Source organism: Podarcis liolepis (assembly GCF_965112155.1).
Source record: "Podarcis liolepis genome assembly, chromosome: 5".
Classification (NCBI taxonomy): domain Eukaryota; kingdom Metazoa; phylum Chordata; class Lepidosauria; order Squamata; family Lacertidae; genus Podarcis; species Podarcis liolepis.
This window is the reverse complement of record NC_139556.1, coordinates 93668267-93812445: the sequence shown is the minus strand read 5'-3', so window position 1 is coordinate 93812445 and position 144179 is coordinate 93668267. Positions and strand designations below refer to the sequence as shown.

Below are 144179 nucleotides of genomic sequence, written 5' to 3'. Positions count from 1 at the left end.
GCGTCATAGTGATGTGGCTTTGAATGCAAGATTGCCTTTCTGACTGGATTAAAGGTTGATTTAGCTCAGCAAAGCCACTTCCGTCCTTCGAAGGAGGTGGAGTTGCGGGCTTCACGGCCCCACCCCACACGATTGGGGGATCCCTGGCCGTGTCATCCCCTGGCTAGCCAATTGGCTGGCTCTGGGGGCGTGGCCTACCCTACTTAAGGCAGGACGCGGCCGGGGATTTCCCTCTTTCCCCAACTGCTGGCTGTTCCTGCTTTTCCCACCCTCCCGCCCTACAAGGTTTTTGTTCCTTGACCTTGCTATGGACCTTGGTTGGTCACTGTTGAGGGGCCTGGTAGGAATTTTTCCACTTGGCAAATTGGCACCAGCCACTTGGTTTTCGCCTACCTCGTAGCAAATCGTTACAACTTTCCGGGTATTGGCGGTTAGGCATTGGTATTGTTCTGTAGATGGAAGAGGGGAGGAAGCGCCATCACCTGCCCCGCATATTGAAGGGTAGTCCGATAAAGGATTCCGGGGGGCGTGGCCCTGTCCGAAACCTATGGAGGTGAGGGCCTAAGGCACGCCCCTGAGCAGTGACCCCGGAGGAGTTCCTAGTTGATGTGCATCAGCAGGACTCCCCCTACTGATGGTTAACCCTTCCTGGACTTCAAGCGGACGGGCTGAAGCCGGATATAGTCGGTTAGGACCAATGCCTAAGCCAATACTGCTCATCACCTGTAACCAATAAAGTTGTGGCCTTATTTAGCCCATTAACCTTAATATTTGTGTCATGTGTCTTTATTTCCACTGGGGGGTGGGCAGGAACTCGCCACGCAACAGGTTGATTTTGTGTCAGCATGGGTCATCCTCACCTAGCACCGCTGTACTGATAGGCCTCTGGGAGCTGCCATTTAATTTTCCCACAATGCCTCTGATATAGTGTGCCATTTTGGGGGGTGGGATTGCAGTGCAAAATTCCATGAGGTCATGGCACCCCTAATTGTCACGGGGCCCTCACGAGAAAAAAGAACACAAGGAAAAAGCTCCTCTCACAAAAATACATCAAATGTTTGTGCAAATTTCTCCGACCATACACATTTCCCTATCCAGTTGTGAATCATTTACATTTTTCCCTTTTCTTTAATCTACATTATCATTGTTGATTTTATTCTTATTTATCCGCACATTTTAATACACTTTCTCTTAATGTACGCATTTTAATGCACTTTCTGTTAATGTATGCAATTTTTAAACACAATTGGGGAGTCAGAGCATTGCATTTTAATGCACACTTTCCCTTGACATACACATTTTTCTACACACAAATGCACATCTTTTTTTGTTGGCGTACTGCATTGCTGAGAAGTTTCAAAGGGCAGCTGTGCTTTGGTTCAGGAAGTGTGAATTAGGCAGATTTGCATTTAAAAGTGAACTGCATTTCTCCCCAGCCCCTCCTTGCAAGCAGTGCAAAACTGGATTTCACAGTTGCTGCAAAACTAGAGCTCTTTTATCCTCGCCAGGTGTTCCATTACCCTTTGCTACCCCCTTAGTCAGGACACCTTGTCTCGCCCAGAGACTAGGATTATTATTTTACACAAAATAAGAGATTAAAGAGTTCATTGAAAACACCGAGATAGCAGCGCCAAATTATAGCAGGTTAAGAGCAGCATATTAGATATTACACACAGATTCCTGCAAATTTCCCCTTTCTTTCACAGAAAAGCGAGGATGGCTGAAGGAGGAAGCAGAAGAGCACTGGGTCTGTGGGGTTCGTGTGTGCAGTGCTCATTTTCGGATGGTGATTCTCAGGGCTGGGGAGAAGTGTTGGTTAAAACCAGGTCCCCTCCCCCTTTCTTGCTTGTGTCTTAACATGGGAGCAAACAGCTTTTCGGTTTCATTTGGCTTCTACAGCCAAGAGAAGGTTATGTGCATTTATGTGCAATATCTAGTCTGGCCCTGAGCTGAAATACAGTGGTACCTCAGGTTAAGTACTTAATTCGTTCTGAAGGTCCGTACTTAACCTAAAACTGTTCTTAACCTGAAGCACCACTTTAGCTAATGGGGCCTCCTGCTGCCATCGCGCTGCCGGAGCACGATTTCTGTTCTCATCCTGAAGCAAAGTTCTTAACCTGAAACACTATTTCTGGGTTAGCAGAGTCCTTAACCTGAAGCGTATGTAACCTGAGGTACAACAACAACAACAACAACAACAACAACAACAACAACAATAATAATATAATTATTATTTGTACCCGACCCACCAGGCTGGGTTTCCTCAGCCACTCTGGGCAGCTTCCAACAAAATATTAAAATACAATAGTCTATTAAACATTAAAAGCTTCCCAAAACAGGGCTGCCTTCAGATGTCTTCTAAAAGTCTGGTTGTTGTTTTTCTTTTTGACATCTGGTGGGACGGTGTTCCACAGGGCGGTTGCCACTACCGAGAAGGCCCTCTGCCTGGTTCCCTGTAACTTGGCTTCTCTGAGGGAGGGAACTGCCAGAAGGCCCTCGGAGCTGGACCGCAGTGTCTGGGCAGAATGATGAGGGTTGAGACGCTCCTTCAGGTATACTGGACTGAGGCCGTTTAGGGCTTTAAAGGTCAGCACCAACACTTTGAATTGTGCTCGGAAACCCAGAAATGCATTATTATTTACTTAGCAGTAGGAGCAAGGAGGACTGAGGGAGGGCTTTAACATTTGTAAGGCTAGTGGCAGGCAGTTAGCTTGTTATTTATGACCTGCTTTTCCTTCCGAAAGCTAACAGGATGTCAAGACAGCCTCCTGTACAGACACTGACCAGGCTGAAACCTGTATAATTTTAATCATATGCCTCAGACCAGCCTAGTCTCCAGATGTTTCGGACTACAACTCCCATCAGCACCAGCCATTGTGCTTTAATTCATGCTGGCTGCTCTTTAAACCGCTCTCCCAATTTTATCTTCACAACAACCCTTTGAGGCTGGTCAGGCTGAGAGACAATAATTGACTCTGTGAGACTGATGCCTCCATGGGGATCTGAAACTGGGTCTGCAGCTACGCTCTAATCCCTACACCACATTTGCTTCCAGTATATTTTATGCCAGGGACTTCTCTGAATCAGAACTTGGTTTATTGCAATGCTAGCTGCCAGTCGCTTTGAACATACCTTTAAAAATAACTAAATAAATAACAGACATAGAAGCAAATCCATGTGTCCAGCACATGTTCAGAAGATTTCCCCCGAAAAAGAATGTGGTTTCTGTGTGTGTACTTTCAAAAACCAAAAGCGGTATATGTCAACATTCTGAAATGATAGATGGGGGTCATAAAATTCCCAGATACACAGATGGGTATTTAGCTTTGCTGCTATGGTGGGATTATGCTACACTTTCTGACACACCATTAGACACATACACACACATCTGAATTTTTTGAGTTCATATGGCTCCCATCAGAACTGAATCTGCAACTGGAAAATACTGAAAGCAAAACAAGGAAATAACACCACATCAAAACGCGCACACAGAGTGAAGAAAACAAGATGTCACTATTCATGGATGAGCACATGATGTCCTCTCTCCATAACGCCAGTGAAGTTATTGCTCTCACCCCTCCTCCGAGTGAACAAAGACACCTCTGTCATTTGGGAGCTATGGCAGTGCGTACTTAACCTATGGAACTCACTGCCACAGCTTGGGTGGCTTTAAAAGAAGATTGGACAAATTATTGGAGGATGAGGCTATCAATGGCTACTAGCCATCATAAAAATAAACAAACAAACAAACAAAAAATTATTTATACCCCACCCATCTAGTTTCCTCAGCCACTCTGGACAGCTCCCCACAGTATATTAAAAACACAAACATCAAACATTATAAACTTCCCTAAACTGGGTTGCCTTCATATGTCTTCTAAAAGTCAAAAAAGGAATAAAGAATGTGTAAGCAGAAGTAGTAGCAGGAAGAAGAAGAAGAAGAAGAAGAAGAAGAAGAAGAAGAAGAAGAAGAAGAAGAAGTAGTTTATTTATGTGTCCCCCATCTGACTGGCCAACAATTATAACTTCACAGTAAAACATCAAACATTAAAAACTTCCCTAAACAGGGCTGCCTTCAGGTGTCTTCTAAAAGTTAGATAGTTGTTTATTTCCTTGACATCTGATGGGAAGGCGGGTGCCACTACCAAGAAGGCCCTCTGCCTGGTTCCCTGTAACCTCATTTCTCACAGTGAGGGAATCGCCAGAAGGCCCTCGGAGCTGGACCTCAATGTCCGGGCTGAACGATGGGGGTGGAGATGCTCCTTCAGATATACTGGGCTGAGGCCGTTTAGGGCTTTAAAGGTCAGCACCAACGCTTTGAATTGTGCTCGGAAATGTACTGGGAGCATCAGTGACAGTTATGTTCTGCCTCCATGGTCAGGCAGTAATGCTTCTGAATACCAGTTGCTGGAAACTGCAGGAGAGTAGAGCACTCTCATGTTTGAATCCTGCTTACGGGTTTCCCACAGGCATCCGGTTGGCCATGGTGAGAACAGGATGCCGGACTATATGATCCATTGCCCTCATCCAGCAGGTGCTTCTTCTGAGTTAAGTATAATAGATTCAATTGACACAGAAATGAAAAATGCCTGTATATTAATGAAGGTTTAAAATGGAAAATGGCTAAATGCTTATTACTAATACTGGGCTTATCCACAGTAGTTTTTCCAAGGGGAAACTTACCTCCTAAATGGGTTAATGATTACCTGTTGATTTTTACTCTAAACTGTTGTAACCTTAGATAAGATGACAAAGGTATTGAGTTGCAAATCTGCCATCTTGAAAGGGTGGTTGCTGTTAATTTTTCTCTGAATGCCACAGAAGATGCAAGCTTTCAAGGAAAACAGCTCCAGGGAAACGGATGTTGTTAGAGAGAGAGAGAGAGACCTTTGCTTATAGGTCTGTTTGGATTACAGTGGTACCTCTGGATACGCACACCTCCGGTTGTGTATCCTTCAGGATGCGAACATGGCAAACCCAGAAGTATTTTCCCGGGTTTCGCTGTGCATGCATGTGCAGAAGCGCTCTACAGAGCCGTGCACATGCGCAGAAGCAGTCCCTCTGGTTGCGGAAACCTTGGGATCCGACCAGAGCTCCGGAACGGATCCTGTCCACAACCGGAGGTACCACTGTATTTCCTATTTTCTAAGATGCTGACCCTGTGCTGGACCCCACATGACATTGTATGGCTGTTTTGGACATATCCTTTACTGCATTCTGTTTAGTTTTTGAAGAATTCTGCAAGTAAAAGTTTGAATAGTATTTTAATGGGCAATTCTTTCTTCCAAAAGGAGTCAGTTCTTATGCTTCCAGTCATTTCAAACTGTGTAATATTAATATCTGCAACGTTATGTTCTTCTGTGATGAAGTGGTTAGCATATTGGACTAGGGCTAGGGAGACTGAAGGTCCCTACTTGGGGCCCAGTCCCTACTATTTCTCAACCCATCCTCCCTCAGGGTATTTTGTGAGAATAGTATGACAAGAATACACCATGTGTGCTATCCTGCCTCCCTTGGAGGAAAGGTGAGATATAAATAGAATAAAATCAAGTATTTCCAGAAGCAATGAGAGAATCAGGCGGCAGATTCTGAGAGATCTTTAAAGGCGCACAAGGCTTCCTTGTGGAGATTGAAGATACGGATTTTCTGGGGAACGTTCTCTGAATGAACACCAGAATAAAGGAAGCATAGCGTGTGCAATGTTTTATCCCCTTGTGTGAATTCTTTAACAATGCTATTCTGTACCAGAGGAGGCTGTGCAACCCAACCTAAGCCAGCCCTCGCTTCGCTGCCATCTTATTATGCATCCAGGTGGTAGCATTGCCTGAATCCTGCCCTTGGAGATATAGGTGGATGGGAACGTTAGCTGTCAACTGAATTATCTGAATTTTGTCACACTGTTTCAGTTCAGAAAAATGCACACCAAAATGTGTATTTTGTGGGGGGAAGGGATACCAAATCTGTATTTTAGGGAAAATGCATTAATAAGCATATAATCAAAATGTGTGCCTTAGGGGGGAATTGGAAAAAATAAATATAAAATGCAGACCTTTCCAAGTGTCCCTATTTTCCAGGGACAGTCCTGGATTTACATAAGCCATCCCAGTTTCTGATTTGATCCCGGAATGTCCCGCTTTTCCTTAGGACATCCCTACTTTCATCGGAGAAATGTTGGAGGGTATGGAGTTATGCGACCCCTGAGCTAAGGAGATAAGTAGCTATACAACCTTTAGAAGATATCTGAAGGCAGCCCTGCATAAGGAAGTTTTTTAAAAAACATTTAATGTTTTATTATGTTTTTATATATGTTGGAAACCTCCAGGTTGGTTGGGGCAATGCAGTCAGATGGACGGGGTATAAATTGTAACATTATTACTGTATTATTATTATTATTATTATTATTATTATTATTATTATTATTATTGAATAGAATGTCCCTGTTTTCATCAGAGAAATATTGGAGGGTATGAAAATGTGTATATTTTGTCATGCTTTTAATAAATAAATAAATGTACAAATAATCATTATAACTTGAGTGGAAATCTGCTACGTCTCAACATACGAGGAAAACCTGGCTTGGGTAGTCTGGGATGCCTGTTCCACCTGGTGCCCAGTTGCGAATGGTTGAAGGGTAATTTCAGGGCTCTTCCTGCTCCCTCTCCTTACGGCTCTTCATCTTTAAACTGAACTTAAACCAGACAGCCCTTCAAATAGAAAACTCCTTCAAATGGAGAATTGCTGTCCAAAAGGTGTGACACACAACCCCCTCTCTCTTGACCAAAAACACCGTAAGCTTTCGTGTTTCCTCTTCTGCACTGCCTCTGTGCTTAATTTCTTTTAATTCTCGGGGAAAGTGTTAAGGTGCTTTCTCTAAAATGGCAATTATTATTATTGTATTTTTTTTTAACAAACCTAAAAGATGCCATTTATTTTTACTTCTCTCTGAGTCAAGTTGTAACAGCCTGCAAGGGTTCAATTATCTTGTAAGAAGAAAATCTCTGGGGGGGAAATAACAGATCTCTGCAAATGATTACCTAATCTAATAGAAGGAGACAATTGAAAATTGGGTGGGGGAACAATTAGCCGTCAGTTTTCGAGACTTGAGATGTTCCTGCACTTGCTTCTCTCCCCCCCCCCAATTTCTCAAAGCTAATTTGTACTATACCAAATGAAAACTCTTGTCTTCTCACAAAGTTAAAAAGCATGTGATGAAGCCTAGCCCTAAATGAAATGTAGGTCAATTTTGCTTCTCTCTCCCCTCTCTCCCTCTTTCTTTTTACGCAACAGGTACTGCTTTAAAATGAAATGGACATATATTTTGAATGCAAATAGCCACACAAAGAGACAATTTGCTTCTGATGGGCTTTGAAGTCAGCTAGGTCTGTTAGCTTTCCCTTCCCTTCCATTCCTTAAAAAAAAAAAAAAAGTTCAACCATGGAAATAATAGAACACCCTAAAACTAACAAGTGCAACAGAACGGAAATGGGAATATAAATGAGTTGGGGAAATTCAGGAGGTCAGGGAAACCAGGGCAGGCCAGGAGAGGAAGGAGGCGGGAGGGAGTGGGGAAGAAACCCACAACCCCACAGATGTAAAGCTGACAAAGCGGAATCAAAAAGAATTTTTCTTTTTACAGCTAAGTATTCTAATAAAGGGAACTGAAGCTTCTGTTTGTGTCCAGGGATCCCCTGAGCCTTTTCTTGCTTGGTAACAAAAAGTTAAAAAAGGAGCTGCAGTTAACAAACCACTTTGGATGTGGTCCTTCATTTAGCATTTTGCCCAGCTGTGTGAAACACTGGGGTGGGATATGCTGATAAAATCCCTTCCTGGAGGCAAAGAACATGGGGTGGCAGAGAGATCCCCCACCAGCTACTACCTCCCGATGTTAGAATTCCTGCTCCATGATTGCAGTCATGGGATTGTTGTCTATCACATGACACTGTATGTTTTGACTCCACAGAGTGGGAAGTGATAGAGACAAGATGTTTGTGTTACTGTGTTCTGTGAAGTGGGACTATTGTCCTTTGTTCTTTCTCTCTTTGCTATCAGATGCTAGAGAAAGAGGGAGCCATGTTGCTCTGTGTGTGTTTATATGTAAATAAAGTAGATTAGCCAAAATGCTGAGTTGTTGAGGTCTGTTACGCAAGCTGCAAAGACTCTGCGGATCCCTAAGTGTGCTGATGTCTGTTGGCATCGGTCGCTGTGATGTTCGGGCTGAAGAAAGCTTATGCGGTGTAGTGGTTAAGAGCGGTAGACTCGTAATCTGGTGAACCAGATTCGCGTCTCTGCTCCTCCACATGCAGCTGCTGGGTGACCTTGGGCTAGTCACACTTCTTTGAAGTCTCTCAGCCCCACTCACCTCACAGAGTGTTTGTTGTGGGGGAGGAAGGGAAAGAAGAGTGTTAGCCGCTTTGAGACTCCTTTGGGTAGTGATAAAGCGGGATATCAAATCCAAACTCTTCTTATAAAGCTCCCAAATGATCGACCAGGAGGGAGAAAACATGCCAGTTGGGCATGTGTCTCTGCCAGGGTCCTACTTGAGTGTAAGATGAGCTCCTGACACCCACAGGATCTAGCAGGCTTACATTTTGCAGGCCCACCTTAACTGAGAGACAAATGATGGCAGTCACCTCGTCTCTTGACGTGTGGTTGGGCTTCAATCACACAGGCCCTGTGAGTCAGGGCTCTCCTGCCTGCCAAGCATCTCCTCAAAACCTTCTGAATGAGCGTTGATTTTGCTCCTCAAATCAATGGCTTTTCACCACAATAGCCATCTTCTACCTCCACTGTTGGAGACAGTATGCCTCCGATTACCAGTTGCTGGGAATTACAAATGGGGAGAGCACAGTTCTGCTCAGGTCCTTCTTCCCACAGACATCTGGTTGGCCACTGGAAGAACAGATTGTTGATCTAGACAGGCCTTTAGCCTGACTCAGCAGGCTCTTCCTATGTCATTGAAGGCCCTTTTTCCAGGTGCTTTCCTGCCAGGTGGGTCTACATGTGGTATCAGAAGCTGCCTGAGGTTAAAGTGATGTGAAGGGATGGACTGTGGGGAAGGAAGATGCAGGCGGGGGAACGATTCAGTACCTATCACCCATGTACTCCTTTTGCACTTGGGATCAGGCCCCACTCCTTGCTTTAGAAATAGTTGGGGGCAAACCCAAATGTCAAGGAATGAGTTGCTCACCCCCATGACCAGTCAAAAAGCCCTAAAAGGTTATACTTGTTTCTGCCTTTTTCCGCAGGGCCATTTCAGTCATGACTCAGCAGTATATCCAGATTGGCTCCTGAATTCCCCCATTATGGTATACTCTTGAAGTGTCCCAATTTCCCCAGATCAGCCTGGAATTACAGAAGCCATTCCAGTTTCTGATTTGACCCTGGAATGTCCCATTTGCCCCCTCCAGCGCTGCCACCGCTGTGCTGGGAGAGGAAGATGAGTTGGCACTCATCCTCCTGGCAAGATTGTGGCAAAAGACATATGTCCGGATTTTCATTGGAGGGTATGTGATAGGAAGCTGCAATGGACCTTGACCTTCTGGCTAAAGATTCTGTCTGCTGCCTCTCTCAACCTGTTGTAATTGCCATCTTGTTTTGACGGGACAATGTAATTCTCTTAATCCTTGTGTAAATGTGTTTTATTTTGCAAACAGCTTAGAAGCCCATTTTGCATTAACTCTCCAGCGGCTTGACTTCATCTCCAAAGGCACTGTCCTCCGTTGTCTCCTGAGACAGAGGAAGGTATACAGTCATACCTCGGGTTAAAGACGATTCGGGTTAAATCTTTTCAGGTTGCGTCCCATGGCGACCCGGAAGTACTCGGTTACTTCCGGGTTTCGCCATTTGCGCATGTGCAGATGCCACGTGCATGCGCAGAAGTGGCGAATCGTGACCCACAGGTGTGGGTTGCATTCTGCTCAGGTTGCAAACAGGGCTCCAGAACAGATCATGTTCGCAACCAGCGGTACCACTGTATAAATAAAACCACTTCCACCCCAATGGCCCCACCTACACCCCACTTTAAACAGTCATAGCTTCCCCCAAAGACTTCTGGGAACTGTAATTTGTTAAGGGTGCTGACAGTTGTTAGGAGACCCCTTTCCGCACACAGAGCAACAATTTCCAAGGTTCCCTGGGAAGAAGGACTGACTGTTAAACCACTGAGAATTGCCCAGAACGAACTCCCCAAAATTCAGCTAAACTAGACAAAGGCTGAAAAGAGGAAATCTCCAACCAAACTTCCATTTTTTCCTGGTTTTTTTTGTTACTTGGTCCTAGGTAGGTGATATTGCAGGTACACTTGAAGCTTCAGAACATACTAAAAGTGTTGTTTTTTAATGGAAAAGGGAGTCTAGTATGGGAAAATCCTTTTGTTTACACCCTAAGATTCTATGTTTGTCAGAAAGCAGCCACAGATCCTTTCGAATTGGCCCAGTACAGCCCCTCAAGACCTGAATTAATGCGCCAAGCCTGTTTCAGTGATAAAACACAGAGGAAAGAGTTTGCCGCGAAGAGGCATACCTGTCTGCTCAGGGAAATATTAAATTAGCCAGCTGCTGGTAAGAGCTGCCTTTGAAGGCATGAAATTGAAGGGAGGGGGGAACTCTGTCAGCTACCTGGGAGAGAGATCCTTTGTCAGAGGCAAAAACGGGGCAAAGGGGACGTGTTCCAGGTTGCATAACTGGGTGGGGATCGCTCTGTCCTTAAATACGGCTCAGTCAGAACTCAAACTTGGCAAGAACAGACTTCTCCAAATTAGTGGTCTTCAATTACGGCACTTATCCCTTTAAGCTAGATGCAAGATCTTGAGTGAGAAATTGGAAGCAGGGGCCCCAACCCTGGAACAGGTGTTTAACGGGAAGGTTGAAAGGCAGCAGGTGGCTGCATGTGGAATCTTTCATATATTGCTGTAGGGGGGTTAGGTGGAAAGGAAAAGGAGGCTGCTTTCTCCTTCTGGCAGAAGCGAAAGGCTATCGCATTGAAACAAATGGTGAGAGCAGCATCTGCCGGTGTTAGGTTTGTGAAAATGTGGCCAAGTATAGCTAAAAAGCAAATACATTGAAATACAAGTTCAAAGATTTCTGAGCGACTCGTTGTTTTGCAAGGGGCTCCTCATTCAGTTCAATGGAGGAGCCAGTTCCACGGTGATATCTTCACTGAAGTGAATGGGGAAATCGCTGGTGCAGAGCCCTTGGGGGCTCAGTTTGCATTTAAGAGGAAACCTACCTAATATTCCTGAAACAACGCACAAGCTGAAACACAGCCATCCTTTGACATTCACACTTCTCTGAATTTTGCCAGGGAGTTCTCTTGCCAAGTAACGTGTACAAAATTGCTAGAATATGCTAGAATATTGTGTGCATCGAACGGCATGCATTAGTGAAAATAACATGCAAAAATGTGTCATATTAGGCAAAATTGCATTTTTAAAAATGTGTGCCCATGGGAAAATGTGTATATTAGGAAAATTCACACAAGAACTCTAATGAATTTTCACGAGGACCAGAAAACAACAACAAAACAAACAAATTTGCAAACTAAGGTGGAGAATGGAATTTAAGATTGGAAAAATGAGAAACTGGAACCAAAAGGGACATATCTGCTCATCCCTTCCCTACTCCAAAAGCAAACTGGAGCACCCAGGCACTCCAGATTAGTGGGCAATGCTGAATTCAAAGCACATGTAGGTGATAACTTTAAGTGTCTGCACCTAGTTCTACCTTGTCTTTTACACCAGCCAGCTCTAAGATGCCATGCGTTGTCTCCAAAAGCTGGAGCAGTTTGAGCTCAGGTTTTGAAACTTCTTCATTTTCTCTCCAGCATCAGTTATCTGGCTAGGCAGCTATGAAAGACCCAGTCCCACATAATCATTTCTATATAACCAACCCCACACACCTCACTTCGAGAACTCCAATTTACCTGTGTGCAGATTATCTGCTCTATCCATGTTAAGAAGAGTTTGGATTTGATATCCCGCTTTATCACTACCCTACGGAGTCTCAAAGCGGCTAACATTCTCCTTTCCCTTCCTCCCCCACAACAAACACTCTGTGAGGTGAGTGAAGCTGAGAGACTTCAGAGAAGTGTGACTAGCCCAAGGTCACCCAGCAGCTGCATGTGGAGGAGCGGGGAATCAAACCCGGTTCACCAGATTACGAGTCCACTGCTCTTAACCACTACACCACACTGGCTCTGTTAAACAATTGTCTGGTGTTTATATTGCTCCAGGCTCTGGCTGGCGAAAGGCATGTTTCCATCCTCTCACTTTGCCTGTTTGTTAAACCCACCCAACACCTCTGTGCATTTGGAAAGGCTGAACATTGTAGAAAAGGCTTGACCAAAACACTTTCCCTGACACGCTAGCTTTTCCTGAAGAAAACTGATTTTGATGCATGGGAACATTCAAGCATGCAACTGCTCCCATGCAACCGGGAATCCAAAACTGTACAACGCCAGGATGCATTACTGTATTGTGTGATTTATCACATGTGTGGCTCAGCCCTTAGTTTGTGAAGTGTGCAACACTGGACTTTACCTTGAACTCATATTTTTGGTTCTTATTGTTTCTGCTTTGGGTGTGTGTGTGTGTGTGTGTGTGGATACCTTGAACTTTAGGTTTTCTAATTGTGGTGTAAGATCAAAGAGTGAGTGAATGATGAGGATGATTAATACACTGAAAAGAAATTGTTTGCTCCCAATGCGTATTACTTGGCGTGTGACTATGCGCCTCTTAATCTTCAGGGCCAGACTTAGATGGTTGGGAAGAATGAAAATGTGTCTGGGCTCAACTCCAGGGCTGCACCTGGTGTCAATAAGATCTCAATTGTCTTTTGTGAATTGGCAAGGGTTGCACAAGACGACTTTATTTTCTGCCTTCTGTTCTGTTTCACAAATCTTTATTTTTCATCCGTCCCGTTGAAGAGTTCCCTAATTGTTTTCATTTTAGCCATGTCTCTTTGAAATAGGAATAGATATTCACACTTTGCAAAATGAAGAACCAATCTGTAATCTTTCCCCTTTAAGCTGTGATTCTAAGTAGACATTTGTCAGCTGGGGATGCAACACACGAGGCTTCAGAGCAGGTGCACAATCTCCCAATGCCCAGGATCTACCTGTGATGATGTACTCATAGAGCCAACCTGTAGAGGTTGGTGGGGTGGAGCAGCAGCACTCACCTGGCTTCCCATCAGCTGTCTTGCTGCTGCTTTCTGGGAAGGATAGCGGGACAGGGAAGCTGATGGGGAGGTCAGCGTGGTGCAAATGCCCTGGGCTGACTCCGCTGGTGTGTTTGCACTATACTGACCTTCCTGCTGCCTTCCTTCTCCCAGTAAGCAGCAAAAGCTCAACTGCTACTAGTCTTTAATAGTGTGGTATTTGATACAGATGGCTGACTAATTAGATATCAATCAAATGAAAAACGGCAGTGCCAGTGCGGTGTAATGGTAAGAGTTGGATTCGGAGATGAGAAAAGAAGAGCTCAAATCCCTTCTCAGCAGGTGACCTGGGCCAGTCACTGTCTCTCATCCTAAACTACCTTGAAGGGTTGATGTGAGAATAAAATGTATCAATCAATCAACACTTTATTACAGTCATAGACCAGCATAAGGAGGGAGGGGTACATTTAAAAATCTAAAAAAAACACAACTAAAAGTAGTTAAAACAGAATGTGTGTGTGTGTGTGTGTGTGTGTGTGTGTCCATAAGAATCCAAAAAAGCTAAGAAAGTCTAAAAGAAGGTTAGGAACATCAGACAAGAGTGAAAGAGCGCAAAAGGGTAGTATATATAAGACCACAGCTATCAGTCTACAGAGCACTCTAATATGAGTGCTCATTACCGTATATAGTGGTACCTCGGGTTAAGTATTTAATTCATTCCGTAGGTCCGTTCTTAACCTGAAACTGTTCTTAACCTGAGGTACCACTTTAGCTAATGAGGCCTCCCGCTGCTGCCACTGCGCCGCTGGAGCACGATTTCTGTTCTCATCCTGAAGCAAAGTTCTTAACCTGAGGTACTATTTCTGGGTTAGCGGAGTCTGTAACCTGAAGTGTATGTAACCCGAGGTACCACTGTATCTAGTTTGTGGCACAGGTCATCATCCGTCGAATCTTGAGCGCTGCTGTGCAGAACCTGGCAATTTTGTATGTTGTAGTAGGATTGGTATCTGAGAGCAGCAGGGAGGTATAGAATTGTCCTGTGCGCCCTGGGTACTTATGCAGTGATGGTAAGATGAGGCTAGTACGAATGTCTCTGTAATAAAGACACTGGAGAAGCACATGCTCTGTTGTTTCTGTTTGTCCAGAGTCACGGGGGGCATTGCCTCTCCAGATAAGCAATCTTCCTGTATCGGCCTTCAAGGATAGCTGAGGGAAGGGCATGACATCGAGCCAAGGTAAAGACCCTCCATTGCTTAGGGAGCTAGATCTGACATAGGGCAGGTAGAGTACCTGGAGGGTTCATTGGAAATAAAAGTTGGGGTTCTGGCTAGATCCAATTGATGCTCAGTGTCTGCAGCACGTTGTTTTATGAAAGCTTTGGCCTATTCATATCCCATGCTGAGCAAAAAGCCTGGGTTGAGATTTTAGTTACTACAGCCTGTTTCCATGTGGATTGAAAATCATTGTTCATAGTTAGTGGGGCAAGGCCAAAGGGAGATCAAGACAGTCTGAGCCAGTAGTTGAGTCTGGTCAATAGCCTCCACTTTTATGAAACCTGTCTCTAGTCTCAAGGTGGCATTAGAGACACATTTTGGGACTAAGGATAAAATGAAGAGGGATGGAACTTGAGCACCTTGGAGGAAAAGTGAGATAAAAATGAATAACCAATAAATAATAAACCAACCATCCTAAAACAGGTTGGGATGAGCTGCTGGGAAGATCTATCTCAAATTCTGAAAAAAGTCTATGAAAAGCCTTATCCACTCTGTTTGCATCAATGTGAAAGAAAGTCATTATAAAATACTTTATAATTACTGTTTGACACGGTACCAATTGGACAGATGCTTTAGAATTTAATGAATATATAAATTCAGGAGGTGTCTTCAGACTTCTTGCATCTGTGGTGGACTGGTCTAAAATTAGATACCTATTTGGTTGAGCTATTGACAAAAATTAAGCAGATGGCAACATATAATTTACCTTGGGATCCAACAATACTATGTTTAGGTTTATTAGAAGGAACTGTTAAAACTGAAATGTTATTTATGATGTAATGAAGTAATACCAAGATATCTAATGATTTTTTGGCTGCCATCCATCTGTCTCAAGATACAATGGAGTGTGCCTTCAAGTATGAAGTCAGACCACTGCATAAGTGTGACCTCCACAGAGCAGAAGCCTGGGCAGCATGTCTGGAGGTCCTGGGCTGCCCAGACGACAAGACCCCCTTCTTGGTCTCACTGATGGAGTCCAAAGGAAAGAAGAGCAATGTGCTTGGCACCAGCTTGGCTGCAGGAGTTGCCAGAAGGGGGCGTACAAGGCGCCATCCAACCATCTTAGGGACTCCGCTCTGGATCTGTGTAGGGTTTACTCCCAAGTCTTTTCTTATCCCACAGATGTCCTGCAAGGCAGCAGAGGTCAGAATTTTTCTTCTGCTAGATGGGCTATCTTCCTTCCAAGAAAAATACAGTGGTACCTCAGGTTAAGTACTTAATTCGTTCCGGAGGTCTGTACTTAACCTGAAACTGTTCTTAACCTGAAGCACCACTTTAGCTAATGGGGCCTCCTGCTGCCGCCGCGCCACCGGAGCCCGATTTCTGTTCTTATCCTGAAGCAAAGTTCTTAACCTGAAGCACTATTCCCGGGTTAGCGGAGTCTGTAACCTGAAGCACATGTAACCTGAGGTACCACTGTAGTGCAAAGGTATGTAACAATTATATCTATAAAATAAATAATTCCAGCTGCAAACCTAACCCATCTTACATGGGAGTAAGCCCTGAATAATCTACGGGGGAGGGACATGGAACAATGGTGGAGAACCTGTTTGGCGTGCAAAAGGTTCAATCCCTGGTATCTTCAGATAAATACGGCCTAGGACCCTCGTACCTACGGGACCGCCTCTCCTGGTATGCCCCACAGAGAAACTTACGGTCTTCAAATAAAAACATCTTGAAGGTCCCAGGCCACAGAGAAGTTAGGCTGGCCTCAACTAGAGCCAGGGCTTTTTCGGCTGTGGCTCCGATCTGGTGGAACACTCTGTCACAAGAGACCAGGGCCCTGCGGGACTTGACATCTTTCCGCAGGGCCTGCAAGACAGAGCTGTTCCACCAGGCCTTTGGCCAGGGCACAGCCTGACTCCCTCCCTCGGCAATCTTCGCGGAGCTCTGGCCCAATGGTTGCCAGTGGCCTGAATTAATTAATTTTACAATGAATGATTTTAGAGTGTTGTTTATGTTATACTTTTATACTGTTTTATTGTTGTTAGCCGCCCTGAGCCCGGCTTCGGCTGGGGAGGGCGGGATATAAATAAAATTTATTATTATTATTATATTATACCGAAAACCTGGAGAGCCACTGCCAGTTAGTGTAGACAATATTGAGCTGGCTGGACCAGTGGTCTGAATCAGTATAAGGAGCTTCCTATGTGCAGACATGGTTAGGGCTGCAGTTTTTGCAGCTAGGAAGCGGGGAGGAATCAGTACAGCTCCCTAAGGAGAAAGCAAGCACATGTGAGATGTGAAAACAAGAGACCAGGACAATGCAATTTGCCAGAGAAGGTAATGCAGGGAGGGTGGAATTTGCGAAAAGTAGGGGGAGCCACACAGATCTGAAAAAAGGAAGTAGGAAGAGGGACATAAACAGGGGACCTTGTTTTTAAGGTCAATTTGTTTGCGAAAACACCACCAGTGGGAATGGATTGTGGCAGTGCTTTGACCTCTGCGAACTTCAAGAGCAGTAATGCACTTTTCAAGTACCTTTGGCCCTTTCTTTCCAATTTCGCCTAATCTCATGTCTCCCCTCCCATTTGGGGCTATTTGCAGCCACGGCTCACAATCGCCAAGCAATAGTACCATTATAAGCTTCTTTAACAAAAGGCTTCCATGATCATTTTCTAGCAAACTGAAGACTGACAAGATCTCCTCCTGTTACCAAGACGCATTTTCTCTCTCCTTCCTGGTGATTTCTTTTCTTGTTTCCCGAGAAGGAAAGTGCTTCACGGAGGGCGACCTCTCCCGCTGTTGAGCGAGACCTTGTAGAAGGGGGCGAAAGGAATAAGAAAGCCAACAAACATCACATGTATATAAAAAAAACTCCTTTTCCTGCAGAGCATTAGGAGCGACTGGAGCACCAGCGAGTTCCTCTTTGACTCACCAGAAAACCTGTGACAAGGCTTCTGGGGAAATCAGTTCAATTAGAAAGACATGTTGCGATTTGCTTTCAATCATTTCTATGACGGAAAACACAGGCCCAAATGTGAACATTATATCAGCCGAAAAGCTTTGACTTCTCCAGATTTTATTTTATTTTTTTAAGGCAGAAATGATCACCAGAATTTGCTGTATAACTGGCAAGGTGATTAAATACAGGATGCGGGAGAAAGCTCCTTCCTGAACATCTATGAACATTTGTGGGCTTAGGGTGTATTCATGTTGCTAATGGGGCAGGTTGGGTGATGACCCACCCAGGTTAGTATGGGAGTTGTGCGCAATTATATTCCTTGGGATGACTTAGCAGGGCTGTGTCCATGTCTCAAGGGACATTCAGTAAAGCGCCCTTTTGCAGGACCCCTGCTGGGCCTTCGGTATTAGGCAGAGGAGGATGCTGGGAGCTGCCATTTTAATTTCCCACAATTCACTGGAGGATCACAATGTCAGGGCCATTGTGAGCATTAAGATAGCAGAATGCTTTCAGTGCCAGAATAAAGGGGCAGGGAGGGAGAAAGCAGGCAGATTTCTGTGTGGTTCTCCATCCATCAGGGTGGCAGGGCTTAGGTAGCTACCACACACTTAGGGTCAATTATTTATTGAATTGCATTTCTAAACTGTGTAGTGTTTTAAAAATCTGTAAGGAGGGGTACACTGTGTACATTGTCTAAACCATATCCATTAAAACGAAAGTACAACCTAGAACCAATAAAACAATATCAAAGTGAGCAAAACAGATTCAGGGGATTCACAGTCATGGAATCATAGAATTGTAGAATTGGAAGGGACTAAAAGGGTCATCTGGAAGGACAGATCCACTCACTGGAAGGACAGATTATGAAGCTGAGGCTCCCGTACTTTGGCCACCTCATGAGAAGAGAAGACTCCCTGGAAAAGACCCTGGTGTTGGGAAAGATGGAGGGCACAAGGAGAAGGGGACGACAGAGGACGAGATGGTTGGACAGTGTTCTTGAAGCTACCAACATGAGTCTGACCAAACTGCGGGAGGCAGCGGAAGACAGGAGTGCCTGGCGTGCTCTGGTCCATGGGGTCACAAAGAGTCGGACACGACTAAACGACGAAACAACAACAATGACAATAAAAGGGTCATCTAGTTGAACTCCCTGCAATGCAAGAATATTTCACCCAACATGGGGCTTGAACCCACAACCCTGAGATTGAATCTCATGCTCTACCAACTGAGATATCAGGCTCCAATCTTATAGGTCAGGGAAAGCCTGGGCAAGAAAGATAGGTCTTTACAAGACGTCTCAAGCAATGGGTTGTTGATGCTTCAGGTTTGACAGAGGGAAGGGCATTGCACAGTACAGGGGAAGAAAGTTCTGTTGAAGTACAAGGTGGTTTTCTGTATTTTGCTGATGAAGGAGGAATATGTTTTCAAGAGATTTATATGCAGAATTTGGCAGGTCTGATCTGAGTGAGCTTTTCCTTTATCAAACCATTGAGTATCTGCTTAAGTCCAAACCACTTGAGCATTGCCTTTTTAAAAACCCCTAATTATATGCAAATTAATACACCTTCATGTATCATACATTACACACATAATGTGCATAAAAAGATTGAGCACCCATATGGTATGACATTTCTGCAGCATAATTCTATCAGTATTAATATGTACACAAATATTTTTATACAGTTACATGTGTGTCTTTCTATGTGTTGTTACTTTAGGAAACATGGAGTGTCTATATGTACAATATGCATATACTATTACTGTGTAATAATGAATATAATATACAGAGAATTGTTTGTATTTTTAGTGGAACTGGTTGAAGCATTCCTTGCTTCCTGCTGAGATCAAGGACTTGAGGCTGGAGTTAGGAAAAATAAATTTGCACTGATAAACTTGAAATCGAGATTTTCAGAATAATTCGTCCCTTCTATGGCCAAGGTGTTTGGTGTTTGTTTTAAATCACACAACACACAAACACACATCTTCCGCATGAATTATAGGTGCATCCGTGAGCTGTGATAAGGGGCTGAGAGCAGGGGGCTCGTTTTTCACTTCTAGAAAACTATGGAGGCCCCAGATAGCCTGAGGGGTGCTTCTTGGTTAAGTGCTTTCCATGATGAATAATCCAGACCTTTTCCAGAGATACATAAAAGAATCCCATCACCATAACATATTGTATGCCTTCCAACTTTTTTCCGCCAAGTGAAAAGGAGTAAAAAGTTAAAAGTAAAGGACCCCTGGACGGTTAAGTCCAGTCAAAGGCGACTCTGGGGTTGCGGCGCTCATCTCGCATTTAGGCCGAGGGAGCCGATGTTTGTCCACAGACAGCTTTTCCAGGTCATATGGCCAGCATGACCAAACCACTTCTGGCAAAACGGAACACCGTGGCAGAAACCAGAGTGCACGGAAATGCCGTTTACCTTCCTGCCAATGTGGTCCCTATTTATCTACTTGCACTGGTGTGCTTTCAAACTGCTAGGTTGGAAGGAGCTGGGACAGAGCAATGGGAGCTCACTCTGTCATGGGGATTCGAACTGCTAACCTTTCAATTGGCAAACCCATGAGGCTCAGTGGTTTAGACCGAAGAAGAAGAAGAAGAGGAGGAGGAGGAGGAGGAGGAGGAGGAGGAGGAGGAGGAGGAGTTTGGATTTGATATCCCGCTTTATCACTACCCTAAGGAGTCTCAAAGCGGCTAACATTCTCCTTTCCCTTCCTCCCCCACAACAAACACTCTGTGAGGTGAGTGGGGCTGAGAGACTTCAGAGAAGTGTGGCTGGCCCAAGGTCACCAGCAGCTGCATGTGGAGGAGCGGAGACGCGAACCCAGTTCACCAGATTACGAGACAACCGTTCTTAACCACTACACCACACTGGCTCTCTACACCACACTGGCTCCCCTACTAACACTTGGGTTAACATTGCAGTTCAATTTGGAAAAGCCAAATTGATTGAAGCTACCCTGATTCAAACCGTGCCTTCAGTCTCATGCAAGAGGTACTGCACACTCCTAGTCTTTGCGTAACACCCATATTCCAACCACTAGTCATCACTGCCTTGCCTGACACTATTACATTCTCCTGAATTATGATTCTGCACTTGGTCTGTGCTGTAAACCAGAGGTCATCAAACGTTGGCAGATGACGGTGATTAAATATTAATATTAATATTTTATTTGTACCCCCATCTGACTGGGTTGTCCAACAATACAGTGGTGCCTCGCAAGACGAAATTAATTCGTTCCACGAGTTTTTTCGTCTAGCGAATTTTCGTCTTGCGAAACACAAAATCCCATAGGAATGCATTGAAATTCAATTAATGCGTTCCTATGGTCAAAAAAAGTCCAAACAAAGCCAAATTTGGTACAACAAGAGTTTATTAAGTGCTCTTTAAAGTCACACATACTGTAAAGAGCATTTCAAAAATTGAAGGAACAATAAATTAAGTTTCTAAACATGACAGAAAAACATTTAAAAATCAACAAAGTGTACAGTACATTTTCTAAGACTCTGGGGGACAACTCGAAGAAGGTTCCTCTTCCACTCTTTGCTTCTTGCTGAAGAACCCCCTCCTCAACTGTTCCCCCAGCCACCCACCACACAGAAATTCAAATCCAGATTTTTTAAAAAAAAAAACAGCAGAGTGGCCCAATGGTCACAGAAAATCATAAAAATGCAGGAAAAAAACCACACAAGCTTCCAGATTCTTGCAAACCCCTCCCCAACACCAAGTCCTTGAATTCCAAACACCCTAACCCAAAATCCAACCCCCTCCAAAAAAAAAGTTTTAAAAGTTTAACTTACCAAATGGCTGCAAAAGAAGTTTTGGAAAAGCTTTGAAAATCACCAAAGTCTTCAAAAACCTCAAAAAAGGCTACCACACCGCGTTCTATGAGTTGCTCCTCGAAGTCAAGTTGCAACTGTATTAACGGTGTTAAGAAAAAGGAAACAAACTTGCAAGACGTTTTCGTTTTTCGTCTTGCGAAGCAAGCCCATAGGGAAATTCGTCTTGCAAAGCAGCTCAAAAAACGCAAAACCCTTTCGTCTAGCGAGTTTTTTGTCTTGCGAGGCATTCATCTTGCAGGGCACCACTGTATAAAACCACAATAAAACATCAAACATCAAAAACTTCCTTATACAGGGCTGTAAGTACATTTTAAGAAAGTGTTGTGGATGCCAGTCACAACACAGCTGCCATGGGTGTGTGGCATAACACAAAATGGCTTCTATATGATAATGACGATGAAGACGAAGACGATTATGATGGCTGGGCCTCCCCAGCCATTCTGGGCAGCTCCCAACAGAATATTAAAACCACGCTAAAGCATTAAAAAGGGATGCGGGTGGCGCTGAGGGTTAAACCACAGAGCCTAGGACTTGCCAATCAGAAGGTCGGTGGTTTGAATCCCTGTGACGGAGTGAGCTCCCGTTGCTCGGTCCCTGCTCCTGCCAACCTAGCAGTTTGAAAGCACGTCAAAGTGCAAGTAGATAAATAGGTACTGCTCCGGCGGGAAGGTAAACGGCATTTCCGTGCCCTGCTCTGGTTCGCCAGAAGCGGCTTAGTTATGCTGGCCACGTGACCCGGAAACTGTATGCCGGCTCCCTCGGCCAATAAAGCGAGATGAGTGCCACAACCCCAGAGTCGTCCGCAACTGGACCTAATGGTCCGGGGTCCCTTTACCTTTAAAGCATTAAAAACTTCCCTAAACAGGAAAGAGCAGAAAAGGAGACAGATCACAAAATGGTGTGGGAATGCCCAGGCTATTAGCTGCCCTGTCAGTGGTGAGGAAATCACTTGACATCAGCCACTGCTCCACCTGCTCACAGAGAAATTTCTTTGCACCTCTCTTCTGTTCGTAACAGAAAGGAGGCTAGTGTCCAATAATGGCGCCCGGTGAAATGTGGGCAGGTGCCAACCTACTTTTTCATGCCCCAAGCAGGGCACACATCTTCTGAGGGGCTCATCTCTCAGGAGACAAGGACCTTCAGTTTTCAAAGCACACAACACTGGCATCGCCTGTGGGGATTTTTATTTTTTTTTAAGGAGCAGCAATAAAACCAAATGTGGCTCAAATTATCCATGGAGGCTTTCAGAAACAAAACAAAAAAAAAAGGTGTTGGAGTTGCTGGGGGTTCTCCTTTATTCAGAAAATGTGTAATGCTGCCATGTCCACTTAGGACTTCAAACGTGTTTACTTTAAAACTGGCATTCGACGACTTCATAACAAAACACCGTCTCTGCTCTCCCACCTCTCACATCTGGAGAGACGATGGCTTTACGTCGGATCTTTAAACCGGCTCGGTGTGGCTGGCCCTGGTGAGCTCTGCGCTTTGTAAAAGCTGTTGTGGGCTTTAAAAAGAAAAGAACAGGAATATATTAGCGCAGCAACAACAACCATATAGACCACCTGGTGGAAACATTAAACATTAAAATTGACAGTTGAAGAAACACATGTCCCCCCACGCTAAATCCCTCTCCATCAGGCACACCCCTGGCAAATTCTTTGGAGGGTGCCGTTCTTGAAAGGCTAGGAGCTCCTGTTGACTGATGGGAGACTCTGTGAGCCGTTCAGGGAGGGCTGAGAGGACATTATCCTCAGGAGAACCTGTATTTCTGTCTTAATTTGCTGTAATTTCACAACAGGGATGTGAAGCTGATGTGATCTGGGTGATACATCTTCACTGTGAGAGGGCTCCGAATTGGACTGGAGCTGCCAGCAGTTGTGGGGAGAGAGGGTCCTTTCACCGCAGGCTAGACTTCCTTCTTTCCTTCCTTCCTTCCTTCCTTCCTTCCTTCCTTCCTTCCTTCCTTCCTTCCTTCCCTCCCTCCCTCCCTCCCTCTCTCTCTCTCCTTCCTTCCTATCTTCCTTCCTTCCTATCTTCCTTCCTTCCTTCCTTCCTTCCTTCCTTCCTTCCTTCCTTCCTTCTCTTTCTTTCTTTCTTTCTTTCTTTCTTTCTTTCTTTCTTTCTTTCTTTCTGAAATTGCTTTCCCAATGATGCTTGCCCACCCACAGGGGGTAAAAGATCCAGGGTACAAATACCATTTCCCCAACTGGGAGAAAAATGGCTGGAAAGACATGTCACCCACATTGCACCAACGTCGCAAGTCCTTCCTTGCCTGCCCACCGCTCCCTACCCTTGTCTCCTCCCACTGTCCTCTGCTGCCTTGGGAGATGCCTTGCGGCCTGCCACAGCCTGACTGGAGGTTGCTCCAGGCCGCACAGCGTAGAGAAACACCGCACAGAAACATGGGAGGTCTGCGACAGTCGCACAATGTCACGACGCCTCTGGTCAGGAATAAACCTGGGATTTCATGCATGTAAACATGTCCTTTGCGCCTGCCCCCCCCCCCAAAGACTGGACCTGCCCTGCTTCCAAACACCAGTGTTACGTTTTGCAGTGTTTAGACTGTCGGGGAAACAGAATAGAATGATAAACCCCACATTTTTGTATCGGCTTCTGCTTGCGTCGAGGGAAATGGACCCATTCTCTCTGGATCAGGGCTATTGGCGCATTGCAGCCAGCTCATTAAAGTACCTATCGCCTGCTCATTAACGTACATATCGCCAGGGTGATTTCAACAATAGCGTGGATGTTGGCAGCACTGGAATTTGGCCTAGTGTACCTTGATGCAGGACCCAACATGGAAGATATTCAGGCAAAGCCCCCGTAGAAACTCCACAGGGATCTTTTGCCTCAGTAAGAGCTTGAGGATGAAAGGCACTCTCTGGAGGAGAAAGGGATGTTCACCCCTAATTAGCGCACTGAAGCAAGGCTTCGACGAGTGGTAGGTTAGGTCATCTCAGATGAGCGGAAATAAATCTCAGGCAGGCATGGTTTTTTTAATGAACGTCTCACAATTGGCTCTCCAACCTGCTTGGGTAATAATAATTGATACAGAGTCCTTGTAAAGCCAGACAGAGAGAAATGAAACCTTCGTACTCAACAGGCTTGCCTATTCTCAAGGGTAAGTTGCAAGTGGGAACAAGTCCGGTGCCAATCAAGGCAGGGGAACCAAGACCGGGGAGATATGTGCGCAATAATGCGCATGCGCCATAACTAGCCTGTCTTCAAGATCCTCTCTGCGGCCACGAGGGACGTGGAGATTGTTCTCAGCGGTCGTTCACCCTCTAAGGATCGGGTCAGGCACCAATCCGGAGCCAAACTCTGAATTCCAAGGCTGTTGGCGGCCATCCATCTTTGCAAGACTGCAGTGGCTTTGCAGCATTCTCTGGGGTAGCACGGACTCTGCTGCATTATATTTCCTTTGGTGGCTGCCAATGCCTTTCGTAGCTCAGCAAGGCCTCCCACATTTATAATCTACTGCGAGCAAATTATTGCCGACATTCTGCTTCTTTTGTTTGTGCTTATTCTGCAGCTGTGGGGGCCATTCCTTGCCAGACCAGAATACGCAACGCCCAATCTTCCTATTTTTTTTTAATAGCAGGGATCAGTCTTGGATCAAGTGGGCAGGCATATGGATCATATGGTGGTTGGTTTTTTTAAATTATTATTTCATAAACTTTATACACCCCTTGATTGTAAAATGTCAAAGAACTTTACAGAAGGTAAAATGGTATAATAATAATACAGTGGTACCTCGGGTTAAGTACTTAATTCGTTCCAGAGGTCTGTTCTTAACCTGAAACTGTTCTTAACCTGAAGCACCACTTTAGCTAATGGGGCCTCCTGCTGCTGGAGCCCGATTTCTGTTCTTATCCTGAAGCAAAGTTCTTAACCTGAAGCACTATTTCTGTCTTAGCGGAGTGTGTAACCTGAAGCGTATGTAACCTGAAGCATATGTAACCCGAGGTACCACTGTAGTAGTAGTAGTAGTAATAATAATAATAATAATAATAATAATAATAATAATAATAATAGCAACCTGACTTTAAAACTTACAAAAGTTAAAATACGAAAACAGATTAAAATGGCACCAACTTTCTAAGCATCTGGGCAGGCTTATCTAAACAGAAATGTTTTTAACAGGTGCTGAAAACAGTACAGTTGACCTCAATAGGCAGGGACTTCCCACTGGATTTGTCAGGACTGATTATTGCATTAGGGTAGTGGTGGCTCATCTGTGACCTCACCCCTTCTTCAACGTTGTTGGGCTACAGTGTGCAGCAGGGTTTGCTCCCTATAGTTATGGTTAGAAACGGCGTTAGAGAACATTTCCTTGACCACCCGCTCCACTTCAAAAGGGCAGGAGTACAAAGTCAATTGTCATGTGAAACCTTTGTCCGGTGTCCCTGCATCACGGCAGTGTTTCTCAATCTTAGACCACAACGCTCATCATCCCTGACCACTGGTCCTGCTAGCTAGGGATGATGGGAGTTGTGGTCCAGCAACAGCTGGGGACCCAAGTTTGAGAAACAGAGGCCCAAGGGAAGCCCAGAAGCAGGACCTGAGCTCCACCGCAATAATAGGAACCTAGGGTTGTACCCAACAAAGTCGTCCCTGTTAGCACAAGGATTTCCACCTGTGCGATGGAACTTCCTCTCCTGTTTGTCTCTTGTGCTTCCCCAAATCTGTTCTGTGGGTTCCCCCACTCCTCCAGAGTGGATTGTGGTTGGGGTTGTGGGTGGAGGTGCTGGGATGGGAGATGGAGAGGAAGCCCTGAAGAGGACAGCTTCCATGTGGATCAGCATTGTCCATCTTAGCTAGCAGTGGTACTCCAGGGCTTCAGGCAACCGTCTTTATCTCCCAGCCCTACCTGGGATTGAACTTGTAACCTTCTGCAAATGCTCTACCACAGAGCTGTGGGCTTATACCTGGTCAGACTCTTTGTCTATCTAGCCTTGTATGTGTTGTCATTCAGCCTTGTCCACATCTCAAACCCCAGGTCTCCACTGATGAGGAACAAAGGGAGCAAGACCTTCCAGCAGGTCTCCACGCTGCCGATAACCCTGAGATGCTGAACCAGGAAGGAGCAGAGCAGCTGCCAAAGTTCCTGGCTAACTACATGTAAGGCTACTCAGGAAGAGTAGCACATGGCTATTTGGCTCTTTTGTGTGCTTATTTGGTGGTTTTAATGTAAATTGTATTTGTTTTAATTGTCACTTTTTGGTAACTGGTTCTGGGGCTGTTTGCTCCAGCATGGGCTATAAGTACAAGCAAATTAAATTAATAAAGAGGGGATTTTACATCTCTCTCTCTCTCTCTCTCTCTCTCTCTCTGTGTGTGTGTGTGTGTGTGTGTTTATTTATAGACTATTTTTAATAAAATCCTTTTTTCAGATTGGACGAAATATAAATAAAACGAGCAAAGAAAGAGTGAAAGCGTTGGGATTGTGATTTAATGACCGAAGCGCTAAAAATGGCAAGGGTTATATTTTTAAACATCCCCATTCATTGGTGCCTTCAGTCTGCAACAGTGTGTGTACACACACACAATTTTTGGCAGATTTTTTTTCCCAGATGAGCGCAGTGTGAAGAATCAAGCTGAAGATTTGAGAGCCAAATACCAAGAACGCAACAGAGAGAGTAGGATTTGTTTTATTTTTTAAAAGGAAATATATGAAAAGAGAGACCAAAAAGAGGAGTAAGGGGAGCTGAAAAAAGAGCAGGTAGGTATCTGCAGGAAGCAGGCATTCTTATACGAGATGTGAATGACCCATTCTAGGGTAGGCTGTCATATCTATGTGATCTGCCAAATTTCTTCTCTTATCTGTGGCAAGTGCAGAAGAGTGAATTACCAGCCATAAGGGAGGAAATCAATAAGGGAGGGGAAGGGGGGGGAATATGGCAGGAAGCGGGCCTTTCAATAGCTGTAGGAGGGTGCCTGAGATACCTGGAGACAAACGGATCTATCTGAGCTCTTAGTAAAGGGGAGGGGTGAAGTAACCCTCCCCAAATCAAAGCACAACACAAAGAGGTTCCTCCTCAGTGGAAATTTGTCGATGGGCCATCCATGAAAAGTCACAGAGCCCTTTCCCAAAATGTAGCATGGAGTCTCTCTCACTTTTCGGAGCCACAGAGCCACTGCAGCCCAGTAGGCAGGGGGTGGGAAATGGAGAAGGTTTGGAAGGGATCCCAAGGGTCATCTAATCCAACCCCCACCCCCGCAATACGGGAATTGCAGCTAAAGACTCTCTGACGGATGGTGACCCAACCTCTGTTTGAGAACCTCCAATGTAGACTCTGTCTCCTTCTGATGGCAGCAGCAATGATGGGCCAGTTTCCTTGAAAAGTGATGAGACTTTCACTGTCATCACTGTCCCCCTGTAAACCTATTCACAGGCAGTTCTGCTCCCTCTGTGTGTGTGTTCTTCGTAATGGAGAAGTACATAGAAGAACGGGCACCGCCTTGCTGAAGCTAAGCAGATCCGGGTCTGGTCGGCGCCTGGATGGGAGTCCACCTGGGAGCCACACATGTTTGCCACCTTGAGTTCCCTAATAGGGTGGAGACACACAAAGGAATGTGGTTATGGTAGGGAAGGGGGGGCAAAGCCTGCCACCCCACATTCCTGGGCAATCTGGAATGTGCTGGAAGAAGAAGAAGAAGGAGAAGGAGGAGGAGGAGGAGGTTTCCTGGACTTAAGGCTATGGGTACCCTGTGTGTGAGTTAAAATGTGGATTCCCTGTGGAACATCCTCCCTTCAGATGTCAAGGAGATAAAGAATCGCACAACTTTTAGAAGACATCTGAAGGCAGCCCTGTATCAGGAAGTTTTTAATGTTTGATGCTTTTATTATGTTTTTAGATATGATGTGAGCCACCCTGTAAAATAGGTGGGGTAATAATAATAATAATAATAATAATAATAATAATAATAATAATAGGTTTTTGCAGGACTATTAGGCAGCATGATGTGGCCACCCCAGAGAGCATATTTCAGGTGTAATTTAGGGCAGCAAATAATATTTAAGGAGCTATTGCTGCATTTCTGCTCCTACGGAGTAAGACGTGCCAGAACGATGTGACAAAAATAACATGACAAGTCTCAGGTATGAATGATGCACGTTGGCTTGGGGTGGGGGTGGGGTGTTAACTTGCTGCTCCACCAAAATCTCTTGGTCCAGCCCTGGGTCTTTGAATCTGGGCCAGAGGGGGGTGGAGAGGAAGCTCTGGACTTTCACAAGCATGCCTCCCCCCCCCATCCCATTTCCCACAAGGAAAGAGCATTTTGCTTTTAAAATGACGGTAACCGACCAGCCTTCAGAATGAATGAGGACTGCATTCTTGAGTGGGACCTGTCCAAAAGTGGTGCGTAGATATGGTACATCTGCTGCACCCCAGGCCTGAAGTAACCAAACAAACCCTCAAAGGAGATACCGATATAGGTATAAATATAGATATCTTTTGATGGCAGTTCAACAATAACTCAGAGTGTAGCAGGTACCCCCTACTTGCCTGCAGCAGCTATTTGCCTTCATCCTTCATCAGAGTTCCTTGCTCCATGTGCAGCCTCCTGGCAAACCTTTGTAGGTTCCTTTGGTTTGGAGCAGATTGAGGCCTGCTGTTTGCACTCTCAGCATCAGCCCCTAACTAGCACACCTGTCTTCTCCATGATGGCTGCTTTTCTTCTTCTTCTTCTTCTTTGTTAACGGCAGCAATTCCGGCTTCCGTAGCTGCACCGCTTTAACCTCTTCCCTACTGATGCCACTTCCAAGACGGAGCTAAACAAATGTAAAAATCCCGACCCTAATCCACAAATAGGACAAGTCACGTTCCCTTGCCGCACTTAGAGGTCCTCATGGTGATTATGCAGAAGCAGTTCTCTCGCTACAGAGGACGATGTCACTTTGTATGTCCATTAAAATCATACAGCGAAGCTTTACGTATTACCTGGGTGGTTCAGGCTGCACTCCAGAATAAAACCACAGATGGGCAAATATGTTGGTTTGGTTTCTCTCAATTTTGCATCCCTCCACCCACCTTAAATCCACATTTCTACATCAATCTGGGACGACAACGATTTTAAAAAGTTCTCCTGATAATCTGACAGCATTTTAGGGCACATTTCGCCCTATACGCACACATTTTTGCATGCATTTTTGCCTAATTTACACACTTTTGTAAAGCATTTTCCCTTAACAGAATGCACTTTCGCCAACGTGTGAATTTTTATATGCATCCGTTACACTGGTATATCCATTTATGTACACATTACTTGGCTGGAGAAGCCCATTGCAAAATTTGAAGAAGTGCAGAGGCCCAAAGGATGGCTGTGTTTTGGAAACACTTTCACATCTTGTTTGGGAAAGTGTGGATTAGGTCAGATTGCCTTTAAATGAGAACTGAACTGGAATTTCATTCCTTGTCCCTTCTCTTTAGCATGCTTGCTTACTTGATGCTAGGAATACTTCTGCAGGTGCCCAGAGCTCCACTCAGCAGAATCAGCAGAAGGGTGCCCCAAATCTACCAAATATGTGTTAAAATAAGTGAGATAATGCGCATGACCATCTAAAGGACCATTAATTTCAGAGCCCAAACTTACCTGACTGTATCACTGGGAACGAACATTCGAACATTTTAACTCTCACACAGGGTACCCGTAGCCTTAAGTCCAGGAAATCTTACATCATCATCATCATCATAATTTCCAGTTGATTATTGGTGCATAAACATAAACAGGACCTAACTCTTTCAGTTACACTTCTGTCCTGAATATTCCAACATTCAGCTTCAGCATTTATTTCACCATTTAATTAATATGCTGGCCAAAATAAACTGACAACAGTAGAGTCATGACCTGATCTCCTGAAGTCTTTTGCTTTGGCTTCAAATGGTCATGTCTGTGGTTGTCTGTGTGTTCTGATCTGGATGTGGGGTCCAGTGCTGGGGCAGCGTTTGTAACCTCCCTCGCCACTGCTGCATCCTTGAGCTAAATCCTACCCCTTACCCCCCACAAGACAGATGCAGAACATGGACACAAAAAGTGAAGACGAAATTGCCCAGAAGTGAGAGGTCTGCCTGAACAGTCACTCTGTGCCTGCAATGATCACGGGGATAAAAAGAGGCCGTGTGAATTCATCCGGAGTCACGGCTCAGTCCTTGTGACTCTCCCTCTGTCTTCCCAGCTCTAAATTGCACCGAGCTTTGAACGCTCCATTAGTGACTGGAAGTGGTCAGGAAAATACCCGAACAGCAGGCTGGTGAGGACACAGTGATGTATTGTGGGTAATTAGAGATTAATTACAATCCCATAGTTTGTATCATGGTTCGGGGTCAGCGCCGGGTCAGCGCACATGGCAAACTTAGAGAGCTGTGACTGGATGGATGACGCCAACTCAGAGTGGCCCAGGAAAGTGAAGCGTGCAAAAATGAGGAGCCAGCAAGGCTGGGGAGTGGACTCACAGCCAGGGTGCTGGCGACAGCAATGACACAGGCTGCTGGGGCCCCGAGGCACAGCAAAAAAACACAACACGTTAACAAGCAGACCAGAGGAAGCAGCTGCCCCACTAAGCATCCCTAGTCTGCAGCCAGGCCTTCTCCAATTAACCTCTTCCGAGTTCTCTGCAATTTGGGAAATCTGGGACACAACTCAGAGAAAGTCAGATGGATTGGTTAGTTGGTAGTTGTTTTTTTTAAAAAAGGAGCAGTGAGAGAATATCTCTTCTTCCCCAAAACAGGGTTTGTCTTCCTTTAGATGCAGATTGCTTGTGGAAGATTTATTTGATGCTTCAGAATGTTTCAGCAAGTGCAAGGCCTTTGCCACCCTCAACCTGCTCAGGTACGGAGGACTAAGCATGATGCACTTTTCTTCTTTGCATTGCTAAGGTTTTTGTAAGCTTTTGACAATAAAGGAGGAGAATGAGAAGAAAGAGCAACCCGTTTCCTTCTGATTATCCTAGGGAGCAATCCTATGCCCAAGGAGGTATTGCAAGCCTGTGGAAGTGAAGCTGGCATAAAGTTGCGCTGGATCCCAACCCTGGCCTGCAGTGAGGCTTCTGCTGCTGCTCTACCTACAGCTGGCAGAGGGAAGCCTTCGAAATGTATTCTGCACTGGGTTGCCAGGTCACTTGGCTGAGCTGAAGGGAACTCTCTGGCCCCACCACAGCATGTTCCTGGAATGCTCCTTTGGGGGGGGGGGATTTACACTGGCCTCTCCTGCCAACCTAGCAGTTAGAAAGCACGTCAAAGTGCAAGTAGATAAATAGGTACCACTCTGGCGGGAAGGTAAGCGGCGTTTCTGTGCGCTGCTCTGGTTCGCCAGAAGCGGCTTAGTCATGCTGGCCACATGACCCGGAAGCTGTACGCCGGGTCCCTTGGCCAATAAAGCGAGATGAGCGCCGCAACCCCAGAGTCGGCCACGACTGGACCTAACGATCAGGGGTCCCTTTACCTTTACACTGGCCTCAGTTCTGCTAGCTTTGACTTAAATGGCTGAGCTCCGGCTGAGTCAAGATGAGCAAGTTATATATATAAAGTAAAATAGAAACATCATCACCCGACCCCACCCCCACGCATCTTCCCCCCACCCCGTCTTTCCCCCTATTCTTCCTAATGTCTCAACAAATGAAACCGATTTGTAAAAAATAAATGTTACATGGGGAAAAAATATAAGAGAGAGACATTGCACATACCTTTGTAAATCAAGAAAATCTTTAATAGAAATACATTTTTTTAAAAAGGTGAGCAAGTTATGCTGGCATATCTTTAGCTGAGCTGGGGTTGGGGACTTAAATGTCACCTGAGCCCAACCGAGTCAGGAATCAGCCAACTGAGCTGGAGATCTGCTACATTCAAAGCAGCTCTTTATGGTGGATCTTGTCAGAGGATTGCCCCTATACTAGTGGCTGTTTTTCCAAATGCTTAAAAATAAATAAATTCTATGCACTTCTAAGTTGGCATTGGGCACAAACAAGTGATCGGTAGTCCTTGTTTGTGCTTTTCTTTTTTCTTTTTTGCAGAATTCACACAACAACATTGGCATCAATATGGCAGTCTGTATTTTCCTCCCATTTATTTCTAGATTTAACTTTTCAGAGAAAAATCCAGTAAGTTAACACTCTGTGGTTGTCAATGTCCTGTTTCTGATATCCGAACAGCTCCATAATCTGGTATCAGTTGCCAGTCAAGTATGATCCAGCTAAACCCTTTTCTTAGTTGAACCTTATAGCCCAGGCAGTCAATCTTGCACTGTTTTGATGTTCTCGTACATGTTGGTTAGGATATTTGCTGTGCCAGGAGGGCAGGATGATAGTCAGAATAGAACTGAAACTGTTTCTGTGAAGGTATTAGTAAAATGCAGTCAAACTTGTGCCAGTGTGAATTCCTGCAGCAATTGGGACATTTTAGGGTGAACAGTGAGCATAAAATTTGCTAGCTCAACTGTAACTGAACCAATGTAAATTTTTGCTAATTTGTTGATTTAAAAATGTAAATCTTAGATACTATCAGCTAAAATGATTGACTTAGAGTGCGTTCAAATGTGGGAAATACTGCATCAGTGGTCCTGATTTTAATACCAATGTTTAACATTCCTTTTACACTGCAGTGCCATGGACTGCAAGAAGATCAAACCTCTCCATTCTTAAGGAAATCAGCCCTGGGTGCTCACTGCAAGGACAGATCCTGAGGCTGAGGCTCCAATACTTTGGCCACCTCATGAGAAGAGAAGACTCCCTGGGAAAGACCCTGATGTTGGGAAAGATGGAGGGCACAAAGAGAAGGGGACGACAGAGGACAAGATGGTTGGACAGTGTTCTCGAAGCTACCAGCATGAGTTTGACCAAACTGCGGGAGGCAGTGGAAGACAGAAGTGCCTGGCGTGCTCTGGTCCATGGGGTCACGAAGAGTCGGACACGACTAAATGACTAAACAACAACAACCTGTTGCATTATGGAACAGTGGCTTTTTGATCCAAATACTGCTGTTTTATGCTTAATTTTAAATGGTGGGAAAGAACTGAATGCTGGAATACTGCATGCTTCGAAGTTTGTCACATGAAATTACAACGCAAAACTCCAGCAATCTTCCAGGTTAATGGGGTTGCAATAGATTTTTAACACAAGTATTAAACTTCTACATTTTCCAGAAGCGGCATTTACATTGTTTGAAACGTCACATAAAATGCAGAAATTAGCAGGTAAGGAGACGTTGGGAAAATGAAATAAAGTGCTGTCTGAATGCAGGCTCAGATGATAACATGGTCATTATCTTTCAGTCTAACCTACGTCACAGGGCTGCTGTAAGGCTAAAAATGGGGAGGCGAAATCATATATACAGTCCTTTTGGGAGGATGGATGAGTGGGATACAAATGTAACAAACAAAAAATAATAATATATTATTTCGCCTAACAGCTGCATAGTAGCCATTGTGTTAATCCAGACTATCAAGGTACAGCTACCCCTTCACACGATTCCCTAGCAAGAGGAAGACATTCATTCCATTTGCATTTTAATGCAAATCTTCCTAATTTCTTCCTCCTGAACCTATAAATGACCAGCTACCATTCAAGATTCACACTTCTCTGAATTTTGTGGTGCAGTTCTCCAGCCAAATCAGTGCACATATTCATGAAAATGACACACCAAACGACATTATATTGGGGAAAATGTCTCGCAACAATGCCCATCTTAGGACAAATGTGCATATATTAGGGGAAATGTGCATGATAAGACATGCTAATTTCCATGTGGACTTCTCAAAGGAAAATTCAGAAATCGATGTGGTAGGTTGAATTTAAGGGTGGAAAAAGGAGGAATTGAGAGAAATTAAAATTGACATATTCGCCCTCGCTTCGTGAAATGCACACTCCCAATTCAGACTATAACTGTCCCCAGTGCTTTTTTTTCTTAAAAAAATTAAAAATGTTTAGGGGTACTCTTATTTTGACTCAAGAACATCACCATTTTATAGTTCAAATCAGGGGAAATAAATACAGTCATACCTCGGGTTACAGACGCTTGGGGTTGTGCTATTTCAGGTTGCGCACTGCACCGAACCCGGAAGTACCGGAATGGATTACTTCCAGGTTTCGGCGCTTGCGCATGTGCAGAAGCGCCGAATCGGGGTTGCGGACACTGCGGATGTGCTCCCCGCACGGATCATGTTTGCAACCCGAGAGTCCACTGTACAGTAAATGGACAAGAGTACAAAGATTCACAAAATGTTTAGGGGTATGCGTACCCCTGCACGCCCCCAGAAAAAAAAGCACTGACTGTCCCATAATCAGAAGGCAGGGGGAAAGTGCACACAAACAGAGCTGGACTCTCTTTCACAAACACAACCCTGACACGCCATCATAGCTCAGTTGGTTAGAGCATGCTGTTGATAATGCCAAGGTTGCAAGTTTGATCCCCGTCTGGGACATCTGCACATTCCTGCACTGCAGGAACTAGATAGTCCACAGGGTCCATTCCAACTCAACAATTCTATGATTCTATGAACACACATTGCAGACTTCAGTCTGTGTCGTCAGGTGGACTATGCCTGCTCATTCCAATCACAGTAACTCAGCCAGTTGGATAGCAGATATGGAAACTGCAGGGAGTTGACTGAGCCCAGCACCTGCACTTCCCAACATAATATCCTTGCTCCTGGAAACAGAGGTTCAAGCACGCTTCCCTGACCTCTGGAGGTGTTCCCAAGCCTTCAAAATAGCTGGAGCCATTTTCGAAGGAGCTGCAGTGAATGCACAAATTATCTGTTGAGGTAAAAAGCCCAGAAATGAGCTGGTGGCAGAGACCAAGTATGGTGTTCTGTGGGCGGTCTTGGGCACCAATGTCAGCAGGCAGGCATTCAGTTGATAATGTCCAGTTGAAGAACTGCTGGGTCCATCATGAGTTGGAAGTTACTGAAATTGAGGAGCTAGGCAAGAGTCAATATCAGTCCCTCCTAGTGTCCCTATTTTTCAGGGACAGTCCCGGATTTACAGAAGCCAACCTGGTTTCTGATTTGATCCTGGAATGTCCTGCTTTTTCTTATGACGTCTCTATGTTCATCTGAGAAATGCTGGAGGGTATGGAGGGAAGATTTTTTTAATGTTTAATGTTTTATTAAGAACTAACTTAGTTGGTCTTTAAGGTGCTACTGGAAGGAATTTTTTATTTTGACTATGGCAGACCAACACGGCTACCTATCTACTAATGTTTTATTATGTTTTTATATGTGCTGAAAGATGCCCAGACTGGCTGGGGCAACCCAGTCAAATGGACAGGGTATTATAATAATATTATTATTAAATAGGGCATCCCTATTTCCTTTTTTAAAATATATTTTTTATTAAATATTTTCTTGGTTCACCAAAAATGTGCATTTTTTTTTCAATTCTCCTGCAAGTCCATAGCATATTACATCATAAATGACATGGTGCAACAGTGCCACACACACACACAGGGTTTTAAAAAAATCAAATTAGACAATCATAGTATTCACTGAAGTGACAATTTTTTAAAATCTCCCCTTCTCACCCAACCCCCACCAGAAATAATTTGCACCTCTTTCAAGATCACAGATTTTAACTGGGATTAGTTACAAGCTAGAAAAAGTGTTGCTTGAAGCCAGAAAGGGATTGTATATGCATGCTGTTAAAATGGTCAGAAAAGGCCTTTGACAATAAAATTGTGCAAATTTTACATGCATCCACTTGTACCATTTGAGATTTGTGTGCCTCAAATAGTGCCATGGTTGATTTAAACATGTGTTTGAAATATTTTCCCAAGTAATTCTATGATAATTATGAAATTTGAGTGCCTTTGTTCCTGCAACAAGTTCTTATGCTACGTATAAGAAGAACTGATAAGTTTCAAATTAGGCATGCTAACCATAACACTTTTCAACTGGAAAAGCTGCAGAGCACATTTCCCTAGAAAAAAATGTTCACTTGCCGTAATACACAAATATGAGCAAACTGCAAGGTCCCTAAAACAGCAGGTGTAAGTTTATGTCCAGAGGGCACCACTATCCTCTTAAATACGCAAAAGAACAAGTTTTTCGGGGTTTATAACATGGAATGGTAGTCACCGCAGCTGCTGCTATAGCTCTCTTCATTATTCGACAACCTTACACCTCTGTTTTGGCTTTCGTTTTCCCCACGGTCCTGGGGACTATGGTTTTCTCAACAAGCTCCTCAAAAGCACACTATACACCATCACACGTTTTTGCACTTGCCTCTGTGAACAACATGGAATGTTTTCGGGCAAGCTTGTGACGCTCATTTCTGTCAACTTCCCTGTTTTCCTTATCAATGTTGTTTTCTACTAACATTTAAACTAAGAGCCAGTGTGGTGTAGTGGTTAAGAGCGGTGGACTCGTAATCTGGTGAACCGGGTTCAATTCCCTCCTCCTCCACATGCAGCTGCTGGGTGACCTTGGGCTAGTCACACATCTCTGAAGTCTCTCAGCCTCACTCACCTCACAGAGTGTTTGTTGAAGGGAAAGGAGATTGTTAGCCGCTTTGAGACTCCTTAGGGTAGTGATAAAGCGGGATATCAAATCCAAACTCTTCTAAGGCCCGAGGGCCAAATCCGGCCCAATCACCTTCTAAATCTGGCCCATGAACGGTCCGGGAATCAGTGTGTTTTTACATGATTAGAATGTGTCCTTTTATTTAAAATGCATTTCTGGGTTATTTCTGGGGCTAAGGAATTCGTTCATTTCCCCCCCTTCAAAATATAGCCCGCCCGCCCCCCCCCCCAGGTCTGAGGGACAGTGGACCGGACCCCTGCAGAAAAGTTTGCTGACTCCTGATTTAAAATATATCATTTCTTGGGCTGTGTGTTTCTAATTCAGTTAGCCAGTTGTCTGGTTTTGCAAAAGCGTCTCTTCTTGTGACATTATAAACTAACAGAACACGTTGCGCTCCTCTGTAATAGCTGGGTGTTAAAGTTCTGAACCGTTCCTGACCGGCAGTGTCCCAGATTGAAGGTTGAACCTTATTTCCATCCACAGATACTGTTTTCACTTGCAAGTCGACACCAAAGCCACTCTCGCCGATGATGAGGATCTTCAGCATGGTCAAAATATCCTCGTCCATCCAGAGCCGTCTTCCCCATTGGGCTTAGTGGTGCGTTGCACCAGGGTGTTTGCCTCTCAGGGGCGACCCAGCGAGTGGGGGAGCTGCGTGGCTTTGCCGGCGGGCTCCCCTTTCCCTGCACACCGCCAGCTGTGCCCTATCAACCATATGGCTGGCGGGCGTGCAGCTTGCCTCCCAAGCCTCTGCGGGAGGAGAGCGATCCCAACAGAGGCTTGGGAAAAGGTTGACAACTCTGGGAAACGGGGGGCGGAGGGATCTTTGCACCATGGCGCCGGTTATGCTTAAGACAGCCCTGCGTCCATCCCAAAAACCAGGGGCTTCGGCCCGACCAATCCATCTTCTCAGGCCCTGCTACACAGACTGCCATGTCTGCCATGTGGGATTTATTTTCATCAGAGAAATGTTGGAGGCTATGCAATTATTATTATTATTATTATTATTATTATTATTAATAATAATAATAATAATACCCCACCCATCTGGCTGGGCTTCCCCAGCCACTCTGGGCGGCTTCCAACAAAATATTAAAATACAGTACTGCATCAAACATTAAAAGCTTCCCTAAACAGGGCTGCCTTCAGATGTCTTCTAAAAGTCTGGTAGTTGCTCTCTTTGGTCCATGGGGTCACGAAGAGTCAGACACGACTAAACGACTAAACAACAACAACAAGTTGCTCTCTTTGACATATGGTGGGAGGGCGTTCCACAGGGCGGGTGCCACTACCGAGAAGGCCCTCTGCCTGGTTCCCTGTAATTTGGTTTCTTGCAGTGAGGGAAGCGTCAGAAGGCCCTTGGCGCTGGACCTCAGTGTCCAGGCAGAACGATGGGGATGGAGACGCTCCTTCAGATAGCTTTATAGCTTTATAGGACCCAGTGGAACCCTATTGGCCTGTTGTGTCACCTGATCCCTGATGAATTGGAGACTGCAGCACCCCCCTTTGGTTATCTGGGTGGCATTGGTGCAAAGTAAGGAGCAGTCAAGCAGCACCTTCTTCTAGCAAGATTGTTTAGAAAGCAAGTTGCCTGGTCCTTGCTGCTGCACTTGCCAATTCAAGACCCCTGCTGCCTTCTGTGAAGACTGTAAGATAAAGGCTGCAGGTTCATAAACTTACTGTCACCTGCCCAAATCTGTTGGGATTTTTGTTCTTCCAAAAGACAAGAATATGCCTGATCAATGTCTTTCTTTATATCAAGGTTGGGGGACCTTGTTGAGCCCAAGGGCCACGTTTCCTCCTGGGCAACCTTCCAGGGGCCAGAGGCCAACGTTGGTGGAGCAATGAATTCAAATGTTTTATTTGGGCAGTTGATTAGTTTTGCACATAGTGGTAAATCCTTCTGCATCCTCCACCCAGGCAAATAAGAGACGTTATCAGAATCAGAGGTGCTATCTTCTGAGGAACATTGAGAGGGCTGACGTGACGTCAAAAATGGGGGAGGTGGCTCCCTCCCCAAAATAAAGTAAAAAATTGAGGCAGCCCACAGAGCTCTGGCCCCTGGAGCCAGAGGGAAGATCATCTGCCAAGGCTGTTTTGTGATGGCTTCATTGCCTTTTAATGCTTATATCCATCAGATTGTTGAGCAACCAAGGCTTCCAAGTTTCTTCATCTGATATTTCAGCCACTTTGCTGCTGCTGTTACAATACACAGACGACATGGCTCAGCTATCCATTATTCCTCAGAAACGACTTAAAGAGCTGCTTATAGAACTTGGAACTCATATCAAAAGAATTCTGAGTTGTAAAGTATGAGAAGACTAAAGTGGTCCTTTTTGGCAAGTATCCTATTAGATGCAAACTGTATTTACATAGCGATGATACTGACCAAGTGCCAAACTCAAAATATTTGGGAACTTGTCATTGTGGGAAAGTCACCATACGACCAGCGGTGATTAGTGTCCAATGGGACTTGTGGGGTGTAAGGCAGGAGGCTGACACTAGGTGGAGTCAGAGGCACTGATAGGCACAGCCAATGAATTCTAGTGCAGGAAGAGGAAGGAGGAGGCTGATAGGCAGTACAACGCCTTGGATTGCTTCTAAGTAACAAACCTAGACAGCATCTTAAAAAGCAGAGACATCACCTTGCCGACAAAGGTCCGTATAGTTAAAGCCATGGTTTTCCCAGTAGTGATGTATGGAAGTGAGAGCTGGACCATAAAGAAGGCTGATCGCCGAAGAATTGATGCTTTTGAATTCTGGTGCTGGAGGAGACTCTTGAGAGTCCCATGGACTGCAAGAAAATCAAACCTATCTATTCTGAAGGAAATCAGCCCTGAGTGCTCACTGGAAGGACAGATCCTGAAGCTGAGGCTCCAAGACTTTGGCTACCTGATGAGAAGAGAAGACTCCCTGGAAAAGACCCTGATGTTGGGAAAGATGGAGGGCACAAGGAGAAGGGGACGACAGAGGACGAGATGGTTGGACAGTGTTCTCGAAGCTACCGGCATGAGTTTGACCAAACTGCGGGAGGCAGTGGAAGACAGGAGTGCCTGGCGTGCTCTGGTCCATGGGGTCACGAAGAGTCGGACACGACTAAACGACTAAACAACAACAACAAAGCAGGCAGATGAGGGACCAGCCTCCCTGCTTATGGCCTTTAGTATTCTGACATCAGGCTCCCAATATTTTCCCCAAAGAAAAGGGTGATTATCTAGTTTATCCTAAGCATTTTAAGTCCTTTGTGGAAGAAGTATTCCACAATTCTATGATTTGAAGTGCTTGCCCACATTTTATGTGGTGCTAAGACAGAGCAGAAGTGAATTCCATGGAAGTTATTCAAAACTGGATCTTGAAAACCCATTAGTTTCTATGTGTTCACATTAGTACCCCTTTCTTGGGGTACCCACCACTCCAATGATTGATGCCAAAGCTAGCCTCCCTTCTCTTAAGGCCAGTAATACAGTGGTACCTCGGGTTAAGTACCTAATTCGTTCCGGAGGTCTGTTCTTAACCTGAAACTGTTCTTTTTTAAAAATAATTTTTATTAACAGGCCAATCACATCACATTATCTATATCACATTGATTCCAAATTATACAGCCAAATTTTAAATTTTGATGGGGGTACCCATACATTAAGCTCAGCTCGAGTCCAAAACAGCATCACTTATCTTACTGCATTAATTAGACAGTTCTGTCCAGTTTGATCCAGATAGTCCTTTATTACTTCCTTTCTCTTCTTGTTGTTATCATAAATTCCTTTCTTTGCGATCTCTGATGATTTTCACAAGCAGGTTAAAAGCTGGCATTCCATGTGGATTTTGTACTCTTCCAAAAATCATATCGATCCGGGACTGCCTCTGTACAACGCTTCCATAAACAAAATTAATCTCCGATCTGTCCTTTATTTTTCTCAGGCTTACCGAATAAATCAAATGAGTCTGGGGGTTCTGTCAGGTCAAACTTACATTCCAGCATTCCTTCTCATTCAAACAATCCTGATTCTCCTCCCCCAGTCCTTCTTCCTCCGGCAAACCTGTCATGGCGAGACGCCATTTTTTTAACTGCGTCATAATTTTTTCTCTCTTTTCTCACCATTCTCCAGTCTTCTTTCCTGTTATACTTCATCCCACATAATTCTTAAAATCCTGCCTGTGATTCATAGAAACGCGACGATCTTGTTTCTATCTGGGGTGAGGGGTTATTAATGTCACATCATGCAGAGAAAAAGAGAGTTTTTTTCCTCCACCCCCCCCCTTCGTTCCAAACATACAGTCTCCTTATGGTAATTCATCAGAAGATTTACTTATCCGTCCATCAGTCCTGGTCGCAGAGATCCATTAATCAGCAGTCTTATCAGTCGAGCTTTACTTGATGTATGTGCTTTCAGCTTCGTTTCCAAACGTATGTTTCTAATTATAATTCCAAGCTGCAGCAACCAGCACGCGCTGATTGGAATCGGCGTCAGGAAGATCTGACTTCACCAAGGGCCTGTGCCAAGTGTTCGGCACCCCCATCACTCGTTTCAGGGGGTGCATTGTGAACACCACCGGCAGGACAGTCTCCCCCCGCATCCAGGGGGGATCAGGAAGGCTGCATACTTCCCATAGCAGCCCCTTAGTACCTCGTATGGGTCAGAGAGATGTTATTGTCGGCCATCTTCCAACGCGCCACCTGGTGGCCCCCCAACCTGAAACTGTTCTTAACCTGAAGCACCACTGGAGCAACTGGAGCACTGGAAGCTGCATTAAACTAAGTCAGACTGTTGGTCCATCAAGGTCAGTACTGTCTGCACTGGCTGGTAGCTGATCTGCAGGGTTTCAGGCAGGAGGTGTCTAGGAGTGGTTGAAGAATCAATCTCTCTTCCCAGGGAATTCTGGGAATTGTCACTCTCTGAGGGGGACAGGGGTATTTCTCTGGGGGAAGCCATGTATATTTGAAGCCGCATCATAGTGCTTTAAACAGAATAGTAGAAGCCTCTTTTGTAGAGGTAGGAAGCTTGGATAAATTGGAGGGCAAGTTTGGGCACAGCCCCTAATGTGGTAAATAATGTTATTTATTATACTGTTCATTTTGCAGCAACCCAAGGACTAAATTTCATTTCAGGAGTTCCTTTTTTGAATTTTTTTTTAAAGATCAGCCCCTCGCAATCATACCATAATCATATATAACCTACAGAATTTCTGTATTTTCTGTTGCGGCTTGCAAATTATGACATAAATTCACCGAGATGTAAAATTGCTCTTGCCTGTGTAGGTGATCATTTGATAAAAACTGTTTTTGTTTCAGGATTCCTGTTAGACAGTTCGTGCTTTTTCCGTTACTTTTTTTTTAATGTCCAAAAGTCTCTGCGTTTCATGTGCATATTTTATTTGCACTAAACTTAAAGTGCTTCAGGGTTTTTTTATATATCAACTTTAATGGGATTGCATATTGTGCTGTCATATGTGCAGCACGCTTGAGTTAACAGATAGTTTATGCAAAAAAAAAGAAAAAAAAACAAAGAAAGAAAAGCAAGAAGTTGTCACTTTTTTTTGAGATTTCTTAAACCACCCTGTTTGTGTGTGTGTGTGTGTGTGTGTGTGTGCATTAACCTGCTTGTGAGATTATGGGCTGAGATCCTAAGCTTCCTCATCACACCTAAGTTACATTGAAATGAATGAGATTTCCTTCCAAGTAATTACGCCCAGGATCAGGGTGTAAGAAAAGCCGACTGCTGGGTTGCCTTCCGAAGAGGAAGACGCTGTAATTTGCTTTGGCTGAGGACAGCTGCTATGTAAGAGACATACCCGTCCTCTTGTGTGCCACCAGCCGAATCTGCAGGTGGCGGCTGCCGCTGTGCTTGGCTGAATGAGGGTCTCTGTGAGTTCCTGAACATATGATCAGCCATTCCTCTTGCACAACAAGGGGGCATTTTCCCCTCTGCCTGGATTCGATATCCGCATGCATCTGTGCACTTCGCTGGTGCCGGGAGGTGCCCGCAGTAATTATTCTTTATCATTTGAGCAGGCAGCCATCACATTTCTATCACTTATAAATAGCGCAGTCAAAATGTCCTCCTACTGCAAGGAGGTTTTGGACGCTTGACATTTCAGAACTTCATAAAGGAGTCGATTATAAATACACATACAGTGGTACCTCGGGTTACATACGCTTCAGGTTACATACGCTTCAGGTTACACACTCCGCTAACCCAGAAATAGTGCTTCAGGTTAAGAACTTTGCTTCAGGATAAGAACAGAAATCGTGCTCCGGCGGAGTGGCAATAGCAGGAGGCCCCATTAGCTAAAGTGGCGCTTCAGGTTAAGAACAGTTTCAGGTTAAGAATAGACCTCCGGAACGAATTAAGTACTTAACCCGAGGTACCACTGTATACACCAACACACCCCTTCTCTCATTATGGCCGGCCACGCTAGGAATGGACAAATCCTGTCCACTTTGGTTAATGTCAATGTCTCACCCCCCCCCTTCACTTCGGTTCTCCCAATTTCTGCAGGAGTTTGTGAATAAGTTTTTAAAACCTGTATGCATTTTCAATTGCATTGCACCTAACATGTATGTTCCTGTATGCAGTTTTGCCTGATGTACACATTTTTGCAAGGGGTTCTTCCAAAGAAGGATGCATTTCAGTACATTATTTCCACCAATATAAACTGACTTTTTTTGTTGTTGCAGACTTTCCCTTTCATAATTGCTTTTTTTTTTTTTTTGTCTGCATTGGGGAATTCCAGAGAACTGCAGTTTTGGAATAAGAGCCGGGGAGCTACAAATTGGAAGTTTTCTTGTTTACCTATGGTTCTCATTTAGTTTTAAATATCGTATTGTTTTGATCGATGTGTTGTTTAGTTGATTGTCACAGAAACCACTTTGTGGCCATTTATGGTAAAAAGCAGTGTATAAAATAAATAAATAACAATCTACAGCTCAGTTTAAACAAGGGGGTGGGTGGGAATACCATTTCGCTTCCTGACCAAGTCTTGCAGCTTCATCCTCTATGAGCTCTCCAGTTTCCAAACTTTTCCTTTCTCTCCAACTGCAAATATTGCTTTAAAAATCCCCTCAAAAGTAGCATCTTTCTCCCAACAGAGCTGCACATTGCTTCCACAGAAAATTTTAGGTAGAATTTCTAGGTTCTCCTAACAGAACTGCAGTTGCTGGATTCCTTGGGAAGATGGAATAATCATCAAATAAACTTTCTGTGAAGTCAGTCACACACACAACCCAAGGAAGGGGACTAGGAGCAAAAACATGATGTGGCGAAGAAGAGGTGAAGTGATGAGCAGTAGAGACCAGTGGGGCAGTGCGGGTGGCGTTGAATTGTTCACCTAAGGAGGAGCATCAAAGCATCAGCTTTGGGTGCAGCATATCAGTTTGGGCAAACTTTGGAATGAATTTCTTGCTGAGCTGTTTCCTCAAGCACCCCTCACTCTGAGGTAGCCCAGGATCACGTGGCAGTGAATGTGGCAATTTCACAATGACACATAGTCAATCAGATGTGCCAAGATGCTTGTATGTCGCTGAAGGCCAAAAAAGTCAGTTAAGAGTAAAGGCAAAGAGCACAATTCAAAGTGTTGGTGTTGACCTTTAAAGCCCTAAACGGCCTCGGCCCAGTATACCTGAAGGAGCGCCTCCACCCCCATCGTTCAGCCCGGACACTGAGGTCCAGCTCCGAGGGCCTTCTGGCGGTTCCCTCACTGCGAGAAGCCAAGTTACAGGGAACCAGGTGGAGGGCCTTCTCGGTAGTGGCGCCTGCCCTGTGGAACGCCCTCCCACCAGATGTCAAAGAGAAAAACAACTACCTGACATTTAGAAGACATCTGAAGGCAGGGAAGTTTTTAATGTGTGACATCTTAATGTTTTTTTAATCTTTGTTGGAAGCCGCCCAGAGTGGCTGGGGAAACCCAGCCAGATGGCCCGGGGAACAAATAATAAATAATAATAATAATAATAATAATAATAATAATAATAATAATAATAATAATTATTATTGTGGTACCTCAGGTTAAGTACTTAATTCGTTCCGGAGGTCCGTACTTAACCTGAAACTGTTCTTAACCTGAAGCACCACTTTAGCTAATGGGGCCTCCTGCTGCCACCACCGCGCTGCCAGAGCACGATTTCTGTTCTCATCCTGCAGCAAAGTTCTTAACCCGAGGTACTATTTCTGGGTTAGCGGAGTGTGTAACCTGAAGCGAATGTAATCTGAAGTGTATGTAACCCGAGGTACCACTGTATTATTAAAGGCAAAGTCACGTTGTGGGTGATCCTAGTTAATCATCATGGGTCATCCAGTGACTGTTCTGATATCACAAGCCTACACAGCCAATCAGTTTTGGCTACATGCTACCATTATTGAAAGCAAACAAAGTCAGTGCAGACTGAGGGACATGATTCCTGAATCGCAGAATCATAGACTTGCAGAGTTGGACGGGACCCTGAGGTTAGGTGAATATTTTCAAAAACAATTACCAATTGTGCATGGGGATGAACACTCCCCAACCCCAACCCCCCCAGCTCTGAAGAACTTGTGATTCACTGAGCCCAGTCCAGCAGCTATCTATTATAGCCTGCCAAGAGCTTGCCCCATTCATCTCCCAACCCCTGTTTTTTTTTGCAATCGCAGCAGACAGCGCAAAACAGGGGGTTCATTCAGCCTCTAACAAGCTGCCATGCATGGCAGATGGGCTCTGTTTGGTTTGGTAGGTCACAAGCTGAGCATGCCAAATCCTTGCTGCTGTGAGTAACCCGGAGTACTGGGTGGCAAGTATTACAAACCTACAACAAAAAACAGTTGGAGGCTGTACAAGCGAAGAGAGACGACAAGGAAAGAAAAAGACTGTTACATTCCTGGAGCAAATTGCAATTAAAGCAAAAAATCCCAGGGTAGGAAATGAAGAGAGAGAGAGAGAGAGAGAGAGAGAATGAGAGGACCAGAAAAATAAATTCCTGCCCCCCCCCTTCAGTTGAAAATTACTGTAGCCATTTCTCTGGCCGCTTCACGCTCATCCACTTGTCTGAAGCAAATAATTCTCCTTATTTCTGTTGACAAATATCTTTTAAATAAAAATAAAAATCTCCTCATCTTTATCATGACGGGTGAGTTGCTTTGCACCTGGGCTGGCAAATTGTCTTGACAGCTCTGTACGGGTGAATGAGTCATTGGGGCCCTGCGGTATTCATGCGTTGCCGCGAAAGCGACGCAGAACCTTAAATGACTGTAGTTAATAAAAGCAAGATCCTGTGACAGAGAGCAAAATACACCAAAGGTGCAATTAAAGCCTGTGTATTTGTTGAGTAATGGGCACGAGGCTAATTAATATCCTGCTGCCTCCCTTGGGGATTAAAAAAAACACACCACACAACTAAATGAAAAGTTGGTACGGAGCTGAGATGAGTCTCTCTCATCAAAAATTCATTCAAATATTGAAGTATATCTTTACATTCTGCACACACACACCCGCCCTGCATGTATACATTGAACATGGTGGAAAATCCTTTAGGGTGAAAGGAGGAGATGGCCCCGCCAATGAGGGGGCTGCAGTTTTGTAAAAATCACCAGCCCTTTCAGAGAGCTTTGAGGAGGAGGGTTGTGATAGGAATCTGAAGATCCTTGACAAAGGTGGTGTTTTGCAGTTTCTGTCAGTGCTGGCATTTGTACAGTGGTTTCAAAGGCTACTTTATGTAGCTGCAGTCCTTAAAACAGCCCCATAAGAAAGCCGGTGTTCTTATCTCCCATTTTTCAGATGGGAAGACTGAAGCTGGGAGAGAGTGTCTTGGCTAAGGTGGCTGGCATCTGTCTGTCTTGAGAGACAATGGAGGAGTGTATCTTTGGGGGGTGAAGTGAAATCGTTGGAAAGTTGCAGCGCCTGCTGTGGCTGTAGAGACCGATATGGGAGAGACATGTTTTGTTGCAGCTGGGGCAGAGGAAGGCACCCAGTTGTGCTGCTGCAGGGGCACCATGGCGTATCTTTGTGCTCTTCCCAACGGTGATTCCTCCTCTGGTCATGGTTATGGATGCACAACCTCTCTTTTACTGCTGTCATCTGCAAGGGATTCCCACACACTGAGGTCAACATTGCCAGCCTTCATGTCACATTTGCAGACATCTTTGTAATGCAGAGTTGGTCTGCCAACGGGCTAAGGTCAGTTAGTAAGTTTATGGCAGAGACAAGATCTGAGCTGGCAACCTACCTTGAGTGCTGTGCAGGACTGGGGATGGGGAAAATATAGGAAGCTGCCTTATACTGACGCAAAGCATAAGTCCATCTAAGTCAGTATTGTCTATAGCAGGGGTCAGCAAACTTTTTCAGCAGGGGGCCGGTCCACTGTCCCTCAGACCTTGTGGGGGGCCGGACTATATTTTGAAAAAACCAACAACGAATTCCTACAGTATGTCCCACAAATAACCCAGAGATGCATTTTAAATAAAAGCACACATTCTACTCATGTAAAAACACACTGATTCCCAGACCGTCCGCAGGCTGGATTTAGAAAGTGATTGGGCCGGATCTGGCCCCTGGGCCTTAGTTTGCCTACCCATGGTCTACACCAGGCATGTCCAACAGATAGGTCGTGATCTACCGGTAGATCACTGGATGTCTGTGGTAGATCACTGGTAGATCACTGGCTCCCCATAAAGAAGCTCAACAGCTTTGGTGCCCCTAAAAAAAGCTAAACAACTTTGACCTGAACCCTAAAAAACCAGCCTTCCTCCTTCCTAGAAAAAAGCTCAGTTTCGACCTGAACCCCCCAAAAGGGCGTAGATCACTGCCAGTTTTTAACTCTGTGGGTAGATCGCAGTCTCTTGGAAGTTGGCCACCCCTGATCTACATTGACTGGCAGTGTTCAGCTTATTTTCTTAGTTGCTTTGTTAATAGTTGTCTATAGAAGGTGGTTGTTTCGCTGATGATTTGTCAGTTATTCTATAATTGCGATGTTCCATTAGCTTACTGTAATTTATTGTTGCTGAGCCGCTTTGTGACTCGCGTGCGTGAAAAGCGGCATGAAATATTAAAAAATGGAATGACATGCCCATCTTCCTGCGTATCATAGTTCTGAGGCGTATCTACCCAGGCCACCTCCCTCTGGCTGCTATTAATAACTGTTGTTAATAAGTATTACCTAATTGAGTTGCTGGTGTTATTGACTGATAGATGAAAACAACAGGTATGTAAATAGAACAGCAATAAATGCATGATATATAAGCACTGAGTTAGTGTTATGTATAGCATGGGCCAAAGAAAGTAATCAGCAGCTGGATACACAAACTTGTGGAAGAGATAGGCATGGAAAGGTGACAGAGAAACTGGCAGGGCAAGAAGCCTCGTATAAAATTTAAGATTTTAACTGATGCTAAAGAAAGAGGTGGATTTGCCCTGCCAGACTTAAAACTTTATTATGAATCAGCCGCTTTTTGCTGGCTGAGAGAATGGATGCTTCTTGAAAACACAGATGTTTTGGATTTGGAAGGTTTCAATAATGTATTTGGTTGGCATGCATATTTGTGGTATGATAAGGTCAAAGCACACAAAGCGTTCAAAAACCATATTGTAAGAAAAGCACTCTTTAATGTCGGGATAAGATATAAGGATTTGTTAGAAAATAAAACCCCAAGATGGCTGTCACCTATGGAGGCAAAGGCCCAGAAAAAACTCAATATGGAGGCCAAATGGCCGAAGTATTGGGAAATTTTGGAACAAGAGGGTGACAGATTAAAATTACAGAGCTTTGAAAAATTAAAAAACAGAGTGCGAGATTGGCTCCATTATTACCAAATAATGGAGACATATAATCAGGATAAAAAACTAGGTTTTCAGGTGGAAAAATCAAAGCTGGAAACATAATTGTTAGATCCTAAAGTTAAGAATTTGTCAAGAATGTATAACTTGCTGTTGAAATGGAATACTCAGGATGAAATGGTGAAATCTGCTATGATTAAATGGGCACAGGATGTTGGACATAATATTATGATGGCTGACTGGGAACAGTTATGGACCACCGGTATGAAATTTACGGCATGCAATGCCTTAAAAGAGAATTTAATGAAAATGATTTACAGGTGGTACATAACACCAGTCAAGCTTGCAAAAATTTATCATTTGATTTGCCCAATAATAAATGTTGGAATAATAAATGTCACCTTTGGTGGACATGCCCAAAGATTAAGGCATTTTGGGAGATGATCTATAATGAAATGAAAAAGGTATTTAAATATACCTTTATAAAGAAACCAGAGGCCTTTCTCCTGGGCATGGTGGGCCAATTGGTGCCAAAGAAGGACAGAGGTTTTTCATGTACGCCACAACAGCAGCAAGAATACTCATCGCTAAGCATTGGAAGACACAAGACCTACCTACCAGGGAAGAATGGCAGATGAAGCTGATGGATTACATGGAATTGGCGGAAATGACTGGCAGAATCCGAGACCAGGGAGAAGAGTCGGTGGAAGAAGATTGGAAAAAAATTAAAGTATATTTACAGAAATATTCTAAAATTAATGAATGTTAGAAGGATGCTGGAAAGAAGCTACACGACTTTAGTAGAAATACTATAAAGAATTAAGTATGAATAGATTGATATTGGGTAAAGGGGTAAATTTAAGCCTAAATTGTGTTAAGATAAATTATGGAACTAAATTTGAGAAAGAGGGAAAGAACCTGCTGGAATAATTAATTGAACTTTTTTGTATTAAAAAAGGAGGTGTGAGGAAGTCGAGGAAATAAGCAAATGAAAGATAAGGATATGAAAATAAGGGGTTTTTTATTTTTGTTTGTTCTTTTTGGGGTTTTTTAAATGTTTTTGTTTTTTCTTTTTTGCCTTTTTTGCATTGTTGATGTTTTGTATTACTGTATTTTTGTTTCTGAGGTTTTGTAATTGTTTATTGCTTGTATTTCTCTTTTGTTTCTCTTTTCTTTTCTTTTTTTTTCTCTGTAATGTTTAAACTTTAATAAATATCTTATTAAAAAAAAAAGGAAAGGTGACAGAGAAACTGAAGGGGAATTCAGGTGCAGATGTCTGTCAGCACCACATTGATGTCTGTGGGATGTGCATTCCTATCCACAGTGAGCTCATGTGGTGAATAAACATGTACCAGCCCAACGCTATAATGTACAGTACGTTAGTTTGTGCAACAACTTTTTTGGGGGAAACAGAAAAATAACAGTCCTTCATGCACATCTGTTGTTGAGAAAAGCAACACTATTTTCCCCCTCCCCCATTTTTAATTTGTACACCGCCTTTCTGTGTACACAAGGCCGTTTACAAGCTTAATAATAATAATAATAATAATAATAATAATAATAATAATAATAATACTTTATTATTTATACCCCGCCCAATCTGGCTGGGTTTCATCAGCCACTCTGGGTGGCTTCCAGCAAAATATTAAAATACAACAATTCATCAAATATTAAAAGCTTCCCTAAACAGGGTTGCCTCTAAAAGTCAGATAGTTGCTTTTTTCTCTGACATCTGAAGAAACAACAAAGATCATACACCTTATAACAATGTGGTTCAATACAAAAAAAGTCATCTTAAAAACACAGCTTTAAAATAAACAACTAATATCAAATAAAGTGATAGTTAATAATCCGTTAACATATAATAGTACCCAATAACATCAGATTTCAGCAGATAATAATTAAACAGATATTCACTCTTAATAATCTTAGTTACTAAACTGTAGTCAATGAAAATAACAGTAGGTCACAATGCATAAAGTACCACAATACATCAGTGGCATAGCGTGGGGGGTGCAAGGGGGGCCGGCCGCACCGGGCGCAACATCGGGGGGGGGGCGCTCGCTGCCTCCGGAGTCGCCGAAGAGCCTTGGGCGCAGGCTGTAGCAGAGCCCCATGTCTCGCGGAACCGACGAGCTGTGCGCGCGTCCGGGCTGAAGGCGTCCGGCAGGTAGCGGCTCTCAGCACTCGCCACGGTCCCCCTGCGTCAGGGCCACGGAGGACGCGCCAGGCAGCCCCTCCTCACAGCCCCTGCTGCTGCAGCTGCTGGGCCATGTTGCATTTTCCTCGCCTCTCTGCCCCCCTCCTCCTCCGGGCAAGTGGCATTGTTTGGGCGGCAGCGCCAGCGGCAACTCGCCTCAGATCGGCAGGTTAGGGGTTAGGGGGGGCGCAAATTACTTGCCTTGCCCCGGGTGCTGACAACTCATGCTACGTCGCTGCAATACATACAGAACCATGCAGAAGGCTCAAACAAAGACGAGCAACTTATAAAATTGTCATTTTTAAAATAAAATGCTTGAACTCCTTTCTTCCCAGCTGCTTCTACTGTTCTTAAATACATATTCTGGGAAAGGTGAAGTCCCAGCCTGGTTGTGGGAGCAACCATCAAAGTCTGGGGATTGGTAGTGGGATGGTGATGAGAGGTCAGCGGAAGAAGAGGGAGCAGAGTGGGAAGAGGAGGTTTTGGAAGCTGAAGAGGCGACTGGGCTTAGTGAGTGGGGGGAGTCTGTGACAGAGAGAAGTCCAGAAGAGGAGGGAGAAAAGTTGGTGAAGAGGCGCAAGTGTCTCCCCCTCCTGCTGTGACAAGCTCCCCTCGCTGCTGGTCTCCTAGGACCAGCAGAGGCATATTTCTCCTTCTTCTATTAAAAACCACCCACTTGTCCATTGAGAAAATAAGCAAAATGATCAGCTGTAGCCAATTGCATAGGCCAACATTCTGGAAGTTGCCTGAACAGAAATCCCAAACTCAGTGTGGAACTTGAGGACGCCTGCTCACTTCCTCAGTGAGCCCAAACCATTAAATAACACATTTACTGGTGTGCTGCTTCCTTGTTTTGTAGGTTGCCCATCTCTGCCAGCCTGCGCTGCACCACACCCACCTTGCCAGGGAAAGCTGATCCCTTGGAAAGGGGTCTGAGAGAGACAGCGCTGGACATGGAGGAGGCGGAAGTGACATGCCTGGCATTGTTTGCCATCAACCACCTAGTAAAATAAAATTAAATTAACATCTCTTTTGTGAGCGAGGACCCCAACACTTGAATTCCTGTTCACCTTGCCAGTCGCCCGTGCCCTGCCAACAACAAAAGGTTTTTAAGCTAGAAATGGGCCTATTTAGCTTCCATTAATCATTCATACTGTTCAAACACATCATCCTGTAACTGAAGAGGGGTTAATGGTGGCTAAGCTTGAGGCTGTTGTCAAAAGTAGGTTTAACTTTCTATGAACTCGCTGGACACAAAGAATGCAACCTGCTTACTATTCCGAATGTCACCAGCTAGCAGCAAACCGATGATTACTAATGGTAATTAAATACCTCTGAAGCCATTTGTACCAATAACAAAGGGTTACTGTCAGAACTTGAATGAGGTCCATCTGCCTATTTGGAAAGGACGTTAACACCATGTAAGTGATAAAACAGATGGCACCCCCCAAAAGAAATGGTTTGTTTGGTTATCAAAGATTTGTTATTTAAGCCTCTGGATTTACTCGAGTCTCCTTCAGAGGCAAATGTTAACAGTTTAGTTGTTGAATGACCACTTAGTCATTTGTTCATCTTCTGCAGAGGGTATCGAAGGAAGATGTCTGCTGAACACACAACGGCATGTCTTGGAACCACTGATTGATTCATTGGGAAAATGGCAATTTGTCCACTTAACTATAAGTTCCTACTGTAGGTTTAGAATCTGGAAGAGAGGCAACTTTCTGATGCAATTATCTATAAGTTATTAAGTATTATTATTGTTTTACATTCACTCATCGCTTTTCACAAGAGGTCTCAAAGGGAAAAGTTAAAGGTAAAGGACCCCTGAAAGTTAAGTCCAGTCGCGAACGACTCTGGGGTTGCGGCGCTCATCTCGCTTTACCTGCCGAGGGAGCCGGCGTTTGTCCGCAGACAGTTATTCTGGGTCATGTGGCCAACATGACTAAGCCACTTCTGGTGAACCAGAGCAGCGCACGGAAACGCTGTTTACCTTCCCGCCGGAGCGGTACCTATTTATCTACTTGCACTTTGATGTGCTTTCTAACTGCTAGGTTGGCAGGAGCTAGGACCGAGCAACGGGACCTCACCCCATCGCGGGGATTTGAACTGCTGACCTTCTGATTGGCAAGTCCTAGGCTCTGTGGTTTAGACCACAGCGCCGCCCACGTCCCCTATACAAATCCATGAAATACAAAAAAAGCCTGACATCATTTTAAAATGAAAGTTCACATGGGGGAAAATCACATTACAGTGGAATAATGCTCTCAAAAGTGCTCTCATCCAACAAGAACAAATTCTACCCTCCCCTAATGAAAGATGGACATCACAAAGCGGGCAAGAAATCATACCATGGTATGATCTAAGTTAATGACCAAAAGCCGAGGTAAACAGGTACATCTTAGCCTCGTGCCTGTATGTATAACTGTTTCTAGATGATTGTAGCCAAGTGGTATACAAGCTGTTTAAATAAATAAATCAAAGCTGGCAATGAAGGTGCCAGGCGAGTCTCCCCGGAGAGAACATTCTAAAAAAAGGAGCCACCACCAAAAAGGCCTGCTCTAGTGTGTCCATGGAGTGGGACACATGAAGAAGGGCTTCCAATCATGATTGCAGAGTCCAAGCCAGTTCATATGCGGGGAGGCGATCTTTGAGGTCCTGAGCCAGAAAGCACTTTTTAGGTCTAAACCAGCACTTTGAATAGGGAACTATTTGTTAGCCAGAGCAGTCAGGCCAGCACTCAGTCCATCTTGCCCTGGTGAGCAACCTGGCTGCTGAGTTCTGCACCAGCTTAAGTTTCTGAACCGTCTTCAGAGGCAGCATTGCAGTAATCTAACCTAGATTTTACAGAAGTTAGGCTACCTCTGTTCTGATAGGGGCGGAGCTGATGGGAGGCACTCCAGGCCACCAAGGCTCTTTGAGCCTCAGGTGACAGCAATGCATCTAGAAGTGCCCCCAAGCTATGTACTCGCTCCTTCAGAGGCAGTCAATCTTGGGCAAAAATATTTGCAAAAAGTGTACATACTGCATACACAAATATGTTTATTAGGCGACATTCACTCTAAAATGCTGGTAATTTTTCACGAGGTTTTTTTTTTTTTAAGTGCAAATGATTGGAAATGTGGAGAAACAAATAAAAGTTTGGGAAAATGAGAAACTGGGGGAGTTGAAATGGAGAGACCATTACATCCCTCGCCGAAGAATTGATGCTTTTGAATTCTGGTGCTGGAGGAGACTCTTGAGAGTCCCATGAACTGCAAGAAGACCAAACCTATGCATTCTGAAGGAAATCAGCCCTGAGTGCTCACTGGAAGGACAGATCCTGAAGCTGAGGCTCCAATACTTTGGCCACCTCATGAGAAGAGAAGACTCCCTGGAAAAGACCCCTGATGTTGGGAAAGATGGAGGGCACAAGGAGAAGGGGACGACAGAGGACGAGATGGTTGGACAGTGTTCTTGAAGCTACCAGCATGAGCTTGACCAAACTGCAGGAGGCAATGGAAGACAGGAGTGCCTGGCGTGCTCTGGTCCATGGGGTCACGAAGAGTCAGACACGACTAAACGACTAAACAACAACAACAAGCAGCATGACTTGCTGGACGTGGCCTCTGCAGGAACTGGTATCCCCAAGAACTTCTTGCAGGTCAGAATTATCCCCATTACCAAGATCAGTTGGGGTATCTATACCTCATTTGGAACAAGGAAAGGTGACCAACAGATGAGATGCTAGACAGATAACTTTAAGACATATTAAATTACCTATATTGTTACACAACAACCTGTGATGGCTGTTTCTCTATATCCTTTATTACTCTCAATGCAACACCTTAGAGGTTCTCTAGATGCTCTAGTTGTAAAAAGGAGGCAGCACCATACGGGATATTTGCAAAATTTGGTTTTTAGAATGATAGTTGCCAGGGACAGGGTGTGGTGTGTGTGTGTGTGTGTGTGTGTGTTTGTGTGTAGGACACACAGGAAAGCACCCCACTCTCCTTCTTTTTTTTTGCATATTTCCCCCTGCATCTTCCCCAAGCCTTTTATGGCTAATAATAATAATAATAATAATAATAATAATAATATTTTTTTTATTTATACGCTGCCCTTCCAGGTTTAAAAACCGGGCCCCGGGGGGGCTAACAGCAAATATACAACATTGATTAAAATGCAACTTAAAAACAGCATAAAATACAACATAAAATACAAGCATCAATATTAATAATATTCAAAAATTCAGGGATCATTTCGGGGAGAAAAACAAACAAACAAACAAAACCCATAGACAGTAAACATCAAATGATCACCAGGGCTAATTGGCCAAGTTGGTCCTACTAGGGCCAGCAAGGAGACCAGGAAAGAATTTAAATGTGGGGTCCCAGAAAGGGCTTCTTCATAGAAGAGGAAAGGAAAAAGGGAATAGAGGATCAGGCTAATTCAAAATGAAGGCCAGGCGGAATAGCTCTGTCTTACTGGACCTGCGGAAGGAGATTAAGTCCTGCAGGGCCCTAGTCTCATGGGACAGAGCATTCTACCAGTTTGGAGCCATCACTGAAAAAGCCCTGGCCCTGGTGGAGGATAGTCTGGCTTCCTTAGGGCCCAGGACATTTAAACTATTATTATTCATGGACCTTAGGGTCCGCTGTGGGACATATATTAAAGATCAGACCTTGAAATGGGCCCAGGAGCTAATTGGCAGCACCTGCAGTTCTCTCAAAATTCGTATTAGGTGAGCCCTGCCAGTTGTAGCTGTAAGCACTCTACAGTAGCGTTCCACCCTCGCTGCAGCTTCCAAACCATCCATATCCACCGAAATTCATTGGCAGCAGTGGGTTTCCAAAACCAGCAGAGGGTTGCCTTCCAAATCACTGATTCTTTATAGGAGGGACAAAATCATGGTTCTCCTGCAAACAGCATGCAACATGAAGGCTGGCAACATTAGCACTGCCATGTGGGAACCCCTTGCAGATGACCGCGGTGCCTGGAGACAGTCAGGTCGTGCATCTCTAGCAGTGACCAGAGGAGGAAGGACCGCTGGGAAGAACACAGAGAAAAGAAACACCACAATGCACCTGCAGCAGCTCAAGCGGACGCCTTTATCTGCCCCAGCTGCAACAAAACATGACTCTCCTGTATCCACAGCAGCCACTGTAGATATTATTTGACCCTCAAAGGTGCACTCTTCCATCATCTCCCAATACAGATAGATGCCAACCAACAGGTTGGGGTTATCAGCTTATTTCCATTCCATGTAAGTTTTGTTTTTGTTTAATTGCATTTATGTCCTGTCTTTCCTACAAAGGGCTCATGCTGGCCTATAAAGTTCTCTCCATATTATCCTCACAACAACCTGGGGGGGGGGTAGGGTAGGGTAGGAGTTGGCCACTGGCTAAGTGTGGATTTAAACCCTGATATCCCAGTTTCTAGTCCGGTTCCCCAAACCTCCATACCAAGCATTCAATAAGGTAAAGGGACCCCTGACTATTAGGTCCAGTCACAGATGACTCTGGGGTTGCAGCGCTCATCTCGCTTTATTGGCCGAGGGAGCCGGCGTACAGCTTCCGGGTCATGTAGCCAGCATGACTAAGCCGTTTCTGGCGAACCAGAGCAGTGCACGGAAACGTTGTTTACCTCCCCACCGGAGCGGTACCTCTTTATCTACTTGCACTTTGACATGCTTTTGAACTGCTAGGTTGGCAGGAGCTGGGACAGAGCAACGGGAGCTCACCCCGTCGCGGGGATTCGAACCGCTGACCTTCTGATCGGCAAGTCATAGGCTCTGTGGTTTAACTCACAGCGCCACCCGCGTCCCCCTATCCCTTTTACTGTGGATTAAAAATAAACACATATATGAAAGACACACATTTAAATTGAGTGCATATTTTTCTATGCACCCTTCCTCAAAAAATATGCACTTTGGTCCCCACTTCCCCCATAAAACGCACTTTACTGTATGCACCACAAAATTTGGACCTGGGTGCAATCCATTTCTCAACTGTGTTCTGACTGCCGATGAATTAAGTTGGTTTGCTTTAGGATGTGAATAAGATTGACCTCCCTCCCTACTTGGGGAAGAGTGTGGGTGGAGGCGTACATTTAGATGCACTCAATCCCTCCCCCCAACAATTAACAAGGATGGGGTTCAAAATCACTGACACGAGTGGCGTGGGTTTTTTTGCAGGGGGCTGAAATGTTCACGAAATGTGCCCCATCCTGTTTCATCTCAGCACTAAATGAAACAGATGTGCATCCCTTTTTCCAATTAAGAAGAAAGAGGAAGAAAGGGAAGCGCTTCTCTTTTTAAAAAAAACAACACCAACCCAACTCTAATGCCTCTCTCTTAAAAATGGGGGGGGGGGGAAAGAAAGAAGAAAGCAAAGAAAATATTTAACTGGCTTTTTCTCCTAAGGGCAAGTAAAGGGAAACTGTTCTGTTGTGAAGTGCATTATACACACACACTAAATGGTGCCTACAGTGTTTTAACTCCTCATTAAATCCTTGGCAGACAACCAGCATGTCATATATTATGTCTTAACTGCAACATCTGCATTTGCATCTGCTTTTTTGCTTTTGAATGCTCCTCGCTGCATGCGCTAGCGAGAGGCAGAAAAAAAGGGAGAGAGAGAGAGAGAGAGAGAGAGAGAGAGAGAGAGAGAGAGAGAGACCCAGATGGCCGGGAAGGTATCTTTCCAATGCAATGGGAACATCTTTCTGTGCCACAGCTTGCCTTCCTCCCTCTTGGTCCAGTTCTGGCTTTTGGTGCGTAAAACATATTTGCCTTCACCTGCTCTACCATGTGACCCTGTGTTCTTTTTGACAGTATCTTCATGCCTTGAGATTATGAGCTGTAGAGCATAGCTATAGAGCCTCGGCCCAGTATACCTGAAGGAGTGTCTACAACCCCATCATTCTGCCCGGACACTGAGGTCCAGCTCCGAGGGCCTTCTGACAGTTCCCTCACTGGGAGAAGTGAGGTTACAGGGAACCAGACAGAGAGCCTTCTTGGTAGTGGTGCCCGCCCTGTGGAACGCCCTCCCATCAGATGTCAACGAAATAAACAACTATCTGACTTTTAGAAGACATCTGAAAGCAGCCCTGTTTAGGGAAGCTTTTAATGTCTGATGTTATATTGTTATTATTGTTGTTGTTATTATCATTAATTCTGTTGGGAGCCACCCAGAGTGGCTGGGGAAACCCAGCCAGATGGGTGGGGTATAAATAATATATTATTATTATTATTATTATTATTATTATTATTATTATTATTAATGTCCTTGGTACATGCAGATCATGTTTCAACGCATGTGCATGCAGCGAATGTCAAGGGACACAAAGCTCACAGCGGCTGCTCCCACCTGAGGGCTGCCATTTTGGTTGCCACAGAATGCCATGGGCACAATGTCGCATCATTATTTAGCCTTATTCCAGGGCATTCTGGGAAATTAAAGAGGCGGTTGCCAACCCAGAAGAGTGGTCGGCGGGGGGGGGGGGCGACTGCTGTGAGTTTTGGCCCACCTGCAGGGCCGATCTTGCGTCAATGGGATCGCTTTAGTTCCTGTTGCCTCTCTTCCCAAAGTTAAGTCCTTTTCGCTTGGGGAAGAGGGCACAGCAACAGAAGAGGCAGGATGTGATCCATAGGTGACATCCACACTGTACATTTAAAGCACATTCAATGCACATTTTTTTACAACTTTTTAAAATGGGTTTTTAAACAAGAACAAGAACCATGACGTAGGTACTGTTCTCTTGACTCAGCAGAAGGCCCGGGATTTTTTCATTTTTCATTTTTGCCAAGCTTGATCAATGCAGAGGCATCGTTCTTCCTACAGTAGGCAACAGGTGTTGCATATACTCTTACTCCTTTCTCTCCCTGAATAGGGTTCTGGGGCTATGGTTGTGCATAACCTGGGAACATAGAAAGTTGTTTTATACCAAGTCAGACCATTGGTCCATCTCCTGTAGCTCAATATTGTTCACACACATTGGCAATGGCTCTGCAAGTTTTTCTTCCCAGGCAAATAACACTAGTCTGCATTGGATTTACCTGGTGCATACCTAGTTGTCCCCCTGTGTTCATTTGTATCCATGGCCTTCATTTCATAATGGATGAAAGTTGAAGTGAGCAGGCCCATTTGCTCAGTCTTTCATTTATTGATAAAATGAATGCACATCTCTGTCTGAGGTCTCTAAACACAGTTACAGATAGGTAGCCGTGTTGGTCTGCCATAGTCAAAATAAAAAAAAATTCCTTCCAGTAGCACCTTAAAGACCAACTAAGTTAGTTCTTGGTATGAGCTTTCGTGTGCATGCACACTTCTTCAGATACCATCTGAAGAAGTGTGCATGCACACGAAAGCTCATACCAAGAACTAATTTAGTTGGTCTTTAAGGTGCTACTGGAAGGAATTTTTTTATTTTGTCTCTAAACGCAGGCAGTCTGGGCCAGTTGTAGTAATTATACTTTACAATGTTGTGTGGAAGTTGCCCTGGGTTGTTTGACCCTTTTGAAAAGTTCTCTCCCCCACCCCCCAGAAAAACCAAGTTTGAAAAATAACATGACTTTTACATTACTTGCTGTGCTTGCTCTTGTCAGATTGAATGTATAAGAGAGGTAAAAAGGTAAAGGGACCCCTGACCGTTAGGTCTAGTCGCAGACGACTCTGGGGTTGTGGTGCTCATCTCGCTTTATTGGCCAAGGAAGCCGGCATACAGCTTCCGGGTCATGTGGCCGGCATGGCTAAGCCGCTTCCGGCGAACCAGAGCAGCGCACAGAAACACCGTTTACCTTCCCATTGGAGTGGTATCTACTTATCTACTTGCACTTTGACATGCTTTCGAACTGCTAGGTTAGCAGGAGCAGGGACCGAGCAACGGGAGCTCACCCCGTCACAGGGATTCGAACTGCCAACCATCTGATCGGCAAGCTCTAGGCCCTAGGTTTAGACCACAGCGCCACCCGCGTCCCATAAGAGAGGTAGGTAATACTTATGTTACTGAAACATATTTATGTGAATTTGTATCTGAGACTAATATTTACAGACTGGTTCTGAGGCAGGTGGCAGCATAACACAACACACTTGCTGCTCTCACAGTTAAAAGTCACACAACAGTCGATAACTGAAAAGAACTGCCTCAGTATATATGTCGTCGGTAGCTCTGTGGTCTAAACCACTGAGCCTCTTGGGCTTGCTGATTAGAAAGTTGGTAGTTCGAATCCACACAACAGGGTGAGCTCCCATTGCTCCATCCCAGTTTTTGCCAACCTAGCAGTTTGAAAGCACACCAGTGCAAGTAGATAAATAGGTACCACTGCAGCAGGAAGGTAAACAGCATTTCCGTGCACTCTGGCACCCATCTTGGTGTCCCATTGCATCAGAAGCGGTTTAGTCATGCTGGCCACGTGATCCAGAAAGCTGTCTGTGGACAAATGCCGGCTCCCTTGGCCTGAAAGTGAGATGAGCACCGCAACCCCATAGTCACCTTTGACTGGACTTAACGGTCCAGGGGTCCCTTACCTTTTCACCTTATATGACATCACAATATTCTATGCTACAGCATTAAACCTTTGCCTAGTATTTTGGGTGCACCATTCCCCCATCAATGCACTAAGTGATGCTCCGTTCCTCAGACACGGTCAGTCCTTGATGGAGTGTTTGGGATGAGTCTGATCCAAACTCTTTTTTGATGCTGAAAGGCCCGAACCAAGCTATGCAATTAAAAAGCAATAGTTCTTGAAATACAAATTTTATCTTTTTAATAATGAATGCTGTTCAGTTTAACTATGGCCGCATTTGCACCGGGATATGCTTCATCGCAGGGCTGTTTTATTGCACACGCTTTGATTTCCGAAGGCAATTGTAGCAAAACAAGACTATCAATGTCCTCCTCCCCACCCTCACTTTGCATGCTGAGAAATTCTAAACCCCGAGTTTCTACACCCTTGAAAACGACTCTTTCACCTAGTGTCCCTTTTCAGGTACACAAATCCCATCTGGAACGAGCAGAACATTTCCCTGGGAGAGTAACATCAAGTTGGAACAAGGCACATGCCTAAAGGTCAGGCAATGGGCCGAAACAAACATGAGAAGCAGAACAAACGAGGAAGAAGAGATGGATGGGGGGGGGGGAGAAACCAAGCAACAAGAGAGAAGCAACAAAGGATTATATAAAGAAAACAAGAGGCAACCCTGCCCTCGCTATTAGCATTTACCTGTGATCCACCTGCCAGTTTTCTGAATGATTCCAAGCCTCAATAGATCACCTCGTTGCAAACTCAATTCAATGGCATAAGTGGAGATTTCGAGGTCAGCTGAAGTTCCTCTAGCATACAACGTATGGGCATTTTCTCGCTGTGGGTGTAAATATTTATAGAAATCTTTGTAGCAGGGGGCACCTGTGGTAAAGAGACAAGATGCCAACAGGGAAAAAAAATCAATTGGTGCATTTACTGGTTGGGTGGGGGGGGGGGGCTTCACTTGGATGAAGGCCAGAGGATAATTGTGGAAGGGTTTGCAAAGTGGTTGCCAGGCAATTCTATGGTAACTCAGATCACACGTTGTATTTGCCCATGTAAACATTGTTTAGTAGTTGAAAGATGGTTGGTTTCAGCAGATTTGGAACAGCTTGCTGAGATGTGGCACGGTCACCCTGGGCTCTGTTGGGAGGAAGGGCAGGATACAAATCAAAATAAAATAAAATAGATAACATATTATCTAATTGAGCATGTGAGCAAGAAGAGCATTGTCTGAATACTTCCTTGATTCCATTCGCTGCAGTTCAGTGTTTAAGCTACCTTCATTATGACACTACTTACAATTTATTGCCACAGTTTCAAACAATGCCCCCCTTTATGGTTAGCCCCCCACCCCCAATTCCATGTGAAAATGGTAGATGATTCAGTTACATTTCCTTTGATTGATGTCACTCACCATTGACTTGACTTACCATTATTTATTCCGTCACATGGCTAGATCGTGTTGGTTGCATGGCATCGTGGTGCCACCTCATTCAGTGCACAATCCCTGATTGGTTGAGCTCACCCATGTGACTAACACAAGAAGGTGGACAGAACAACAGAAGTAGTAGTTGGGGTAGGAAACAATATCACATTACAGGACAGGGGAAACGTCTTTCAGGGAATAGTTCAAACACATTGAGATCAATAAATTCTCATTTGAAAAGTGAAACTGGATGATATTTGGTGTAGTCCAAGTCTGAGGGATTTGTGGGAGGATGTGAAAGTTCAGCCAATCCCCTTTGATCATGCATGGCTGTTTATGAATTTATTGCACAAATTCTCCTCTACTGTTTGTCTCAGCGGATAGGCAGGGATTGGGGACCCATTGTCCTGTGCATGTTGCCAGACTCAGACTCCCATCATCCCCAACCATAGGGTGTGCTGCAAAGGCTGGTGGGAGTTGTGGTCCAATACAACTGGAGGGAGAAGGCGGTACTTAGCCAACCCAGGGTAACTCAGCATCTGATTTATTATTTTCTTAAATGGAAACGTCTTGCCTGTACTTGGAGTTCAGCTGCACCATCTTTGACCAGACCAGGAAAGGAATTTCAGAAATAGACTGGAAAGAGAAGCTGCTGAATTGCAACTCATTACCAAACTTAAAACCATGGAGAGACTTGGTTTGAACAAAGACATTGGATTCTTATCTCATTATACATGACTAAGCCATTTCTCACCTTCTCACCCCTTGCCTTTTCCTGTAAGACCTATTACAGTCATTAAGAGTCGTCAACAGGCTCATCTCAGCTATCTGCCAATCTCCCATTCCCACCACCCTTCTGAACAATACCCCTCCCCACCTTCTCACTATATAGAAGGATCTGGCAACTTCTGTTTCAGTGTATCTGAAGAAGTGTGCATGCACACGAAAGCTCATACCAAGAACTAACTTAGTTGGTCTTTAAGGTGCTACTGGAAGGAATGTTTTTATTTTGACTATGGCAGACCAACACGGCTACCTATCTGCATCTTTCACAGTGGCAGTCTGCAGCTCAGGAAGATGGTGGTTCAGCTGAGACTAGTTGAGTGATGGCTTCTCTTTCTGCCCTCTCTCTTCAGCAGAGTTGTGTATTTAGATACACTCTCTTTTGTGCTAAAAATAACGAAGGGTCATATTGGAAAGAAATCAGTATAGAGGAACTGATCCATTATTGATAGAAATTTCAAGCCAACTTGCCAGTCTGTTTTGTACTGTGGTCGACCCTCAATTTTTAATGAAGGAACTTACGAAAATCGTAGAGGGTGTAAACCGGTGACCTCGGGATGATACCTTGCAGCAAAAGTTCCCGTCGCAGAATAGAGCTGCCTGCCCTTGCATCTTTTCTGAGCTTTACCTCAACCTGACCTTGGCTTTTGAAGGTAACAATACCGTCGGGCACAATACCTTGACTCAGACAGGAAAGGCAGATTTAGGAAGATGCGCAACAGTGAAAGAAGACTAAACAAACCAACCTGCTTGGCTTTTGTGCACTGTTTCCATACATTTACCCTCTGATTAATACTCTTGTCCTGTTTTGCTGTACACACCTCCTGTTTGTTGAGAGAGCCTCTTTAATCAAATAGTTTTTATGAAGATAATTCTGCTGGGAGCCATGTAACAAAAGCACAGGAAGAGGCACAGACTACTGAAGAGGAAGAAAAGAGATGGGGTCAAGGAACTGGAAGATGGGCTGGGCAGGCTCTCATATCAGGCATGCAAGAATGGAAGATCTTGGTGTGGGGTGTGTGCCTCTGAAATGGATCGCACTCTTTGTGTCCACAAGCTACCACATTTGAAATACTGTGAACAGTTCTGCTTCCCTCACCTCAAAAAGGATACTGACGTAGTATTCTTGAGCAGTCTTACGAGGCAAAGGTGGTGTGGTGGTAGTGGTGGGAAGTGAATTTGGACCTCGGAATGTCCAAAGTCTATATCAGATTTGGAATTGAATCACAGAGATGCCCTGCTTGCAAAATGGTGGTGGGGAAACGTAACCTTAAGAGGTGCAAACTGTCAGATTCTCAAGCCGCAGTCAGAGGTAACTGGCCTTTTCTCCAGGCATTCGGCTTGAGATCCTGTTGACCTCCCCATCTGCGTCTCCCGGCAGGATACAGGCAAGGTCTTTCCGGCGATCCCACTCAGCGTGAGAGGGACACACCACCTCCTCCCTCTTCCCTGCTTCCCTCAGGGAGGGGAAAAGAGACAGACAGAAATCTATTTACATTGCTTTATTTCTGTCATTCCAGCAGTACAGAGAAACGTGTCTGCACTCTCCAGACTCCAACAGTAGAGTAAGAAACTCCACCCCTGTACTTCCAGTACAGGTCAGATGACACTCTGAGCTAACATCCGGTGCTCAGTACAGTGAATAGACTGCCCCTTTGTTCCAATAGTACAGTCCCTGACATCAACATCCTGTTTTGCATTCCAGACACCTGCAGCTGGCTTTCGCATTGCTGCTTTTTGCTGGTAGGGCAGTGACACTCAAATGCAGGTGGCATGAATGTCAATCTCCATCGGATTGTGTCCAGTGAACGAAACACACACAGAGAGAGATTCATGCTTTATTGTGATGCTCCTCATGGTATCTGCATGGCAGTAGAAGCCCACATTTTACTGGCAGAGTGTGAAGAGTTAGCACACTTTGCCATGTGCTTAGTCAATGTCAGCTCTCCTGCTACAGCAAAGCTCTTTCCCTGTTCCCCTGAAGAGATAGAATCAAAAGCATTAGGGGAAATGTTTGAACTGATACTCTGGTAAGCCCAAGGTCTCGGTTTCAAATGAAGCTATCAGGATTTATCTGTGCCTAATTATAATGGAGTAATTTGTTCCAAATATTATTTTATTGTTGTACTATTTAGCTTAGCAACTCAGTGGCACAGCGCATGATCTGCACTCAAAGGGCCTCTGGCTCAGTTCCTGGCGTCTCTGAAAAAAGAGGACACAGGTCTGCATACGATTAGCATGTGCCAATGGCTCTGTATCGATGCAAAAATTAGAAATATTTAATTACTATAGTTTAAATGGAGACGCAGTACATAGTACCCTAATGGGGAAGACTGTGACCTGTGGGCCTTCTCAGTCTGCTGTGCATGTGCTGCTAACTGTGGGTGGGCAACTGCAAGGACCACACTTGCTTGTATAGATCTTTAGCATTGAACCAGATTTGGGCAGGACAACCCTTCAGACATAGAACGGGGGGAGCTAAGATGTGGTCACTATGTCCAACAACAACCAGAGGGCCGCAAGCTAGCCACTGCTGAAAGAGAGGACCGTGCTCTGTAAAATAGGACGCACGGCCACTCTAAGTGAAAGTCTCTAATCCTGCTTAGAAAGTCTCAGCAGGAATCACTTCTGACCACATATGATTTGGGTGGGGCTGCAAGGAATACGTTCCAAAAGACTGGGCAAAACTTGTAGTAGTGTATTTCCTGTTTTGGATGGTGGTTGGACTTGAGGAGCTTTCGAGATCCCTATCAGTGCTACGATTCTACATATTTCCAAAAACTCAGTGAAAATGAGGCCAAGCCAAACTGTATTGTGCACTCTGATCCTGGAGTGGAATGTCAATGGAATATTCCTCAAAATAAAGGTTCGAAGGCTGCAGCCTTAACCTACAACCTATGAAATAGTTTTCCTTTTTAACCTTCGGAAAACAAAAAGCTAAATTGCCACCTGGTCTCCCTGGATTATGGTCTATCGAAATGCAAGTGATTTCTAACAAGCACAGAAGTCACCATCATTCTTGAGAGCAGTGGCAGGAAATGTGCTCGTTTCTACTCCTGCAAAAACTGCTCTTCTTTTATAAACAGTAATGGGAGTACATAATGGAATTATGGAACTGACCTGAACATTCTGTTAATTGCAAGGTGGTGGGAGGTTATTTTCACCAGAGGTGCATTCAGCAATTCGATGTTGCAAATTGCTTCACAAGTCATGGAAACTGAACTCATTAATTGAATGATATGATAGGTTAGCAAGCTAGAATCATTAGTGTAAACTATTTAGAGATTCATATAGCAAAATGAAAAAGGAAAAAGAGATGAAGATGTGAAACCAGTAACATGATATTTATTGCATAAAATTTTAATAAAATTCTTCATATTTTCAAGATCAAGTTTCATCCCGGTAACTTGAACAAAATATTTCAGATTTCGATTTGGTGGATTTCGATTTGGTGGACAGAGTGCCTGAAGAACTGTGGATGGAGGCTCGTAACATTATACAGGAGGCAGCAACGAAAACCATCCCAATGAAAAGGAAATGCAAGAAAGCCAAGTGGCTGTCCCACAAGGCCTTACAAAAAGGCAAGCAAAATGTGAGGGAGCTAGTGAAAGATACAGGAAATTGAATGCAGATTTCCTGCACCCCATCCCTTCCCAGCTCATCCAAACCCTCCCTACTTGCCCCAAGCCCACCTCCATTCACAATTTACCCCTTTCCACCCCTTTTTAAAGGAGGGTGGGAGGCCCTTCATAGATTGGTTTGGCAAACCGCTCTCTGAAGCACCTCCCCACTCTGTTAATTGCTATGACAGCGATGTTTATTGGGTGGGGGAGAGGCACTTCAGAGAGTGGTTTGTCGAACCACACTCTGAAGTGGCTCTCACTTTTAAACAGCTGACCTGGCTGGCTGCCACCCATACCGCTTGTGTGCTCACATATGAATCTTTCTTCATGCTGGAGTTTCTGTGGCTACCTGTTGGTTGCCCCAGGAACTACAGCATGACGACGGTCTCTTAATTTTATTATATAGTACAATATCACCAACTGAGACATAAAACATATCCATTGGAATTCATAGGGGGAAAGTCCATTGATTTCCTTGGATTTACTCCATGGCTATCACCAAAACCAGGTGAACGAACTCTACCTTGTAATCCATATTTCAAACTAAGCATTGGACATCTAGGGAAAACTGGGCTGCCCATTCCATTCCTTCACAACAACCAACCATTTATTTCAAGTATGAGCTCATGGTTCTTTGTGCACGAATATTTCCTTCCACATTTGCACTGCATCACAGGCTTCATAATCTTAAGTTTGTACCGTGTAAACAGTTAACAGTCAACATATTGCCAGGGTAAAGACATTGGAGCAATTCTAGATAGGTAGCTGAGGGTTTCATTGGCTTGGCTTTTTTGGCTTCCTGGAGGAGGCTCACAGCATTTGGAACCAATACCCTCTGGGAATGGTATTACATGATGTAGAGCCACTCCTATTGTGCATTCGATTCCAGCCTGAAACACTGTTTTGTGATGTAGCATTCTTCTCAATGAGGCATTATATTCCCACTTAGAAAGCTACCTGCTGCGGGAAGCCAAGACACTGCTGAAGCAATGACGAGCGGTTTCCCCCACCCCTTGCTTCAGAAAAGAATGAAGCCACTCAGCCACCTTGTCTTAAAAGCTCTTGTCCAGAAAGCTCTTAGACTCCTCACCCCAAAGTTCACAGCTGGTGGGTTGAGTTTGGCTTGGTGGTCCAACAGTCAAGAAGGTGGTTTCTGCGTGTGCTGTAGAGGGAAGTGAGGGGCAGGTGGGGCTCATCAACCTGGGAAGGTAGTCCATCTAGGAGAAGGAAAACTCTGATCCTAAAGCTCCGCTGCCTTGCGGGATGTCTTCAGGAGAAGAAAAGGCTAAGGAGTAAATCCTCCACAAATCCAGAGTGGAGTCAGTTGGGTGGTATCTTGTATGCCTCCTTCTGGCAACTCCTGCAGCCCAACTGGTGCCAAACACATTGCTCTGCTTTTATTTGGACCAGTCCGGCAAGGCTGAGAGGGGGGTCTTGTCCTCTGGGCAACCCAGGACGTCCACATACACTGCCTAGGATTGTGCCCTGGAGAGGTCCCTTTGGTGCTGCTAATGAAGCAAAAGCAATGTGGGAGGCAGCCATTATGAGTTACTGGTCTCTGCAGCCACAGCAGGCGCTGTGATTCTCCAGCGTTTGACTTCATCTCTGGAGGAGCACTTCAGTGTCCCTTGAGGGATGCCAACAATTAGAACATATGTTTTTCAAAGGTCTGCCTGTGGAATATCTCCCGCATATACCATTGCTCAGGCAGCTCATTTAGCAATGAGAACAAGAGGCGGAATGCATACTTTGTGCATACTTCATACCAAAGGATACAATTAGACCATTTTGCTAATTGTGTTTAATTTTAGGAATGCATCATTTTAGTGCTAACTATAAAGTGCATTTATTTTTTTCTAAAATGTCATTTTAAATGTTTATTTCTGCCCACCCCCATTTATTTCCCACATTCTGTAAGGGCCCTCAGGACACAGTGTGGCTTTGACATGCTGAGGCTGCATTCACACAGCAATTTATTCAATTGTCATTACTTTTGTTAAGTTCCTCGCTGTATTTGAGCTTTCACATGATGTAAAAACCGCTTCTGGAACTATAGTGGAATAGAGTGCAAGGTTTAAAATGTGTTTGTGGTAGAGGGTGGGAGTGGAGGGTTGTTTTTTTGTTATTTTTTGGGGGGGTGTTGTTTATTTGTCTGTTTGTTCTTGTTTTTATTATGCATTTTGTGTTTTTACCTTGTATTTTTATGCTGTGAACTGTCCTGAGATCTACGGATGAAGGGCGGTATGCAAATTTAAAAATAAAAATAGTGCACATTTTGCTTCCAGAAAAAATCCATTTGCAAGTAAGATGGAAATGAGTCCTAAACATGCACTATAGTTCCACCATTGGTCCAGAAGTGGCTTTTACGTTGTGTGAAAGCTTAAATACAGTGGTACCTTTGGTTGCGGATGGGATCCATTCCGGAGGTCCGGCCAGATCCTGAGATTTTCGCAACTGGAGACACCGCTTCTGCGAAAGCACGTGCTGCAAAAACCCAGAAATATACTTCCGAGTTTGCACCTTACGTATACCGAAGTTTACATAACTGGGGGGATACGTAAGCGGGGGTACGGCTGTATAACATGTAAATAAGCAGTTAGGAAAACACTGTGAAAATGCATTAATCTGCCATGTGAACGCAACCTGAGTTGCCCTTGGAATGAGACCATTCAGCATTTTTAATTTTTAATTAAAATGAGGCAGTTGGAGGCTCACTTAGAATCATAGAATTGCAGATTTGGAAGGGACCACGAGGGTCATCTAGCCCAACCCCCTGCAACGCAGGAATATGCAGTTGTCCCATACGGGGATCAAACCTGTAACCTTGGTGTTATCCCTGTTACGTGGGAAAGCATGTCTGCTTGAGACAGAATACTCAAAGCAACCCGCCAATTTCCACTGATAAAACGGGATTGTTTTATGCAGTCCCGTGATTCTCACAAAGATGTAGCAGGGGAACTTGTGTGTGTGTGTCTTAGTTAAGCATGCCTCTGCCTTGGGCATAATGCCATGTGGTTTGGGAAGGGCTTGCTCAGCATGTTGTGGTGGTTGTGAAATGAACGGCCGGTCTCTGCAAGGCTGGGGCCTGCCTCCTCTCTCCCCCCACCCCCCGCTCTCCCCCTGCCTTCCCCCAACATCCTCATTATTTTCCAAGGGTTAACATTCTCACACGCTAGACCCCTGGGACAATGTAGTGTTTCAGACCCCGAGCCCACCTCACCAGCAGCTTGAAGCAAGGGAGAATTACCGAGATGTCCCTGATAATTTGTGTGTTTCTCATGCAGTTCTGTTTACCTCTGGAGAATAGCTCGGATTCGTGGGGTGGCTCATCTGTTTGTTTCCCAGGAGTGTCCTCCTCCTCAGGTACAAATGCCTTCTTGTTCCCCGGTCCTGTCTGCCTCCTTGGTGACGGATAGATGAGAACCGTTCCCTTTGCTTTGGGAATCTAATGTGATCTGGGTCGCCCTCGGTGGCAGGCAGAACTGAAGGGATTTAAAGAGAAGACAGTTAACACTATGAGAACTTGGAACAGTGGCTGGGGAAGGAGCAGGTAGGCTCCCTATCTCTTCCCCGAGGTGCGGGGTTGTGCAGTTTTAACACACTGTGCCTTCTTGCGCTGCAGAAAAATGCCAGCAATGTGGTCAGATTTGAACAGAGCAAAGAACCATTTCCCCCTCACGCAGGTTAAACTACAAAAGGATGCCTGGGGACTGGCTGGTGTGGATGTGTGCAGAGAGGTGCTTTTCCAAGACTATTTGCTCTTCGTTTATGCAACAAACACTCTTGGAGGGGGACAGAAGAGATTCTGTTCTCCAGAATGCTAGTCTGGAGGTGTGTGCACAAGTGATTTACGGCAGCCACTTGCACCATTCTTAAAAATGAGGGGGAAGGGAAAGGATGAATGAAATGCGCATATGCGAATTAATCTTTATAGATGGAAGTTAGAAATAGTTGCGCAGCTTAAATAGAAATACAGTAGTACCTCGGGTTACATACGCTTCAGGTTACATACGCTTCAGGTTACACACTCCGTTAACCCAGAAATAGTGCTTCAGATTAAGAACTTTGCTTCAGGATAAGAACAGAAATCGGGCTCCTGCGGTGTGGCAGCAGCAGGAGGCCCCATTAGCTAAAGTGGTGCTTCAGGTTAAGAATAGTTTCAGGTTAAGAACGGACCTCTGGAACGAATTAAGTTAACCCGAGGTACCACTGTACATCTCACCATAGGGGGTGAGAGGCGACCTGAGATTCGGTGTCCCATGTGCCAGCACATCCCGCTGTCCGGGTGCAAATGCTTGATGGGCAAATTTAAACCCCCTCTTACTGCTCGCCTTTCTTTGGATTGTTTATCCTCTCTGGCAGCATTTGAGATAGAGGACTGCCTCTGTCAAGTAGGGTACATGGCCACACTGGTGGAATTGCTGTGGTCCGTCAAGGAAACTCACTAGAGGCTAACCAATTCCAGTCCCAAGGCAGTTTTATTGGTGCTGGTGGTCCCAGATTGAATGTGAGAAATATGACAAAAATGACCAAAGATACTGGAAAAGCAAAAATACGGGGAGTTGTTGTTTTTGTGTGTTTTTTTAGAAAAAAGATGACTAAAGGGAGGCATTTTGAAAGTTCATAGAATGATGCATGATAAGGAGAAAATGGAAACAAACCTTTTTCTCTGCCTCTCATAATACTGGTACTGATCCTTTAAAGGAGGATCAGACAGATTTCGTGGAGAAAGAGGTCCACCAATGGTTACTAACCAAGATGGCTGATCTAGGGTCAGGTGGATCTCTGGGTACCTGTTTCTGGGAAGGAATAGACTGCTCCCTTTGTGCCTTGTTCATGGGATTCCCAAGAGGCATTTGGGGAACTGGGCAAGATGTGTGCTTGGTCTGATCCAGACATTGGTCTGACTAAAGATTAGTTTTGAAATGAGGGCCGTTTCATACATGAGTGGTGCCAGGCTCGTTGGACAGAGAGCTGCAGCCAGCAGGGATTCCTTGACAAACGTACCTCTGTTATTCAGGAAAACCCTAAAGCAAGCTCAACTCACATTTTAGAAGGCTGGTGGCCATCACTAATGTACAGGCCATGAGCGATTGACACACATCCCAAAGATGTGTGATTGTGCACACATGCACAGCGCTGAGCCCGGAAATCACCGAAAATGTCACAAAATATGTCACAAAAAGGGTGAAATGGGGGCAGGGGAGGGGTGTGCCAGGGCAGGGCGTCAGACTTGCTATATATCCTCTTTTTCTAGAGCATGTCGTAATTTTCATGGGTAGAGTCATCACAGCAATCCATAGTTAAAAGTAGAAGTCGGCAAATGTGTCCTCTTTTTTTTTACCTCAAAAATATGACAACCCTGTGGTGCACTTTGTTGATGCATGCAGGGGCTGGGAACAAAAAACCCCCGCAAAATGATCATCAACTGTATGTATTTTTAGGCACACTTTACCCTAGCATGTGTGTTTTTGTACTTGGCTGCATGGAAAAAATGGGGGGGGGGGGATTTCCAAGGGTGACTATGTTTTGTTTCAAAACGTGCAGATGAGATAGGTTCGCCTTTAAATGCGAACTGAATCAAATTTGCTGCCCACCCCCACCCCGTCCATCCCTATCCCAGGCCTTAAGCAGATATAATTTCAGATGTCACCTTCCTGGTGCAAATTGGTTGGACACCTGCAGAGTCCTGCAGCTGACTTTCCTAGCTGCTGATAAGGTCAGTTTTGCAACAGATTGCCCATTAAGGCAGATCCCCGGCTCCCCAATCCTACTTTGCGCCCCACAAAACTTTAAGCTTGCCCTGTGTGTGAAAGGGGAGCCACTCGTCTGAATCTATTGTACCTGTTATTAAAGCATTTTTGGTCTTCCTCTTTATTTTTTGGCAAATCCACGGCGTTCCATTTAGGCCTCTGTTGGCAGGCAGGTCTGCGTTTCCCTGCGCTGCCTTCCTGACTGGCTCTGGGGAGGTGGGGTGGAGGGAGAAATCCTGTTGCTTTCGTTCTCTTCTCCCTTTACTCCACCCCGTCCCTCCATTTGAAAATAGAATCTATGATTTCTATCATTTCCACTTAGATAGAAATATGTTGTGAAAGGTAATTTTATTGCAGAGAAATAATCTTCCTAATGTCAGCCATTATTTCACTCTCAGTGTGACAAGCAGGGTAAGTGTTGGAAATCGCTGTATATTTCAGCTAAAGTATCTTGACAACACAAACCAAGAGGAGAGAGGCAGTCTCTTTTGTTAATGAAAACTGCACTGTTATTTCGGCGTATAATGGAGAGCCTCATGTAAATGATTGCCTGTCGTCTGGCTGAAAGAAGAAAGAGGGGAAGGGGGGTGCAGGTAGGGAAGAAATCGCACCGTTCAGGAAGAGCGATTGCTGTCCTTTTTTTTACTGAATATCTTACTCTTGTCATTGTCATCATCATTATTATTATTATTATTATTATTATTATTATTATTATTATTATTATCACCACCTTCTTCTTATTCATTGCATTTTCCCTTTTATTTTGGAATGTGCTGACTCTGACATTTGGCGCATGGGACACCTTCTGGGCTTCCCAAGGGCTGCGTGATTTGCTGGGTCCACAATGTCAGGCGCTCAGCAGTCAAACCACAGCAGTCCCCCAAAACACACATACGCTTGGTTTCCGTTCTGGGAACCTGGATTTTGGAAAACCCAAAGCACCCGGAAGCTTCCCCTTCCCCTCATTTATGGCCAGGTATTTTTAAGGCGTGCAGCATGCTGGGTAAATAGGAGCCACATTCTCCTCAAGAAAGCCAGAGCACAGCTGTGCATTCTGGAACCTGCCGCTTGTTACAAGAGAACAGGACCTCGCGGTGTTTTTAGTTAGGGATAATCCAATGCTAACATTCACTTCCATGTACAGTGGTGCCCTGCAAGACGAATGCCTCGCAAGATGGAAAACCCGCTAGACGAAAGAGTTTTCCGTTTTGGAGGTGCTTCACAAAACGAATCTCCTATGGGCTTGCTTCGCAAGACGACAATGTCTTGCGAGTTCCTGCTGGTTTTCCCCCCCTCCCCCCCTAAAAGCCTCTAAAAGCCGCTAATAGCGCTAATCTGCTAATCCTTCAATGGGCTTGCTTCGCAAGACAAAAAAAACCGCTAGACGAAGAGAATCACAGAACGGATTCTTTTCATCTTGCGAGGCACCACTGTAATGACCTCTGAGCATTCAGTCCAGGGGTGGCCCGAGACATTTGGGTACCTGAGACGAACGAGCAAGTGGCGCTCCCCCCTCCCTACCAGGGAAGAAGGGGTGAGTGAAGATCTTCTTCAGAAACAAGGGCAGACTAGAGATCTACAAGGGGATCTTGCTGCCTAAGGTGGTCACCTCACTTAGCCTCATGGGTCCTGATTTAGTCAGTTGTTTCATGGGCTCTCTTTACTCTGGCTCATCTCCAGGACTATGGAGTCTGCACAATACCTTCAAAGCAGTATCCTACCACTTGAAACTGTCATGGCCTCCCACAAAGAATATTTGTTTGTTTGTTTGATATACTGCCCTATACCCGGGGGTCTCAGGGCGGTTCCCAGAATAAAATCAAGATATAAAACCACAAAATACCGAATAAAAATAACAACAACCCAACAGCCGCCCCCCCAAAAAAACCACATTTTAAAAGGGCATAGTTTGTAAATCGGATCAACCTGGTTAAAAAGGAGCGTTTTTGCCTGGCGCATAAAGGTGTATAATGAAGGCGTCAGGTGAACTTCCCTGGGGAGAGCATTCCACAGTCAGGGAGCCACTGCAGCCCTTTAGTCAATACCGTGGTGCCTCGCAAGACGAAAAGAATCCGTTCTGTGATTCTCTTCGTCTAGCGGTTTTTTCGTCTTGGGAAGCAAGCCCATTGACGGATTAGCGCTATTAGCGCTATTAGCGGCTTTTAGCGGCTTATCTGCTGATCGGATCAGCTGATAAGCGGCTTAGCGGCTTAGAAAAAGGGGGGGAAGGAAAAAAACCCACAGGAACTCGCAAGACATTGTCGTCTTGCAAAGCAAGCCCATAGGAGATTCGTTTTGCGAAGCACCTCCAAAACGGAAAACTCTTTCATCTAGCGAGTTTTCCGTCTTGCGAGGCATTCGTCTTGCGGGGCACCACTGTATTGGGAAGTGTAGTTTGTTATGGGTGATGACAGTTGCCTGGAGAACCTTATCTCCACCACAGAGCTACAGTTATCAGGCTTGGCAGGCAATCTGGAAACGGTAGCTCTGTGAGGGGCATGTGGGTCGACTAACAACTCTCATAACGAACTACAGTTCCCAGAATGCTTTGGGGGGAAGCCGTGACTGTTTCAAGTGGTAAGATACTGCTTTGATGGTATAGTGCAGATGGGGCCTAATTCTAACAGCTTTTCCATTTGCCTCCCTTTATTTTCACTCTCACTTTGCCATGTTCCACCAGTTGCTTATGGGGGTTATGTGAACATGAGGCAGCCAGTTTGAGTCACTGTGAAGAAACGTTGTTTCCCAAACATGGGTCGCCCGCTGGTTTTTTTTGGACTACATTTCCCATAGTCCCTGACCACTGGCCCTGCTAGCTAGGGATGATGGGAGTTGTAGTCCAAAAAGAGTTGCAAACACTGCAATAGACACTGAAGGCCAGCTAATCCCTGGGATGAGCTGAACTACCTAGGTTCAGGTGAGCACAGGGAACCAATCACTTCTCACTTCCTTTTTGTGCAACTTCAGTTGATGTGAGCAACTTGTTGCTGCGAAGCACCACTGCCTTCTCCTCTGCTTGCTTGTTTGTCTGTGAAATTATGCGCCAGTAGAATTGGGGGCCAATCCAATGAAGATGAGCGTTAGAAGGTTCAATAGAGAGAAAAAGAAACTCTTCTTCACACAGCGCTTAATTAAACCCTGGAATTTGCTCCTGCAGGGTATAGTGACAGCCATTGACTTGGATGGCTTTAGAAGAGGATGAGGCAAATTCATGAATCACAAGGCTGTTGATGGCTACAGTCTACCTCCACAAGATGCTTCTGAATGCTAGTTGCTGGGGAAATGAGTGCTGTTGCAGGATTCTCTTGGAATCTGCTTAGCCACTGTGAGAACAGGATGCCGGACTAAAATGGACACTCTCCTAATCCAGCAGGACTGTTCTTACAGACCCTCCAAGTGTCCCTATTTTCCAGGGACATCCCTGATTTAGAGAAGCCGGCCCGGTTTCTGATTTGATCCTGGAATGTCCAAGTTTTCCTTAAGATGTCCCTATATTCATTAGATAAATGGAGTTATCCGACCCCCTGAATCGTCTGAAGGCAATCCTGTATAGGAAAGGGGTTTTAATTTTTTTAAAATGTTTTTTTATATATTGGAAGCTGTCAAGAGTGGCTGGGGCAACCCAGTAAGATGTGTGGGGCATAAATAGTAAAATTATCATTATGGAATGGGACTTCCCTATTTTCATCAGAGAAATGCTGGAGGGTATGTTCTTATGTATACGTCTTTGTCATTCCTCCTCCTCCTCTTCCTTCTATACCCCACCCACCTGGGTGGCTTCCAACACATATAAAACCATAACAAAACACCAAACACTAAAAACTTTCCAATACAGGGCTGTCTTCTAAAAGTTGTGTAGTTTTTTATCTCCTTGACACTGTTCCACAGGGGACGGCACCACTCCCTGAGCCTCCCTGAGGCTGTTCCACAGGGACGGCACCACTACCGAGAAGACCCTCTGCTTGGTTCCCTGTAACCACTTCTTGCAATGAGGGACCACTAGAAGGCCCCCTGTGTCCTATACCCCAAGTATTGCAGTTGTGGTATTTTGCATGCCCTGTATACTTAATGACAGTGTATTTGCCATCAGTGCTGACTACTTGAGATCTCTCTCCCACTACGGGAAGCTGGTCTTGGCAGTGCCCAGAGGCAAAGCACAGGGGACCTGGGCTCAGAAAATGTTTATATTGGGGCAACATTTACCTTGGGACAGGGAAAAGGGAAGCGAAGGACAATGGTGTGCGCTTATGTTTCTCAAACCATTCCCCGCAGCTGATGAAAGCAGGTTTGTGTAAATGTACCCTTAAATACAAATTTTCTAGTTGCTAATCGTTATTTTCCTCCCAGATTACTAGTTCTTGTGTAGGGTTTCTTCTCTTCCTTTGATCTGCTGCCATTTCTTCAGATATAACTTCCAACTGGCCATTGTTTCTTAAATTGCTCCATTTTATTTGGTGTTCTCATGATGCTTATCAACGTAGTTTGTTACCAGGTGTGGGTGGCGCAGGGCTGATATGAAATTCCTTCTCCAAACAGCCTTCTCTTGTCTTCTGAAAACTGAGTCATATGCCCCCTTTTGCTGAGTTTCTGCATCCCCCCCCCCTTTCCCCCTTATCTATCAGTTCCTTACGCATTTCACTCCTTCCCTTACTCGCTGTTTATATTTTAAAGTGTTGGTCACCAGATCTCCCCCTTGGGAATCTTCTTGGCTGTTGGTTGCCTAGAAAGCCACTTTCAGGTTAGAAACATCACCCTCTTATTTCACATTGTATTAAATGTACAGTTTACAAACTCTGTAGGATAAGGCATTCATTGGGAAGATTGGGAAGCCAGACATTAAGATGAGGTGGCGCCTGCAAGACAATTCACACAACCGCTTGGGCTTCTCTCGAAAGTTCTCAGACATCTTGCCTGAAGGGAAGCTTCCACAATCATTTTGGATTTCATTTTTTCAGGGCAAACTGTGCTGCCACCCCCAGCTCCAACATACCTAGACTGAGACACATTGGACGGTGGAACAATCTTCCCAATGTGAACTGAATTGGAAAGATGCAATCATATCAGCGGTACCTACAGAAGACTTTTTCAAAATGGCAAATAGCATGGGGAAAGGTCAACTTCTATTCACTCCGTTCTATAAATACAGCTACACAGATCATTCTTCGCCCATCATTCGCCTTAGCGCGAACATTTCCAACTTCAATGTATAAAGTTTAAGTGGTGGTCTGCTCAGGTCTTGCCCTCCAACATTTGGCAGCAGAAAATATAGGTCAAACCCCTTGTACTTTAAAGAGAACAAGTTGTGGCTGTGAACAAGGCAGACAACAGATCATTTCGTTTCCATGGGCTCTGGAGGTAGCACGTTTTGAACGACAGGTTTTAAATAATCCCATTCTCTATAATGCAAAAAGCACATTTTCTCCGTGATCTGAGGAGCCAGCAGGTGGCCTCGGTGGCATGGAGTGCCTGCCACCAACTTTGGCTGGGCAGAGATAGCCTATCTTCTGTTGTCTGGGCTCTGGTAACCTCTAGGATAGATTACCGCAATGTGTTATACATGGGGCTGCCTCTGAAGGGGGTTTGGAAACGTCAGTTGGAGCAGAATTCAGCAGCCAAGTTGCTCACTGGGGCAAGATGGCTTGAGCACAGAATGCCACCAATCCTGGCCCAACTGCCCTGGTTGCTAATTGGTTTCTTGGCCCAAATCAAAGTTCTGGTTTTGACCTATAAAGCCTTAAATGAACTGCCCTGAGCCCTGTGATCATCATCTGAAGCTCTTCTTCATGTGTCCTTGAGAGGTCCAGAGGGGGGGGGCACATGATAACAGGGCCTTTTCTGCGGTGGCTTCCCACTTGTCGAATGCTCTCCCCAGGGAGGCTTGCCTGGCACCCTCCTTACATGTATTTAGGCACCAGACGAAACCAGTCCTCTTCTCCCAGGCCTTGGTCTAATTTTTTTTAATGGCCTTTTAAACTGGGGGGGGGCATTATTTTGTTTGTTACTACGCTATGTGTTTTTGTTTTTGTTTTATACAGTGGTACCTCGGGTTACATACACTTCAGGTTACATACGCTTCAGGTTACAGACTCTGCTAACCCAGAAATATTACCTCAGGTTAAGAACTTTGCTTCAGGATGAGAACAGAAATCGTATAGCGGCGGTGTGGCGGCAGCAGGAGGCCCCATTAGCTAAAGTGGTGCTTCAGGTTAAGAACAGTTTCAGGTTAAGAACAGACCTCCAGAACGAATTAAGTTCTTAACCCGGGGTACCACTGTATTGTAAACTGCCCTGTGATCCTTGGGTGAATGGCAGTATAGCAATTAGATAAACGAATAAAATAAAATATGTGGATTCAGAGAAATTTATTAGGCTTGCCATGCATATGCTGTTTCACCAAGGCCATTCCTCTGTTTGAAGGGCTGTCCATCCCAAGTCCAGATTAAAGATAAGGAACCCTAACAAAGGGAGAGCAACAGTGAAACTGCTCATCCATAGATTGTGCCTGAACCGCAGACTGAGGAAGCACACAGAACATCAGGTCTTCCGCTTATGGGGAAATAGCTTATGGGGAAATATATTGCATTCCTATTTAAATCAGAGCAATTATTTATAAAATTGCACCTATAAATATGTATTAGCTAATGCAAACTTTACCCAATATCAGAAATCACAAGACAGAGAAACCAGTAGGAGAACACTTCAATCTCCCAGGACATTCTATACAAGATCTCAAAGTAGCTGTCTTATTTGAAAAGAATTTCAGAAATAGACTGGAAAGAGAAGTTGCTGAATTGCGAATTCTTACCAAACTTAAAACCACGGAGAGACCTGGTCTGAATAGAGACATTGGATTCTTATCTCATTATACATGATAAAGCTATTTTTAGCCATCTCACCCCTGGCTTTTTCCTGTAAGACCAATTGCAGTCGTCAACAGGTTTACCACACCTATCAGCCAATCACCCACTCCCACCACCCTTCCGAGTAATACCCCTCCCCCCCACCATATATAAGGGTCCCATGACTTCTGTTTCAGTGTATCTGAAGAAGTGTGCATGCACACGAAAGCTCATACCAATAACAAACTTAGTTGGTCCCTAAGGTGCTACTGGAAGGAATTTTTTAATTTTGTTTTACCCAAGTCAGTGTCGCCATTGTTTGTGATGCATAATTGGGCACCCGAAACTGTACACGAGCATCAGTTGCTGCTAGGAACATGGCAGGCCAGTTCCGTTTCAGCTGAGAGTTCTTGATGGTGTAATAATAATAATAATAATTTATTATTTGTACCCCGCCCATCTGGCTGGGTTTCCCCAGCCACTCTGGGCGGCTTCCAACAAAGATTAAAAATACATTAAAATGTCACACATTAAAAACTTCCCTGAACAGGGCTGCCTTCAGATGTCTTCTAAATGTTAGGTAGTTGTTTATCTCTTTGACATCTGATGGGAGGGCGTTCCACAGGGTGGGCGCCACTACCGAAAAGGCCTTCTGCCTGGTTCCCTGTAACTCGGCTTTTTGCAGCAAGGGAACCACCAGAAGGCCCTCAGCAATGGACCTCAGTGTCCGGGTAGAACGATGGGGGTGGAGACGCTCCTTCAGGTATACTGGGCCGAGGCCGCTTAGGGCTTTAAAGTTCAACACCAACACTTTGAATTGTGCTTGGAAACGTGTTATAGATGTGGGTAAAACTAATAAATTATTTGTGGTATGAAGGGAGAAATGTAAGCTGCCAGAGAATTCTTGGGCAGCCTGGCCAAGCTAGGGCCATTAAGGGAACAATAGATTGCCACTGAGGGTCATTAACAAGACAAGAGAACTTCTTGCCCCAGGTGTGACCAGAGACTGGGAACAGGGAAGGTTGCCAGGGTAACTGCTCTGGGGGAAGGCGAGGGGGTTTCTGGGAGGAGGAAGGGGAGAGATCCATCTTTGGAGTGTGCTGACTGCAGGCTGCTTATGCTGCTGCCTCTTGGAATGACTATGCCATAAGATCTGGACCCCCTCCATGCAAACCGAAGGTGTAAATGGGTGAATAAACCATATTTTTCAAATACAGATAGGTAGCCGTGTTGGTCTGCCATAGTCAAAATAAAAAAATTCCTTCCAGTAGCACCTTAAAGACCAACTAAGTTAGTTCTTGGTATGAGCTTTCATGTGCATGTATCTGAAGAAGTGTGCATGCACACGAAAGCTCATACCAAGAACTAACTTAGTTGGTCTTTAAGGTGCTACTGGAAGGAATTTTTTTATTTTGACATATTTTTCAAAGTCTCCACCATGTCTTCCATCCTCCAAAGGGACAAAGACCCTGTGTGGGTGCCTGGGACCCTATGCACTCTTGCCACTGCTTGGCAGAGAGAGGGGCAGGCATCAGGCTTTTGTAAGAATATTCTAGTGGTGCCACATCTTGTGTCAATGAGGTACACAGATCACCATCTTTTTATGTTCTTACCTGAACACCTGTGTGAAAATTGTAAAATTGTGAAATAAAATATGTCTCGAGCTTCCTTTGTTGTTTCAATCCCAACAAGTCCTCTGCCAAAGAGACAAGCCTTTAAAAAATCAATTTGCCTCCTTGGCAGCAGGAACGTCATCAGCAATATCCACAAATAGATCCCTGGCTCCATGGGGATTTCCCCCCCTCTTGAGCATACAATTTGCTTCCTTGGATCTTGATGTTTCACATTTAGAGGCCACCCATAAATACTTATTATTATCTCCCATCTGTCTCGGGAGAAAATGGAGGAGTGAGCCTTTGAGGGTGAGGTCAAACGGTTGGAAGGTTGCATCGCCTGCTGTGACTATAGAGACTCATACAGGAGAGACATGTTTTGTTGCAGCTGGGGCAGCTGAAGAAGGCGTCCGGTTGTGCTGCAGCAGATGCACCGTGGCATTTCTTCTCAGATCTTTGTGTCTCACTGGTCAGCTTATTATTGCTGCATAATTTTTCACTCTTTGAACATGAACATCATATTAATGCTAATAAGGTTCTGAAATACAATTGCTAAAAAAGAGAGAAAATAGAAGGCTGAATATCACTTCAGAAAGTAAGAAGAATCTGTTGGATCGGGCTTCAGCCCACATCCTGTTCTCACAGTGGTGAAGCCCACAAACAGGGCTCAGGGATCACCTGGACCCTTATATTCCAGACCAATCACTCAGATCATCTGCCAGAGTGGTCGCTGGTTGTTCCCCAAGTTGGTGAGGCTCGTTTGACAACCAGAAGGAATTGAACCTTTTGTGTCACCACCTCAGTCTTGTGGGACACTCGTGTCAACGGATATTCAGTGACCTTCTTCTGTCCCAACTTTTAAAGACCTGCTGAAAACTTTTCTGTTCTGTCAGGCTTATGCAGACAATTAAGAATACATATTTCCACGGTAGTTATCTTCTTTCTGATTTTGACTTTTTAATATGAGTTTCATTATACGGTTTTGTTGTGAACCACTTTGATATTTTCTTTATGAATTAGTGGTATATAAATATTTTTATGAATGAATAAATCCATAAGCGGGACATGACTACAGTAGCCCTCCTTCTACTTGTGATTCCCAGTAACTGTCATGCAGAGGATTATTATTCTGATCATCCTTTATTAATCACTTATTGATTCCAAAGCAGCAGTCGCTGTCATGATGGTAAGCCATCATTGATGATAATTAGCAAACCCACTTGCTGCAAGTGCCAGTGACGTCTACAACTTCGTCCTGGGCTGTTTTCCCTCACCTGTTTGCTGGAGTGAAGAACGTGAGAGCTACAAGTTCCCATGAGAAGAACGTTTCTGCATTGACATGGGTGTGTCGATTATCAGTCAGTTCTGCCCATGCTCAGAACTCTTGATTGGCTAAAGCATCACTCTGCCCTCCCATTCATTTACACAATGTGGGATTAGATGGTTGTGTTTGGGGGGCTGAGTAGGAATTATTTTTTGTTCTCTTTTGCTCACTTACTCCATACCTGAGTGGATCGAGCGGATGAGACTAATAGTGGGTCATCAAAGCCAGTGCCTAGGGACCAAGGTCACTTCGTCGCCACCCCAAAGAATTTCGGAGTCAGTATTATTTCTTAAGAGCCGGTGTGGTGTAGTGGTTAAGAGCGGTAGACTCGTAATCTGGGGAACCGGGTTCACGTCTCCGCTCCTCCACATGCAGCTGCTGGGTGACCTTGGGCTAGACACACTTCTCTGAAGTCTCTCAGCCTCACTCACCTCACAGAGTGTTTGTTGTGGGGGAGGAAGGGAAAGGAGATTGTTAGCCACTTTGAGACTCCTTCGGGTAGTGATAAAGCGGGATATCAAATCCTTCTTCTTCTTCCTCTTCTTCTTCTTCTTCTTCTTCTTCTTCTTCTTCTTCTTCTTCTTCTTCTTCTTCTGTTAGAGTAGACCCACTGGAGCCTACTTAGGTCGATTTACTTCAGTGGGTCTGAGTAGGACTACCACTGTATCTTATGGAGACACCATTAAGACCGGACATTCTTACTCGGCTACGAGTGATCGCCAAAGAAGAAGACCATTATATCTCATTCATTGGCAACAACATTTGAATTTCCACTACATAATGCTAGTTTTAAATATCATTTTCTTTCATTATTATGTGCACTACTCATGAGGAAGTTTCATGTCCATGGATATTGCTGGGAGCTGCAGAAGAACATAGCATGGTGAACCCATTAATTTTAATGGGTTTTATTGCTCAGGAGAAATTTGTGGTATAATATACATGAACTATTGCTGTAACTTTAAACCCTGCTTCATTGTATGTCTTTATGACTGCTGGTGTGCTTTTCTTGGCATCAGTTTTCTAACTAGTGCTTCAAAAAGCTCAGCTTTAAACTAAATTTGCAAACCTTGTCAGATGTATCCAGTTCAAAGTTTATTTTTTATATTATAAATATAAGATAGCCCAATAAGATAGTATAAGATAGTACAATAGCTATTGTAGATAAAAGGAAATACATTATCTGATGCTGATATACATCTTTGTTTAACATCTCTCTCTCTCTGTGTGTGTGTGTGTGTGTGAGAGAGAGAGAGAGAGAGAGAGAGAATATAATAATGTACAGTGGTACCTCCGGTTGCGGACAGGATCTGTTCCGGAGGTCCAGTCAGATCCCAAGGTTTCCGCAACCTGAGGACCGCTTCTTCGCATGCGCAGACTGCTTCTGCGCATGCACGCGTGGCGAAACCCGGTAAAAGACTTCCAGGTTTGCCACGTGTGCATCCCGAAGTTTACATAACCGGAGGGTTACGTAAATGGAGGTACGACTGTAATTCACTTTGGGTTGCCCTGGGCAAGATAAAGGACTAATAAATAACAAATAATAAATATATATCTATAGATGGCGTGCTAGCAATCATTTCGTACAATGTAATATGACAAAAAGCAACTAAGAGCGTAATTCTAACAGCACAATTCATTGGAATGCACATTGAAACTCAGTACTTGTTCAGAACATTGGTCTGAAGAAGAAGAGGAGGAGGAGGAGGAGGAGGAGGAGGAGGAGGAGGAAATTATACCCTACTCATCTGATTGTGTTGCCCCCGCCACTCTGGCTTGCTCCCAACATCATATAAAAACACATGAGGCATTGAGACCAACAGGGCTTCAACATAACTCTGCTCTGAGTTGCATTATGGTTTGTATATTTATGGGCTATAGGGAATTGTATACATTCGTTACTGTTGTCGCAATATTGAAGGCTACAAACTTTTTCTGAACTAAATTTTGAATTCATTCGTTCATATATACATACATACTTTTATTTGAATGCTGCCTTTCCACAGTTCAGACCACGCTGAAGGCAGCTTACAACATGGAAAAAATGCATAACTGCAACATAACAAAAGTAGTTATAAACAGTAAATAAAACATTACGAAGACACAGCCAAACTGAACAATTTACACATAAATCACAAGATATAAAATACAGGTAGAAAACCCCCCAGCAACACCCCCCCCAGCAACACCCCCTGTCCCAAGAGTCTGCTCAGCAGTCTTGGCTTTTGTAGTTGGAGTCAGTCAGGGCCCTTCTTTGCCAAGCCAGGTGAGAAAAGGCTTCCCAGGCAGGGAGCAAATCTTTCAGGACTCGCAGCTGAGCGGCTCTGCAGTTTCACAAGTTAGATCTGAGGGATGTGGGTGGTGTTCTGTGTCTTTCTTGACTGAGTCTGATCAACTAACTGAACAAAAGTGAGGTAATTTCTCTTAACCTACCAGTTCTTAACCTACTGGAAAAGGATGCTGTAATGATCTAACAAGGTCTATTTTACAGGAGAACCCTGGAATTAACTTTTACATAACAGCAGTAAGCAAAATTCCCAGCTTTCCAAAATACTTAACCAAGGACAACGTTACGACTACTTGGGTTGAAAGAAAGAAAAACTAAGAACATATGTTGGCCTTTGGAAGATTCCACCACTACCACCCCAATTCAGATATGATGTAGAAGAAGGTTTGCCCCTAATGTGAGCTTTGTAAAGAGGGAATTACAGTATGTTTGCAAAACAGCTTTGCGGGCAGTTAGTCAAGATTTGTGCCACCAGAGGGCGCTACCACTTCATCACCAACTTGTACAAAGGACAAAGGACAAGACTGACCTGGTTGTTTAACTTGCACACACTGGTTTCAGAAACAAATTTAATCACGTTGGCATCGTGGGACTTTGAGTAATGGCTCACAATATTAAGCAGCCAAGTTCAGGGCTTTGGCAAACCACCAGGGGCGCCGACTTTTTAAAAATATTGGGGGAGCCCGCAAAAGCTCATGAATAATAAATAAGCTCATGAATATGCAGATAAAGTGGCACCGCCTCCTCGTGAGCGAATAGGGGAGAGCGTGCTGGGCCTATTAATCAGCTCTGAAGGAAATTGGGTGGAGCTTTTGCTCGGGAGGGAGGGCAGGAGGCATGCAGCCCAACCCTGTGCATTTTGGGCTGGGGGAGGGGCGGCGGTGGCGCTCTGCTGGAGGGGCGCCCGAGATTATTGGGGGGGCAGAGCCCCCCCAAACGAATTTTTGAGGGGGCTCGGGCCCCCTCAGGCCCCATGGAGTCGGCGCCTATGCAAACCACGATCCAAAGCTCTTGGATTCTGATCCCTCTGCAGACTCTGGACTGCAGCAATATTTCGTTCAAAGCCTCTTTTGCCCCCCCAGCACACAAAGAAGAAGAGGAGGATTCTGGTGGAAATTAATCTCTTTAGAGAAGCTGTAACATGGGATGACAAGAAATCCATGTAGCATAGTGCAACGTTGCTGCAATCAGATGTTGTTGGACTACAACTCCCATCACCCCCAGCTAGCTTGGACTGCGGTCAGGGATGATGGGAGTTGTAGTCCAACAACATCTCGAGACCCAGAAGGTTGAAGAAGGCTGATGGTTGGTGATCTTTTTATTTTAATCTTTATTGCGGTCCAATGACCCATGACATGGATTCAGAATAAAATACAGTGGTACCTCAGGTTAAGTACTTAATTCGTTCCGGAGGTCCGTTCTTAACCTGAAACTGTTCTTAACCTGAAGCACCACTTTAGCTAATGGGGCCTCCTGCTGCCGCCACGCCGCCGGAGCCCGATTTCTGTTCTTATCCTGAAGCAAAGTTCTTAACCTGAAGCACTATTTCTGGGTTAGCAGAGTCTGTAACCTGAAGCGTATGTAACCTGAAGTGTAACCCGAGGTACCACTGTATAGATTCATACAGACAACCCCCCAGGGAAGGGAGACCGAAGCGTTATTTGTTTAGTCGTGGGTATGTTGATCTTTGATTCATACGACTACTGAAAGAAACTTTGCCACGGCCACTGTGATATCATTGGACTTGTCGTCATATTTGGTACAGTAGGCTTCAGATTGACCCGGCTTTGCCAATAGTGGTTTAATCAATAGTTCCCTAGCTTGATCATATTGTCCACAATGCAATAAAACATGCCTCATGCAGTCAATATCCTGAGAGCATAAAGGTAAAGGGACCCCTGACCCTTAGGTCCAGTCACGGATGACTCTGGGGTTGCAGCACTTATCTCACTTTATTGGCCGAGGGAGCCGACGTCCAACTTCTGGGTCATGTGGCCAGCATGACTATGCTTCTGGCAAACCAGAGCAGCGCACGGAAACACCGTTTACCTTCCTGCTGGAGTGGTGCCTATTTATCTGCTTGCACTTTGATGTGCTTTCGAACTGCTAGGTTGGCAGGAGCTGGGATCGAGCAACGGGAGCTCAGCCCATCGTGGGGATTCAAACCGCCGACCTTCTGATCAGCAAGCCCTAGGCTCTGTGGTTCAGCATGCACAGATCCTATTTTGATAGGGATACCTCTCAGTCTGCCATTTAACTGGCAGACTGAGAGGTTGGTGATCTGTGTTGGGACTTGAGCAGGGAAGGTCTGCGCTCAAAAGCTCCCCATGAGCAAGTCAGAATCTTTAGCCCTAACCTATCTCAGTGGGCAGTTTGTAAAGATGGACCCATTGCTTTGGAGGATGCTTGGGATATAAATGAGATAAAGAGAACTCTAGGGGAAGTGCTGTGTCTCAGTGGTAGAATGCCAGCTTTGTAGGTAGAGGGTCCCAGGTCCAACCCTGAGCATCTCTAGGAAGTGCTAGGAAAGACTCGTGTCTGGAGCTCTGGAGCTCTGCTGCCAGTCAGTGTAGACAATACTGAACTAGGTGAACCACTGGTCTGTCTTCCTGTGGTCTTTGCATGGGGAATTGCGACTGCCATACAGGGAAGTGCAAGAGATAAAACTGCCAGCAACCTCTGATAGTTGTACCTTGCATGAATATGTCAAAACCTCTATTAATTTATTAATGCAGTGAGAAATGAAACTGTTGCCTCTATTCAGACACCCAAAACAAAATAACAAACTTGTAGTTCCAGTTCAAATAGTTTATGCTGGAATTTCCCTCTGAATTCATCTACACTGGTACCTCGGGTTACATACACTTCAGGTTACAGACTCTGCTAACCCAGAAATAGTGCTTCAGGTTAAGAATTTTGTTTCAGGATGAGAACATAAATCGTGCTCCGGTGGCGCGGCAGTAGCAGGAGGCCCCATTAGCTAAAGTGGTGCTTCAGGTTAAGAACAGTTTCAGGTTAAGAACGGACCTCCGGAACGAATTAAGTACTTAACCTGAGGTACCACTGTAATGCAGAAAAAGAACTTTCAAGTTAGCATCAGACGGAATTTGTGGTGTTCCCTTAACGATTTTGGAATGCTGAGTTTTCTGATGTCAAATTTGTCTCCATCTATACTTTTGCACAGAGACTGGACCAGTCTGTTCTATGAAGAAAGGAGCGCATGGCGTTGCTGGCAGGTGATTCACGTTTTCTTAAACTGCATTTTGTTTGATTTTGGTTCCCATGTCCATCATTGGTATTTTCTTCTCTTTTCCTTTCCCCTACCCCGCTTCCCTGGCTCTCTATGGCAGTCATCGAGTTGACGTGAAGAACTGCTCTCCAAAGCTGCTGTGTTGTTTTTCCCACAGTGCCCTGGGGCAGCATCATTTGGGGACATTAAGAGGGATGTCAGCTGCCACTCTCTCACCCACAACGACCTGGAATGATGCTGTTTCAGACCACACACTGGACCACACTTTCTGAAACAATGTGCATAGCAAAACCCAACTCTTCTTCAAAATTTGCACTTTGAATTTTGCAGTGCAGTTCTCCGGTCAAGCAATGTGTACAAAAATGCACATGCAAGGATAAAGTACATTAGTGAAAATAACATTTTTAAAATGCCGTATATCAGGGGAAACTGCTTTGGAAAAGTGCGCATATTAGCCAAGAAGGCAGATAAATGTTCATGAAGACTTAAATTTATATTTTGTTTCTTCGTTTGCAAATTGATGTAGAGATAATGAATGGCCCACGGTCACTCAGGGAGCTTCCTGGCTGAGTGGGGATTTGAATCCAAGACTACCAGGTCCTAGTCCAACAGTCTAACCACTACACCACACTGGCTTACAGGAAAAACCAGTGCCAAGACGAGGTTGTGTGAAGGAATAATTGTGGAAGAAGGCTGAGGTGTGTGAATCTGGGTTACTTTAAACTTTAGAAATATGGTATCTTTCCCCTGCCAGGAGAAAAAGATCTTAAAAGATGTGGAAGGAAAATGAGTAGCACGTTATTATACAACGAATAATAACATTGCACTACTCCACTGCCATCATGCGTCACTGCGGAATTCAGGGACAGTTTTTACCACTCATGTAGAGAGGACAGAAAGGAGGGTTCTTATTTGAAGTACTGCATTAAGTTGAGGCACAGCAAGACAAGGAGGGATGTTGACACCTTGACTGGATTCCAAAGGGCTGTGAAGATGAGAAACAGAGATCTCAACACATCCTGCGTTCCTTGCTCTGGAGCTGATGGCTACAAAACCGACCAGTGTCAGGCACTTCTAAGTTTGAATGGCTTCAGCTGGAGACCCATCAAAGTCAACAGATCTTGAAAGAGCTTCACCTTGGTGCTATCATTACGGCATAAGGTTTTGTGTGAGAGAACCACCTTCATCACGTGCATGGTGTCATTTACTGACATATCACATTTATACCTTGCTGCTCAACGCAGAATCTTTGTACGGGAGAATCTGTAGCCAAATCACAAATGCAGGATTCCTAAAGTAAAGGTAAAGGTACCCCTGGCCATTAGGTCCAGTCGTGACCGACTCTGGGGTTGCGGTGTAGTGGTGTAGTGGTTAAGAGCGGTAGTCTCGTAATCTGGGGAATCAGGTTCGCGTCTCCGCTCCTCCACATGCAGCTGCTGGGTGACCTTGGGCCAGTCACACTTCTTTGAAGTCTCTCAGCCCCACTCACCTCACAGAGTGTTTGTTGTGGGGGAGGAAGGGAAAGGAGAATGTTAGCCGCTGTGAGACTCCTTAAAGGGAGTGAAAGGCGGGATATCAAATCCAAACTCTTCTTCTTCTTCTTCTTCTTCTTCTTCTTCTTCTTCTTCTTCTGCGGCGCTCATCTTGCTCTATGGGCTGAGGGAGCCGGTGTACAGTTTCCGGGTCATGTGGCCAGCATGACTAAGCTGCTTCTGGCGAACCAGAGCAGCGCACGGAAACACTATTTACCTTCCCGCCAGAGTGGTACCTATTTATCTACTTGCACTTTGACGTGCTTTCAAACTGCTAGGTTGGCAGGAGCAGGGACCGAGCAACGGGAGCTCACCCTGTCACAGGGATTCGAACCGCCGACCTTCTGATCAGCAAGTCCTAGGTGCCACCCGCGTCCCTTTGCAGGATTCCTAGAGAGTCACAAACAGGGGACACTGATGTCATATCCTCTAAACTTTTGTGGAAGGAGAGGGCACAATAGAAAACTTAATCTTCTTCCTGTCACAGCACACTCTTATTCTTACCTGCAATGAGGTAACTCCATTGTGAACTATGGACTATGGACTTTTGTAACTTTTAAGGATTATTACCTGCCTGATTTTCATCACTGTATCTATTGAATCCTGGCAAGTCTTTTGATGTGAGTAAACTTCATATTTTTCTTGTTTACTTAAACAGTCTGAGAGTGGTTTTTTTTGTTAAGAAAGGGAGAAAAGTGGTCCAACTCTGCCTAAGCATTCCGGGATATCATAATTGTTCTAGAAGGTTAGCAACCTCATCTCTAAAAGCTTCTAGAGATAAGCTGCACACTGATGGTGGGTCTATTCTGCTGAAAAATGTTATCTGCATTCTTACACGAGTAAGAAGAGGAAGGATAATAAATAAATAAAATATCTTCATCTAAATCAATCCAACACTTTGGGCCGGTGTTATCCCATTTTATCCACGCGAAGCCCCCTGAGACATAGCGCTTCCTGGAGGATGGCTTTGCCAGTCTCTGTTCATCACAATGGCTTGGTAGAACCTCACATGTTTAGAAGCAGCTTGCTTCCAAATCCCACCTGCTGGGAAACAACAGGAGGCAAAGGCCATTGCCTTCATGTCTTGTCCTGCTTGTTTATCGGGGCTTTCAGCTTGTGGGGAATGTGGGTGCTGAGACTGCTGTGACTCAGCAGGGACCGTCTTATTTTCTTAGCTGGTGACTTCCGGATCAATGTGTGATCTGGAACAAAGGAGCAGAGGGAACTGCCTTATACAGACCACTGGCTTTATATCTACTGAAACACACACACCAGCCATCGGCTATATATTGTGTCTTCACTACGCACAGGGTTGCCATATTTCAAGAAGTAAAAGTCCGGACACAATTTTTTTGCTCTGGTTCTTGAGCAGTTTTTTTGTCCAAGTTTGGACAGAATTGGACACAGTTTTTATTCAAGATGGTGGACTAGCCAGGCATAGGCAAACTCGGCCCTCCAGATGTTTTGGGACTACAACTCCCATCATCCTTAGCTAACAGGACCAGTGGTCAGGGATGATGGGAATTGTAGTCTCAAAATATCTGGAGGGCAGAGTTTGCCTATGCATGGACTAGACCTTTCAAAAATGCACGGATTTTAACCACTGTTTGTCTGCTGGTTGAGATTCCTGAATGACCTTCAGGATTCCTTTTAGGATTCTATGATTTTTGGGTTTCTTAGCATTCCCAAGCAATGCCAGGTACAAGGCTGCTAGTACTTTTAATATTTGTACCCTCCTCTTCTATTGAAACAAGGAAGGATTCCGTAAAAACAGGAAAATAAATATTGTTAAGGCAAAAATAGAAGCTTAGTAAAGAAACAAACAAAACAATAACAATCAAGTACGTAGCAATGACCAAAATATCAATAAGCAGCAGCACAAAACTAAAAATCCAGCAAATCACATTAAAAAGTTTAAAACAACAGATCATACATTGTAAGTCAACAGACTGGCAAAGAAAGGGTCTGGCAGATCTCATCTTGGAGAGGATTTCATAGTCCTGGCACCACCACCAATAGGTCCCTGTCTCTTATACCCACCCACCTAATTTCATGAATGGATAGGACAGAGAGCAAGGCCCCCTGAGGATGGTCATAGAGGCCAGAAGGTTCACACGGGAACAGGCAAGTAATTTGTGACATAATCTTGTCTTGAAAATCTGATAACTGAGGACCATGTTTGCATGAACCAGCCTTCAGACTTAATTTTGCAAAATGAGGCTAAGGTGGACTGAATTAGATGATACATTAAGTCTGTATGTTTGCATTTAATGTGCCTTATGTTTAAAGTAAAAGTAGCAGCACTTTGTGGGGATCAGAACCAGAACCATGGCTGGCAATCTCAATTATCAGTGTCAATGGCATATGGACATTAATTTTAATATATTGTGTTGTTTTGGCCATCTTGTATCTGCTTTCAGGATATAAGATTCTTCCATTGCTTCTTTCATTTCCAATGCATGAATGCATTGGATTTTAAACGGGCATCTCTGATAGTAGTAGTAGTAATTATTATTATTATTATTATTATTATTATTATTATTATTATTATTAATAATAATAATACCCTGTCCATCTGGCTGTGTTTCCCCAGCCACTCTGGGTGGCTCCCAACACAATTAAAAGCACGATAAGATATCAAACATTAAAAACCTCCCTGAACAGGACTGCCTTCAGATGTCTTCTAAAAGGCTGCTAGTTGTTTATTTCCTTGACATCTGATGGGAGTGTGTTCCACAGGGAGGGCGCCACTATCGAGAAGGCCCTCTGCCTGGTTCCCTGTAACTTGGCTTCTCGCAGTGAGGGAACCACCAGAAGGCCCTTGGAGCTGGACCTCAGTGTCCGGACTGAATGATGGGGGTGGAGATGCTCCTTCAGGTATACAGGACCGAGGCCGTTTAGGGCTTTAAAGGTCAGCACCAACACTTTGAATTGTGCTCGGAAACGTACTGGGAGCCAATGTAGGTCTTTCAAGACCGGTGTTATGTGGTCTCGGCGGCCGCTCCCAGTCACCAGTCTAGCTGCCGCATTCTGGATTAGTTGTAGTTTAACAATAATTAGCTGCTACCTGATTACAAGATTTTCATACAGTTTTTATTGTATGGTTTTACATATAACTGTTGTAAATTGCTATGGTGTTCTTTATGTATAGTGGTATATGATTATTTTTACAAATAAATAAAGTAACATGTAAAAGGGCAGTACAGAAAGTACTACACTAAAAACCCTGCTCCAAGTCACTGTGATCCTTGACTCTGCGATATTGTGGGGAAGGTACAGGGGAGTACCATACGCCCAGAGAACCTGTCATTGTGCCATGGGTGTGGTTGAGTCCACCGAACACATTCTCTTGATTTGCCCTTCTTATGCAGAGCTTAGACAAAATTTTATAGACCCACTCCTATGTCAATCTAGCTCCCTACCTGGAGAAAACCAGGTTTTACACTTGCTGAATCACGTCACTAGAGCTATACCTTCCTTGGTGGCCAAATTTCTTTTTTCAGCTTTTAAGCGTCGTAAGACTATAATTGACTGTATTGATATGGGGCTATCTGTTTAGACCATTTTAGTGTTGGCTAAGTTCTAAAATCTTCCTGGAGTTTTTAACTGTGTATTGACAAATGTACTTTTTTCTGACTGACGGTCGAATAAAAGGTTGATGATGATGAAGTCACTGTGAAGCAAGTTTCTGCAATTTTTGGAAGTTGCAGGAGAAATTGTCCTGGAGACTGCAGAGGTCTACTGGGTACAGAAGGTATAAGGCAGCATCTCATGTAACTTGGTCCTCACCTGCAGAAGGCCTTGTATCTTACATACAGTTAGCAGCAACACTTTGAACCTGACCTGGCATCAGACCTGGCATCTCCAATTGGAGAACAGCCTTTCCCAAAGTTGTCATGGACTTTGAAGACGTTCGAACTCAGAACAAAAGGGAGAAACGTGCTAAGAGAGCCAGTGTGGTGTAGTGGTTAAGAGCGGTAGTCACGTAATCTGGGAAACTGGGTTCGTGTCTCCGCTCCTCCACATGCAGCTGCTGGGTGACCTTGGGCCAGTCACACTTCTTTGAAGTCTCTCAGCCCCACTCACCTCACAGAGTGTTTGTTGTGGGGGAGGAAGGGAAAGGAGAATGTTAGCCGCTTTGAGACTCCTGAAGGGGAGTGAAAGGCGGGATATCAAATCCAAACTCTTCTTCTTCTTCTTCTAAGAGGAAGGCATGTTTGGCAAATCCTCATCATGATCAACTGCCACCCAGAAACCTATGTCCCCACTGTGGAAGGACGTGTGGATCCAGAATTGGCCTCCACAGTCACTTACGGACTCACTGTTAAGACCGTGGTTATGGAAGACAATCTTACTCAGCTACGAGTGATTGCCAAAGAAGAAGTCATTGGTGAGAATCACATTGCATATCTGTTTAGCTGCTGTAAGCCACCCAACAGAGATGTGCAGAAGGAATGCACAGCAAAGGAAAATTAACGTGCATGTTAATTGCAAAGTGTGCAATTAACACTCAATTTACCACACAGAAAAGCCTTTCAAAAGGGACATGCTTGAAGTTTTAAGGGGGTCCCAAGTACCTTGGGTGAGAAAAGCAATCTCAAATCTGCTTTGAAAATAAAAGAATTATATTAGATATATTGATTATGTTTTGTGTGCTTAAAAACGGAACATGCTGGCGCCTAGGGAAGTAAGGTTTGGATTACATTGCCCCTGCAATCAAATTGTCTATCAATGTATAACCTGTCACACCACGTATGAGGTGTTGCTGTCAAACACATCCGTACGCTCAGCTGCTGGATTTATGCTATCTCTGCCCAGCTTCTCCTAGCTATTATTTTCTCCCCAAAGCGATGAAAACATTACATATATCTGTGACTTAAAGTCAGCCTTGAAATCTGAGAAAGAAATTGCTCATCAACATTCTTAGGGGGCACTTTCAAATGTGAATCCTACATGTTTTCCGCTGCAGTTTTTGGGCAAGGTATCTCCCCTTCGGAACTTGAACTCTCTCCCTACTTTCCCTGTGATAGCTGTGAGCGTTTTTCTTCAGTGTTTACGGGAAGAAGGCCCTGCCTCTTCTCGCCCTCCGCCTTGCACGCATACCCTTTGGGAAACAATGCCTGTGCTTTGGGTTCAGCAAAGGTTATGCTAACTTTTGCCAGCCGTGGTTGCCGGACACCCTCTCCAGATGACCTCACCAGAGTCACAGATGCTCGCTGCACTTTTAGGAGAGCGGGGGTGGGGTGGGGGTAGAGCAGGACCGTCCGCTGGGCCAGCTTGCAGCAAAGCCATTACCCACAATCCACAGGGGGAGAAACGCTGGATAGTTCCCACTAGGTTCTGGTCGGCTAGGTAACTGCAAGATATTAATCTTCTGTCAGAGGGCCAGCTGCAACTGTGGCAGTTACCATATCTCACCACCAACTCTGTGTCTGGACACAAGCATTGTCTTTTGGGGGGGGGCATGAAAAGCTTTACAAATCAGCTGCTTTCCCCCCCCCATCCTCTTTCCATATCTACGTGTCGAAATTTAGCTTGGGCTGGGGGGGTTAGCTCTGGAGAAGTTCTGCAGGACCTTGTTGTCCTCACTGTGGTCAGGTTTACTAATTCAGAGAGTCTGCCTAGTTTCCAACTTTAATGATATTCCCTCGGCATATCACTCCGGTTGCCTGGCGACCGGATTTGAGCTAGGCCTCTCATTTGATTCCCACACATCAGACTCTGAAAAGCAGCCTTCCAGCCCCCCTACCCTTCCCCTCCCTCCCTCCGCTTTTGATTCTGCCTCCTCGGAAAACCCCCTTCCCCCCTGCGGTGTCAATATGGGTGGGCAGAGCAGTGGCAGAATAAGGCCAGGGGTGGGGGGCAGCCAGGAGCCTATTGCTGGTCACACATCAAGGACCACAAACAAAGCCGCTGGGAGCCCTTCCTGACAAACATAAATTCGCGGAAAGCAAATTTAGTCTTCCCTTCATAGGGCGGGTGTCATTTTAAGACTTTTTCCTCAGATACTTTATTAAATCTGACCGTTCCCCTTGTTTTTGCAGGCACTTCCTCACAGAAGACTTCCTTTTATCAACAAGTTGCCTATTGGGGCAAGCAACCAGCTTGAGAAGGCCTGACATAATCTAATAAGTGCCTATTTATGCCTTGTTGCCTTCACGGGACGGGGGAATTCATGCATTCGGGTTCAGCAATCTTCGACTTTGCTCTGCTCAATTCCCGGAACTGACCCATATTCCCCACACCCCTAATACAAAACAGAGTGCCAGAATTCTCCTTCCTCAAATTTCACTCCGTGTGCATGGGAATTTTCTTGGGGGAGGAACAACGCACACACCAAAATTATCTCCAGAATTAAGCTGACCAAAACAGGGTTTATGTAGTAAAATACAAGGAGGCCCAAAAATGATGTGTGGAATCCTAAACGTGCCCGGAGTTTCCTCTCTAACTCCAGACTCCTTGCAGTTGTTTCTTGGGAACTTTGATGCGCCTGATTATAATGCGGAGGGACCAGTGTTCAGGGGCAAACCAACAATTTGCATACAAAAGGTTGCAGGTTCAATCCCCAGTATCTCCAGTTACATAGATCAGGTAGCAAATGATGGGAAATATCTTCTACCTGTGGGATTCATGGGACACGGCCCCACCGACTTCAGTCCGTTCCCAGCCAGCCCTTGCTGTCCAGAGGGGGGCGCTGCTTGTCAGCTTCCTCCTCTTTAGTGTCACCCTTGTAGAACTCAGCAGGGAAGAGGATGGGGACAAAATTAGAATTAGTTGACCCTGCTGGCCAGTAGCTCTGACTTCACCCACAGTTTGGATGCCTTACTGGTTCCGATGGGCCCCAGCCATCATTGCCCTCTGCCTGAGACCTTGGAGAGAAAGATGCAGTGACAAACCTGCGTTCTTTTACGTATCCATATTTCTACCTATGACTTCTTGAAAAATAAGATAACGAACAGCTCAATTCCATGCATGTTTCCCCCAAGTAATAGTCTGATCCATGCCCCGGGGGGGGGGGCACCATACTCCACCCACCCTTGGCCAAATAAGCAGGCAAGCTGTGATCCACTTCCTGGGCCTGGGTGAAGCTGAATAGTGCTCACCCAACCTCAACCCCTTGTCTGCAGCACGACGGCCAAATCCAGGGGAGGCATTGGTACAGTCCCACAACAGTACATGGTGGTAAGCATCATTGCAAGACAGATGAAACATGTGCAGACAGTTTTTCAAAATAAACCATTCTCTTCTTTCTCTTATTTCTTCATTCTTTCACTGCCCCCTTATTTTTATTCAACACCCCTCAATTGCACCCAAGGCTACTACTGCCTCCTTGGATCGTTCCAGCGCCCGCCCCCCGGGTGGTATCGCCCACTTTGGGGAACACTGGTGTAGACCAGTGGCATAGCATTGGGGCCATAGCAGTAGTGGCCCCAGGCACACATGAACCGGGCGCTCCCACCCCCCGAGATCCCCTGCCAGTGGTGGGGGCTGGAGAGCACAGAGAGTGAATATCACACCCTCTGTGTGTCCTGCCCATGCCTGGCATGCCCATCCGCAGCTCCTGACTCAGGTCAAGCTAATACATTTTAGTGTATTTTTAATCTTTGTTGGTAGCCGCCCAGAGTGGCTGGGTTTCCCCAGCCAGATGGGTGGGGTACAAATAATAAATTGTTATTATTAGCCTGACTCAGGGGCAGACTGTGGCTGCAGTGCACAGCATGCCCAGCCGAAGCTCCTCCTTCCCTGGGTTGACCCAGGGGGCAGAGAGAGGCTATGGTGCGCGAGGACGCGCCTGCTTCCTTGCAGCCAGCCCAGCAGCTCCAGCGGAGAGTGGAAAGTAAGTGGCAATGCTGCCTCTGTGCCCTGCCACTGATGTAGACTCTGGTGATGTAAAGATGCATGGTTTTATTTACACATATATACAACCTAGGGACACGGGTGGCGCTGTGGTCTAAACCACTGAGCCTAGGGCTTGCGGATCGGAACGTCGGCGGTTCGAATCCCCTTGACGGAGTGAGCTCCCGTTGAGCAGTCCCAGCTCCTGGAGGTTCGAAAGCTCGTCAAATAAGTAGATAAGTAGGTACCACTCCGGTGGGAAGGTAAACGGCATTTCTGTGCGCTGCTCTGGTTTCGCCAGAAGCGGCTTAGTCTTGCTGGCCACATGACCTGGAAAAACTATCTGAGGACAAATGTCAGCTCCCTTGGCCAGTAAAGCGAGATGAGGGCCTCAACCCCAGACTCGTTCACAACTGGACTGAACTGTCAGGAGTCCTTTACCTTTTTATATACAACCTCAGCAACCTGAGGGTGGAAGGGCCACAGCATTAACACCCCAATGGATCAAGTTCAGCTTGGGGGCCAGCACAGAGCAAGACATGTCTCTGTGTCTCCAGCTCCCAGCTCACATCCACAACAACCCTGGCTATTGCTCTTCTACCTAGGATCATGTGGCCACCAGCCAGGTGAGTGGGGGGGGATAAGCCTACCCGCTTCCTGGAGAGCACCATCACTTAGCTCATTATTTGAGATGCTGATGAGCATTTAATTGGCTGGCTAAAGGCTTAAAGCATTTTCCTAGACATAGGTTCCCTCCTATACAGCCTAGCCTCACAAATACAGGATCGCAAGAACTGGAAGGGACCAGGGCGTCATCCAGACCCACTCCCCCAACTCATAACAAGAGAGTGTGTGTTTTCTTCAGCTTCTCATCTTCCTTTACTCGGAGAGGAAGACTGAGGAACTACCTTTACAGAAAATACAGCCTGGGGAGGCAACCTAAAGAGTTTAGAAGTGCAACTATTTTGAAACCAGGAAAACCTGAGTGTTAACTTTATTTATTGCTTATTGAGGACTTTCCCCTTTTTGAAAAGGAAATGCCCGCTTCCACTCCTTCTAATAAAATTTCCCTTCCTATGCCGAGGGAAATTTCCCCTCCATTTATGAACAACGATGCAGCATGTTTTTTCCCCCAATAGCAGACATACACTTAAGAAAAATGGGCTCCTTTTTCTCCTCTCCAATTTAGTACTTATTCCCTCTCCAGTAAAATGGCATAACAGGTAAAACAGGCTTTCTTTCTTTTTTTAAGATCAGTTTGGTATTTATATGACCAGAGGAACAGATTCATCCCTTTATGCTTCCATAAAGGGCATTTAAGAAATCATTTGCTTAACCTCAGTAAACAGAAGGCAATGGACCCTGAAGAAGATGTTCATTCATAAATCTTCAAGGCCGTGGTTCAGCACACAGCTGTGAAATCAGTGGGACTTTTGCACTCATAACTTTGCAGGACTTTGCTGAACAGAAGCAATTGCATGCCTGTAATTATAAACTAGCGATCAGCAGCTACTCTTAACAGCACCAGGCTGCAGATGGAGAGAGATGGGGCTGCAGGACCGCTCCATTGACTCAGCTTAGAGACCAGCAACTTTGGTTTCCTTCTCTTCTTGAAATCTTAAATCTTTCTATTCATCATCATCATCATCATCATCATCATCATCTAAATTTGTATACAACCCATCACCTGTAGCTCTCAGGGTGGTTCACAACTCTATAACTAAGAAGAGCTTAGTTCCTCCTATTTCTTTCTCCTCCCTTCACACCCATTTTCCTTTCATGCCATGTCTTTCAGAGCAGACGCTGTCTTATCATCAATATTTATAAGTCGCTCTGGGAACCTGTTTCAGTTGAGATGTGGAATTCAAAGCTACTTCTGAATCTATTACTTTATTTAAAAAGCCAGGCTGACTTCCTTAAGAGGTGGTAACGTTGTGCAGAACTGTTGTATCCCAATATATACATGCCAGGGTAGAACAGGAGTTGAGAAGGTGAACTGTGAGAACAAAAGTCCCTGGTTCAAATCACTGTTCACCAGTGTTTCCCAACCTTGGGTCTCCAGCTATTTTTGGACTACAATGCCCATCATCACTAGCTAGCAAGACCAGTGGTCAGGGATGTTGGGAATTGTAGTCCCAAAACAGCTGGAGACCAAAGGTTGGGAAACACTGCTCTACATCCAGCATCAAATTCCATCAGTAGTCCAAAAAATGCCATATATTTACCTGCTCCCCCGCATTGCCACAACTCAGACTGTTTACTGCATAATTGATATCCAATAAGTAAAACTCCTAAAATCATTCAAATCCTACCCAAAAAGCCTGCAAGGGATCAAGAAAGCCAGGCAGAGTCGGGGGTCCCCAAATTCTCAGCCTGTTGTCTTTGTCCATGGAGTTTTCTTGGCAGGGATACTGGAGTGGCTTGCCGGTTCCTCCTCCTGGTGGCAAACCTAGACAGCATCTTAAAAAGCAGAGACATCACCTTGCCAACAAAGGTCTGTATAGTTAAAGCTATGGTTTTCCCAGTAGCGATGTATGGAAGTGAGAGCTGGACCATAAAGAAGGCTGATCGCCGAATAATTGATGCTTTTGAATTATGGTGCTGGAGGAGACTCTTGAGAGTCCCATGGACTGCAAGAAGCTCAAACCTCTCCATTCTGAAGGAAATCAGCCCTGAGTGCTCACTGGAAGGACAGATCCTGAAGCTGAGGCTCCAATACTTTGGCCACCTCATGAGAAGAGAAGACTCCCTGGAAAAGACCCTGATGTTGGGAAAGATGGAGGGCACAAGGAGAAGGGGACGACAGAGGACGAGATGGTGGGACAGTGTTCTTGAAGTTACCAGCATGAGTTTGACCAAACTGTGGGACGCAGTGGAAGACAGGAGTGCCTGGCGTGCTCTGGTCCATGGGGTCACAAAGAGTCGGACATGACTAAATTCTCAGCATCCTTAACAAACCACACTTCCCAAGATTATTGGGGGAAGCCAGAACTATGCATTTATAGAGGTGTGATCCTGCTTTAAACGCTTTTAAATCCCACCCCTGCACTTCCTCACAAACGCAAAGGGCTGTAATGTGGATCCAGCCCAGATATTTTAAAATCTTCCCACCTCCTTGGTCAAGATGCTCCCAGCCACAGCAAGCTGGGCTGTAAAATGGTTTGAGTGTGCTCCCAATCCTAGGGAAACTCTGCCTCCACATTCCAAGTCATTGATGTAAGCCTCTGAGATAAGTTTGCTCAGATTAGTAAGGTTGCCAGTATATCAAGACACAAACTAACTCCCCTTTTCCACTTCAGTAGCCTGAGCTTTTAACACCCTGAAAAGCACCATTTAGAATTAATTAAAGTGTCGCCAGTTGTGCCGGTTCTTGATGCTACTGACCACCTCATATTTTGTTTTACATAGTGGGCTTTTGATTCCCCCTCCCTTCCCATCCCATCTAAACAGCAGTGCAATGCCTACTTATCATGCTATACTAATGGAACCGGCTAGATGGGGGGTGTTTGCTGAATAGATCGAGTGCTTAGCTGAATGTGAATTGCTCCGACTTTATTATGTGATTTTAAGGATCCTTAGGGACGCGGGTGGCGCTGTGGGTAAAACCTCAGCGCCTAGGACTTGCCGATCGCATGGTTGGCGGTCCGAATCCCCGCGGCGGGGTGCGCTCCCGTCATTCGGTCCCAGCACCTGCCAACCTAGCAGTTCGAAAGCACCTCCAGGTGCAAGTAGATAAATAGGGACCGCTCCCAGCGGGAAGGTAAACGGCGTTCCGTGTGCTGCGCTGGCTCGCCAGATGCAGCTTGTCATGCTGGCCACGTGACCCGGAAGTGTCTGCGGACAGCGCTGGCTCCCGGCCCCTAGAGTGAGATGAGCGCACAACCCTAGAGTCTGGCAAGACTGGCCAGTACGGGCAGGGGTACCTTTACCTTTACCTTTTAAGGATCCTTAGTGAATTATGTATACGAATAGTCTGGCCTTGAGCAGCAGTTGGGTAAATGATGACCACCACCTAATGGCTTTCTAACAAACCTCTTTTGAACTTAACATAATTATTGGCAGATTGGCCAACTTTTCACTTGCCACACAACTCCAAAAAACATTCTGTGTGGTGACTGTTGCAAGATAGCATGACGCAGTTCTGATTAAGCGCTCTTCTTGCCCTGTCTTGGTTCCATCTGATTTATGAATCATTTGCTGCTGACAGTTGTAGGAATCATGTTTTTTATTACCTTTTCTGTAAGGTAATAAAACCTGATACATAAAGAAAGAAAGAAAGAAAGAAAGAAAGAAAGAAAGAAAGAAAGAAAGAAAGAAAGAAAGAAAGAAAGAGGAAGATCTGTGCATTTAGGCTGGCACCGATTGGGATGCAGGAGAAATTCAGCTCATCTGCCTGGACAGCTCATCTGGTTAGAGCATGGTGCTGATAATGCCAGGGTTGCAAGTTCAATCCCAATATGGAACAGCTGCATGTTTTTGCATCACAGTGGGTTGGACTAGATGATCCTCAGAGTCCCTTCCATCTCCACAATTCTATGATTCTGTGAATCAGTATGCAAAGCAAAAGACAGCATCTATCTTTTGGAATATGCACTACTCTGATTATTGCAAAGCAGGCCATATGTGCAAAAATGCATATATTAGGGGGAAATATGCAAAACAATGTACAGTATATGTTAGTGGGCGTGATGGCAAATTCCTGCAGTTATGGGGTGAACTGAATTTAAGTGTGGGGGAAATGAGAAACATAGAGAACTGATATTGACAAATTTGTCCATTCCTAGGCATGCAAAGGAAAACTATGCAAGTCTGCAAAATGCAGAACTTGATCAAGTGACAATCTGAACATTTGGTGAAAACGTATCGGTGAACTAATCCATGCCAGTCAAGTGTCCTTCAGTGTCATATTTGGCAAACATCAAATTCCCCAGTTATCCTTGAGAAATGTAAATGGGACACTTGAGATTCAACAAACAGCAGGTCGTCCCATACAGAATCAGCATTATGCGCATTGATTGGGGTTACTTGAGGTAGTTACTAAGCAGCTCCAAATAGGATGTTGACAAACAGGGCCTGCAGTTTAACATACTGCAGAGAGTGCAGAAGTTGTAAGGTGCCCCCCTCTCAGCTCTCCCCCCCCCCATTAATGTATTCCAAGTATAATGGCTTGAATCCAGCTGCTCTTCCTGTATGCATGATCCAGCAGATTCAGAGGAGGCCCAGCTAATAGCATCAATTATTTTGATACATAATTCTCCACGTTGGAGCTGCTTCCATTACATTGTGCTAAACAGAGACAAGCAGCGCCCTGAACACGCCTGATTTCATCTGCTCTTGGAAGCTAAGCAGGGTCAGGCGTGGTTAGTGTTTGGATGGGAGACCTTTCGGGAACACCAGGTACTGTAGACACGAGGGCCAGTGTGCTGTTGTTGGACTGGGACCTGGAAGAAGAGAGTTCAAATCTATAGTCAACTTACCGTAACTTAAACCAGTGTATGCCTTTACTCTGTGGAGGGATGCAGCCGAATACCTCTGTGTTGTTTATTTAAAACCACTTTTGACTCGCCTTCCAAAAGTGCTCACACCAGATCAACACCAAACTTAAACACAAGACCTCAGTGCATATAAAATGGTGTTAGATTGTACTCACAAACATAATATTCCATTTATACAATAATGACGGTAAGAACCCAACCCCCAATATTACTTATTTAGTGAGCATTCATCCTAATTTGCTTGCACAATGCTTTTGTGGAGGTTAGATTATATCATGTCTTTATTGAGCACCTGTTCCGATTTGTTTGCAGGGAGATTATTCATCCTACATTGATCCCGTTTTGCTTGCCAGGTATTGATACGTCTTCCCATTAATCACTTGTTCATTCCACACTTCTCAGTGCGTTTTCCTGTCGCTCAGCTAACTGCTGGGAGATTCAGGATGGACAAAGGGACGTATTTCTTCTCACTGTGCAGACTTGAGCTATGGGATTTGCTACCCCAAGGCACTGTGATGGCCACAAGGTTGGAAGAACAGGATTAGACAACTCATGGAGGATAATGCTACAAATGGCTACTAGCTATGTACTTCTTCTGGGAACCAGCTGCCAGAATCTACAGTCATCTTCAGGACTTTGTTACTCATCATGTATGTCTGGAGTGTAGACACATCACTGCTATGATCCATAAAGCTGGCAGTGACTGGGACTGGGCAGAAGTAAAGACCGTGTCCCTTGGATGTCCCCTTCTTTGTGACTCTCCTGTATCTGCAAAACTCATCATTCGATGCAATGTGTGAACTGGCTCTCGCGCAAAGAGATCTCTGGCAAACTTTTCAGACTGCCTTGAGTGTATCCTTTGGCCACAGTGAACTTTGCTTTCTCCGCAGGCTGAAACAGAGTAGAGCAAACATAGGTATAAAGAGGAGACAAGGAAAAACATTGTCAGGACACAGTTTCTCTTCTTCCCTTTGAATGAAATCAACAAGGGAATAATCCCTTTGGAGATGCCTGCCCACCCCCCACCCCTTTCTTTCCCCTCTTGCATGAAAGGCTGTGAGCTTTTCCTGCCCTTGTTTTACCAAACAAGTCTTTGAATTACCTCAATTTGCCCTGTAGGCTTTCGGAAGTTTACTGATCCTATCAGAATGATCTGCACACAGCTACGTTCAAAAGAAAAGGCCCCTTATGCCTGAATCTTCTGTCCTTCCTTATAGTGGAGACATCCAGCACTCAAATGTGTCCTGCAGCACACACACACAAAAGGGTTTTAAAAACCTTTTTAAAAGTCCAACAAGACTTTATTTAAAAAGTAACACATGTGTCTTCCCCTGTCTTGGGCAATATTGTTTCTTTTTTTATATATCATCAAGGAAGAATTATTGTGATGCAGACAAGGATGGAGAGACATTTGTTTGGACCACCTCTTCAAGCAGTCCCAGGTGTGTAGGTGGGTCAGAATGCACCTGTCCATCAGATTCTGCACTTCTCCAATTTTTGCAAAGCAGTTTCATTTAAAGAGAGCATGCACAGAAATGCATTCCAAAAATACTTACGAAAAAGAGGCATGCATATATATGTCACTTGCTATTATCATCATCATTATAATCATCATTATTTGCATTTATTTTTTGCTTCATAAAAAGAAGAAGTGCAAAATCCATAAAACGTATTTTTTTTAGGCGAGGAGAGTGTACAAAAGGCATATCGAGATGGGAATATTTATCATTACCTTTATGGGTGGCAATCTGACCACATCATGTAAGGGTGGTGGGAACTGATTCAGGAGAAATGTGTGGGGAATCTTTATGCGTCCAGATATTGTTGAACTACAACTTCCATCACCCCTGGCTTCTAGCCATGCTTGCTCGGGTTGCCGGGAGTTGTAGCTCAGCCACACTTGTCACAGGCGGACTTTGGTCTTTCAGATTTCAGTGGCACTCTCTCGCCTCTCACCTTGCATTATGCTCAGTTCACTACATTATAGCTGCAGCACCTCCTAGGCTCAGCGCTCAGTGTGACGAAACTGGTCGTGCTGCCCTGAGCCTGTCTCTGCATCTGGAGGGGCAAAAGTTCTCCACACCTGCTCAACTGTCCCAGATTCAACCACAGGTTGTAGGTTTCACGTCTGGGAAAGGCCCTCAGAGAATGGCTGCCAGTTAGGGTTGCCAGCTCAGTAGTCTGACCCAGGTATAAAGCATGCTCACATTCCTAAGCAGATGAAGCAGCAGAGAGCTTAGTTCTGCGCTTGGTGTACCTGCAGGAAGACAGATGCCTATGCACAGAGGGGGCCTTCAAGCCTTATGTTACGTTCTGCTCTGTGAACAAACTGAGCAAACTGCGCGAATCATCTCACACTTGGCAGTCACGAACTTGGCTGCAAATATTCCAGTCTTCATGTAACGACATCTTCAACATTCTTTTGTTTAATTCCATTATTGCAACCTAACATTGCTAGGTGAGGCTGCAGCATTTGAAATATTATACACATATCATCTCAGGAAGATAAAAATAAAATAAAAAGAAAGATCAGGAAAGGCCACGATGTTTACAGAAAAAGAACCTGCTTTATCACTCAGGCTAATCCCATCTGTTTACTCCAATTTCATATCTGGAGGTTATAATTTCACATATGGATTGTTGATGAGTCATGCCACTTAGAATCTGATATCACCGTTTTCCATTGTCAGCAAAACGCCGCTTAAAGTCAATAGGTTTGACCATCTAATGACAATTTAAATATGCTATAAAATTTGAATCTCCACACTGCTTGTTGAGATTTATTCAGACAAACAAAGGTAACGAAAGTCTTTTGTGCGTTTGTCACTCATTCCCACTTCTCTGTTGTTACAGTGTCAAATAATGTCAGTGATTTCAGGACAATTACTGTAATTTTAAACTCTCAACAAATTAAATGATAAAGACTAGTCGTCCAGGGAGGACACTACCCTATTTCTCCCTCCCTGCTTTACAAGTAAATTTTAATTGATGGAGGGTGAGTTTCATCCTGACTGATTAGAAAATTGACCCGTTTCACCATGAACAAATTTGGTTTCTTACAAATAAAAGCTGCTCCTTGTAGGTATTTTTAATTAGGCTCCTGCCTTTTGAGATGCAGTGAAGATTTAAAAGATATGCAGGGTGTTTTTTAGCCAGTGAGTGAGCACACCAGCAAACAACATTCCAGCTGCTAAACAAATTTCCTTCTAAGCTCTATTGATTCCAGTGGAATTTACTTCCAAGTAGCTATGTTTGGCATTGCAGCCTAAGGAATGCTTGGTCCTTTTGTGATGGATGATGCCAGTTGGAGACTTCTGAGCTCACAGTCTGACCACTGGGGGTTGCAAACTAAGAGTTTATGATAAAGTGCAGTATGATAAACTGTGGGACGCGGGTGGCGCTGTGGGTTAAACCACAGAGCCTAGGACTTGCCAATCAGAAGGTTGGCAGTTCGAATCCCCGCGATGGGGTGAGCTCCTGTTGCTTGGTTCCTGCTCCTGCCAACCTAGCAGTTCGAAAGCACATCAAAGTGCAAGTAGATAAATAGGTACCGCTCTGGTGGGAAGGTAAACGGCATTTCCGTGTGCTGCTCTGGTTCGCCAGAAGCGGCTTAGTCATGCTGGCCACATGACCCGGAAGCTGTACGCTGGCTCCCTCGGCCAATAAAGCGAGATGAGCACTGCAACCCCAGAGTCGGTCACGACTGGACCTAATGGTCAGGGGTCTCTTTACCTTAACCTTATGATAAACTGCACCAAGAAGAGAAGTTGTGCCACTGCTGCAAAATATGCTACATCGGCAATGGTCTCCTGCTACATCGGCAATGGGTCAATGGAGCGAAGTGCAACACCTTGGCATCTTGCAAAGCTGTTGTGCTATCATGATAAGAAAGGGCAAAGTGGCAAGTGAAGTTACGTGAGCTAGGGCTCTGCCTGTGTGAGAGAAAATGCCAGCTATTTGTAGGGGGAGCTAAAAGGACAGGAGTGGCAAGCTCACCAGCACTTCTTCTGACTGCTTGCTAAGACTACGCTTGCTTTATAATGTTGACTGCCATGTTTAATTCCCCATAATGCACTTGGGGTGGAGCTACGTCGTGACATAAGAGTAGCATTCTGGGGGGAATGGTGAACAAGGCCCCTCCCATTGCTGCATTAGTCTGAAAGGGCCGTAAATTGATACTGTCAAGGTTCAGGGAATCCTATCCCTCCCCTGGTGGCAGCCAAAAAAGCAGGTAAACAAGAAGAGTCCTTACCACGTAATTTATTTAGTATTCACACACAGAGAGAGAGGAATGTAGCCCCTATTAAATAATGGCGTTACTCCGAGTAAAGCCCAACTCCCTCCATCTCTCTTATCCTAAGTCATCCCTGCACCGGCTGATCTGGGCTTTCTGCCTTTGAGTTTTCTGTTCTTCTGCTCTCAATGCACACCAAGTCCTGGGAGAGGGGGGGCTCAGGAATGGTCTCCAAAGACTGAGTCTGTCAGCTGTTTCTCCCCTGGTGTTTCTTCTTCCTGCTATTCCTCTCCCAATATTTCCCAGCTTTCCCCCTCTGCAGCCTCTGAGCTATGCCCTTCTGCAAACCACTGTTCTAAATCTATACTGTCCTCCTGTCCTCGGGAAGGTTCAGGAGAAGGGGGGGATGGCCCCCACCGTTCCTCCTCAGTCCAGCCCCTGACAAATACAGGAAAACACACTACCCAGGGCATGGATCACGTGGGAGAGGCCTACTTGCACACATCTGGCCCTTTCATAGAATCATAGAATTGTACAGTTGGAAGGGACCACGAGGGTCATCTAGTCCAAACCCTGCAATGTGGGGATCTTTTTGCCCAATGTGGAGCTCAAACCCACAACCCTGAGATTAGGAATCTCAGGCTCTACCATCTGAGCTATCCTTTAAATTTGTACTGCACAGTGTGTTTTTTGCAGGCGGTACTCAAGGACACGCAGTACCAGCACCTCTTTTTGTTGTTGTTAAAAAGTGTGGCACTAACCAGAAGCTTTTTTGATAGGAATTTTAGGACAACTGCTGAAAGAAAAACGGACATTATTTATGTATGTGACAACAGCAGCAAGAATTCTGATAGCACAGAACTGGAAGACTGGAGAAATACCACCAAACGAACAATGGCAAGAGAAGTTGATGAACTATGCAGAGTTGGCAAAGTTAACAGATAAACCAAGTGAAAAAGACAATAGTGACTTTGAAAAAGAATGGGAACCTTTTACATCATATTTGCAGAAACAACAAAAAATATAGAGAGTCATTGGCAGGATTTAAATAAACATTTGCCATTTTATTTTTTTAAAAACAAGAAACTTAATAGTACGATAATACAGAAGTATATATAAACAGCAGAATGCAATATGAGATGTAATAAACCAGGGCTGGAAGTTGAGGGAAGTCAGTAGGGAACAGGGAAATTAAAACTTGAATGTAATGTATTGTAATGATTACAGATATTATAAAAATGAAAAACGCAATAAGAATGAATTTAAAAAATAATATAAAGTGTGGCACTTACTATAACAACTTCATGGTGTGTATAAGCACCTGTTTTTCTAGAAAAAGGCACTGGTACTTAACAACCTCCTGGACAAGTGAAATGGCCCTTTAATTTAGGGTGGATTGTTCATGTCTTAAACTAAAATTTTGTTGACTTGCTGCAAGTCAATCTTGCTCAGTTTCATCTAGGGAAGGAGGGGGATCTTGATTCAGTTTGCATTTGAAGGTCAAGCCTACCTATTTTTCATTTCCCAAAATAAAATGCACAAATTGAAACACAGGCAACCTTTGAAATTTGCATTTTTTTCTGAATTTGGCATTCTCTGACCAAGGAATGTGTACAGAAATAAGCTAGTTAGAGAAAATAACATAAAATGCATTATATTAGCAGGAAATGCTTGCAAGAATGTGTGTATTAGGTGGATTGTATACAAAAATGTGTATTTAGGATAAATGTACACAAAAGTGCTAATGAATTTTCAAGAAGTTTTTTTTTTAATGTGAATTGATGTGGACAAGTGGCAAACTGAGTTTAAGATTGGAAAACTGAAAAACAGAGAATGCAAAATTGACCAAAGTTTCCACCTTTGCTTCTAACTAAGTAGAATGCTCCATTTTGGGAAAGGCATAGACTGAGCTGAGTCTATTGTGAATGTTTTCTGAGAGTACTGCTAACACAATTTCATTCAGATTTGTTTTCTTTTTAAACTGTTGCTCGTATGAAGTAGAGAGCAGGCAGGTTGGAGAGTTTTAAAACCTTGCTGATTCCATTTTTTTAAAACTAAAAAATAAAATGGCTTCAAAGTAAGTCCATCATTTCACCACAAATTCTCATTATGTCCCAACTGACTTCTGTTTAATGGAATTAAATTTCACCCATTCTAATTATCTTTAGCAGCAGACAATACTTTACGGGATCATTAGTAAGAGAAGTACACAATGGATCATTGTCTTTCCTATGACAAAAGAAATCCTGGAAGCAGAGCGGCATCTTAAGAAAAGATCACACAAAATACAAACTATTTCTGCCCACTTTCCCCTAAATTGTGTAACATTCAACGGAGTCGATGTAATTTAAGCACAATGGCTGCAATTTAACTTCTTTAAATTGCCAACTTTTCTTTTCTTTCGGAGAATAATATCTATGATTTTGTTCTAATTAATCAAGTATATAAACAATCTTTTTGTCTTCGGTTTTATTTCTCGTATTTCAAAGACAACAGGCAAACGCACTGTTTTAAAAGCTTTTTTTTAAAGAAAAAAAAAGCAGCGCATTCTTTTTAATCTAACTCTCAGGCGTCCCAACAATGGTCATTCTTACTGCTTCATTGTTTTAGCATGTCTTATTCCCTTTCTGATAAAAGAATAACTGTCAAAGAAACGTGAGTTGTAAAAATCAGATTAGCAAATGCAGTAAACTTGCCCCCTTGGGACCTAACAAATGTGCTTGTGTGTGTAGCCAAATTTCATCCTATGCAACGAATTCTAGATACTCGACATATTAGCTCCACTCCTTCTCTTCCTGTTTTCTCCCCCCTTCATCACGGAAGACGGCTGTTTGCAGCAAGGAGCCACTTGTAGGCATGGAGCTTCCTCACACATTTGGGACTCTCGCAGAAAGGGCTGCAACCACCCTCACATGCAAACACAGATCAAAACAATCTGTTCCCACAACTGGTAAGTGGGAAAATGCTTTATGTACCGAGCAGATAGGTCGAGGAAGTGAGCCAAAGCACATATGATATGTGTCATGGAACTGACATCAGAGACCAGCAGAGAGAGAAGTCGCCCCGATAGTGCAGGAGAGGGAACCAGCAAGGAGAGAGAGAGGGTTTCCGAGGGGGAAGGGAATCAAGGTGACACCAAGAAGGAAGGAGGGAATGAGAGCACTTTGGAGGGAAGGCTCAGGGACTCTTCCAGTGAGATCAGCGGGGAGAGTGCCGGACCACCACTGGGCACGCCTACTCTGCGCAGAAGGCTTCTGGCTGTCAAGGAATTATTATGTTGGAAAAAGTTTAGGAAACACCCACTAATGGATTCTGCCAGCGACTGAAGCAGACGCACAGGGGTGCGCGTCAGTTAGGGAAAGGTTTAAACAAACAAGCAGTTTAGGGAAGTCGGTGACTTACACACAAGCAACTACAATTCCCATTACAATATGCATTCCGTAGCAGCCGGTGGGGTGCAAAAAGCAGGACAGCGACCAAGGGTCACTGCCAAATCCTGAGAGGGGAAGGCAGGAGCTACAAGGAGCGAGGCGTGGGGAGGGGACGGCAGCAGGAGTGGCAGGTTGGCTCTGCTGCCTTGCACACACCTCACACACTGAGCCTCACTGTGGCGTTTGCCCTCCTAGGTGTGTGACATCATACTGGGTTCATAGGGAAAGGGTTAACTAATTGTAAAATGACTAACCAATGGGAACCCAGGGGGGCAGAGTTAACTGTGTATAGGTTTAAGCACAGAGGGGTGGTTTTTTTAGGAGTTAGAGTTTGAGTTAGGGTGGTTGAGAAGCCAGTCTGGAGTTAGAAGAGACAGAGAAGATAAGTCTGTGGGTTGGGCTAGTCTGGTGTGAGAGAGTGAGAGAATTTGTTAAGAGGAGACAGTCAAACAGTTGAGATAATCAGTCAGAAGGTATTAGGAAGGTATAGGCTGGTAAAGAAACTAAAGTTAAGGTACTGGCAGGAATATTATCGGAGAAACCATAAACTTGTTAATGTTTGTAAAATAAACTTGTGTTTTTTTGGTTCACTTATAACAACTGTCTGGACTCAGTGTTTTACCAGAGAGTAACTGGTTGGTGGCAGCGGGAAACGAGCACAGTGGTGGCACAGGGATCAATAGACCGTTAAACGTCCGTGGACCCTGTGTGATCGCCACACTCACCTTATTTCACACCCTCTCCCTCTCATGATCCAGCCATGTCACTTAGTGCTCAGAAGGCAGTTGAGCAGCACATACACACACGCACACCTGACTGGAACACAATTAAGCACGTGGAAAGCTTTCCAGAACACATCATCTGCCCATTTTAGAGAACATAAGACTTTAAACTCAAGAGATGAGAAACAAAGCTTTGTTTTAGATGCCACCTTCAAATATTCCAAGAGGTTGTCACATGGAAGTTGGAGCAAGCTTGTTTTCTCCTGCTCTGGATGGTGGGACTCGAATCAATAGCTTCAAGTTTGAAAAAGAAAGGAGATGCTGACTAAACATTAGGAACAACTTTCTGACAGTAAGAGCTGTTCAGCAGTGGAACAGACTCCCAGGAGAAGTAATAATAATAATAACAATTTATTATTTATATCCCGCCCATCTGGCTGGGTTTCCCCAGTCACTCTGGGCTGCTTCCAACTGAATATTGAAAACAATACAGCATCAGACATTAAAAACTTCCCTAAACAGGGCTGCCTTCACTTGTCTTTTAAAAGTAAAATAGTTGCTTATTGCCTTGACATCTGCTGGGAGGGCATTCCACAGGGCAGGCACCACTACCGAGAAGGCCCTCTGCTTGCTGTAACCTCACTTCTTGCAGCGAGGGAACCGCCAGAAGGCCCTTGGTGCTGGACCTCGGTGTCTGGGCTGGACGATGGGGGTGGAGACGTTCCTTCAGGTGTACTGGGTCTCCTCACAGCAGCCCTATGTGGTGGGTTATGCTGCACAGGACTGATTGGCCCATGACGATCACCCAGAAAGTTTTAAGGTGGTGAGTGGCTGGGTTTTGCTGGCAGTCAGTTTTGCAGATCTGGGTCTTGGCACTAAAGACCCATAACTTGAGTCCTCTGGGCAACCCCTGCACAATGGGCTTGTCCCCAAGAGAAAGAAAACAACGATCCCATTTTACCATCGGAAACAAAACAATGTGTTGTCTTCCATCACTGTCGCCTCTAACCTTCAGGATTCAAAAAAGTCATTACTGATGCATGTAGAAACACTGGATGACAAAACGCTTGCTTTTCTTTGGATCTGTGTTCAAGAAAATGAGAGCAGAAAAACATTCTGAGCCATTGTGGATCACATCTGATCAGTCCACACCAGTGGTACTTGGAGTGTTTGTGGATTATGCTGTTAGGCAGAAACTTTTTTAAAAATCTAATTACCCCTGTAAGGCTTTGATCTTTTCTCCCAAAAATAAAATAAAATCCCAAAGCAACGCCCCCACTTTTTACCTCTTTTTATTGCCTAATCAAACACAAGCTTGTAAAACATGCAATGTCCTTGCTTAATGCATTTTGTTAGCAAATCAGGCTGGCACAGCGATTCCCCCCCGCCCTTTTGTAGCTCCGTGAGCCATTTGGAAGCATCCTTCGTGTCATTATTCCAAAAAGGAGAGAGAGAGAGAGAGAGAGAGAGAGAGAGAGAGAGAGAGCTGGCAGCACAGCCCGTTCTCAGAGCTGCTGTTGGCTTTATCCAGCAAAGGTTTGCCGAATGACTCAGAGGTGAATCACAGGTTTCTGCAGGTGTACGCTGGGGAGGGCTGGCCCACTTCCATGTCTCGGTGGTGGCAAATGTTTACTTCATTAGTTCATGGGGTTACCCAGCAGTCCTCGCCAACTCTATTTCTCAACATTAATGGATGCGAAGGAAAACAAAAGGAGACAAGAAAGCCCAGGGCACCGTCATCATACAGGAGAGCACCGCGGCTTTGAAAATGTCATTTGTTAATGAGAGAATTTTGTATTTGCTTGGAGCAATGGAACAGGGCGAGGGCAAAGCTCTCCTGCCTCAGCTGTTCTCCTCCATCATGCTCCCTTCTGCTCTCCATTGATGGCTCCTAATGTTTGTTTCCCCCATCTTTTCTTTGAGCTCTTGTGCCCTCCCTTGCTCAGCTGGCTCAAGGAAGGTCATCGGCTCGTTCAGATGTCACACTGAACACAGGTACAGGCTGCCTTTAGACACGTGCAAGTGTTTGTGTGAAAGGGTGCACACTTATGGACTTGTGCAGCTCAGCTGTTGTGAACACAGGCTCACTGAGCATAGTGACTTTCCCGGGTGCTGAATCCCACTCTTGGTAGTTCCATCTTCCTAAGAAGTTCAGGATGGGTGGTCCAAGACAGGGCCTTCTCTGCAGCAGCCCCTAGGTTGTGGAATTTGCTCAGTACAAGAATGGGTCTGGCTTCTTCACTATACAGTTTTCGGTGAATGCTGAAGACACACCTCTTTGTCCTGGCCTTTGTCACCTGATATGTGTGCTCTCAGAGCCCCCACCATTCCTGTGATTGTAATTTGTTTACACTGATTTTAATCTTGAATTTTAAATTGTTGTAACTTGCCATGGGACTTGCAGTTGAAGGGCAGGTAATAAATCTGATGATGGCGATAACCCCTCAAATATGAAGCTGCCATTCACCGAGTTAGGCCATTGGCTCATCCAGCCCACAAAATCTACAACAGGTACAACAGAGATTGCATATCCTTCAACTGTCCCGGGACATCCAATTTTTTATTTTTGCACAAGAGCATGGTGCCCATTTTGGGTGATGCAATCTTGTGTCATGAACTTGCCCTGAAAAAACCCCCCACTTTTTTCAGGGCCACAATCTTGTGCAGTTCCCCCCAAAATGTGTTTTTGGGTGCTCTCCTGAAAAAGTGCTTTTTCAGGGCCACAATCTTACACAGGTCATGTGACTCACACGGGAGTGTGGCCCTGGAAGACGGCATCCTAGTTTTTCACCCTGTCGTGTTGGAGTGTATGAGATTTGGAAACCATGACTGGGAAGCCAATATTGCTGGACTCCCAAATCGCATCAACCCCTGCCAGGATGTTCACAGATTATGGGGGTTGCAGTCCAACAAGATCTGGAGAGCCACAGGGTCCCCATCTGTGTGATAAGGGCCAATCAGGGCCACCAGAATAGAAGAGTCTTTCTTGGTCTTGCTACTTAAAGCAATGAAGGTGTCCATCCATTAGTTGAGTCCATCCCTATTTAGGGAAGCTTTTAATATTTGATGAATCATTGTGTTTTAATATTCTGCTGGAGGCCGCCCAGAGTGGCTAGGGAAACCCAGCCAGATGGGTGGGGTATAAATTCTTCTTCTTCTTCTTCTTCTTCTTCTTCTTCTTCTTCTTCTTCTTCTTCTTCTTCTTCTTCTTCTTCACTGAAGTTTGTTAAGTGTGCAAAAAGTTGTTAGGAGGCCCCTATTCCCCTTAGAAAGCTCAATTTCCCAGAGTTCCTAGAGAAGAGAGATTCACTATTAAACCACTGTGGGAACTGTAGCCCTGTGAGGGGAATAGGGGGTCTCCTGATGGCTCTCATCACACTTAATAAACTACAGCTCCCAGGATTCTTTGGAGAAAAGCCAAGTGCTTTCAATGTATAGTACGGATCGGGCCGTGGTTTCAAAAGTGGTTTGCCATGTGGCGTACAGAGGCTGCTCTTTGGAGAAACACAAGGGCTCAGGTCTGGCTCCAGATTTGGGGACGGCCTTGGACAAGATACCCTCAGCCGCCCCCTCCCTCCCTCCCTGCCATTGTCGGCAGTTCCTCTGCTCCCATCACGGCTCCCACTTGTTTGCTTACCAGACAAAGCCCGTTTGCAAGCAGGCAGTGGCTGCTCCTCCTCCTCTGCCCTCTTCTTACCACCATTGTTTGCTTGTTTGCCCTTTGTGGGGGAGAAAGAAGCAGGTGAACAAGGAGGCCGCATTGGTGAAGAAGAGGAGCCCGTCCAGGGGGCTTTTGTCACTGCTTTTTTCACTGGGCTCTGGGCCCACAACAGGTGCCCAGCCGTCCCTGAACTAGGCCAAACTCCACCCCACCCCACCCCAGACATGAACTTGGTTGTGTGCGTCTTTGGAACCTGTCCACCAGCTATTGTTGTCAACAATTCAATGGGCCTATCAAACAGGCATCTATGTCAAAGGCTCGAGTCACTTTACTTGAAAGGGCGACTGTTTGATCTGTGTTGATAGCATCATTACGAGGCAAAGCAAAGTAACCACAACAAATGCTCTTCAAATACACTGCCCTTTCTGTTCTTTCGGGGGAAATTCAAACTCGAATACATCCTTTTCTTTTCCAAAATGGTGGCCCTGCTCTCAACTCCATCCTCACGGCTGTTTCTTGGGCCAGCTCATCCTCTGCCATGGATGCAATAGAAGATGTACTTCCTGGACTGTTCACAACTCTACATTTGCACCAGTGGAAGAGGGAACTTCAGCAGGTACTGCCTCTCCTCTCACATTACTGTAAGGCTGTAATGTTGTACCTTCAACTTTCCACCAAAGCCAGTGCAGATAAGATCAAAGACCTTACACTCAGGCTTTGAGAAGAACCCAAGGGACAAGATGCCCATGACTGTCTAGTGCATCTACTTAGAATGGGGTCACATCTGCACTATACACTTAAAGCAGTATCATACCACTTTAAAAATCCATGGCTTCCCACAAAGGATCTTGGAAACTGTAGTTTGTTAAGGGTGCTGAGAGTTGTGAGGAGACCTCCCTCTTCCCCTCAGAGAGGTAAATTCCCAGAGTTCCTTGGGAACAGGGATTGATCTGTAAGCCATTCTGCCGTTTCTGTGTCGTTATCTATATTTAATGTTATATGTAAATCTCCTGCTGGTGGTTGTTTAGAAGGCAATTAATAAATCAATGATGATGATTATGGCAACAAATAATAATAGTTGCACTGGTCTCTGCTGTCTTTTTGAATAATATTGTTATGTTTTTCAATCACACATTTATTGAAAGCCACCTTGAGAGGTTTTTCTTAAAAACAAAACAAAAAGGTGGGGCAGAAATCCACATACGTCAAAATAGCTCTCCAGCACTACCACCATAGAATTCCTTCTCGTGATTCTCTCACTTTGGAGAGCGTAGATTCTTCCGTAGCTTTGTGGAAATTCACAGACAATACCTCTCCGGTTCCTGTTCTTAATAAAGACCATTTAACAGGTTGTTATTATACACAAGGATATGAGCTGCCATTGCTGCATGCTTTTTAACGGGTTGCAATTAGGTTAATTTTAGCTTTCTCTGAAATGTTAGTCAGTCTTTCTCCACTATTTTTAATTCCCAGCCTTTAACCAACCACTGTTTTATCTATCCTTTTGGTCTATCTGCAGATGTACAAATATTAGATTCTTTGCACCGCTGCATCAGATCCAGATTCCAATGAGGGTAATATGTATTTAATATTTTGGCATCCTCTTTTGTGTCTGATGTGCGGTGCTTCAGCCACCAGTTGCTTTGGCTCCTGTTCTTAATCAAGCCATACCTTCTGCCTTGATCACTCTGGGAAAGAGCTGCAACTCAGTGGTAGAGCACATGTTCTGTATGCCAAATGTCCCAGGTTCAATTCCTGGGAGAGTTCAAGCCTAGAGAGTTTCTGCCAGTCTGCTTTGACAATGTCAGCTAGGTGGACCAATGTTCTGGATCAGTAGAAGTCAGCATATGGGGAAGGTGGTATGTGAGAGGAAGAAAGAAAATGTGATATCAAGGAGACTTGCTAACAAAAAATGCAAATACAATGCAAATTGCATATAAATATACTGGTAAGGAGAAAAGCAATGACAAACCTAGACAGCATCTTAAAAAATAGAGACATCACCTTGCCAACAAAGGTCCGTTTAGTAAAAGCTATGGTTTTCCCAGTAGTGATGTATGGAAGTGAAAGCTGGACCATAAAGAAGGCTGATCGCCGAAGAATTGATGCTTTCGAATTATGGTGCTGGAGGAGACTCTTGAGAGTCCCATGGACTGCAAGAAGATCAAACCTATCCATTCTGAAGGAAATCAGCCCTGAGTGCTCACTGGAAGGACAGATCCTGAAGCTGAGACTCCTGTACTTTGGCCACCTCATGAGAAGAGAAGACTCTCTGGAAAAGACCCTGATGTTGGGAAAGATGGAGGGCACAAGGAGAAGGGGACGACGGAGGATGAGATGGTTGGACAGTGTTCTTGAAGCTACGAACATGAGTTTGACCAAACTGCGGGAGGCAGTGGAAGACAGAAGTGCCTGACGTGCTCTGGTCCATGGGGTCACGAAGAGTTGGACACGACTAAACGACTAAACAACAACATACTGGTAAGTTAGCATGCTCATAGTATTTAGTTCTTAAAACAATGTGGTACTGTGGCAAACTGGCTCTGCTCATTCCGCTGAGTGGGGCGCTGGAAGTTCTGCCCTGACAGCTCCCAAAATTAAGTAAACCTGCGCCAATGGCAGCCTTCACTCTCTCGATCTTGGGGAAGTTCCCACAGCTACAGTAGCCTCTGGTGAAGCAATTGGAGTTACACCTAATGGCAGCGATATCAGATACAAGCTTATTTTCTAATAATGAGCTTAACAGAAGACTGGTTTCCCCCTCAAGGTGCAGAAATGTTCCGGGCTTATCTGCTGCTTCCATCTCGACAAATAGAAAAGACCGTCTAGGAAATGACTGAACACATCTTTGTTTTCATTCCATCGAAAACATTTGATATAGCGGGAGTGGAGCAAGAAGGAGGAGAAGGGGGGGAGAGAGGAGAGCCCTCTTCTTTTTGAAAAGCATTTCCCTTCCCTAAAGTTGCTTCATCAAGATAAAAAAGAAATTCCCCAAATCCATGCTAAGCAGGTTGTCATTTCTTAATGCACTACCAAGAAGATACCTTAGGGGCACGTCATAACATGATACCGTGGCTGTGGCAAGCCGATGCAGCTTAGGGATGAATGGAGCTTGTCCATTTCAGTTTCTCCTACTTTCTCATTTTGCCCCAATATTATGTTCACATTCCCACACCAGTTTGCAATTTTTGGAAAGCCTTCATGAAAGCCCATCAGTTTCTTGGTGCAAATTCCCCTTAATATACACATTTTTGCAAGCAAATCAATAGGTTACTTTTGCTTTCCGTGGACACTTTTCAGTGATACATACATTTTATCATTGCAGAACTACATGCAAAATTTGGAGAAGTGCCATGTTTCTATGGATTCTTTCCCTTTGGGTCATGTATTGTTTCAGGAGATATGAATTTGGTAGGTTTAAATGAAAAGCTGTTCTGAACTTAACTGCACACACCCCCCCCAAAAAAATCTCAAATGCAGCTGATACCAGTGACACCCAGTCAGCAGTGCATGAAGATCCTACAGCTCAGGGTTGTTTTTCCTTTAAAAATAATAATCATTAGCACATCTGATGTTTATTAAGTCCAATACTACCCCTGGGAGTCAGTGCAAGTGATTCGAAACCCATTTCAGCCATGAGCCTCCTGGCTAAATGTGTGCTAATTCACCTATAAATATCCTGGTTTTACTTTCTGCAGGATGACTGAACTCGAGGTAGGTGTGCTCACCTGGCATTTCACATGGGGAAGGCACGTCAATTTTTCCACTCACAGCGCCCTCCTCCCCACTCCCAATGATTTGGCAGTTCCGCACTAGATCCCAGCCACAGATCTTTGCCAAAACTTGACTCTGCTCCCGTCAGATTAACTGTCTCCATTAAACAAACTGGCATTTCTTCTAAGGATTCTGATTGAAAGGATAATCTTGAACGACACCCGCCTTATAGGGATGAGCTTTCTCGGAGGGCTGTGATTAGGCAATCAGGTCTACAGACGTTCGCAGAGCCTTTGGCATGACACTAATCAACCTTTAAACTCAGGAGAGAAGCAGACCACGTGCTGAAGAACCATGGAACAGGATTTTTTTATTTTATTTTTTCAAAAAGGGTCATCCAGCCCAGCCTTAAGACATACCAAAATGATCTGGACAAGTTAGCTGCTATTGTCATCGTGATCATCACCAACAAAACCAGACAATTCCCTTCACACAATGAAGGGCTGGGAAAGGGCTGTGCTGGCCTGGCCTGGCCTAGTTTCCACTGATTCCCAATGAGTTCTATGGGGTGAAAGAAATGGGCTGTAATTTGGGACTTGGTTGATGAGGTGATAAAAGTTCTGTTCCTGGGTCCGCTGAGTATTTGGCACTTCCTGCATCCCTGTGGCCTCTCTTCTTCAACCCTTTCCTCAGCTATTGCACCAGATGATGCCCAGGTCGAGTGAGGTGCTGTTCTCATCTCCTCAGCTACTTTGGCCACTGGAGATTGGATTCTGAGATGATGCACACAGTGGGCATGGCAGGCTCTGTCAACTCCACCTTTACTTGTCATAAGAATCAAGAATTACTACGTAAGCTTATCAGTGTTGTAAACTGCTTTGAGCATGATTTAAGTTTAACACGGAAAGGCAACATACAAATAGGTAATGATGACAACAACTATGGTAAATGTTTAGGGTCATCAGGTGTTGGTAGTCTTCATGCTTGCTATTGCATATAAGAAACCCTGTAAGGTTTCGCTCCTGGAGGTCTGGATGGAGGCTTTCCCTCGCTCTTAGCCCAAGCTTTAGGAGTTCAGCCTATTGCCATGAGGATCCTCTGAATTTATTGTTTGTTCAAGTACGGCAGTCATAAAGAAATCTGCTGTGAAGGTACCTGAGTCTGTTGCCTTGAGAGTAAAGCAAAGGGTGAACTGCACACTGCAGGATCTACTTTGGGTTTTGTTTTTTTTAACTAGATCCCTGGGATCCACCAGTCAGAGCCAGGTGAAAGATAATGGCTCAAGGAGTGAAGTCTGTTACCAACTGACCCATGGGCTGGAATTACAGATATAGATATAAATCTTTGTCCAAGTTACACCATGGATTAGAACACCCTGATTTAGCAAACTATCGATAGATTCCAATTCTCCTCCTGCTGAACCATAGTTTAGACCGCACCCTAGAGATTTTCCTGGCTGAATCTCATTGAATTCTTATGTGTAAGTGCTTAGCTGGTGTTGGGGTGGTGCCTTAACTTTCCTCCAGTCCAAGTGACCTAAGTTTCTTAGGGATATCAGGTCTTGCTGCTCCCTCAAGAGTTTTATTGGCAATTACAGCCAATTAAAGTTCATTCATAGAATTCAGTGGGGAGAACATGGATTATTTTCTTATGGAAATTGTTTGTATTTATGGTGTGTGTGTGGGTGTGTTTCAACCATAACACTTGGACTAAGATTCCATAAGGAATGTTGTGTAAATACGGTAGATCCCTAATTGGTCCTCTTGCCCACTTTTCAGAACGGGACATGAAACAGAACACATTTCTTTTCTAAATTGGATTAATTAACATTATCACAAATACAGGGGAACAAAGCTACCAGTACGTGGAGCATTAATCATAGCACAAGTAATTAGTGCCCAAAATTAGAAACACACAGCAACACTGAGAAGGAAGAAAATAATTCTAATGTCTGAACATGGTGTTCAGAAACTTGACCATAGAAATACTCATGTAGTCCATAGTGCTGTGTACCAATAGTTCATAGGTAGATTCAACTAATCTGGATCATTTGGATAAGAATGCAATGAAAGGACAAAAAAAGGGAAATAGCTCAATCCACCCAGGAACATTCCTACAATATTTAATTTGGCTTTGCATAGCTGTCAGTGAGTAATTGATTGTAAACGATTACGCATTATACTCCTTAAATGTTGCACGTTGCCAAAGAGCAAACTCTCATGATCAAGATGGTGCGTGGAGAATGGCTATATTTACACATAATGCTGAATCATGGGTTGTTTTAACCATGGTTTGTTCAACAAGCCATGAGTTGCCTCACAGATGAGAAAACAAGAGATGGTCAGACCATAGTTGTTGTTTTTTAAAAACCATGATTTGCAAGCCGTCAACAAACCATGACTTCACGTTGTGGTTTAATGCAATGAAAACCAACCACGGCTAGTATGCTGGGCTGGGTTCAGATGCTAAAAAACAAACAAACAACCCTACACTTTGGCTTCAAAAAAACCACGGTTTAATACTACAGTATGTGTGAAGGAGGTCAGTGTAAATGGAATGTGACTTACAGATTGCGACTCTTTATCACACACCCAAGCTTCACCCAGATTTGGTGATCTTTCTTCTGTATTTCATGGTTCATTGTTACTGCTGCAAGAAATAGGTTACATAATGAAGAGTTGCATGCACAACACCTTGTGTTTTCCGGTGGGTGCTCAGTGTTGAGGTCAGCAGCCATGTGCCTTGCTGGCCCCAGAGATGTTCCCAGTCACAATGCCAGAGCCAGAGGCTCCTTTTAGTTAGTTACGCTGCAGTCTTCCAGCCCTGGTGGCTCCTAGGTATCGGTTCTCCCCAAACACCCCTTGCTTTTCACAGCAGCTCTGGCAAGACCCACACACTCCTCCACTGTTCAGGCGATGCTCTCCATTCTTCCCTCTATCTTTGTTGTCTCTGCATGTCTCCAATGTCCCTCCTTCCATGCAACTTTCACTTTGAGAGAGCATCTACCCTGGAAAGTTATGGTGACCTTGAGTGCCTGGATTTTCTCCTCTACAAGTAGTGAGTCATGTGCTCTCAGTCTTGCACTCGCTCTCAGTCTTGCACTCCTTCTTGGCAGGCCATCAAAGAGTCATGTTCCTCCAGAGTCCTGGCCCTCTTCTTGCTGAAGGGTTGTATGATCTCTTCTTCCCTGTGTTGCTGGTATTCCCTGCTGTTTTCTTGCTCTCCCATTGGCCACCATTTCCTTTGATGTCACCCTGTGTTTCATGGGGATACTGAGGTCTCCTGACCCAAGACCCAAGGACCCCCAGCAGCTGCTGGTGCCCTCATCTGGGTCATTCTTGTCCTGCCAGTTTGGTGTCTTTGCCATTCCACAATGCTGTGCAATTCTTGAACCTAATTCAGTAGCTAAGGTGTTGTTGTTGTTTAGTCGTTTAGTCGTGTCTGACTCTTCGTGACCCCATGGACCAGAGCACGCCAGGCACTCCTGTCTTCCACTGCCTCCCGCAGTTTGGTCAAACTCATGGTGGTAGCTTCAAGAACACTGTCCAACCATCTCATCCTCTGTCGTCCCCTTCTCCGTGTGCCCTCTATCTTTCCCAACATCAGGTTTTTTTCCAGGGAGTCTTCTCTTCTCATGAGGTGGCCAAAGTATTGGGGCCTCAACTTCACGATCTGTCCTTCCAGTGAGCACTCAGGGCTGATTTCCTTAAGAATGGATAGGTTTGATCTTCTTGCAGTCCATGGGACTCTCAAGAGTCTCCTCCAGCACCATAATTCAAAAGCATCAATTCTTCAGCGATCAGCCTTCTTTATGGTCCAGCTCTCACTTCCATACATCAGTACTGGATGTAGTAAGCTAAGGTATAGCTGCTGATAAACTGCAACCGCTCTTTGTGAAGGAATGGATCTGTAACCTTTCAGAAGCAAATAGGTATATTTGCAGAATATACTCCAGCATTGTGCACAAATTAGCATCAGCACCAGGGGCACAAAACAATAACAATCGTATAGGAGAAGGTATATGCCAAACTGGGGTCTCTGTGGTTAGTTTATGTCTCTGTTAAATCATGCATAGACTAAAGAAGCTGTGAAGTAATACCCCCGTCGCCATCCATTGTTGACGTGGGTTAAATGGGGATCATTGTCATACATAGCCCCAAGGGTTCGAACACCAGTTTGAAATCCAACAGCCATCGCTACAGCGTTGAGCTTGAAGCAGCCTATGCAAGCTGTTCAATGGCTTAATATCAATTACGGAGTTTAATTAACACGATCAAGTGAAGCAATATTGACTTCAATTAGAGTAAATATGCCATTCAAGCTTGCTGGGGCAGGGGGAGCAGAGGGAAGGTGGCCAACTGATATTTTCAGATATACCCTCCAGGCTCTCGGCAGTCATTCGCAGCCAAGGTGTCAGTCAATATACTAACCAATCTGTCACATCAACAACAGAAGGCTAAGCAGACATTCCCTGTCAGATTACCCAACTACTTGGCAAATGAAGCTTACAGTCAAAATGACAGAAAATCCAATGCAGAAGACAACTGTTCTTTTCTGTTATTGTTCGCTCTGCTTAGCTATAACATATCAGCAGATGAAGCAGGGCCGGCTCAGGGTGTTGTAGGCCCTGAGCAAGAGATCCTCACTGCCATTTCTGCCAAAGTCTGCTGTGTTTCCTCGTCGATGCTACCAAATGCTTGTTTGCTAGAGAACCGATGAGCCAGCAGGCATTCACATCTACTCTTCCTCCTCATCTCTTGCTGGAGATTCTCTGCCCCTTTTTGAAGGTTCGTTGGAGGAAGCAACAAGAGTTAAACCAGTTTTAACTCAATTTAAATTTCTGGTCTAAGATATGTGTCTCGGATCCAAACAGAAATAGCAGCTGAAATAAATATAAATAAATTGCACACGAAAGCTTATACCCAGAACATACTTAGTTGGTCTCTAAGGTGCTACTGGACAATTTATTTTTTATTTATTTCGACTGCGTCAGACCAACACGGCTACCTACCTGAATCTAGAAATAGCAGTATAATGGCAAGACTGCAACCTGTAGGTTTCATTGACTCTTCAATAGGATACACGCCATAGAAATTGGGTGCCCCCATATCTCTCATCAATACTACCTTAAGACTGCATTTTATCGTATCTTCTAAAGGCATTCAACTCTTTTCATGATAACACCTTTCTCAAGTGATTTCCCCACCCTGGTTCTAAAGTAATTCCTTCCTAATCCATTTCTTCCTCCCATTCTTCTAACAAGGCTGAGTGAAGATGTCAGCCCAGTCTTTGGGTCAATTCAACCCCCCCCCCCGCCTCAGGGGTGGCTACCCCTGTGGCTTAGGGTCCTCCCTCATGTTAACTTGATGAGGAGGGAGGGGGCAATAACCCCTCTCATCTTATTTGCATAGATTAGTGGAGCAAGGGGTTCTGTGCGCCTCAGTGTACTGTGTCTTGTACATCCATTTGCACTATATCCAGGGTGAATGTGTGTGAGAGTGTATGTGCGCAAGAATGCATGTGAGACTTTGTGGGTTGCTACACCCACCACTGGAATGTGATCACGCCTGATCTAAGGGCCCATGCGCTTCAGCTAGAAAGTGTGGGTCCAAGCAGTTTTGCATTTGCCCCACAGCTTTCCCCTGGAAAACACTCTTTACTGCTGAATCAGAACAAACAGCAATTCATAGAAAACCCGATTGCTGTTAGGCCTGATTCAGTGGTAAACTGCAGGTTTCCCTGGGTGATGGGGCAAATGGAAGTTTGGATGAGCTCTAAGTCATGAACCAAATACTTATGCTCACTGCCTGACAATGACTTCTGTAGTTCTGGCAAGAAAGAAAAGTTTCTCTCCCCCACCCTCTCTCTCTCTCTCTCTCTCACTCACACACACAGTCTGTGCAATGATCTTGAAATCACTGCATCTGCCTGAATTATTTCTGTTTTTGCACCCAGGCTGGTCAAGGCTGCTCATGTAAATAGCAAGTGTTATACCAAACTGGTTCTTTGGTGTATTTGCTTGTCTAATTATGTTCACAATGGTAGAAAGATTAACATGCCATGAATCGCTAATGGACAGCTCCATATCCAAATTCCACACCATTCTCACCCTATCTCTAGATCAGTTTTGCTTTAAATATAGGATTAGCAAAATCTTGATATTTGCTGGAGGTTTCATTATCTATATCATTTGACAAGGGATAACAATGGATCTAATTGAACAGGACATACTAACTAAGGATGCAATCCTATCCCCACTTACCTGGGAGCAAGGCCTGTTTCTATCCCAGTGTGCATCTGTTGGAATTATCTGTAAACTGCTTTTAGGTGTGAAATGGTTTTGAAACACAGGTATTGTTTTTATATGTGGAATAGTTTTTACTTGTTTTTTATATGGAACTGTTTTTTATATGGAACTGTTTTATATGGAACTTTTATTTGTTTTTACAGTTGAAAATTTTATTGTTGCAACCTGCCCTGGGATTTTATAAAGGTAAAAGTAAAGGACCCCTGACAGTTAAGTCCAGTCATGAACGACTCTGGGGTTGCAGCGCTCATCTCGCTTTACTGGCCGAGGGAGTCGACATTTGTCTGCAGACAGTTTTTCCGGGTCATGCGGACAGCATGACTAAGCTGCTTCTGGCAAAAACCAGAGCAGCGCACGGAAACACCGTTTACCTTCCCGCCGGAGCAGTACCTATTTATCTACTTGCACTTTGACGTGCTTTCAAACTGCTAGGTTGGCAGGAGCAGGGACCGAGCAACGGGAGCTCACCCCGTCGCAGGGATTCAAACTGCCGACCTTCCCATCGGCAAGCCCTAGGCTCAGTGGTTTAGACCACAGCGCCACCGCGTTTTATGACAAAGAGCAAAGTAAGAAGTCTAATAAAATATAATAAAAACTCAATGGGACTTACTTCTGAGTGAGCATGTCTAGGGATGGACTGTTAAAATTTCTTCCATCAATACTGTGAACTCTCCAAATATTTCCAAGAACATACATAGTCCTGCAACATATTGGGGGAGGGAATCTATTGCTGACATGTCCATCAACTTATAGTTTTATCTGGAAGGGTTTAACATAGTATGTGTCAGGGCCATGTGCTGACTCTGACCCAATCCCAGATCCTGAACCACATCAAGCCACTTTGGGTTGACCTGGGATTTGTCCATAGAAGGTTGAGATGGCCCTGGATTAACTTGGTTGAATCGGGTCCACCCAGATTGAGGTGGATAGTGGTTTGGTGAGGGGAGGGGATGAGATGAGATCCTTGCAGAAAATGTACTGATCTCATGTTTCATTAGAGTTTTAAACCCTTACATGAAGTGGCGAGCCATGGGTTGTATCTAAGTTATACTCAGAATAGAACTACTGAAATTAATGGACTTAATTTAGTCATGTTCATTAATTTCAATGTCTCTACTCTGAGTAGGACTAATGTTAGTTACAACTGGGAGGATCTGCAGCCAAATCACAAATGCATGATTGCTAGTTAGTCACAAACAGGGGTCTCTATGGTGTCATATCCTATAAACTTGTGTAGCGGGAATGGAAACAATAAAACTTAATATTTTTCTTCCTGTCATGACACACTCCTACGTGCAATGCGGTAGATTGTCTGTGAGCTTTTCTCCAAAGGGCACACTCCATATCGAACTATGGACTTTTGTAACTTTAAAGGATTATTGCCTGCCTGATTTTCATCACTGTAATGTTGAAGCCTGGCAAGACTTTTAATGTGAGTAACCCTTATATTTTCTTGTTTTCCCTAAACAGTCTTTGTTTAGATCAGCCTTTCTCAACCTGTGGGTCCCCAGATGTTGTTGAACTACAACTCCCATCACCCCTAGCTAGCAAGGCCAGAGCTCAGGGATGATGGGAGTTGTAGTCCAACAACATCTGGGGACCCACAGGTTGAGAACCACAGGTTTAGAGGGAAACATACCGGTAAGTTGCTCATCCCAGGGGACCTTGCCATATGTTAAGAAGGTTCTTGGCAAGTGTGTGTGTGTGTGTGTGTGTGTGTGTGTGTGTGTTATGGAGGAAATACTGAGTTATAACATAGAAAATGATCCCTTTAAAAAATGTAATAAAATGTAATAAATGTAATAAATGTAATAAATGTAATAAAATAAAATGTAATAAAATAAAATGTAATAAAATGTAATAAAAAAAATGTAATAAAATTACATTTTTATGAGAATTGTGTGCCATATACTTAGAAATCAAGCTAGATAATGCTGACAGAAAAAACCAATCAACAAAAGTTTGAATCAATTCCAAATCTAGCAAATATTCAAAATTCTGGATTTTGAAGTTTTAGCTTTTTAAACTGCTTATTCAGTCATCATCAGGTGATTGCCTCATTTTATAATTATTATCCTCTGTTTTGTTACAAATAACAACAAATAAAGAATAAAGAGAGGGATGACTTTCTTTGTATTTTTAAGAGCAAAACCAGGCTTGGTTTCATCTTCCTTTGCAAGTCTATTTAGCTAAACAGATTTCTCACTGGAGTGTCGCGTTCTCTTTGATATAAAAGATCGTTCTACAGTCTTCATATCTCTCTGCCAAAAGGGACTCACCTATTATCTCCAATTGCAGGCAATTCGAACTTTAAGCAAGCTTGTCTTTATCAACCACTGTTTTAACAGCTGATTAATTAGGACTGCAGGGAATCCAGTGGAGGGCTTTATCTGAAGAGCAGCTCAACCATTAGCAGAAGAAACTTCCTCGTACACTCCTAGCTCAGATAACAGAGTAAGATAATAGCCCACAATCCTTTTCTGGCTAATTCAAACAGAGGCAACTCCCTCTTATGCCAATACAGAGGAAGTCAAACAAACCCCCATCATAATAAATCATTATAGTTCTGCATTCTGTAATGCAAGTAAATAGTAATGTAAAAGACACCTAAACGTCAAATAATGGGAGTTACAGAACAGTGGATCACACAGGCTAACATTTTTTGGGGGTAGGAGGGAAACTTAGTGCCCCCCTTCACTCCATCTCTTGAGCGCATGAAGCATTAATGAAAGCATTGCCTGTGATCCAAAGCAGAATCCATGTTATGGCGGCAGATGCTCAAGAATAACCAGTTATAAGCCAGATTGCACAATATTCCACCCCACCCCCCTTGAAGAAACTAACATGGGCATTTGAAGGGGCCTTCCAATTCTGAGTGGAACAGTTTATTGTTTTATTCATTTCATAAAATTTCTACACCGCTTGATTGTAAAAAAAACAACAAACCCTCAAAGCGGTTTACAAAAGATAAAACATTAAGTTAGGATTGTTTTGTCTTCAAAGATGTGTTCTAGGTCAGCTGTTCACAAACTGCATCTTGATTTTCCACACTGTTCCTTAGAAATGGGCACAGGCCAGAGTTTTGCCTTCTATGTTTCAAAAAAATTCTGATCTGTTTCTGAGTTACTCTGTCCTTTCTCCACTTTGATCTGTGTTTCAGGTTCTCAGTCACTCTGCATAATGTGAAGCTCTGTGTTTTCCTAATCACTCTAATGGAGAATCTAAACAAATGGTTATGTATTCTTTCCCATTTGAGGCCAAAGTGGTTGAAATTTACAGGTGCACAAGCTTCATCAGAATAGATGAAGCCTGCCAAATTGCAGGCAAATAGGTGCAGGGGGGGCGGGAACGTAAATGAGATTCACTTTCTTCCATAATTCCTTGGTGGGGGGAGTCATGGATTTGTCTCTTTCTTACCTTAAAATAATTAAGAAATTATCAATTGCCATGCATTCTTGTTTGTATGGTTTTTTTTTTAAACAACAACAATAACAACTTTGCAGCTTTATATCAGCCTTTCTTTTGGTTGGTTGTGTACTCGGTTTGGCTCTAAAGGTAAAGGGACCCCTGACCATTAGGTCCAGTCGTGACCGACTCTGGGGTTGTGGTGCTCATCTTGCTTTATTGGCTGAGGGAGCTGGCGTACAGCTTCCGGGTCATGTGGCCAGCATGACTAAGCCACTTCTGACGAACCAGAGCAGCGCACGGAAATGCCGTTTACCTTCCCGCTGGAGCAGTACCTATTTATCTACTTGCACTTTGACGTGCTTTCAAACAGCTAGGTTGGCAGGAGCAGGGACCGAGCAACGGGAGCTCATCCCATCTTGGGGATTCGAACCACAGACCTTCTGATCGGCAAGTCCTAGGCTCTGTGGTTTAACCCACAGCGCCACCCGCGTCCCTTACAGGAATCCTAATATGCCTTTGCAGATCTCTGGTGGATCTGCTGTCCATCCAATGTGAGGCTGTCAAGGATGCTGCCTTTGGAGTTCTGAATTGCTCTGGGTTGGTTGGCTTTTTGTTAAAACAGAACAATGAAAGTTATTTATTTACTTACTTACTTACTTATTTAAGAAAATTATACAGACAGCAAAACAAAGAAGCCTAAATTAACATTGCCTTCTACCAATAAGAAATAATAATAACTATTACAATAATGGCAATACTAAAAATACATTTACTTCCCCTTTTGAACTTCTATTCTGGTTACAATATATTACAATTTTCTTTACTTTTAAAAAGCTTTTACCTGCTAAAATAAATTCTCTGCTACTGTTGGCGCCGTGGGTTAAACCACAGAGCTTAGGGCTTGCCAATCAGAAGAAGAAGAAGAAGAAGAAGAAGAAGGGGGGTTTGGATTTGATATCCCGCTTTATCACTACCCGAAGGAGTCTCAAAGCGGCTAACATTCTCCTTTCCCTTCCTCCCCCACAACAAACACTCTGTGAGGTGAGTGAGGCTGAGAGACTTCAGAGAAGTGTGACTAGCCCAAGGTCACCCAGCAGCTGCATGTGGAGGAGGAAAGACGTGAACCCGGTTCACCAGATTACGAGTCTACCGCTCTTAACCACTACACCACACTGGTATAGTGGTCGGAGGTTCAAATCCCCGCAACAGGGCAACCTTTGAGAGCAATATTTGATTTCTGTTTAAATCCAAGGTTGTGGGAATGGTAGACTCTTTTGGAGTGTTAGTGCTGTGAACCCCTGCATTGCAGGCTCAGGTTGTATATATGTGTAAACAAACTGTATATCATAACAACACCACAGTCTCTGCTGTGCCTCATCCCCAAAAGGAAACACAACCGCTTGGTAAGCCCCTGGAACCCCTGGAATCTTGCACCATTCAGAGACTGGGGTGGCGTTCAACAGTATTCAACGAGGTTCACTACCTAGTAAGTTTGCTTAAGGTTGCATTTTCCCATTTCTCTCTAAAAGGCAGCAAAGCCAAAGTCTGGTTATTATTCTCCAGGAGGATATTCCAGTGCTGGGGTGCCACCACTGAGAAGGCCCATCTGTCATACTCACTTGCCTGGTGGCCTGAGGGGATAGCACACGCAGAGCGGGGTATCCAAGGAAGTTCTTAAAGCCTGGGCAGGCCTATACTGGACTAATCTGCTTCAGCATGGCCTACCACCACTGTGCTGGTCCCAGGGGGAGGTTACCATGGGGCGAGGTCCAGGACCTGAGTCGAGGGTCGGCAGACAGTCCTCCACGGGCGAAGCGGGGTCCAAAGCGAGGAGCCGGGCAAGGACAGGAACTCTCGAGGAACAGGACAGGGTGCTGACCGAAACAGCTCTTCAATGACGTTGCTCCCGCAACCTGGGACCGGGCTGACTGGCCTTTATCTTCTCTGAGGCCAGGGGCGGTCCCGGCCCCCAGGAGACCCGCCTCTCCTGGCCTTAAGGCGAGCACTCCTCCTGGGAGAAACCAGTTCCTTCCGCCTCTCTGCCCTGAGCCTCTGCAGCTCAGGAGAGGCTAGAGGGTTACTGGACCCAGAGGGAGACTCGCCTTCCCCTGACAGGGCTGGGAGAGGCGCACCTGTAGGCAATGTGTCCTCAATCCCCTCCGGAGCCAGAGTAGATTCACCTGGTGCCTGCTCCTGAGGATCCGGCACAGGTGCAGGTGCTTCAGATCCAAGGCCCTGCCCCAGTTCAGCCGGCCCTGGAGGTGGGGACTCCTGTGCAGGCTGGGGTTCCTCCGGTTCGGCCTCTGAATCGGATTCGCAGGCCATTACAACCACAAATAGGGACGCGGGTGGCGCTGTACCACAGAGCCTAGGACTTGCCGATCAGAAGGTTGGCAGTTCAAATGGGGTGAGCCCCTGTTGCTCGGTTCCTGCTCTTGCCAACCTAGCAGTTTGAAAGCACGTCAAAGTGCAAGTAGATAAATAGGTACCGCTCCAGCGGGAAGGTAAACGGCATTTCCGTGCGCTGCTCTGGTTCACCAGAAGCGGCTTAGTCATGCTGGCCACATGACCCGGAAGCTGTACACCGGCTCCCTCGGCCAGTAAAGCGAGATGAGCACCGCAACCCCAGAGTTGGTCACGACTGGACCTAATGGTCAGGGGTCCCCTTTACCTTTACCTTTACCACCAGAAATAGTGTGTTGCTTAGGGAAAGGGCAGCACAGTGGTTCTCTTGTTGCTCTGGTACCAGAGCTTCTTCTTTTTCTTTGTCGATCACTCGTAGCCGAGTAAGGTTGTCTTCCATAAACACGGTTTTAACAATGAGTCCGTAAGTGACTGTGGAGGCCAATTCTGGATCCACACATCCTTCCACAGTGGGGACATTGGTTTCTGGGCAGGAGTTGATCACGGTGTGGATTTGCCAAGCGTTCCTTCCTCTTAGCACGTTTCTCCCTTGCGCCCTGAGTTTGACAAAACCTGTACCAGAGAACAACATAAGTGGTCCAAGTCATAGCTTTCCTTGTGAGTGAACTCTCAGAGTAGAACTGCATGCCACTAGCAATGGTATATCGGAAGATGTGGGCCCAGTATTCTCCCCTGTCAACACCACTGATAATATTTGGCATTAATGCAAGTAGGTTTTTTTATGGGAGGAAGATCTCATAATGAAAATTATATTTTGAATTAATATTACCCATGAAATCCTTCAGTGTGGGACTCATTGATATTAAACGGGCTTTTTCTTCTACATCTCAAGGAAAGAAAGAGGGGAGAAGCTATCCGTATGCTCTATAATTAAGCATTTCGCAGAACCCCGTTCCCCAGATATCTCCCGTGAAATGACTGACATATGGTATCACTCTTAGATCTGCAAATCACAAAGAGAGGAAGAGGGCCCCTTTTATTATACCATAATAACACGCTTGGAATATTCTAACAGCTATAATGAAATGTGATAAGTATGACAGCCACAATCTGCTCCCAGAGATGTCTTGAGCCGTTGGTTGAATTGCCACACTTCAGAAAATATGTCATGTCAGAGCTAAATGCAAAATTCACAGAGGTTTGGGAGGGAGGGGGAAGCAAGGGGGGGACCTTAATTTTCACATTTTGCTGTGTACAGCAATTTTCAAATCACTGGTTGTCGGGAAATGATACAAATTTTTACTTGTCATCAATGGAGATTGCTGCTTCCTTATCATCACTGGGGACGCTGGGAAATGTTTTAGGAGTGCTAACTTTCGAAGATGTGGTGCAGCCTCCCACGAAAAGTGCTTTCATTATAGATCTGGGTTTCCCCACACCTGCTTATATGCCCTGGATGAGTTACAAGAAGTCTTAAAGGAAGAATGAAGGCAACCTGCAGAGAAGTCAGTACTGAGTTATAAGTGCTATTAGGGCTGAATTCAAAACACTGTAAAACAACCCACTTTCTTCCAGAAAGCTACCAGAGACTAAAAACTAAAGCATTGGACGTTAAATGGTAGGTTGGGACACACCACTGATTGCAGCGTGGCTTAAGACTGGTTTCACCAGTGGTGCTGCCACCATGAACATACGTGGTTAAAAACAAAACAAAAGAAGTGTTTTCCACCATGCTTTTGGGTTAGAGCACAGATGGAGAAACCGGGGGCCACCAGGTGTTGCTGGACTACAAATCCCATCTTCCCTGACCATTGGCCATGTTGGCTGGGGCTGATGGAAGTGGGAATCTAGCAACAGGTTTCAGAGCCACAAGTTCTAAAGGCAGCACCTGGGTCTGAAAATTATGGAGATGGACTAGAGTCTGAAGGTCCCAGTTTCAATAAAAATAAAAATAAATGTGCTGTACATCCAGCTGGGTTGCCCCAGTCACACTGGGTGGCTCCCAACAAAATATTAAAAACCACAACAAAACACCAACCATTAAAAACTTCCACGAACAGGACTGCCTTCAGATGTCTTCTAAAAGTCAAATAGTTGTTTATCTGTTTGACATCGGAGGACGTTCCACAGGGCGGGCGCCATTACGGAGAAGGCCCTCTGCCTGCTTCCCTGTAACTTCACTTCTCGTAGTGAGGAAACCACCAGAAGGCTCTTGGAGCTGGATCTGTCTGGGCTGGACAATGGAAGAGGAGATGTTTCTTCACGTACACAGGGCCGAGGCCATTTAGGGCTTTAAGGGTCAACACCAACAATTTGAATTGTGCTCGGAAATGTGCAGCTAATCCCCGGCATCTCTAGGAAGGACTTTGATAGGCCCCTGCTTGAAATCCTGGAGGCTGCTGCCAGTCAGTGTAGAGAATGCTAAGCTAGATGGACCAATGGTCTGACTCAGTATAAGGCAGCTTCTTGTGTTCCTATGCTCCTTTCTACATTTACAGTGCAGGTGGTGCTGTGGTCTAAACTACAGAGCCTAGGGCTTGCTGATTGGAAGGTCGGCAGTTCGAATCCCCGCGACGGGGTGAGCGCCCGTTGTTCGGTCCCTGCTTCTGCCCACCTAGCAGTTCGAAAGCATGTCAAAGTGCAAGTAGATAAATAGGTACCACTCCGGTGGGAAGGTAAACGGCGTTTCCATGGACTGCTCTGGTTCACCAGAAGTGGCTTAGTCATGTTGGCCACATGACCTGGAAGCTGTCTGCGGACAAACGCCGGCTCCCTCAGCCTATAGAGTGAGATGAGCGCGCAACCCCGGAGTTGTCCGCGACTAGACGTAACGGTCAGGGGCACCTTTATGTTTACCTCAGGTCCCCAATCTCTTTTCCCCTTTTAAACATGTAATTATTTTTTATTTTATTTGCTTTGCTTGTAGGGCAGCTGAGCTGAGGAGTCTCTTATCAACCCAGCAAATCTTAATTTCCCAGGGATAGATATTAGCATATACAAATGTTATGCAAATGAGTGTCATGAGCCTGCCTCCGGATCTCTTCAAGCACCTAGTGATACCCCTGGCTGACTGAATTGTGAAGAGGCTCAAAAGGTGGTGTATATGAATGAAGATGTTAGATTGTTATCCTTCCCGGTTGGGGATTCAGTACACAACAGGCAATTATGAAGCAGAGATACTGCAAGGCACTTCTGAGAAGCTTTTCCTACTCCTGCAAAAGTTTCCATTTCATTACGGCTTGTTTGTCCCTCCCCCCCTCTTCACCCACCCTTCCCAAAGCTGTTCCATTCCGGGTTTCTTCCTCCCCCTCAGAACATATATTTCGAGAAGAGACTCTCCCTTGTTTCAGAAAACATAAGCCAGGCAATTGTTTTAGCACTGGCCAACTGTGTGAGGCCGATGAAGTTTGAGAGGGTAAGGAAATGATCTTCTTATCTGAAGGCTTCCCCACAAACTTGAAAGGTGCGTGGGTCACAGTGGCAGGAAGTTATATTTGGAGAGCCTGCTATGAAGATCTATGAATGGCCTGGAGATATAAGCCTCACATCAAATAGCTGACCTTCCCTGTGCTTGAATCTGACAGGTCAGTCTAAGATACATTTTTTTAAAAAAAAAATAAAATTAAAAGCTGGGAGGCCTGAGTAGCACCCACACAAGTTGTTGAATGAACCCCTTCACTCAAAAGTTGGAACAAAGCCCTGTGCTTGTGCAAGGCTTTGTGGGAAGCCTCCCTGAACTGCCTAGGAAGCACGGCTTGCTGAACACCCGTAGACCTCTGGCAAACAAGTTCATCATCTCTTGTTTCAGATGTAGAGGACAGTAGGATCCTTGTGGTCAATGCAGAAAATGCAATTCCCTTGTTTTCATTTCCCTTGTTTTCATCCATTTCAGAGGTTGGGTCCACACACGCAGCAGAATGAAATGGTAGAAAAGCTGAGGTGACAGAATGGACTGTTCAAACTACAGGTGAAGGGGTTCCACTTTTGAAGGCACCCCAAGATTCATACATACACACACCCTCCATGCAAATAGAAAAGTACAGTGGTAGCTTGGGTTACATACGCTTCAGGTTACAGACTCCGCTAACCCAGAAATAGTGCCGCGGGTTAAGAACTTTGCATCAGGATGAGAACAGAAATCATGCTCTGGCAGTGCGGCGGCAGCAGGGGCCCCAATAACCAAAATGGTGCTTCAGGTTAAGAACAGTTTCAGGTTAAGAATGGACCTCCGGAACGAATTAAGTACTTAACCCGAGGTACCACTGTAGTGCATCAGGGAGAAAGGTTCTACCTCAAGTCATATGCCTACCGTGCTGGCACTATACCACTTCAGGTTGGGCCTAAAGTTGGGCTGAGGGCGAGGGATGCCATTTTGGCTGCTACCCCACATAAAATAAACTCATGCAACTTAAAACTAGCGTGTCAGGGAGAAACAGTCTAACATAGTCTGCTCCTCATTGTGATAGTTTTCTATTTGCAGGGACTCTATTAATGTTGTTGTTGTTGTCGTCCGTCTGTTTTGAGAGACAATGGAGTGTGTCTCGGGGGGTGAATTGACCTCCCAAGGGCACAAGGCTGGGCACTGTGTATGGAGGTCCTGCCTAGAGGAAAAGACTCCCCTCTCAGCCTCACTGATGAGGAAATCAAAGCAATACATTGGCACCAGCTTGGCTGCAGGAGTTGCCAGAAGGAGGCGTACAAGGCGCCATCCAACTGTCTTAGGGATTCCACTCAGGATTTGTGTAGGGTTTAGCCTTTTCTCCTGAAGGTAGCCCACAAGGCAGCAGACCTACCTAGAATACTAGCTATTTCACCCACTTCAGTGTCACCTGCAAATTTTTATGAACATCCTTTCCACTCCATTCAAGCCATTTATAAAGATGTTAAACAACTCAAGACCCAGAAATGGGAATTCTGCAAATGGGCATATTGCAGGAATCCATCCATTTATGCCTTTAGTGGCCAAACATGTCCTGTTCAGGCAACCAAAGACAGGAAGCAGTCAGCATCTCCTGTTTGCTTAAGTTTTGCTCAAGCTGTAAAATGGTTCCGACCTGGTATGGATGTGTTTTCTAGCAAGTGTATGAGACGTTATAAATTGTGAACTGGAGACTGCATGGACCTGCCAGTGGTTCTATACCTGTGGGCCCACAGATGTTGTTGGACTACAACTCCCATCATCCCTGAGCTCTGGCCTTGCTAGCTAGGGGTGATGGGAGTTGTAGTTCAACAACATCTGGGGACCCACAGGTTGAGAAAGGCCGCTACAGAAGAAGACCTCCTAGAATCAAGGCATTTGAAAGTAAGCAAAATGTATGACTAACCCTGACTTAAAAGACTGAAATGCTTTGATCTGTCATCGCAAGATTACATTTCCTCCAAAATTATATCAACGATCACCTTTTGCACTCCTCCAGTTAGCTTATGGGTGGGAGGATCTTTTCGGCACTACAGCCTTGTTTTATTAGTTTGTGTGTTTCTTCTTTGTCTTTTCTTTGGCCAGGATTCAACAACCTTCTTGCATGAGTGGAAAGCAGTTCTGTCCATGCAATGGAAGGCTCTAATTTCGGTGAGTTTCGCCCTCAAGCTGCTTGCTGCTCCTGGGACAACATCCAGTGTCATTCTGGCTTTTGAAGGGCCACAAAGAACTGAACAGAAAGGAGGAGGCAGGAAAGCCCAGCAGAATGGGTGGGGGGCTCTTTTGACCCTGAGATCACAGCAACCTTCCAGTGTCCACATGCTAGCAATGGGCAAACGTGGGCGAGGTCAAAGGCAAAAGTAGCCAGACCAATAAATGTGACTTGTACCTTCATACAGTAGGCTACATTTGTCCTCCATTAATTTGTTGAATCCTCTTCAAGTTGGTGGCCATCATTGCCTCCCTGTGGAATAATAATAATAATAATAATAATAATAATAATAATAATAATAATAATAATAATTTATTTATACCCAGCCCATCTGGCTGGGCTTCCCCAGCCACTCTGGCCGGCTTTCAACAAAATATTAAAATACAGTAATGCATCAAACATTAAAAACTTCCCTAGACTTCCATAGTCTCAATAACTTTGCACACCAGGAAGCAGGAAAAGATTGGTTTTTGGCATGGGAATGAAAGAGAATATGTGAGTAAATAGCAAGGTTACAAATATGTTGGCAGCAGATAATAATTCAATACATAAGCAACTTGGTTCTAAAGAGTAAGGGAGTCCTGAAAGCCTAAGGAAAGTCTGCATCGCTCACACTAAATAAATATATGGAAAGGAGGTGAGATCTTGCAGTCTAATCTTGGTGCAAGTGGAATGCAAAGACAGGGATCTGTACCTTCTGTGAGATTTAAGCTTTCCCCTTCAAAAGCCTATGGCAGCAAAGCAACAGCATCTCTCACTGGTTCCCTGGTCCATGGGTCAGTGAAGTGTGGGGTTGATCCTGGAGATCATTGAGGAGCAAAGACGGGGGCTTTTGGAGCTGTGAGCTAACTAACCATTGGACACCTGGGGTTTAAGTATATTTTGACTCCTATGGGGAGAGGAAGGGGCTTCCTTAGTGAGTGAATAACATAACACTATTTCAGGGGTCAGCAACCTTTTTCAGCCTTGGGCAGGTCCACTGTCCCCCAGACTTTGTGAGGGGCCGGACTATTTTTTTGGGGGGGGGGAGGAGAATGAATTCCTATGCCCCACAAATAACCCAGAGATGCATTTTAAATAAAAGCACACATTCTACTCATGTAAAAACACGCCGATTCCCAGACCGTTCGTGGGCCAGATTGAGAAGGCGATTGGGCCGGATCCGGCCCCCGGGCCTTAGTTTGCCTACCCATGCACTATTTGAACGGTTGTTTGTTCCAACTAGTGTGCTATTGTGTTTTGTGAGATGCGTTTGAAGTGAAGAGGACATGACCTTCATTTTGGGAAGACCACATCTTTATCTTATAGTTTTATTTCTATTAATGTTTATTAATTGTTTTTTGATATTTTATTTTTTCTTGTGTTTTTTAGGGATTCTCCTTTTTATCTGTAAACCTCCTTGAGGCCTCTCAGAGGGAAAGCCTGGATACAAATAAATTAATAATAATAATAATAATAATAATAATAATAATAATAATAATAATAATAATAATAATCTTCACCGTTCCTAAATCATAAATTTACCTTGTAAGAGATTTTCATTGTCTGTGTGAAGTCTGGTTCCTTCTAACAGGAGGCTAATAGCTAGGATTAGCGCTCTGATCTTTTCCACAACTATTAGGGTCATGGTGTTAGCTGCTCTTTCTAGGCCACATATGAGATAGGAGCTTGTACCAGGGTTACAGATAATTCGTGAGGGGTATGTTTTATATTAAATTCATGCCAGCTGAACTGCTACCATGATCCATAGAAAAAGTCCATGTTATAAGTCTGGCACCCACCGTTACAGTGTTCCTGTCATAAAGCTGGGGTGACAGTCAAGAAAAGTCTTTAATATAACCCACAGTTCTGTAAACAAATAGTTCATTTGAATAGTTCGTTCAAAGAACTGTAGTGAACTGCTCCAATTTGTTTGAGAAACTGTAAACTGACTGCCGGCTGATTAACAAGATCATAACAATATCTTAGTAGAGTTGCCATCCTCTTTTTTCCCTTTCTTTTTTTTTGGGGGGGGGGTGGTGGTGGTAATAATCTGCCCAATGGCATTACAATGAACTTTTTCTCTATCTCTTAATGAAGTGATATTTATACTATCAATGACTCTTTAAATTCAATCAGCGGTGAAAATTAATACAGCAAAGCACCTTACTTCTTAACCCTGAATATTTTTTGATGAACTACTTGCTCACAGACTTAAGGATATTATTAAGGTGTGTTTTTACCCCAATTACTGTAGTAAGGCACTTTATTTCCTGAATCTGAAGATCTCCTAATGAACTGTAATGAAGCACTTTATTCCGTGAATTTGAACAAACTATTCAAAGGAACTATTTGTTTACAGAATTGAGGGTATTACTGTATTAAGGACTTTTTCAGTTAATATAGTGAAGCACTTTATTTCCTGAACGGAAGATTTCCTAGGAAACAATCCTAGTAAGTATTGGAAGCCAGCGTAAATCATGCCAGTTTATGCCAAGCTGACATTAAGTATGCCAGACCAAAGTCTTCACCCATTGACCCTTAACCCTACAGGCGCAGGAGCAAACCCCAAAAATCTAAGGAGCACGTGCTCCATGCAGATGGGAAATGAAAGTGTTCTTCTGGAGTAGACTTCCTTAGAATGCATTGTTCTTACTCATAAAATTTGGTAGCACAGTTACTAGAATGGTTTAGTTGATGTCAACAGGAGATTATGTTCTGCTGCTTATAAATAACGTGAAAATGGGAGGAGAGAACATTGAAGGCCATGTGGGGTTATTTAAGGAGGGATTTTCTCACTCCTGAGCATTCACGTCTTTGACTGGCTGCCCTCCACAAAGTACACAGTGTCTTGTCACATCACAGTGGGGCAGGAACTATTTCCAAAACTAACATTCCATAAATCTACATCACATTCTGCTGTGTGCCAAGAAATAAAGACAGGAGATGATTTATGTAGGGGGTTCTCTTTCCTTGTTACATTTCCCCTGACATTTCCATGAATACTTTTTTCTTTTGGAAAACAAAATATGACTATATTAATCAAATAATGGCCATTATATATGGAAAGGCAGGATCTACAATGAACAAACAAAGCAACACTTGCCTACTCTAATGTAGCTGCCTCCTCTGATTTATCTTATTCTTCAGAGGCCTTAATCTAACCAGCACTTCACATGATGTCTTCTGCATCTTATTCTAAGTTCATAGTTGATCTCATTTGAAAAGGGGCAGATGTTTTTAGCCACTCGCCCACAAAGTCTTCTTATTTGTACCTTCCTGCACTCTTCCAGGCAAAGTGACATGTGATTATCAAATAATATACTGCCAATGTTCAATTACTGGCAAAATAGCCTATGTGTCCTTTTCCAAACGCACATGAAGTTTGTCTTGGGGAGATTAATGGTATTTATTTCACAGCATCCTCCCTAGGCTTGACTTTGAAATCGGTGGTGTGACAGCCAGTTCAAGCGAGACAGCTAAACTTGCATGACAGGTCCACCTCCAGAAGGTGTGTGGAAAACTTTCTGCTATGCATTTAGTTGCAGTTGCCAAGAATTTTTCAAGTTGATGCTGCTTTCAGCACTCAGGTCTATTTGCCTGCAGTCTCTTTTCACTCATCCATTGACAAATAGTTATTACACAATCATTGGGCCATCCTAAGAGAAGAAGATGGGGTGGGGGAATAATCTAGTAAAATAATCCATGCAATCGCTTTACGGCTTGCAGATTTATATCCTCTCCCCCAGGATTGAGTGGTCTATTCTATTGCCCTGTAGAGTCGTCTGCTATGGTAAGTGACTGGATAATACAGATGATGTTCAATAAATATATATAAATTCGAAGAGGTGGGAAGATGAGTGGGAAATCACACAGCATTAATAAGCACACACCTATGGAATTTGCATGTATAAAGATTACTGATCTAGATCTCACCTAAGTTGGGTGGGTGGCTGAAAACAATTTATGAAAGCCATTTCCCATTGTGCTAGGCCTTGCTAGAGTCTGTAGGTGCTAGTAATTATACCATTGACACAGACCCAGCAGCTACAGAGTAGAGGAAAAATACAATTCAGATCACAATTAAAGGTGAACCTCCCACATTCACAGCTTCCAAAAACAGTATGAGAACCGGAACACAGCCTTCCTTCAAAATCTGAACGACTCTGAAATTTGTGATGCCGTTCCCAACCAAAAAAATATATACGGTGGCACCTTGGTTTACGAACAGCCCTGTTTATGAACTATTCAGTTTACGAACTCTGCAAAACCGGAAATAGTGTTCCGGTTTGCAAACTTTACCTCGGTCTACGAATGGAAGCTGAACAGTGGAAGGGCACCGGTGGTGGGAGGCCTCATTAGGGAAAGCGTGCCTCGGTTTAAGAATGGATTTGGTTTAATTATGGACTTTAGGAACTAATTAAGTTCATAAACCAAGGTACCACTGTACATATGCATAAGAGGGAAGTGTGCATATAAATTAAGGTTCTGCAGAGAAACTGAAATTGACAGATTTGCCCATTCCTACTTGTCATGGAGGAAGCATCATTTATGGCTGTTTCACCCTGTAATTCATGCATGGGTCTGCCAATCAAAGGTCTGTATTTCAGGTCATGGCCAAAAGTCCCATTGGAAAGAGTGAAGTACCTGGTCTCAGCATACTCTTGTGCTCAGCATACTCTTGTGCTCAGCATGCTCTTGTGCTCTGGGGACCTGAAACCAGTGCTAAGCCTTCACCTGGAATAGCTCAGTCGGTAGAGCATGAGACTTAATCTTAGGGTTGTGGGTTCGAGCCCCATGTTGGGCAAAAGATTCCTGCATTGCAGGGCGCTGTGCTAGAGGTAGAGGAAGGGGAGTGGCTGAAGAATAGCAGAGACTTCCTTTCACAATCCCAGGAGGTAGAGGAAGCAGCAGCAATAGCAACAGCAAGCAGCAGTCGCACCAGAGCTGCAACGAGTGGGAAGAGAAAGAGAGGGCTGCGGGAGATTTAGTCTGTTGTTCTACTCTAATAGGTCATGACTAGGTCTTCTCCAGAGACTCCATTCCAGTCCTGGGTGTTCAGAAGGCACCCTTGTGTGAAAGCAAGCTTGAGGGTCCTGCCACATAATTTTGGCATTGTTTTATTTTTGGACCCCACCCTGATGCCACTTAGTGGAGCTCTGTAGACCTTGGCGTATGGCAGATTAAAACCAAACTTAATTTCTGCTGTGCAAGGGCTGCACTCTGGGAAGGTCCAGCAGCATCCTGTGAAGATGGGACTCCTCAGGGGCAGGTTTGGAAAGATAACAATCCAACTTGCCCTCATCTTGGCCAGCTTCTGAGATGGGCTCTGGGGCCTGCCCCCTACATCGCTTTTTGCCAGAGATGATCTTGGGACTTCCTGCGTGTGATGCTGCAATCCTAGCCCTACTTACCTGGGAGCAAGCCCAGCTGAACTCAGTGGGACTTACTTCTGAGTAGGCACAGATAGGATTGCACTATAAAGTTTGTTCTCTGCTAATGCGCTACGACCCTTGCCAAGTATGCATGAATATCTCGCAGCAGCAAAAACTTCTGTTGTTCTTATAGCAACCTCACACTAATGGCTATATAGGCAACATGGATGTTGCCAGACTTCTTTGTATTTTGCACAACTCCTGCCACTCCTCAACAAAGATCTCAAATAAGCAATCTGAGGACTACTATTTCTTCATGTGATTTATATGGCTAGGTTGTTTTTTTTTTTATGCCAGTATTTGGTCCCCGGGCCTTTTAAAAATGTGTGTGTGTGTGTGATTGACACTATGCACAATCACTTTTCCCACACTGTTCTGCCCAAGAGATACACAGCCTTTCAAATTACCAGCAGCCCAACCACGAGACCCCCGCTTTGCTCTTATAACCAAGTGTTCTCAATAGTGCCTCATTATAGGGATATTTTAAGAGGAAAGCAATCCAGTCAAAAAAGGCTTTTTCTAAACTGGTTCCTAGCTCAATTTCTAGCATGAACAGATATGAGGGCACTTTCATATATACCAGGCTGTAGCCACTGCATGTTGGGTTGAAATGACCCAGGATGTAATCGACAGACGGGGAGCCTTCATAGACTTCCTTTGGAACATCATATCTCAAATAACAATAGCCATGGCTTTCCATTCTGGGCCAATTCAGATCAGACCGGGACCACCTGAGGTCACCACAATTACAGAAATTAATGCTTTGATAGAACCCTCCCACTCAAAATAACAGAAATTAATGCTTTGATAGAACGCTCCTGTTCCTCCCCTTTTAATGCCTTTCTCTTCAAAGGGCTTGCAAAGCACAGAATTCCCAGTGCTTGGCATTTTATACGGGTCATTCACATGATCTCTCGATCTGGATTGATAGACGTTGGCTCTTTAATCACATTCAATTCACACAAGGTTAGAAAGCAGCAAGGGGGGAGGAACTTTTGCTGCTCCAAAGAGCATTTAATGTAGCGGGGAATCTGTGCATAGACCATTCATGCAGTGGTGCCACTAGGGCCAGGCTGCTGGGCAAATGTCGGAGGCCCCACAACTTAGAAACTAAGTGGCAGGGCAGGAGCAACTTAATAAGGGCAGTGGTGGTACATGCAGAGAAGGATGGCGCTGTATTGGTAGCTGAAAGCCCATCAAGTTGTCTGTCATTCGAATTAAATGCTCTCCCCCAGGGTGAGAGTGGAAGCAAGGAGAGCCAATCAGATACTACCTTGGGGGTCACCAGGCCAATGAGAGCACGGGAGCAAAATGGAACTCGCAAGGAATTCCTGGCCGTTAAACTATATAATGGTATTATCCATGCTGGTTGTATTGAAGGAAAACTCTGGACAGGCATGAGTAGGATGGGGGGTGGGGAGGGAATGGATTTTCCTTTCTTTTGGGAAGACAGAGAAGAAATGTGTACTTGAGGTAAATTAACTGAAGGGGGAATTCTTTGTGGAAGATCTGAGTGGACGTTTCCCAACCCTGCTCTCTCTCAAGAAATAATAATAATAATACTCTTGAATATCAGTCACCCTCTGACTACATCCTCACAATCCCACATGTAGGTTATAATTTCATCTGTACCTAATCGTGCACTGTAAGAATATGAAGACTTTCCATGCAGCTGCTCATTTCCCAATGTTTAAGCAGCCCAATTTTTTACAGTTAAGAGAGAAGCTAGTCCTTATGAAATGATCTTGACATGGTGTATTTCCAGGCCAGTCTTATTCATGCCCCACTGAGTTTGATGAAGAATTGCAGCCTTAAACTACCATGTTAAACAATGGAAATTAGCTCCACTGAAACATGAGGGAAGTTATTGGTGTGGACATGCAGGATATAAATAACTATAATAAATTAACAATAATAACAAATAATGGTTTCCAAGTTTTTGTTTTTTTTAAAAAAAACTTATGCCACCTTCTCTCCTAGGATGAACAACAGCCTTGCTGGGAAAGTGAAGCATAGTGAAGTTAGAAAGATTTGGTTTTTTAGAGGTGCTAACCCAGACACATTAAATGCAGTCACATTGAACATATTGCCATGCATGTTTACTATAAAGATTAAGTGATGTAAGGTAAAACAAAATAAAAAAATTCTTTCCAATAGCTCCTTAGAGACTGTGATTTTATTGGTGTTAGCTGCCCTGAGCCCGGCTCTGGCCGGGGAGGGCGGGGTATAAATAAAAATTATTATTATTATTATTATTACTACTACTACTACTACTACTATGTTATTGGTATAAGCTTTCATGTGCATGCACACTTCTTCAGATTTTCGTGCATGCACACAAAAGTTCATACAAATAACAAATTTAGTTGGTCTCTAAGGTGCTACTGGGACGCAGGTGGCGCTGTGGGTTAAACCATCGAGCCTAGGACTTGCCGATCACAAGGTTGGCAGTTCGAATCCCCGTGACGGGGTGAGCTCCCATTGCTTGGTCCCAGCTCCTGCCAACCTAGCAGTTTGAAAGCAAGTAGATAAATAGGTACCGCTCCAGCGGGAAGGTAAATGGCATTTTCCGTGTGCTGCTCTGGTTTGCTGGCCACATGACCCGGAAGCTGTATGCCGGCTCCCTCGACCAAAAAAATGAGATGAGCGCCACAGCCCCAGAGTCGGTCACGACTGGACCTAATGGTCAGGGGTCCCTTTACCTTTAAGGTGCTACTGGAAGGAATTTTTTTTATTTTGTTTTGACTACAGCAGACCAACACAGCTACCTACCTATAACTGATGTAAGGTAGTAACTGCTACTCAACAATTCCCCTAAGCTTCAGAACTGATGGAGGGTTTATTGCAACCATGTCTTATTACAGTAGAGCTGAATTAGGCTCCAGACCTCTAGGACATTCAAAAATAGTCCCCTGCTGCGACAAGCAAGGATAGCCGCATAAGGTCACAATGACAGAACAGGAGCATTTGGTGAAAGGGTATCGTGGTCTTTTTTTGCATTGCCGTGCGGTTATTTGGAATTGCTCAACACTGTCAAAAAATAGGGTTATGTGACTCATTCCCTGATGTTCTCCTGCAAGTTGCACTTTATGCTTGAGTTACTGGGGCTCCCAGTGGACATTTGAAGCCCAGGAGATGATAGAAGTGGAGTGGTTAGGTGTTGTGCATATAGTCTGACAAGGATGCAGATTGGAAATGGTTAAAACTGTACTGATGGTGATACAAAATGCCCTCCTTCCCCCAACTCTCCTCATTCATTAATCTCAAAGAGGGTAATCACACAGCAGCAGCTGTTTCAGCCAAAGTACCGGATTTCTCGCTCCATAGGGCGCACCGGACCATAAGGCGCTGCCTTGGCTTTGTTTTTAGCCGTGGGGCTGGGACGGGGGGAGCCCGAGCTTC

At 44.6% G+C, this 144179-nt stretch overlaps 2 long non-coding RNA genes and 1 pseudogene across 3 annotated transcripts; all 3 read right to left on the bottom strand.

Moving 5' to 3' along the window:
- Nucleotides 1–36220: 36220 nt before the first annotated feature.
- LOC310707859 (ras-related protein Rab-18-like) lies at nt 36221–37255 on the bottom strand (annotated as a pseudogene). The gene is made up of 2 exons: nt 36978–37255; nt 36221–36491 (listed from the first exon to the last, which is right to left on the bottom strand). The product of its transcript is annotated as a ras-related protein Rab-18-like (transcript).
- An 18999-nt stretch (nt 37256–56254) lies between these two features.
- Nucleotides 56255–71872, bottom strand: LOC310707488. Its single transcript, XR_014526503.1, has 4 exons — nt 71808–71872; nt 69258–69445; nt 60828–60966; nt 56255–58522 (listed from the first exon to the last, which is right to left on the bottom strand). It is a non-coding gene; the product is annotated as an uncharacterized lncRNA (long non-coding RNA).
- A 3421-nt stretch (nt 71873–75293) lies between these two features.
- On the bottom strand, nt 75294–77704 carry LOC310707806. Its single transcript, XR_014526735.1, has 2 exons — nt 75618–77704; nt 75294–75586 (listed from the first exon to the last, which is right to left on the bottom strand). It is a non-coding gene; the product is annotated as an uncharacterized lncRNA (long non-coding RNA).
- Between the last annotated feature and the right edge of the window lie 66475 nt (nt 77705–144179).